This window comes from Nicotiana sylvestris, chromosome 9 (genome assembly GCF_000393655.2).
Source record: "Nicotiana sylvestris chromosome 9, ASM39365v2, whole genome shotgun sequence".
Classification (NCBI taxonomy): domain Eukaryota; kingdom Viridiplantae; phylum Streptophyta; class Magnoliopsida; order Solanales; family Solanaceae; genus Nicotiana; species Nicotiana sylvestris.
Window position 1 is genome coordinate 89,320,339 of NC_091065.1, and position 144,179 is coordinate 89,464,517.

Consider the following 144,179-nt stretch of genomic DNA (forward strand, 5'->3'; position numbering starts at 1 on the left):
TTGACATGATCATTAGAGGAGTCGATGTCCCCTAAGGACCAATGCTAAAGTGCACTAAGGTGTCCACTACAAGGGAAAAACAAACTCAAGATTATATCCTGAAGGGAACCATTTTGTTCAACGATGAGTATGTGGAAGACATTATGCAACTGCGTAATGATGCAATGGTAATATATGTACTTATAAATAAATCTTGAGTTAATCATGTGTTGATTGTTCCAGGTAGCTTGGCCAATATCATCAGATCGAGGGTCGTAGAGAAGTTGGGTCTACAAGACCAAATAGTACAAGTAGTCCAGGTTTTAAACGGGTTCAATATGTCATGTGAAACTACCAAAGGATAAATAACCCTGCCAGTAAATACCCCGGGACAATTTAGGTTACCATATTCTATGTGATCGAGAGAGACATCAGGTATAATGCCTTATTCGGAAGGCATTAGGTTCACAACATGAGAGAAGTACCCTCGACACTACACCAGTCACTATAGTTCCCCACTCGGGGAGGAATCAAGATGGTCTACGGAGAGCAGATGGCTGCAAAAGAAATGTTTGCAGTCGATGAAGTGATCTCGATGTCCGCACCCTCGACATCAAAGAACACGAAGTTGATCAGGAGGAAAGAACCCAGAGAAATAAGGAGCGGGTGAGGATGACAATTACGGAGTCCCTAGGTCATTCACCGCCCCTGATGATTCTGATGCCACTAAGTCAACGGTCGAGGAGCTGGAGCAGGTCGTCTTGATCGAACGCTTGCCTCAATCGGAAGGTATACTTGGGCATAGGATTAACTCCCGAGCTCAGTAAACAAATCATTAAATTCCTTATAGCTAATATAGATTGTTTTGCTTGGTCCCATCTTGATATGACAGGTATCCCGCCGGAGATAACCACTCACAAGATGAGTTTGGATCCAAAGTTCCATTCAGTTGAATAGGAGACCTCAGTCCGAAGTCAAGCATGCATTCATCAAATACGAGGTATCTATACTCCTTGAAATAGGTTCTACTCGGGAAATTAAGTGCCAGGATTGGTTAGCTTACGCAGTGGTAGTACCTTAAGAGGAAAATAAATTAAGAATGTGCGTAGATTACAAAGACTTGAACAAGGCATGCCCTAAGGACTCTATTTCTTTGCCTAACATCGATTACACGATCGATGTGACGGCCGGGCATGAGATACTCAACTTTATCTACGCTTATTCTGGGTACAACCAAATCTGGAGAGACCCATCTGATCAAGAAAAAATTTCCTTTATCACCAAGTTCGGCCCCTACTGTTATAATGTAATGCCATTCGGACTAAAAATGCTGGTGCCACTTATCATCGCCTATTAAATTGAATGTTCGAAGAACAAACAAGAAAATCAATGGAGGTTTATATTGATGACATGATAGTTAAGTCCCTGCAAGCAGAGGACCATTTGAAACATTTGCTGGAAACCTTCAACATATTAAGGAGATACAATATGAAGCTCAACCTGAAAAAATGCGCATTCGGGGTCGGATCCGGAAAATTCCTTGGGTTTATGGTATCCAACCGGAAGATCGAGATTCATCCTGATAAAATCAAAGCTATAGAAGACATCACCATGGTGGATAGTGGTAAGAATGTTTAGAGGCTAACCGGGCGTATAGCCGCCCTGGGCCGATTTATATCAAGGTCCTCAGACAAAATCCATCGATTCTTTTCACTATTGATGAAGAAGAAGAATTTTTCTTGGATCCAGGAGTGGCAGCAAACCTTGGGATAACTCAAACAGTACCTTTTAAATCCACCCCTACTCCATACTCCGATGGTGGATGAATAGTTGTACATTTACTTGGCAGTATCCGAAGTGGCGGTAAGTGGAGTCCCAGTCCGAGAAGAGGAAGGTAAGTAATTTCATGTTTATTATGTTAGTTGGACTCTAGGTGAGGCCGAAACAAGGTACCCTCACTTGGAAAAACTGGCACTCGCTCTGCTAAGCGCCTCCATAAATTTGAAACCATACTTTCAATGCCACCTTATATGTGTCGTAACCTCTGACCCTCTAAGAAACATTATGCACAAACCTGAGCTCTCGGGTCGGTTGGCCAAATGGGCCGCAGAAATTAGCGAGTACGATATCGAGTATTGACCCCGAACTGCCATCAAATGACAAATCTTGGCATACTTCGTAGCCGACTTTACCCCGACCTTAGTACCCGTAGTCGAAAATGAATTGTTGTTAACCTCGGAGACTCCCTCGGGAATTTGGACCCTCTTTGCAGATGATGTTTAAAACACAAAAGGGTCCGAAATCGGCATCGTGTTGAAGCCACCTACGAGAAATATAGTTAGGCAGTCTATTCGAACTGTAAAATTGACTAGCAATGAGGCCGTGTGTGAGGCCATGATTGCAGGTCTCAAATTAGTTTAAAAACTTGAGGCTAAGGTGATCAAAGCTAAGTGCGATTCAATCTTTTTGGTAAATCAAGTTAATGAGATGTTCGAAGTAAAAGAGGAATGGATATGAAGGTATTTAGACAAATTGCAGGTAACACTACATCAATTAAAGCAATGGACCCTTGAGCACGCGCCTCTAGATCAAAATATTGAGGCCGATGCTCTGGCTAACTTTGGGTCATCGGTTGATGACGATGAATTCAGCTCAGGAACAGTCGTACAACTCATGAAATTGGTACTAGAAGAAGGCCACGCCGAAATAAATTCAATAAGTTTAACTTTGGGATTGGAGAAACAAGTACATAAACTACTTGAAGACTGGGAAATTTCCCTCGGATCCTAAAGAATCGAGAGCTCTACACACGATAGCATCCAGGTTCAGCCTTTCTGAAGGAATTTTGTTTAGAAGAACATTTGACAACCTGCTCTCCATATGCTTGGGGTCGGGAGATACCAAATACATCTTGAGAGAAGTTCATGAAGGCATATGCGGATACCATTCAGGGCGGAATCTTTAGTTCAGAAGATAATCAGGGTCGGCTACTACTGGATGGACATGGAGAAAGATGCAAAGGACTTTGTACGAATATGTTATGGTTGTCAGAGACATGCACCGATGATCCATCAACCTAGAGAGCTACTACATTCGACCTTGTCTCCACGGCCGTTCATGAAGTGGGGAATGGACATCGTCGGTTCCATGCCATGGGCACCTGGTAAGGCCCAATTCATATTGTTCATGATCGATTATTTTTTTAAATGGGTCAAAGCTCAAACATTCGAGAAAGTGTCGGAGAAAGAAGTCATTAACTTCATTTGGGACCATATAATATGCCAGTTCGGGATATCAGCCCATATAGTGTGTGATAATGAGAAGCAATTCATCGGCAGCAAAGTAAACAAGTTTTTCAAAGATCACAAGATCAAAAAGATCTTGTCAATACCTTATCACCCTAGTGGAAACGGACAGGCGAAATCAACAAACTAGACCATACTTCAAAACCTTAAGAAGATACTGGTCGATGCCAAAGGGAAATTGAAGGAAAATTTTCCCGAAGTCTTGTGGGCATACCGTACAACCTCGAAATCGTGTATCGGGCCACTCCATTTTCATTGCTCTATGGTGCCAAAGCACTCATACCAGTCTAAGTGGGAGAACCAAGCCTCACGTAGAACTATTGGATGAAAGGCATGAGGCCGCCCTAGTCCAGTTGGCCATCCAGAAACAGTGTATAGAAAGGTATTATAATCAAAGAGCCAACGTCTGACACTTCAAGATCAGGGACTTGGTGTTAAGTAAAGTAACACTGCACATCCAGAAACCCGAATGAGGGGAAGATGGGGCCAAATTGGGAAGGACCATATCGAGTCATCGGGATTACTATCAAAGGGTCATATAATCTCGAAGCAGGAAACGGTGCACAACTACAGAACAATTGGAATGTGACGCACTTAAAGCGATATTACTGCTAAAGTACGATCTCATTTACTTTTTTATAGTATTATGAATCAAGCTAACACTTGCAGGCAACTACCAAAGGAGAATGTGACTATTAGGTCTGAAAGCACACATTGCACTCTTTTTCCCTTGAACCAGTTTTTCCTAAATGGATTTTCTAGCAATGTTTTTAACAAGGAAACTATAAATAGTGCTAAATTAGAATCAAATTCAATGGTCGCATCAACAGTATATGAGCCCTCTCAAGATCGACCTCGAATACTGGGGGTCATCACCCTCGGATTAGGCTTTTTAGCAAGGAAATAATGATACTTTATACTTGAACAGCTTAAGCTCGGCGGTTCGGATTTATTGTAAAGGACAAACGGTCAAGTCAACTATGCCAGCGTAGGCCACCTTAGCCATAGTACAAGCTTTTACACGCTTTCGATCATGTACTTTACACATAAAAATAAAAGAAAGTTTACACCTTGCTATTATGTATTTTTCCTCTTAAAATATCGAGCCTAAGGGCTATCCCTATTCGGGGACTATCAAGCCCAAGAGCTACCCCTATTCGGGGACTATTGCGCCCAAGGTCTACCCCAACTCGGGGACTGTCGCCCGAAATATGTTCGGGCAACTCAGGCTATCAAATCCCAACGGCACAAAACCTATTAGGTAGTGCCTAAACCTAAAAGGCTACGGCCATCCTAAAAAATGGCTCGGAGACATCCGAAGCCCGTAATAAAAACATAAGGCCTTCAATAAAAATTCAAAACCTGCCAAAAGATTACCCTCGACAAAAGCATCTTCTAAAATCACTTAAGCATCTTGAGAGAACTTCTGGTTACTCCAAGTTTTCAAAGCTTCGAGCAAATAAAGTTTCATCGACATCAGGCTCTATTCGGACCTCCGAAAACAAAGGACTTATTACTACATTTGATCCTATGCTAAGGCATTAGAAATATTTGCAAGGATAGAAATTATGAAAAAATGCTACAAAAAGTAGAGACTCGAAATGGCCAAAAAGGGAAATTTTATATATTCCGGAATATCTTTACAAAGTTCCAACAAAAAAAACCTCAAAATAAACAAAAAATATATACAACACACAAAAATTTTAAAAGTTCTAAGGCATTCATGCCCGATCTTCACTAGGGTTTGATTCGATGCCTGAACCGTCTGAGCCATTGAATTCCTCGGAGTCCTTTGCACCCTCGGGCTAAGAAAGTTTCTTTGCTTCAGCCTCAAGCTTATTTTCCTCCTCAATCTCGGTCGACAAGTCAAAGCCTCGGGCATGGATCTCTACAAGGGTCTCCCTCCGAGACAGCCGCCTCATATATTCAGTATTAGTCTTCAGGCAGGCCACGACTGCTTCAACGTCAGCCTTGTACAGGGAAACCATCTCTTCGGCATCGGCAGAGGTTGTGTCCAACTTGGACTTTATTGCTTCATATTCCTTATCAAGGGTATCCCGTTCTGCTAGGGCCAAGCTCAGTTGCTCTCGGAGTTATTCATTCAGCTAGGATTGTTTGTCGGCTTTCTCCTTCCCCACCTGAATTTGAACCTATACCGATGCCAGTTGTGCTTGGGCAGTTTCCTTCTTCGAAGCCAGCCGATCCATTCTGCTTTTCCAACCATCAGCCATGGCTTGGACCTTGTTCATTTCAACTCAGAGTTGGGTGATCAGGTCGATGTTCTCCTAGACCTGCAAGGTTCGGTCGTTAGTCGCCATAACTAGTTCCTCATTTCTAACTTTAAAGACCTTTACCTTTTCGACTAGGTCAGCATGTTTCCACCTCAGGGTCCAAGCCTCCTTCTGAGCCCTATCTAGCTCGGCCTGAAGGTCCTTGATGGCCCTGTCCTATTGCTCGCTGGGGATCTTGTACATATCCCTTTTTTAATTCTGCTCCTTGAGCTCGAGCTCGAGTTGATTGACCTCAACCCGGTACTAGAAGAAGCTCTCATGATGAAGTACCAAGTCCTGCAAAATAATGAAAGACATGAGAGACATCAAAGGCTAAGCAAAATTCAAAAAGACGTAATGATGCCTTACCCAGTTCAGGGCCTGCTGCACCTCATTGAAAAGGCACGACACATTCACCTAGTTCATTTTTTCATGTCTTCCTCGGTCAGCAGACATCGAAGGTAGTTGGCTACACCCAAGGGGGTAGATAGAACCCGAGGATCCTCTTGGATAGTAAGAATAATTGATCTCTTGCGACCGGGGTCCACACTCGAAGCAGGAAATTGATTAATCAACTTTGGGCTCGAACTTGGCCCACCAGCTTCCAAAGATGCATCCTTCTTCGAGACTTCCAGGTTACCCAACCTGGAAAAATCGTCCAAAGTGGACGAGTCCACACCATCAAATAAAGAATGAAATGGATCGCTCGCACCATAGGTCCATTCATTAGACTTTTCCTTTCTTACTTGGGTATCCTCGAGCATGGTCTTAGTGTAGGAGGGCATCCCCATAATTTCTATTACACCGAGCACTTCCTTCGGAATGGAGTCGTCATCCCGGGCAGTCTCAGCCCCCATCTCTATATCAATCTCCCAAGTCTGATGGAGGTCAGCCTCACGAATCTCCCCCTTGGCTTTTGCCTACTCCCAAGGAGGGGTCAATCCATGGGCAATAAAAATGTCATCTTCTTCAGACTCATCCCTAAGCCAATGAAGCGAATCAGAATCCAGTACTCGAGAGCTGGAGCTCTTCTTGGTCTTATGAGCCACCCTTTTCTTTGGCTTCACCACGGGGCTCGGGGAGCCCAAAGCCTTTCTTTTCTTCTTCTTCTCCCCCATGGCAGCCTCGAGCTGTCTCATAATGGAGGGATAAACGAAAAAGGACACGTCCTCGTCCCCTTCTAAAGGCTTATGTTCGGTGGTCTTAGGCAAACCTACAAAATAAGGAAGAAAGGTCAGTATGATGTAAGTTAAAAGCATGGTAATAACTATTCGGAGGAGGACCTTACCATGGGAATGGGACTCCCATCGGTCATTCGAAAGCTTGGTCCATGCATGCTTGAAGTACAACATCTATTTGCAGATGCCTTCGATCCACTACTTAAGCCAGGGGGCCGCATTTAGAACCAGGACAACAGCTACACAACCACAAGTATGAATGATAAGAAAGAAAATGAAGAAAAAATTGATGCTTAAGGAGAGGTTGCACTTACGAGATACATTCCACTTCTCAGGGAATGGCATGAACTCAGGAGGGATCAAGTCTTCGGTCTTTACCCGAACGAAGCGTCCCTACCAGCCCCGGTCTTGATCTTCGTCGATGCTTAAAAAGAGGGCCTTGCTGGCTCGACGAGTAAGTTTGATCAGTCCCCGTCAAAATATTCGGGGACTGTGTAGATAGAGCAGGTGGTCGATGGTAAACCAGTGAGAATCAGTGTTATTTACAAAATAATGAAGGCGGATCACGATCCTCCATAGAGACTGGTGGATTTTCCAGAGGCACACCTCGTATCTCTTGCAAAAATCTAAAATGATTGGGTCCACCGGGCCAGCGTGAAGGGATAAATGTGAACACTTAATTACCACTCCACGTGGGTAGTAATAGTATCCTCAAGCTCGGTGACTACTACGTCCTTCCTTACATTTACATTCCTCTCGGACCATGAGAAGGACGTCTTCGGTGACAGAGCATATTTACCTAGATGATCCTTCACCCCGGTCCTATTTGGATGAGGGTTTTTCAACCTTAAAGTGGTCTGCAATTGAACAGCCCCTGGGTATGAAACTTTTTAAGGGAGGCTCGGGAGCCGGTTTAGTGGCAGCAACTTCAGGAGCTATCGTTTCGAGGGATACTACTTCAGGAGCAATCATCTCACACTGGCGGCCGGTTGGGAAGATGAAGAGACAACTTGTTGAGGAACTGATTTAGATGTTTTATCCATTGTTACCTGGGAAAGTTTAAATATTTAAAGAAAGAATACGAAAATTTGCAAGAAAAAGTTTGAAGGATGAAGAACAAAGTATGAATATTTGAAGAAAATCTAGGTAAAACCCTAAGAACAATTATGAGAAATTGAATATCAAGGATGATGATATGAAGGTTTGAAGAATGTTGATAATAGCTATAGAATTCAGAGGTAGAAGCTTGTTTGGAAACTAGGAAAGGAACAGGGGATAGAAGCTTTTATAGGGGGAGGTTTGCATCGCTTCGCATTCGGAGGTAACCAGTCGATGGTTGACACGTGCCCAAAGTCAGAACGACGCATATGATGGGACGTTTTTACTTTTTCGTCATTTTTGTTGTAACGTACGGAGGAAGGAACCGGAGAACATCTATCGTTCCTCGTTGTTTTGGCGAACCTACTCTCCGAGAAATAAGGGGACTATCTGTGTACGGAAAAAACCAGGGCTAATAAGTACCCTGATTTCCCGGTGGGGCAAATGAAGCGAGGATGTAACTATAAGAAATCAAGATCAAAGCTGAGAACCTCCCGTATCAAGGCCCGAACAAAACACCTGCCTCCGAAGCCATTGAGACCATGCCCCGGACCCAATTTGAACTCCAAGACCTCGGAAAGCATTGATAAACGTCCACACACGATTAACAAAGAGTCGTAGTATCCGTGCCCGACCAGATATCACAGCGTGAATCTCGGCCTGTATCGGCGGTTGATCACTGATTAGCGAAAAGGAAGATCTTTACCTTTCTTAGATTTGTACCTAGGGTAAAACTCTCCTACCATATAAAGGAAAAGTTTATTATTCAATACTCACTCTATAACATGCATACCAAGGCAATATACATCTGTTTTCTCTGTTTCTAAAAGTGATTCAAAGTTCATACTTTTGCTCATAAGTTCTTCATAAGTGTTGGCTCCGAACCGAAGGCAGGCTACTTGTCAAGCTTATAACCGAGCCCGACTCAATATTACCACTGGTTTGGCTGTTTATTCCATCCTAGTTTTCTTATCTAACATCATTAATCATTTGTATTGAATTAGTCCACATATCTTTAAAACTGCGTATAAATTCAATTGTTATCCATTTTTAAGGGTAAACAACACTAGACACCTTTCATGCATTGGATGAACTCAACATGGTATAGGGGAGTGAAGAAAATCATTGGGCAGTATTAGAAAATACAAAATTGCATAGCAATCAAATATATCAGTATATCCAACAGTTGAAGAATGGATAGGACTTCCAAAATATTTACCACAAACGTTGGACTATGGAGTGTCATACTATTGTCGAGACCATGTCTATGGTGATTTTAGCTTTATCCAAAAATTTCATGACCTACATGATAATTGGGGTCTAGAATCAGAGGAAGAAGCTCAGGACGAATAGGACGATGAAGAAGTTGCTGGCGAAAAAGAATACATGGTTGTACATGACAGTGATGAAGATTAAGAAAGTTCCCATTTTATTTTTTCACGTAAATTATTACCTACCTTAGGGTTTATGTAAGTTATATTCTGTATTATTAAGGTTCTAGTTCAGTATCAGACTAGGGTTCATGTATGACACAATATTCAAAAAATTAGAAAAATATATAAAATGCGGATAATTGTCATTAGGTAGCTTATGAGTTGATTAAACTCATTCCTAACATGGTTAGTTGTAACATAAGCGATAATATTGTGTCACTATGTATTCGTTTGGATCAATTTTAATATATATTACATGAAAAATATAATTTAATTTTGTATGACACTATTTTCTAAAGTGAAACGCAAAGTAAACCGCCGAAATATAACTTAAAGACAGAACATGTGTCTTTTTCCAGGTCTAGTAAAAGAAGTTTCAGTCCAATTAATTCTCACTAAAGCTTATATTTTTCACTATAAATTATTTTCATTATAGAATATATTTTATACAAAGTATTTATTTTACAAATAATGCTCACTGAAACGTATAATTTTTACTATCAAATTCATTACTACTATATCAATTTATACACTACTAAATTTACTAAGTGTAATATTTTTTTTCCGTTAATAAAACTTCAGTTCTAAAAATTAGTATTACAAAAATAATTAACTAAACTATCTATTTCACTTCAACAAACACAACAATCACAAATATTTCTCACAAAAGCGTGTTTACTCCTCTATCAATAAATTTAACATTAATAATCAATGTATACTCTACTAATTTTACTAAATGCAATACTTTTTTAGCTTATATAATTTTTTACTTCAAGAAAATTAAAGCTACAAAAAATTACAAACTAAACTAGCTATTAGACTGCAACAAACACAATTACTACAAATTATTCTTAGTAAATCTTGTGTTCTTCACTTGTCTAATTTATCACTACTATATCAATTTATAATCTACTAATTTAAACTAAATACAAGATTTTTTCCAGTGAAAATATTTTATTTCTAACAAATTGTTACTTTAAGAACTATTAACTAAATTAGGCATTTCACTACTATGCACTCAACTCCAATTGAGACATTTCACTACTACACACTCAACTCGGACAAAAATAAATTTACTTGAACTACAATTTTTTTTTTTTAATCTGTTTTTCACTTCGAATTTCGCCCACGGTCCTGCTACTAGTTCTTTTTAGGAATAGTGTAATTATTTTTTGATCGATATGGGGTTTTTGGGTGAAAATGGAGGATGCTTGGCGGAAATGAGGAGAAGGATGATGGTTATTGTTAGAAAGAAAGCGTGTTTAAAGCGCACACTTTCACTAACACTCTGTTTGGATCATTGTTCTCCGCCGTTTTATAATGTATTATATTGTATTGTATTGTATGTATTGTACTATTATTTTATGATTACAATGTTTGGATAGATTGTCTTGTTTGTTATTGTTAAATAATATTTTGCTGTTTGGTTTGACTGTATTGTACTGTACTGTAACTGATAAGTTTACAATAATAGCATCAATTGTTTAAATATTAAATTTATCAAAAATTATGCTATAAAAATAATTTTAAAAAAATAAAACACAAGGAGGCAAAACACCTTAAGAAAGCAAAACAAAGGAGTGAGGCAGAAGAAGGCAAAACAAAGGAGCACAGCTAATTAGAATTGAGTAAAAAGCAAATTAGGAGAAAAAATAAAACAGAAGGCCACAAAATACCTTTAACGTTTGCGACAAAAGTTTTGGAAAAAAAAACAAAGTGGGTTATAGGTTTGAGTTTTGGAGTTAAAATAGAAAAAAATGTAAACTTATTTGGTAAACTTATCAATTACTAAAATACCCTACAACCACCCTTGAGAAGTGTGGCCTAAAATGCCAAGAAGTGTAGCATTTGGTCAAAGGCAAAACTTTATGGCTTTAGGCAACGCTTTTTGGGGGTGGCCTAAAGTACCGTAACCTTTGACTATTGGCCACGCTTTGTAGGTGTTGCCTTAGAAGCCATGCTTTAAAAATATGGCCTATAGAGTACAAAGGTCACGCTTATATTTTCTCATATAGCCACGCTTTTATGACATAAGGCTACACATTTGAAGCGTGATCTTTGTCACGTTATAGACTACGCTTTTAAAGTGTGGCTTCTAGAGCAATATTTATCATTAACAACACCAGATTAATAATTCCTATGGCCACACTTTCTAAGCGTGGCAATTTTGTCTACACTACGAAGTAATTTTTAAAATATATTAGCCACAATTTTGTGGTTAAAAATTATATATGTTTACATTAAATTCTATCCACATTTATTTCCAACATATATATATATATTATGATCTCAAGCATTAAATTTAGATAATAAGTAACAGAATAAAAATAATTCAAATGCATATACTTGAGTATAAACTTCAACAAATTAGAAACATACTTTGCGTGCTATCTATAGTAATAAAGTATTGTTGGTTCAAGAAGTTCACTAGCAAAGACCTCTACAAAATCAAATGTATTCATATTTATAGTATCAATATAAAATAAAAATAAACATCACAATTGTTCAAAAGGTGTTCACCATTCACTTTAATGAATCAAATTGATTTGTGGCCATCATTTCTAATTGCACCACCCGTATTTTCCTACACATTCAAAATGAAATTAAAAATTAGAAAGAAATAAATATATAGTATGCACTGGTTATATCTTACTAAGAGCTAATGAGATTTTATTTCACTACTATAGCATAACAATATCAAACACAAAAAAGATATACAAGTGAAAGAGAAGCAAAAATTTGAATTAACATACATTTTACCTATCTCCCTCTATAATCGCAACAATCACTTAATTAAATAAGAAAAAAAAGGGCCAAATATACCATCTACTTTTAAATATTATTTATAATTTATCTTCATTATACTATCCGGTCAAATTTACCCCTACCATTATACTACTTGGTAAAATATAAGTACCTTTTCAAGACTCGGGGCATGAGTTGAGCCAGAAGAATGTGGTAAATTATGGCCTCTCATAGCTCGTTCACTACTTGCATCAACCGGTGAAGGAATATTAGATCCAACACACTCTTGTATATCATAAAAATCCAGTCCAGGGTTGTTTTTCACCAATTGACTAAAAAATCATAGCATTTCTTCTCTCATCATTTCCTTCATTTCTTCCTTCAGAGAAGTTATTTCGTTGGCATGTTGTTGTTTAGCTTGGTAATTTCTTTATCTTTATTCAGAGAGCTTGTCGTCATCGATCTATCATAGCATCTAACCCGACCAGGCTGATCCTTTCCAAAAACCCTAAATGCATCATCTGTTGTTTCTCTGGAACTTTGACGATTCTGAAATTTAGACTGTCAAAAATAATATTATTACCCATCACTAACAAGTCAAAATAAATCTAACACTAAAATAAGTTTCAACAAGTCAAGTTAGATTAAATAAAAGTTTAACAGACTTCAAAATTTAGCCAAGAATTTCAATAGATTTTTCAGCGACAAGGATCGTAGGCATTTTAATATGAAGTTTCAAACAAACTAAACTGATTTTTTTCCCTTGAAACTGGTGCTAAGATTTAGCCAAGAAGTTTCAAACTGAATTGAACTGAACTGAAGTTTCAAACTGATCTGAACCAGTGAAATTCTTAATTGTATTGTAATTACTCACTTCGCCATGATATATTCTAGCAGGAAGAGTTCGACTCCTTGGTAACATATTGCTGGTGTAAACTGAGTATAAAAATGAGATAATTGGTAAGCTAGTTTTCTTCTTTAAATGTAAGTGTGAGTAGCATTTTATAAAGGAGGTTATTATGTCTATGAACCAGAAATGCAAGAAGACAGAAACTTTATGCTACTGTGCAATTTTCCTTTTTAAGTACTTGTAGGAAAAAGGTAAGGAATAACATTCTGTTAAAAGGCAACAAATATTTTCAAGAAAATGTTGCTAATATCTTCTCAAGGCTGTCAATCTTTCAATAACATCAATGCTACTCCTTTTAGGTGCTATTGCAGATGAAGTTCACCAAAGGTGCATTGACATGCACTTAGAATCATTGGCTTTGACAACTAAGTAATGTGGACTGGACATATGACTTATCTTATTCACTAACATCATGAATAATGTGACACTTCGACAAGAGTCTATATTTAGAGTACTGATTACTCAGGCCTTCATGAATTAACTCATGAATGTTGGGGCTTCTTTTTTTGGGGTGTGATTTTGGGAATAATTCCTTGATCGAAATTAAACACCATCCGCCATTAAATATATACCATTTATAGTAACTTCTACAGTCACATTATATCTTTTTATGAAATGCTGCAATAGTGTTCTGGTAATCACGTGAATGTCCAAATCCAAATGTCTATTCTTAAGAGATACTTGGATGCGATTCAAATTACAAAAAAGAAAAGGTGAAAGATACAAAAGAATACAATTAGGAAAATAAGTTTCCAACTATATCACATGAAATCTTCTTGACATACTCAGGTCAAATTAATATAAAAAGAGTAAAGGTTCTTCCTTTCATAATGCCCTAAAAACTTGCTAAAAATAGAAGGTTCTTACATTCTAGCCAGAGATTACGTGTAGAAACTGGTTCTTGGCTAAATTTCTTGTTAAACTTCTCTTAACCACATTCAATAAAGAGAGAAAATACAAACAAGACTTAACTTGAAGCATGATAAAAAGAGTAAGGGTTCTTCCTTTCATAATGCCCTAAAAACTTGCTAAAAACAGAAGGTTCTTACATTCTAAGCAAAGATTACGTGTAGAAACTGGTTATTGGCTAAATTTCTTGTTAAACTTCTCTTAAACACATTCAGTAAAGAGAGAAAATACAAACAAGACTTAACTTGTAGCATGACTTACTATTGCAACTTGAATATTTGTATGAACTTCCTTCCCTTTCTTTGTACGAGTTGTAATGAACATTTCAGACTTTGATGATTCCTCGTTGTTCTCTTTGGTTGCACCCTACAAATTACACCAAAGAAGATATAAAAGAACATCACTGTGTTCCGACAAAGTACAAAAAGAAATGAAAGTCATATTACAAAGTGTCGACTAAATATTACCAATGACACACGCACTCTTGCAAAATTAATAGGTCCCATTCGATGCCTCATTTTTTTTTTCCTGTTTTCAGAATTTAATTGGCACATAGCCTAACAATAAAAGAAGCATATTAATTAATAAATCAAAAAGAAAAAAAACATATACTGCAACAATAGGTAGAAAATGTAGAAATGTGCGGTTTAATCTTACTTGGACATCTTCGTCATCCCAATACTCAATCAATTGATAGAATTGAACTTCAGGTATCTCATTGGGACGATATACACTTTTTTCCTTAAGTCTCGTTCCATTAAGTAATAGGATTCTACTTTGACATTGAAATTAGAATTTTGAAATACTTCTATTATCATTGCTTCCTCCCAGATAGGTTGGGTACAAATGTAGCAAATTTTTTTACTTTCCCAAACACATTTACTTATTTTAAGTAAAGACTAGAGAATGAAAGGATATATAACTGAAAGAACAAAGTAAAAGAAAAGCAAAAGCCATTAGAGATGGACTTTATATATATATATATATATATATATATATGTGTGTGTGTGTGTGTGTGTGTATGTGTGTGTGTGTGTGTGTATAGGTATTGTGATTAAAATGTTTTATTAAATACAGGACTCAATCTTCTAATTGCAAGTATGAAACTTTATAATTTTTATAGATAATTCAGTTTGTAGTAAGTAAAAAGAAGTTTCATTATAACAAAGTTGTGCCACAGAGTAAGGTTCAATATTGGAAGAATCACTTAATAAACACTCACAGTTGTTCCAGTTTATTAGATGCTTCAACAGACTTGAAACGAAAAGGAAGAGTAGAGGACCTCAGTTTTAACTTCCCATGTTTAATTCAAATTAGCCAAACAAAGCTACATGAAGTGTTTATCCATATTAAACATCCTGGAACATAGTCAGTTAGATGAAGTTATCTACTTATAGGTTATTTTAGTTTCTACTAACTAAACAACGATGGTCCTCCGTTTGTATTATATAAAAGTTACACAAACTCTTAATAATATAACCTAAGTTTGGAAAAATTCAAGTTTGGATCCTATAATAAGGTAGGGCAAAGAAAGATGTACCTCAGCAGGATCAATAATAGTATTGTACTTCTTTATAAAAGGAGAATGTGATTCTTCATTGAACTGAAAAATAGGCAGCCAATATCATAAAAAGTGAAAAGAACTACAGGAAGAAATAGGAAAAGCTTGCATCTATGTACAAGGGGAAAAACCTGGAATATTTTTTCCCCAATATAAATTGAGAAAAAAATTTAAAGGTAGATATTGATCTTGAATAGCCAATTTGCCGTCTTATCTAAGCTTAAACCCATAAGGTTTTTGCACAAGCACACTCTTTAAGTTTAAGAGTCATATATGCCTTCAATATACAGAATCTTAACAATAAGTTTGCACAAAGATATTCTCAAACCATGTATAAAAATACAAATAAAACTCATGTATTATTGGACACAACAGGGAAAAAATAGGTATTAAAAGGGGAAAAATCATAATATACAGAACTTTAAGGAGTAACACAATAGCATGAGTTACATTGTGATGCTCCAACTTAACCCCCTTCGCCCAATTTCCACACAGTCAAAAGAATCATCAGTTAAAAGTTCAAATCAAACTTAAATTTGTTTGTAATAGAAAACTCTTCGAATTATAATTAACCACAGTGATAATACATTCAGTTGTCACTAATTTAATGTCGTGAAGCATCTCTTATGAAGTAATACATCTTCTATTGAGAAACAACAGTGAGCACTTATCTAACACCATATTTCTCTAAACTTTTATCCACAAAAAAAACTCTCAAACTGCATGAATAGGAATGCACACAGTCAGTCCTTTAAATCCCAGTTAGGGGGTTTAGGTAGCAATTTATTTCAACATTCTAAAAACTTAAAAAAGTTTCAGAAGAGTAAAGAAGTTAAGAAACAAAAATATTCAAACACCTTTAAAAACAAAGGCTAATTGCTGAAGTGCAACCCCTGAGGGGCCATCACAATCAACCCAGAAAAGAGTATCGCTAATACTTCCCTTGATTCGAACGACTTTTGGTCAAGCAACAGAGTCCATAACCAGTCGCAGTTTCTTCCGGACAAATGCAGAGAATTAAAGACCAACAATGGCCGATTGGAACTTTGACTACAGTGCCTATTCATCATCTGGTTAGTCTTTTTTCCCTAAATTCATTGTTCCTGAATTTTATACCAAGGCTGAAATATGGTTATACTGTTTTTTCAATACAGGATCAATCTCTTGACTTTCATGCATTATGTGCACTATATATGTTGTAACTGGTAATCCCTTTCATCTTGCATTTAGCTTCCACACTCCATTTGTACCTCAACCCCCATACTTCTTAGTTGCACTATTATGTTAAACTATCGCCAGTCCAAACGGATTTGAAATCCTAGCAGATGAGGAGGGTGTTGATATGAACTCATCAACTCTAAATGATCCTAAACTATTGCAACAAATAATTCCAGCTACTACCAGTGACAACAACAAGCAAGGCAGTATGTTTTCTTCTAAGGAATTGAGTGTTCGACGTAATGCTTCAGAGAACAATTTAGTCGGAATTTCAAGCCTAAACTAAAACCCCACAAATAATTAACAGAAAAATACAAATGAAGCAGACAAAATAAAGGTCCAAAAGAGTTCTTAAATGTCTACAAATCTAAAGAAAAAAACATGTCATCAATAAAAAGTCTATCTTAAAGAACCCACAAACAATTAATCACAAGAAAACCAACGAAATACACTTACCCAGAACCCAAATTAGTCTATTTAACCCAAAAAAATAACACAATGTAAGCAGACAATTAAAGGTCCAAAACAGTACATATCAATAAATCTACAATTACCCAGAAGCCAAATTAGTGTAAACGAAAACCCCAATTAACGAAGCATACCCAAAAATTAACAAAACAAAATTACTTATTTTTAGCCCAAGAATCTGAAATTCTAAAAAGTTCAATACTTTGAGTATAAAACAAAGATTGTACCGAGATACTCAGATATTGTATATAATAAAAGATTATTTTTCATCCCCATTAGTAAGAAACTAGAAAAATTGAATCTTAAAGTATAAGAACAAAACAAAAAATTGAAAAAAACAGAAAAGTTTTGAGCAAAGAAATATTTACCAATAGAGAAAGGGATGGAAACTTGCAATATATGGGTGAGCGTAATCTGACGACACATGTAGCAGAGAGTTGAAAGGAATGAATTAGGTTAATGAGGCAATTAAGGTGAAGCCGCAGTTGTTGATACCCAATTTTTCCCTATATATTTTTCATATGCAAAATACTTTCAAAATAGAATATGTATGCATATATAAGTATGTCCAAGTGTTTTATTATTTTTCTAATTTTTAAAAGATTTTTAAATCAATTTATCGCCTTATTTTATAAAAAACAAACCAATAATTATTTCCCAAATTATCATTTTTTGGTAACTCCTTTATTATATTCTCATACGTATACCAAAATATAGCTAAGGTAATTTTTGCACATTTTTTACAAATTTATTGAGTATTTTAAAATTAAATTGCACATAATTGCAATTTTAGCCTATTTTAAGATTTAATTGCGTTTATAATTACAAAATTGATCCCAGTATTTTGAATTTAATATTTTTGTATTATTAATTAATTTAGTACCTTCAATTTATTTACAGAAATTATTTTGTTATTTTTTATAAAAATAAAGAAGGAAAAAATGGCTATTTAATACTAGCCCTGCCTATTTAAATTTTAGCCCAAATCGACCGCCCAATTAACCCCAATTTCAATTTCGGATGGACTGGCCCAATTCCTAAACTACCCGCCCCTGATCCAATTAAGTTCAACCCGCCCGGCCCCCCATTAAATCCAGGTCGTTGATCAAAATGATCAACGACCACAATCTCTCCTTTTCTTTTTTAATCCACCAACACCCCTTAACCCTAAATCATTTCACCTAACCAGCCGCCTATGAAACTCTCCCCTCTCTCAAAACACTCTCGAACCTTCTCTAACCCTAGCCACCTCTCATCACTTCTACCTTGAAACCTACCGGGATCCATGGCTTCTCAGGTTGTGGAAGTCTTATACCCACATCCTCTTGCTCCTACGCGACTGATACCTGAAGATTCAAGGCCTAACCATGAAGATTTTCACCCAGACCTCTGCCGATTCAAGATTCTAGAGTCATTGTCGGCCTTGCTCCGGCGTGCCACGGTGTTTTGAGCCTGGTTCTGACCTCTCCGATTCAGATCGGTGACCTTTTCAAAGCCTTTCTCATTTCTAGGGTTCTTCCGAAACCCTAACCCCTCGAGGTTTTCTCCGATCTCTTTAGATCCGTTGTGTATCTGTGCTCTCTTTGAGTTTTCAAATGATCTCCCTAATGTTTCTTTCGAAAATTACTTTTCAAAGTCTTTCTTTTACGATTTAGGGTTTTCTGAAAATGTTTAAGTGTTTCTCTAACTTTCTTTCCCTTTTCTTTTGTGTATTTGCCTCTACTGTGCTCCTATGTTTTTATCTACTCCGTTCTTGTATGTTTTTTATTGTGTTTTATATACTCCATGCGTGTATGTTCTTCTCCATGTTTTCCGTACTGTGTTCTCATATACTTTTCTATTATGTTCTTGTATTTTTCTTCTACTATGTTCCAGCATGTTTCTCCTACTGTACTTTCCTGCTAAGTTCTTAAGCTTCCTTACTTTCCTTCTACTAAGCCCTGTTTAAGTTTTTCTGAAAAACTTCTTAAGCATGATCACTATTCCTATCAGTGTTTCTCCTCTATTTTTTCTTTGAGTGCTTCTACTGTGTTCTGCCTGTTACCTTGATATCATGCTTTCTCATGAGTTTTGCTGTTGATAGAAGCATACAAGAGGTTTCAGTTCTTCTCTGAAACCTCTGAGCCTGCTTCGACCATTTGTCTTCTCATCTCTGTACTTGATTCAAGGCGGAAACCCTAAAATTTGGGGGTTCTGCCAGGTTTGATCATATATTTGATTGAACTAGGGTTTTATTTTAGAACCCCTAACTCTTCGAGTTATTGAATCGAGTTTGGACTTCTTTGTTTTTATATAATTCTGACCTTTTTGCTAAACTCTTCTACACTGGATTTTTTTCAACTAATTTACACGACAGTCTTCTTTGATGCTCGCATGCTCCTTATATATGATGAATTTTCCTCTAAATGGTTTTCAAATTTGCAATTAGTGCAAACTTCCTTCTGAATATGGCTTGATTGATTTCTTTCCATTGTTTGCGGATTCTCCCTATTACTCAGCCTAAGTTAAAACCCTTCTTCATCTTTTCTGACTTGGTTCATTCATACCAAATCTCAGACCTTGTGATTTACTGGATGTTAATTAACTCCCTTACCTTATTTTCACAAACCGTGTACTGTCAAAACCCTGTCCTTAAATAACCTTTATGTATTTTCCCTCAATTGCATGCTTTACACAAAGTGTTTATTCAATTCCTTTCCTTAAATGGTTTTCACCTGTTTGAATCTGAATCCCTTAATTAAGGTAAGCCTTATGTAATTGATTGACAATTAGTTCCTTAACTATTTTTCTTGCCTTATTTCTACCTGATTTTTACACTATAAAAGGCACGACCCTCTTCATACACTACAACATCAGAATCCTTCTGAACTCACACTCTCTCATAATAATATTCTCTTCTTGACTGCACTATGGCCTGTTTTACAAGACTTACTCCTTTTTTTACTTGTTTCCCTGAAAACTGGTATGTCCTGATTTAATTCTTAGCACCACAACAATGTGTAATTACTACTTTTGTATCCATGTTCATCTGCTATTTCTGTATATCTCAGCACTTAAATTAGTATGCTGATTTCCTTATGTGTGTTTTGTTATGAACCGTCATTCCTCTATCACCCCTATGTGTTTTGAGTGGTGACTTAAGGCATGGAAATGTAAGTTGTTGTCCATGAATTAAGTTTGAACCACTGCGGTCTTGACCTCTAAGCAAACAGGCCAGAGGGTGTGCCAGCATCTCCCATTGCTGGGTATGCCCTTCAACTCGCTTTTCTGTTGCCTCTTGCAACTTACCATTCCCCTATACCCTTATTTGTAATGATGTGAGTTGTTTCCCTTTTCCCTTTTCCCCTTTCAGAATCCTACTTTTGCATTTGCACTCTCTCTTAGTCCCTAAGTTCTGCCCCCTTCTTGGGAGCCTTGCCTTGGCACCTCGAGCTCCCTCTGAACTTGGACACTTGAGGGCTGGCCCTTTCACACTGCACTATGTCTTAATCCGTGATACATTTGGTTGTAAGCACTGCCCGGAGTTCATATGAGACTCTTAGGGAACTCTGACACACCCCAAATAGGAGAAAGGCTTTGAAATATGATCTCTTGTAGTTGATTTACTTCATACTTCAGACAGGAAGTCTAAATCAGGCTCTCCTTGGTTGTACTTTTTAATTTCTGATGTATTTTTCCTTTACTTTACCTTTTCTAGGTTGTAATAATTTTGTAATAAAACTCTTGGGGATGGTTAGTGAAAAGGGAGGGTAACTATGTATGCAAAAAGGGTAGATAACCTGCCTATAGGAGTTTATGAATTTTTGCATTCTCATATAGATACCATGTCAATAGGAATCTTGCATTCGCGTCTAGATACCATGTCTATAAGAATTTATGCATTTTCATATATAGATACCATGTTTATAGGAATTCTGCATTCTCATATAAATACCATGTCTATAAGAATTTCTACATTCTTATATAGATGCCATGTCTATAGGAATCTTGCATTCTCATGTAGTTACCATGCCTATAGTTTATTTCTGAACTTCTGCATTACATATAGATATCCTACCTATAGGAATTTCTGAATTTCTGCACATCATGTAGGTATCCTGCCTATAGATTCTTTCTGAATCTTGCATATGCATTCCTCATCAGGCAAACATGTTCGTAGGTCTTAAATAATCAACTGCAATTAGATATCATGTTCATAGGCTTTAAATGAAATTCAGCATCTAGATGTCATGCCTATAAGTTTTCTGCATTTTTTACAACGTTTATAAGAGTTTCCAAAATCAACAACACATAGAAAGCATGCCTATAGGAGCCTTAATCGAATCTGAATCATTTCACTCGCTTATAGGTCTAAAATCAGTAACAATGATGCTCTTTTGTTAAAATTTTCCTTTCTTTAATAACAGACGATTTTCTCAAATCTGTATGTATTAATATTTGTTTCATTGTTTCTGGAATCATTAGATATCATGCCTATAGGGGTCTTCGTCTTACACTTAGGCAAGCCATATGGTGAAAGTTTATAAACTGAATCAGATTTTATATGCTACAACCAGCAGGCAGGCCTGACTCGGGCTTCTTATCTAAACAATGTAATAAATCAGACTACCTCGATCCTTTAAGTTTAATCAGACCCTAAACAGTATGTGCGAGTCATGCTACATTATGTGCTTTCTTTGGTTTAAAAGAGGTCTGTTTGAGCCCTTTTTATTTGTTTATTTCCCCAAACTTGCTATATCTATTTTGTTTGTCGCCTTAGTATTTTACCTTTTGAAACTACAGATGAGCCCAATACATCCTCCCTTTAGGAGTAGTAGTCCCAAGTGCCTCCGGGGCTGATAGGATTGGGGAGGGTAATAGCATGCAATAAGTAAACGAGACCATTCTACGCTTTAATACCTTAATGGGGTGGGAAAGGGTAGATATGGATATGATGACCACGCGATAACATCACATATATCCCCTCACTGAGGAGTGATTACCAGATGTTGTGTGGGGTGATCCATATTATCAATAAACCTAGGACCCCCCCCTTCCCTTTGTTTTCTTTATTTCTTTTAAATCTTTTTTAACCATTTCTTTTAAGGAAATCGACTCATTTTAGTTCCTTTTTCTTACTTTTGTTTATTTGTAACCATTACGTGAAAATCCCCTCTTATTTGAAGTCTTTATTTGCCTATGTGTTATTTGCACTTAAGTCACAACAATAGCTTGGTCGGGAACCACACTAGTGGATCCTGAGGGGTGCCTAACACCTTCCCCTTGGGATAATTTCAAACCCTTGCCCTATCTCTGGTTGTTCAAACCAAACCTTTCTTAGTATCCTAATGCACTTAAACCATTAGGTGACGACTCTTCAATTCAAACCAAATTCCCGAAAGGGAACGAGTTGTCTCCCAAATATCACAAACCTGATTTTTGCGAGAAAAAGGGGGCGCGACAGCGTGGTGACTCTGCTGGGGATGACTTAGCAGGATTTTACCATTTCAAGCTATTACTGTGACTTTACATTTCTTATGTGCTTTATTTGTTTAATACCTTTGAGCATTTAATTCCCTCTTCTACTGCAAAATTAACTTGTCTCTTGTTTCTTTCCCTTGTTTCTTTCACTGCACTCATTTATTACTGTTTTAAATTATTGTAATTATTACTTTATGAACGTGCAAATACGTGCCAACTTGTTTTAATTATTGCATAAGCATGTTTTCAACATCATATTCCACTCGTGCCAAACAAATACCATAGCAACGCTTATAATGAGTGGTTGCTCTCTTCCAATATTATTACCCTTTAAATTCGGCAAAGACATATTTGCTGTAAAACCAGTCGATCAACGGTGTAGTCGACAGTTCCGTGTCTTTCCCTCTTGAGTTGTCCACTCACGGGTACCAGTCTAAAACCCCCATAGAAACCTTACTCTGTTTAATTGTGCATGCATTATGGTCAAACCTAGCCGAGTCAGTTATGTGGTCCGTATAATGACTCTTTAAGATAGCCTTGTCCAAAGTCCACTAGGTTTTTCCAAAACCCAAATGGACACTACCACATTTTGTGCATTTATTTGGATGACTAAATGTTTTTATGCCAATTATTGATATTTAATAGTCGAGTCTAGTGGGGGTAAGGTCTTAACCCTTTTTTTGCAGAAAATGAAGAACTAGGTCCCCAACTTTGGTATGGTTAGCATACCCTCACTCTTGCTAGATTAGTGGAGGAGTCTTCCATCAAATGACCAAATAAATGGGTGGAAAGAGAGGGCCGCCAAAGCTAGCGAAAAGTTGGAATATCTGGAATACAGTCTGCTGGAATTGGAAGGGAAAGTGAGGAAGAGAGTCACCGACTGCTAGAACGCTGAAGGAAACGAAGGAGAACACATGGCAAAGGCATTTCAACTGGTGAACCTATGCGAAGTGGAGGATTTTATTAATGAGAGCATTCAACCTGAGGAAGGTCCTGCTGGGACCAAATAGATAGGAGTTTGTTTTTTCGCTTTATGAATGTAATAAGGCCAATGGCCACTAGTGACATTTTATTCCTTGTTATTTAGTGTCATTTTGGGATTCGTCTACTTTTTAGCAATTAAATAAGGAATTTAGCATTTTAGGTTCTCCAAATCAATTTGTCACTAGGCCTACCTCGGGCACAATGAGGCTCCCAAATTAGGACACGATTTACGTTCTTACACTATGTGTTTAAATATCGCAACACTTTCTTATAATCCCCACTAACATTTTACCTTTTTGTTTTTACTTTTTTTACTCCCCTCCCTAAAGGTTAGTTCATGCACTCTAGCGTCGTCATCATATTCTACAAGATTAAAGGGCCCTCCACCCACTCCTCCTCCTAGTCCTATTAGAAGCAGGAACAAAGGAAAGATGGAAGATTTGAACAACACAAAAAAGGAAAACTCAACTAAAAGGGTAGAGGTCACTCATGGTGCTCAGGTCTCCAAAGAAAGTGCGTCCCAACTCGAGTATTAACTGGTGAAATTTCAGGAGGAACTTGATCAGGTTCGGAATCTGGCAAACTTGTCATTTTCCCTCACCACTCCAAATATCAATTTTCCAAACGCTCAGAACCCACGCCTCTACAAAACATCCCAAAAACACAAAACCATCCCGCTCCTCACCACCACTGCAATACATGCCACACATCCAGCAATACTCCACTGCTTATCCCAGAACCTCTGAATTCCACAAATGACCATCTCAAACATAACACACCTATCTATATGGAAACCATGCCACACTCCACCCAACCTATCTCAACCACACCTAAGTCTGATGATAAAGACTCACTCATCAGGAACCTGGCTACGGAACTCAAGAAATTGACTAGTCGAATTCAGGGTGTCGAAGGAAGTAAGGGGATTGAAGGGTTGAACTACGAAGATCTTTGCATACAACCGGATGTCAAACTGCCCGAGGGGTAAAAACCTCCTAAGTTCGAAATGTTTGATGGTATAGGGGATCCGAGAGTCCACTTGAGAACATACTGCGACAAGTTGGTCGGAGTAGGGAAAGACGAAAGGATTCACATGAAGCTTTTCATAAGGAGTTTGAAGGGAGATGCTCTATCCTGGTACATTAGCCAAGACCCAAAGAAATGGTCGAACTGGGTGAGTATAACGTCTGACTTTATGGACAGGTTCAGGTTCAATACTGGAAAATACACCAGATGTGTTCTACATTCATAACTTGAAGAAGTCCATGGAAACATTTCGCGAGTATGCCACTCGCTGGAGATCAGAAGCTGTTAAGGTCAGACCTGCTTTAGAAGAAGAACAAATGAACAAGTTTTTCATCCAGGCTTAAGACCCACAGTACTATGAAAGGCTGATGTTGATTGAGAGCCGGAAATTTTCCGACATCATCAAGATAGGGGAAAGGATCGAGGAAGGCATCAAAAATGGTATGGTTACAAACTTTGAAGCTTTGCAAGCTACCAATAAGGCTTTACAGTCTGGTGGTATGTCCAAGAAAAGGGACATAGGTGCCGTAATGGTTGCACAAAGAGCCAAATCCCCTATCAAATACCAAGCCTATCCGATACCTCCACTCACATATCAGCCTACCCCGAATTACCAAGCCCCCTCACCCTCTTACCAAGCTCTATCACCTACTTACCAATCACCCCCACCTCCTACATATCAACCTACTTCACCCAGATATTCCCAACCTGCACATGTTTACCAAGCCTACAATGCTCAGCCATCCTACTATCAATCACCTCCCACACGTCAAAACTTTCATAGACCTTGACCAAATTTTGACCGCAGACCCCCAAACAGTATACCGCCATTGCTGAATCGATTGACCAGCTGTACGAAATGCTCAAAGTTGCTGGTTATGTCACCCCTATCCCTGCTATAACCCCTGAAAACCCTTCTCAGTGGGTCAATCCAAATAAATCATGTGTATACCATTCCGGCATGAAGGGACATACCATTGATGAATGCCGCTCTCTAAAAGATAAGATCCAGACTCTGATCGATAACAAGATCATTATAGTAAATGAGCCTACTCCGAATATCCACAACAACCCTCTACCGGACCATAAGGGTGGAGGTGTTCACATGATTGAAATAGAGAATGATTGGAATCCCAAAGGATCGAACGGTTTAATCACAGAAGGTGACGAACCAAAGAAGCCGATAGTCACCCTCAATCCGATCGTAGTCCAGACTCAGCCTTCTGGGGATGCCGAGGTAAACATGTTTGTACCACTTGAGTTTGAAGCACCACCCCCTACAAAGATGCCAACACCAATTGAAGTCGAGTTTGGGTCTCCAGCAAACGCACACGCACTATCTGAAGTTGCGTTTTTACCCTCCAAAACACATGCTCTGTTCGGAGTAATGGCGCCCATCCCTGTAGCAATGTCAGTCGTAACACCATTCCATAAAAATGCCATACCTTGGGATTCCACAGCCGAGGTGAGAAGGAAAGGGAAAGCTAAATTCAGGGAAACAGTTGTGGCCTAGGGTATGACAAGAACCGACAGGGTTTATACTCTGGAGCATTTAGTTGAGTTGAGTAAGCAGGACTCTGTTCGGCCGACCATCACTGAAACCGGGCTCGATGATCTCTAAAAAAAGATACAAGCCAAGGAATACTCAGTCATTGATCAGCTGAATAAAACACCGACATAGATTTCTATCCTAGCTTTGCAAAAAAGTTCCGATGCACATAAGAATGCCTTGTTAAAGGTGCTGAGTGAGGCATATGTACCAAGCAACATCACTGGAGGAGAAATGGAAAACATGGTAGGGCAGGTATTGGAAAGTCACACGATCACTTTTCATGAAGATGAGCTGCCACCAGAAGTGTTAAGTCACAACAAAGCGTTGCACATCACCGTGCAATGCGAAGATTATTTTATCACTAGGGTCCTGATTGATGGAGGGTCCAGCCTCAATATTTGTCCGTTGGTAACACGCAGAACATTGGGGAAGGGGCTACATGAGATCAAGGACGGGGCCATCAATGTCAAAGCTTTCGACGGTTCCCAAAGATCCACCATTGGGGAAATCAGCCTGTGTTTGCAAATGGGTCCTACTTGGTTCGACGTTGATTTTCAGGTTATAGACGTGTCAGCATCTTACAACTTGCTGTTAGGACGTTCGTGGATTTATGCCGCTGGGGCTGTAGCGTTAACACTATATCATGCAGTGAAGTTTGAGTGGAATCACCAAAAGGTGATCATTCACGGCAACGGTAGCAATTCCATATACAGTTGCCAAACCATCCCAGCAATCGGAGGAAGAAGGAATATATGCGGGGAAACCTATCACCACATCAAGCGAGTCAACGCCGTTCACAAAGACAAATGGTGGGACAATAAAATTAAAAGCATATTGAACTGGAGCGGATATGAACCTGGCAAGGGACTTGGCAAGAACCTCCAAAAAATCGCCAAGCCTATCAAACTGAAGAAACATGGCACCACTTCTGGTATGGGATATGAGTATACTTGGGAGGAATTCAACAACCGGTCGCCACCATGGCACGATCCATACTACCCACTGGAGCAGCCAATACCACATTTGGAGCAGACTTTCCGGCCGGCCGATGTTATCTATGGGTCGGAAGAAGAGGAAGCACTGGCAGTAGTAAGGAATTTGTTCTTAAAAGATGATGACATGGATTGTTGTGTCATTTTCGAGGAGGAGGGGGAGGAAGGCCCTTCCATACAGGCCGTAAGCCGAGGAGTATGCCTCAACAATTGGACCATCAAAACCACAAGAGCTCGGAAAGCCTCGGGGTAGCAAGGCTGAACAAAGAATCATGCACTATCTTTTATTTTTACTAGTTGATTTTCCTTTCGCATTTTGAATTTTCACAATAAGATCTTCCAATGTTTAAAATAGTTATGAAATTTATCAAAGCATTTCGGTTTCCTTACAAATCTTACTTTTATTATTTTCTCTCATTACTTTACTTATACAACATTACTATTACCTATCTTGATGAACCAATGTCTGTGACATGCAACGAGACACCACAACAAACGGATTCAGATTCAGAAGAAGATGACATACCGGAAAAGATTGTTAAAGAAGTCGAGAATTTTGAGAACAGACCTAGGTCCAACCTGGACGAGACCGAGATTGTTAACCTGGGAGATGTAGAAATATCAAAGAAACTCGGATCAACGTTCATTTGTCACCGACAAAAAAGGAAGAATACAGAAATATCAAAGAAACTCGGATCAACGTTCATTTGTCACCGACAAAAAAGGAAGAATACATAGAATTTCTGAAGGAATATGAGGACATATTTGCCTGGTCATATGATGATATGACTGGTTTGAGCACAACTATTATGGCCCACAAACTGCCAACTGATCTGACATGTCCACCGGTAAAACAGAAGCTTAGAAAGTTTAAACCCGACATGAGTCTGAAAATCAAGGAAAAAGTCACTAAGCAGGTCAAAGCTAAGGTCCTCAGGGTAGTAGAATATCTGACATGGTTAGCCAATATTGTGCTGGTGTCGAAGAAGGATGGGAAGGTCAGAGTTTGTGTCGACTATCGGGATCTCAATCGGGCTAGTCCAAAGGACAACTTCCCCTTGCCGAACATACACATCCTGATCGACAATTGTGCCAAGCATGAGTTGCAATCATTTATAGATTGCTTCGCTGGATATCATCAGATCTGGATGGACGAAGAAGATGCTGAAAAAACGACTTTCATTACGTCGTGGGGGATGTACTTCTACAAGATGATGCCATTCGGGTTAAAGAATGCAGGGGCCACCTACATGAAGGCCATGACTACTATCTTCCATGATATAATACACAAGGAGATTGAGGTGTATGTAGATGATGTCATCATAAAGTCCAAGAAAGCCACTGACAACATGGAAGATTTGAGGAAGTTCTTCAACAGACTGAGAAGATACAACCTGAAACTGAATCCCGCGAAATGTGCATTTGGGGTTCCTGCCGGAAAACTACTTGGGTTCATTGTGAGTCACCAAGGGATAGAACTTGATCCATCTAAGGTTAAAGTTATTCAAGAACTGCCACCATCAAAGAACAAGAAGGACGTAATGAGCTTCCTAGGAAGACTTAACTACATCAGCCGGTTCATAGCACAATCTACGGTCATCTGTGAGCCGATCTTTAAGATGTTGAAGAAGGACGCCACTACCACATGGACTGATGATTGCCAAAAAGCTTTCGACAGAATAAAGGAATACCTATCAACACCACCAGTCTTAGTTCCGCCTGAGCCGGGTAGACCTCTATTACTCTACCTTGTAGTATTAGATGGAGCGTTCGGTTGTGTTCTTGGGCAACATGATGAAACAGGGAGGAAGGAGCAGACCATCTATTACCTCAGTAAGAAGTTCACCCCGTATGAGGCTCGGTATTCTCTGTTAGAGCGCACCTGTTGTGCTTTGACTTGGGTAGCTCAGAAGTTGAGGCACTACTTCTATGCCTATACTACATATCTCATATCAAGGATAGATCCCTTGAAGTACATCTTTCAAAAGCCCATGCCCACTGGCAAGCTGGCCAAGTGGCAAATCCTGTTGAGTGAATTTGACATTGTCTACGTGACTCAGAAAGCAATCAAAGGACAGGCACTAGCAGATCACCTTGCTGAAAATCCCGTGGACGGAGGATATGAACCCCTGAAAACATATTTTCCTGATGAAGAGGTATCATTCATAAGAGAAGACATTGTAGAATCCTATGACGGTTGGAGAATGTTTTCGATGGAGCAGCAAATTTCAAAGGAGTTGGCGTAAGAGTGGTCCTAGTATCAAAAACCAGTCAGCATTATCCAGTGTCTGCCAAACTCAGGTTTCCCTGCACCAACAATATGGCCGAGTATGAAGCCTGAATCTTAGGGCTCAAGATGGCCATTGACATGAACATCCAAGAGTTGCTAGTAATTGGGGATTCAGACTTGCTTATACATCAGGTCCGACAAGAATGGGCGACCAAGAACTCCAAGATCCTCCCTTATCTGCATCATGTGCAGGAGTTGAGAAAGAGGTTCACAAACACAGAATTCCAGTATGTTCCCAGGGTCCAGAATGAATTCGCCAATGCACTGGCTACCCTATCATCTATGACAAAACATCCAGACAAGTATTTCATTAATCCCATTCTGGTAAATATCTATGATCATCCCGCTTACTGTGCTCATGTTGAAGAGGAAGCAAACAGAAAGCCTTGGTTTCATAATATCAAGGAATACTTGGCAATACCCAAAGCTCACAAACGCTATTCAGAAGCGCACGCTTTGGAGGTTATCCAACAATTTCTTTCACAGCGGAGGAATCCTGTAAATGAGGACTCCTGATTTGGGATTATTAAGGTGTGTCAACACAAAGGAAGCATCCAAGCTATTAGAGGAAATTCATGTAGGGACCTACAGTCCACATATGAATGGCTTTGTTTTAGCAAAGAAAATACTCTGAGCTGGTTACTTTTGGATGACTATGGAAACAGACTGCATCCAGTATGTCCTAAAGTGCCACCGCTGACAGATACATGTAGACATGATAAAGGTGCCTCCAAATAAGCTTATGCAACAAGCTCGCCATGGCCGTTCGCCGCCTAGGGAATCGATGTTATCAGACCAATCGAACCTGCCGCATCAAACGGGCATAGGTTTATCCTAGTAGCAATTGATTATTTCACCAAATGGGTTGAAGCAGCATCTTACAGGGCAGTGACTAAGAAAGTCATGGCGGATTTTTTCCGCGACCGTATCATGTGTCGGTTCGGAATTTCAGAGTTAATCATTACTGATAATAGCTCCAACCTCAATAGTGATTTGATGAAATCCATGTGTGAAACCTTCAAGATCAAACACAAGAATTCTACAGCTTACAGACCTCAGATGAATGGAGCCGTAAAGGCTGCCAACAAGAATATCAAGAAGATACTAATGAAAATGCTAGAGAAGCATAAGTAGTGGCACGAGAAGCTCTCATTTGATTTATTGGGATACCGCACCATAGTCCGCACATCGATAGGAGCAACCCCCTATATGTTGGTTTACGGTACAGAGGCAGTCATTCCCGCCGAGGTTGAAACTCCCTCATTAAGAATCATACAGGAAATAAAGCTAGACGATGCAGAATGGGTGAAGAATCATTACGAGCAGCTAGCTCTTATAGATGGAAAGAGAATGAATGCAGTTTGCCATGGTCAACTTTATCAGAACAGGATGTCCAGAGCCTTCAACAAAAGAGTCAAGCCGAGACAGTTCACACCGGGGCAGCTGGTGTTAAAGAAAATCTTTCCACATCAAGATGAAGCCAAAGGAAAATTCTCTCCCAACTGGCAAGGTCCGTACATGGTTCACCGGGTTCTAACAGGAGGAGCCCTCATACTTGCAAAAATAGACGGAGAAGTCTAGCCAAAGTCGATCAATACAGATGCAGTCAAGCGATACTATGTGTAACCTTTATGCTTTCTTTTATGATGTAATTTGAACTACGCCTGGCCTGATTCCCATTTAAGAGGGGATACGTAGGCAGCCCTATGGGTTCGGTCACAATTCAATAAAATTTCCATTTCCCCCACTATTAGAAACTGGGGCAGAATTTTGAGGAGGACTCTCAAAATTCCGAAGTCGATTCCAGCCATTTATCATTAACAGCCGTCAGGAGAAGCAGCCCAATAAACTGGGACAGAATTTTGAGGAGGACCCTCAAAATTCCGGAGCAAGCGAAGTTTCCATGTCTTGAACCACGTCGCAGTCGTCGGTTCATCTAAAAAAAATTATTCTTAATTATGCACTTATGTCATGATTTTACTAAATCATGCATGTTTATTACTAAAATTGCCTTGTTTAGCAACGCTACCCCAATGATACGTACAATATCACCAGATCAAAGCCGAGCAGGTCAAGCAAAGCCAGCGGGGATACAAACTAACTTTCCCCCTTTACAAACTCACGATTTTTCTTTGGATGCAGGCACTTGAGTTGCAAAATCATCAAATATACTATACGCTCACTCACAAAGTTCAGGAATACAACTCTCCGAACCGTTACACTTGCTCGCAACTACTATCCATACAACAGTGTCCCCAGCAGGCACAGTATCCCCAGCAATCACGATACCGCAATCCGCTATCAGCTAATAAAACTCTATTTCCATTTGCCATTTTTACTTCCTGCATAAGGCTACCATTCTGCTTTCTAAGGTTAAGCTCTACCTCCATCTGCATTCTCTGCATTGCATAAGGCTACCGTTCTACCTCCCGAGACTAAGCTCTGTCTCCATCTGTATTCTCTGCATTGCATAAGGCTACCACTCTGCCCTCCGAGATTAAGCTCTGTCTCCATCTGCATTCTCTGCATTGCATAAGGCTACCATTCTGCCTTCCGAGGTTAAGCTCTACCTCCATCTGCATTCTTTGCATTGCATAAGGCTACCATTCTGCCTTCCGAGGTTAAGCTCTACCTCCATCTGCATTCTCTGCATTGCATAAGGCTACCATTCTGCCTTCCAAGGTTAAGCTCTACCTCCATCTACATTCTCTGCATTGCATAAGGCTACCATTCTACCTTCCGAGGTTAAGCTCTACCTCCGCCTGCATTCTCTGCATTGCATAAGTCTACCATTCTGCCTTCCGAGGTTAAGCTCTACCTCCATCTTGCATGGCTGAAAGATCGCCACTTCATTTACATCTTGCATGGCTGAAAGATCGCCACTTTATTTACATCTTGCATGGCTGAAAGATCGCCACTTCATTTACATCTTGCATCGGCTGAAAAATTACCACTTTATTTACATTTTGCATGGCTGAAAGAACGCCACTTCATTTACATCTTTTATGGCTGAAAGATCTCCACTTCATTTACATCTTGTATCGACTGAAAGATCGCCACTTTATTTATATCTTGCATGGCTGAAAGATCGCCACCTATTTACATTTGCATTGGCTGAAAGATCGCCACCTTATTTACATTTGCACTGGCTGAAAGATCACCACCTACTGCATCTCATAGGCTGAACGATCGCCAAATCATCCGAAGGCGTCATTGTTTGGAGGCACCATTTTCATAGCCCGAGAACGCCATGCCATGGCCTGAGGACCCCTTTTATCTTTTGCATATCAATATTCAAAGGCGTCATAGTTCGGAGGCATCATTCTCATGGCCCACGAGCACCATTTCATGGCCTGTGAATCCTTATTATATGCTTCATGTCCCAGGACGTCATGGTCTAAGGACGCCATCCTAACCGTCTGAAGACAACATTCATGGTCCGATGGGAACTTGCATCATGTTTAAACTTTTGCACAATACATTGTTTATTTGCAGGTAAACCAGCGAGCAACAATCGTCTCAACAAGAGCGATCCCGCTCCAGTTCCCGCGGCCCCATTAGGCCTTAACCATCCAACCCAACCTAAACATTGCGTCCATTCTTGGAAAACCTCCATCGGCATACTCCGCCGACGGATCCTGAACTACATATGGCCTAATTCTTATAATACCAGGGATATGTAGGTAGCTCAGGAACCAGGGCACGGTCAACCTTTTCAAACCATTTCGTTCGGTCAAAATTGGCCATCATGTCTTTACTAAACAACTCTTTCATCCTTCCCGAGTAAAGAGGGGCAGCTGTTGATACCCAATTGTTCCCTATATATTTCTCATATGCAAAATACTTTCAAAATAGCATATGTATGCATATATAAGCATGTCCAAGTGTTTCATTATTTTTCTAATTTTTAAAATATTTTTAAATCAATTTATCGCCTTATTTTATCAAAAAAACCAATAATTATTTCCCAAATTATCATTTTTTGGTAACTCCTTTATTGTACTCTCATACTTATACCAAAATATAGCTAAGTTAATTTTTGCACATTTTTACAAATTTATTGAGTATTTTAAAATTAAATTGCACATAATTGCAATTCTAACCTATTTTAAGATTTAATTGTGTTTATAATAACAAAATTGATCCAAGTATTTTTAATTTAATATTTTTGTATTATTAATTAATTTAGTACCTTCAATTTTGTTTCCAGAAATTATTTTGCTATTTTTTATAAAAATAAAGAGGGAAAAGTGGTTATTTAATACTAGCCCTGCCTATTTAAATTTTAGCCCAAATCGACCCCCCAATTAACTCCAATTTCAATTTCAAATGGACCGGTCAAATTCCTAAACTACCCGCCCCTGATCCAATTAAGTTCAACCCCCCCCCCCCCCATTAAATCCAAGTCGTTGATCATTTTGATCAATGACCACAATCCCTCTTTTCCTTTTTTAATCCACCAACACCCCTTAACCATAAATCATTTCACCTAACCAGCTGCCTCTGAAACCCTCCCCTCTTTCAAAACACTCTCGAACCTTCCCTAACCCTAGCCGCCTCCCATCACTTCTACCTTGAAACCCACCGGGATCCATGGCTTCTCAGGCTGTGGAAGTCTTATACCCACCTCCTCTGGCTCCCACGCGTCTGATACCTGAAGATTTGAGGCATAACTATGAAGGTTTGCACCCAGACCTCTGCCGATTCAAGGTTCCAAAGTCATCACCGGCCTTGCTCTGGCATACCACGATGTTTTGAGCCTGGTTCTGACCTCTCCGACTCAGATCAATGACCTTTTCAAAGCCTTTCTCATTTCTGGGGTTCTTCTGAAACCCTAACCCTTCGAGGTTTTCTCCGATCTCTTTAGATCCGTTGTGTATCTGTGCTCTCTTTGAGTTTTCAAATGATCTCCCTAACTTTTCTTTCGAAAATTACTTTTCAACGTCTTTTTTTTACGATTTAGGGTTTTCTGAAAATGTTTAAGTGTTTCTATGACTTTCTTTCCCTTTTCTTTTGTGTATTTTCCTCTACTGTGCTCCTATGTTTTTATCTACCACGTTCTCGTATATTCTCCTACTGTGTTCTGTTCTTGTATGTTCTTCTACTGAGTTTTTATACTCCATTCTTGTATGTTTTTTTATTGTGTTTTATATACTCCATGCTTGTATGTTCTTCTACCATGTTTTCTGTACTGTGTTCTCATATGCTTTTCTATTATGTTCTTGTATTTTTCTTCTACTATGTTCCAACATGTTTCTCCTACTGTCTTTCCTGCTAAGTTCTTAAGCTTCCTTAGTTTTCTTCTACTGAGCCCTGTTTAAGTTTCTTCTGAAAATTTTCTTAAGTATGTTCATTGTTCCTATCAGTGTTTCTCTTCTATTTTTTCTTTGAGTACTGTGTTCTGCCTGTTACCTTGATACCATGCTTTCTCATGAGTTTTGCTATTGATAGAAGCACACAAGAGGTTTCAGTTCTTCTCTGAAACCTCTGAGCCTGCTTCGACCACTTGTTTTCTCATCTCTGTACTTGATTCAAGGCGGAAACCCTAAAATTTGGGGGTTCTGCCAGGTTTGATCATATATTTAATTGAACTAGGGTTTTATTTTAGAACCCCTAACTCTTCGAGTCTTTGAATTGAGTTTGGACTTCTTTGTTTTCATATGATTCTGACATTTTTGCTAAACTCTTCTACACTGGATTTTTTTCTACTGATTTACACGACAATCTTCTTTCATGCTCACATGTTCCTTATATATGATGAATTTTCCTCTAAATGGTTTTCAAATTTGCAATTAGTGCAAACTTCCTTCTAAATATGGCTTGATTGATTTCTTTCCATTGTTTACTGATTCTTCCTATTACTCGGCCTAAGTTAATTTCTGACTTGATTCATTCATACCAAATCTCAGACCTTGTGATTTACTGGCTGTTAATTGACTCCCTTAAATTATTTGCACAAACTGTGTACTGTCAAAACCCTGTCCTTAAATAACCTTTATTTATTTGTCCTCAATTGCATGATTTACACAAAGTGTTTATTCAATTCCTTTCCTTAAATGGTTTTCACCTATTTGAATCTGAATCCCCTAATTAAGGGAAGCCTTATGTAATTGATTGATAATCAGTTCCTTAACTATTTTTGTTGCCTTATTTCTGCTTGATTTTTACACTATAAAAGGCACGACTCTCTTGACACACTACAAGATCAGAATCCTTCTGAACTCACACTCTCTCATAATAATTCTTGACTGCACTGTGGCCTGTTTTACAATACTTACTGCTTTCCTTTACTTTTTTCCCTGAAAACTGGTATGTCCTGATTTAATTCTTAGCACCACAACAATGTGTAATTACTGATTTTGTATCCATGTTCATATGTTATTTCTGTATATCTCAGCACTTAAATTAGCATGCTGATTTCCTTATGTGTGTTTTGTTATGAACCCCCATTCCTCTATCACCCCTATGTGTTTTGAGTGGTGACTTAAGGCATGGCAATGTAAGTTGTTGTCCATGAATTAAGTTTGAACCACTGGGGTCTTGACCTCTAAGCAAACAGGCTAGAGGGTGTGCCAGCATCTCCCATCGCTAGGTATGCCCTTTAGCCCACTTTTCTGTTGCCTTTTGCAACTTCCCATTCCCCTATACCCTTATGTGTAATGATGTGAGCTACTTCCCTTTTCCCTTTCCCCCTTTCAAAATCCTACTTCTGCACTTGCACTCTCTCTTAGTCCCTAAGTTCTGCCCCTCTCTTGTGAGCCTTGTCTTGGGACCTCGAGCTCCCTCTGAACTTGGACACCTGAGGGCTGGCCCTTTCACACTGCACTATGGATTAATACATGATACATTTGGGTGTAAGCACTGCCTGGAGTTCATATGAGACTCTTAGAGAACTCTGACACACCCCAAATAGGAGAAAGGCTTTGAAATATGATCTTTTGGAGTTGATTTACTTCATACTTCAGACAGGAAGTCTGAATCAGGCTCTCCTTGGTTGTACTTTTAAATTTCTGATGTATTTTTCCTTTACTTTACCTTTTCTAGGTTGTAATAATTTTGTAATAAAACTCTCGGGGATGGTCAGTAAAGAGGGAGGGTGACTATGTATGCAAAAAGGGGTAGATAATTTGCCTATAGGAGTTTATGAATTTCTGCATTCTCATATAGATACCATGTCTATAGGAATCTTGCATTCGCGTCTAGATACCATGTCTATAAGAATTTTTACATTTTCATGTATAGATACCATGTTTATAGGAATTCTGCATTCTCATATAGATACCATGTCTATAAGAATTTCTGCATTCTCATGTAGATGTCATGTCTATAGGAATCTTGCATTCTCATGTAGGTACCATGCCTATAGTTTATTTCTGAACTTCTGCATAGCATATAGATATCCTACCTATAGGAATTTCTTAATTTCTGCACATCATGTAGGTATCCTGCCTATAGGTTCTTTCTGAATCTTTCATATGCATTCCTCATCAGGCAAACATGTTCGTAGGTCTTAAATAATCAACTGGAATTAGATATCATGTTCATAGGCTTTAAACGAAATTCAGCATCAAGATGTCATGCCTATAAGGTTTCTGCATTTTTACTACGTTTATAAGAGTGTCCAAAATCGACAACACATAGAAAGCATGCCTATAGGAGCCTTGATCGAATCTGAATCGTTTCACTCGCTTATAGGTCTAAAACCAGTAACAATGACGCATGCTCTTTTGTTAAAACTCGCCTTTCTTTAATAACAGACGATTTTCTCAAATAGGTATGTATTCATGTTTGTTTCATTGTTTCTGGAATCAGTAGATATCATGCCTATAGGGGTCTTCGTCTAACACTTAGGCAAGCCATAGGGTGAAAGTTTATAAACTGAATCAGATTTTATATGCTACAACCAGCAGGCAAGCCTGACTCGGGCTTCTTATATGAACTATGTAATAAATCAGACAACCTCGATCCTTTAAGTTTCATCAGACCCTAAACAGTATGTGCGAGTCATGCTACATTATGTGCTTTCTTTGGTTTAAAGGAGATCTGTTTGAGCCCTTTTTATTTGTTTATATGCTTCCCCAAACTTGCTATATGTGTTTTGTTTGTCGCCTTAGTATTTTACCTTTTGAAACCACAGATGAGCCCAATACATCCTCCTTTTAGGATTAGTAGTCCCAAGTGCCTCCAGGGCTGATAAAATTGGGGCGGGTAATAGCATGCAATAAGTAAACGAGACCATTCCGCGCTTTAATACCTTAATGGGGTGGGAAGGGTAGATATGAATATGATGACCACGCGATAACATCACGTGTAGCCCCTCACTGAGGAGTGATTACAGGATGTTGTGTGGGGTGATTTATATTATCAATAAACCTAGGACCCCCTTCCTTTTGTTTTCTTTGTTTCTTTTAAATCTTTTTAAACCATTTCTTTTAAGGAAATCAACTCTTTTTAGTTCCTTTTTCTTACTTTTGTTTATTTGTAACCATTACGTGAAAATCCCCTCTTATTTGAAGTCTTTATTTGCCTATGTGTTATTTGCACTTAAGTCACAACAATAGCTTCGCCCGGAACCACACTAGTGGATCCTGAGGGGTGTCTAACACCTTCCCCTTGGGATAATTTCAAGTCCTTACCCAATCTCTAGTTGTTCAAACCAAACCTTTCTTAGTGTCCTAATGCACTTAAACCATTAGGTGGTGACTCTTCAATTCAAACCCAATTCCCGAAAGGGAACGAGTTGTCTCCGAAATGTCACAAACCCGATTTTTGCGAGAAAAGGGGGGCGCGACAGCAGTGAGAGAAAAGGATTGGGGAAAGGACGATGACTTCATTGTCTTCTTGTATTGGGGGAAATATTTTCATTAATTCTAATATTTGGGGGGAAACTTTGAGTGAAATTTTATATAAGAAAATTTTAGACTTTTTCCCTAACTGAACGGTTGCCTTATAAGAATTGGGGGAAATATTTTATTAAGTGCAATTTTGGTGGGAAATATTTGGGAAAATATTTTATAAGGAATTTTTAGGGTACGCTTGTAAAGTTTTGCATTTAATATGACAATATAACAACTCTTTAAAATCGTAGCAATAGACCTAAGAAGTGTGGCCAAAAGTTTTATATTTAGATAACACTTAAAAAATGTTATCTTTATATTTAAAAGGAACGCTTTATAAGTGTTAACTTAAAATCCGTGGCCGAAGACTATACTTAAAGGCCACGCCTAAAAAGTGTTCCTACAGATACTTTTGACAACATTTTTTAAGCGTTGCCTAAATTAGTGTGGTTGTAGGCATAAAATATTGTCTTGGGTTAAAATAGAATTGTGGAGTAATAAGTTAGGGCATAATTAGAAAGAAAAATAGGAAACAATCTCACCACACCAAATCGGTTGTTTCAAAAAAAAAAAGGACTTTTCATTGTTCCGGAACAATGAATTTAATAATATAATACAACTAATTTTAATGAAACATTCAAATAAATATTTTTTTGGGATAACAATACAACGGGGAACAACCATCCAAACAAGCCATAACATTGAAGGCGCGATCAGCAAATGAGTCGTCCTTAATGCTGTGGCGTCAGAGGTTAGTCAAATCCGCATCAGGCCGGTTAATTTTTATTTTATACAAAAGAAGAGATAAACTATAAACGTTTTTATGTAATATTAAAAAAACGCTCGCTTATTTGGCGCGCTTTTACCATTTATTTAGAAAAATATTCTGACAATCCCATATATTGTATTCTATTTTCTACCATTTCAATCAACCTTTCCCTTGGAGTGACGCACTTGGGTTTAATTTGTTTTCATATCATGACACTAATGGAGAATTACGATTTTTTTTGAAATTTGAGGGGTATTACAGATGCTGTCCTTTAAGTCGGTAATGATAGCATATTTTCGAATATTCAATAAGTTCCTTGTTATAAATTAGGAGCATAAACAAGAATTGACAAGGTAATTCCAACAGGGAAGTAGAAGCATACTAAAATCGAACAAGAAATTAGAATTTGCAGTCTATATGGGCAAGCTTCTAAAATTAGCTTATTTTGAGAAGTATTTTTTTAAAAATATTTTTCTTAAAAGTACTTTTGGTGAGAATAAGTTTGTGTTTGCCTAATTAATTTGAAAAGCACTTCTGAGCAACAATTAATGTATGAGCAAGCTTTTAAAAATGTATTATTCTACAAAGTGCTTTTCACAAAAATACTTTTGGAAAGAAACTACTTTTTTTTTGCTTCTGCTTCTACTCAAAAATATTTTTTTCTTCAAAAATCTTGGCCAAACACTTTAACTTTAAAAAAAATACTTTTTTTGAGAAAATAAACTTTTAGCCTTGAAAAGCATGGTCAAACAGGCTACTGCTCCTTTCAATAAACTTTCCTCAAAGTGACTTGCATCGTGTCTTGCGTAGTCCATTTGTCTCACATCCACAAACCGATCAATTTTAAAGCTCACTAACACAAAACTTTATATAAAGTGCAGAAACTTTATAAGCAATTACTCACTCTCTCCATTTGAGATTATGTACGGGTAAAATCAGGGATATCATTATCCCCGATTTCTCTATGAAAAAATGAGGGGCAACATAATTCGACGCTGGCTCGACTAAGGCCGAGGGAGCCTGCAGATTGAATCCTGGGGGTAGATGAATGGTGCGTCGGAAACAGAGATATCCGCCATCAGTCGGATATTATAGCGCGGATCACGCCTGATATTAACTACGAATCGTGTTTTCTTGCAAAAAAAAAAAGGAAGGAAAGGATTTTTACCTTATTTAGATTTGTATTAGGGTTAAAACTCTTCTACTATATAAAGAGGAGAACCATTTAATTTTTTGGATCACTGTTGGCACGCATATCAAAGCAATAAATTTTACTTTTGTCTTTTAGCAATTGTTTAAGTATTCTTCAACTGTTCATGCATTCAGTTGCAACGAGCTCTATCCCAAGGGCTCGATTGGAACCGGTTTTTAGTGTTCAAACCAAACATCAAGCTTAATTATTTCATCGCATTTGCTTTGATTGTCTCTCGTTCCTTTAATTAAATTACTTTTTGTTCTTTGACTATTCGTGTTAGATTAAAATCATGTATCATTTAAACCGTGTACAAATTTAATTGTTACTTATTTTAAGGGTAAACAGTTTGGCGCCCACCGTGGGGCTAAGGATAATAGTGGTAATTTAATATGAATCTTTATAACACACTCTACTTTACGTTTGCTCTTTGAAGTTTGACTTCAGGATTATTCATTATGTCGACTCCCAATCTGCTCACTTGAATGTTAGTGCCGAGTCAGGCCACCACGGTGAAAATAATAACGTGGTACCAAGAAACGACGTGCCCCTTGTCGGCCCTAATGGCGTTTCAATCGTTGATCCAGTCGATGTCAATTCACAGATTGCTATTAACATCAACCTACCGATTGATCACGGAAATAGAATTCACGGGGCACCCTGGCCATCGTCTCGCGAAGCACCCGAAGAGGGAGGTGATGGAGTTAGTTTATGTTTGATTGTTGAGATGTTACAAGCTCGACAAATTGCAATAGAACAATTGCACAATCAAAATCTCGCACACAACGCGGCCAAACCCCAACGGGTTGGAGAGGGTACTCGAAGGGATGAACAAATTGTCACAGAACCCGATGGATCTGGACCTAGGAAAGCTACCGAGACAATGAAAATTCTCAAAACACTAACAAAACAGGTGGAATTCGACAAGAAGAAGATAGAGACGCACGACAAGAAGGTGAAAACTTACAATTCAAGGGTCGATCAGATCCCGGGAGCGTCCCGAATATTGAAAGGTCTGGATTCCAAAGAGTTCATTAAGAAATCTTTCCCCCAAGCGCCGTACCAAAACTAATTTCGAAAAAAAATTTCACGCTCAATATTTCAATATACAACGGGACCATATATCCAAACAAGCATGTGACCTCTTATACGTGTGCAATAAAAGGCAAAACGAGGATGATGAGATCGAGTCGGTGTTGCTAAAGAAATTTGGGGAAACCTTATCCAAGGGAGCAATGATATGGTACCATAACTTACCTCCAAATTCTAGTGATTCATTTGTATGCTTGTAGATGCCTTCATTAAATCCCATCTCGGCACTATCAAAGTTGAGACGAGGAAATTGGACCTGTTTAAAGTCAAAGAAAGGGACAACGAGATGCTTAGGGAATTTGTGTCGAGATTCCAGATGGAACGGATGGACCTGCCCCATATTACTGATGTTTGTGCCATTCAGGCATTCACTCAGGGACTCAACTCTCAAGTTCGATTGCTTCTCAGAAATTGAAGCAAAACTTGGTAGAGTACCTAGCGGTTACCTGGGTCGATGTCCACAATAGGTACCAGTCAAAGATCAGAGTCAAGGATGACCAACTATGGGCTCCCTCGGGGTCGATTTATCCCAATAGAGCAAATGAAAAGCCTAAAATAATAGGGGATTGGGAGTCGAGGCCTTCCCGAGACCGATACCGATACCAGCCTTACAATTCAGATAGAAGGGGAAACGGACCCAATCACCATCCGATCAGGAACGATAGAAGAAATGATCAGGGTCAAAACAATCGAGGGTTTGTCAATAGAAACGGTTTCGACAGGTCACTCGGGGTCAGAGATTCCCAGAGACTATTAGAATATAACTTCAAAGTGGATGAAATTAACGAGTATAGTATCAGCCATCGATCGCATCAAGGAGACCAGTGGCCAAGGTCACTCATGTTTGATCTCGCATAGAGGGATCACAATTTCATATGTAAATATCACGGTACTCACGGTCACAAAACCAAGAGTATCGATAGTTAAGGGAAGAAGTGGCTCGTCCGTTCAACAATGGGCATCTTCGAGAATTATTAAGTGAGCGGGCCAAAAACCATTTAAAAAATAGGGATGCCAACAACAAGATTTAACAGGAAGAACATCAACATGTGACTAACATTATTATCGAAGGAGTAGATGTTCCATGTGGACCAATGATAAAACACTCCAAAGTATTTGTCACCAGAGAAAAACAAACACGGGATTATGTCCCGGGGGAGCAATATCATTTAGTGACGAAGACGTCGAGGGAATTATTCAACCTCACAACAATGCACTGGTAATATTTGTACTTATTAATAAATCTTGAGTTAAGGGTGTGTTAATTGATCTAGGTAGCACGGCCAACATCATCTGATACAGAGTCGTGGAATAACTAGGGTTGTTGGATAAGATCGTACCAGTAGTTCGAATAATGAATGAGTTCAATATGGCATGCGAGACAACGAAGGGTGAAATCACCTTGCCAGTCAACACAACCATGACCACCCATGAGGCGAAGTTCTATGTAATTGAAGGGGATATGAGATACAACGCCTTGTTCGGAAGATTGTGGATCCACAGTATGAGGGTTGTACAATCGACCTTGCATCAAGAGTTGAAGTTTCTAACCCAAGAGGAATCAAAACGGTCTATGGGGAACAAACAGCTACAAAGGAGATGTTCGCTATCGAGAAAGTGATCCCGGTGCCCGCAATCATGACATCAAAAAGTGAATGACTAGTCAAAGAGAAAGACACCAAATATCAATCACTGGTCCCAACCCCGACCGGGCCGAAAAAATAGGAGGAACACCAAAAGGATGATGAAGATGGCTTCGGGGTACCGAGATCCTTCGTAGCACCTGATGATATCGATGCCTCCAAGTCAACGATCGAGGAACTGGAACAGGTCATATTGATCGAGCACCTACCGTATAGAAAGGTATACCTGGGCACGGGATTTACCAGCAAGCTCAGGAAAAAACTCATTAATTTTCTGAAAGTTAATGCTGAATGTTTTGTCTGGTCCCACTTTGACATGACAGGAATACCATCGAAGATAACTACTCACAAATTGAGCTTAGATCAGAACTTCCACCCGATCAAACAAAAGAGAAGGCCATAGTACAAAGTCAAGCACGCATTTATCAAAGACGGGGTATCTAAACTCTTAAAAATAGGTTCCATTCTGGAGGTCAAATACCCCGATTGGCTAGCTAACGCAGTCGTCATACCTAAAAAAGAAAACAATCTTAGAATGTGTTAGATTATACGGACTTGAATAAGGCATGGCTAAAGGACTCCTTCCTTTTGCCTAACATCGATCGAATGATCAATGCGACAGCTGGGCACGAGACATTGAGCTTTCTCGACTCCTATTTCGGGTACAACAAAATAAGGATGGACTCGAGTGACCAAGAGAAAATTTCTTTCATAACTGGGTTCGACACTTACTATTATAACATGATGTCATCTGGATTAAAAAATACCGGTGCCACGCACTACTGACTAGTTAACCGGATGTTCGAAGAACAGATAGGGAAATCAATGGAGGTTTATGTTGATGATATGTTAGTTAAGTCCCTGCAAGCAGAGGACCATTTGAAACATTAGCAGTAAACCTTCGACATACTAAGGAAATACAATATAAAACTAAACCCGGAGAAATATTCCTTCGGAGTCGGCTCGGGCAAGTTCCCCAATTTCATGGTATCTAACCGAGGGATAGAGATCAACCCGGATAAAATAAAGGCCATAGAAGATCACCGTGGTTGACAATGTCAAGGCGGTACATAGGCTGACCTAGTAGATTTCCACATTAGGACGATTTATTTCCAGGTCATCGGATAAAAGCCCCCGATTTTTCTCATTAATAAAGAAAAAGAATGACTTCTTTTGGACCCCGGAGAGGAGTGCTAAAAGGTTTTAGAAGAACTCAAACAATACTTATCAAGTCCTCTTTTGTTGTATACCCCGAAGGCGAATGAGCAGTTGTGCCTTTACTTTGTGGTCTCCGAGGTAGCGGTAAGTGGTGTCCTAGTCCAGGGAAACAAAGGTACACAACTTCCTATCTATTATGTTAGTAGAACCCTAGGTGATGCCGAAACGAGGTATGCACATCTAGAGAAATTAGCGCTTGCCTATTTAAGCGTATCTAGGAAACTGAAACCATACTTTCAATGTCACCCTATATGTGTCGTGACCTTTTATCCACTAAGGAATGTTATGCATAAACTCGAGCTCTCAAGTCGGCTAGAAAAATAGGCCGTAGAGGTTAGCGGGTACGATATTAAATACATACCGGCCTTGATCCCTAAGGTCAATAAAAAATTATTACTTGCCTCGGGAACTAGCCTAGGGTCTGGACCCTATTTCACAGATGGCGCTTCCAACACGAAAGGGTCCGGGTTGGGAATCGTATTAAAACCACCCACGGGTAATATAATAAGGCAATCTATTAGAACTGTAAGATTGACTTACAATGAAGCCGAATATGAGGCTATGTTTGCTGGTCGAGAACTGGCTAAAAGCCTGGGTGCTGAGGTGATCGAAGCCAAGTGCGACTCCCTCCTTGTTTTTAACCAAATTAATTGGACATTCGAAGTAAAAGAAGATTGGATGTGGATATACTTGGATAAATTACAAGTGGTGTTATATCGGTTCAGAGATTGGACATTACAACATGTGCCTCGAAATCAGAATAGCGAGGTTGATGCTTTGGTTAACTCAAATTGTCAGTTGACTTTGATGAATTTAACTCCGAAGCGTTGGCGCAATTGATGAGCTTGGTGATAAGGAAGGTTATTCCAACGTAAACTCAACGAGTTTAACTTGGTATTGGAGAAACAAATACATAGACGACCTTTAGAAGGCAAAATTGCTGATCCCAAAGAATGAAGGGCCCTTTGAACTAAGTTTGCTAAGCTTAGCTCAGTTGAAGGGAAACTATATCGAAGATCATTTTTCGTACCGTTAGCAAGGTGCCTTGAGACCGATTACATGACGAGGGAAGTCGACGAGGGTACTTATGAAAACCATTTAGGAACAGAATTGTTGGTTCGGAAATTGATCAATGCCGGTTATTACTGGAACGACTTGGAAAAGGATGTGAGGGACTTTGTTCAAAAATGTAACGAATGTTAAAGACATGCCCCGATGATCTACCAACCGGGAGAGATGCTTCACCTTGGACGTTCATGAAATGGGGAATGGACATCATAGGTCCTTTACCGTGGGCACCCGGTAAGGCCCAGTACATCTTTCTTATGACTGATTACTTCTCCAAGTAGTTTGAAGCACAAACATTCGAGAAATTTTGAGAACAGGAGGTTATCAACTTCATTTGGGATCATATAATATGCTGGTTTGGGATAACAACCGAGATCATGTGTGATAATGAGAGATAGCTCATCGATAGCAATGTTAGTAAATTCTTCGAGAATCACAAAATCAAGAAGATTTTATCAACCCCTTATCACTCGAGAGCAAATGGTCAAGAGAAAACAAAACTATACTAATAAACCTAAAGAAAATATTGACCGACTCAAAATGGAAGTGGAAAGAAATGCTGCCCGAGGTCCTGTGGGAATATCGAACAACTTCGAGGCCGAGTACCGGTGAAACACCATTTTCCCTAGTTTACAGTACAGAGGCTTTGATTCCGGTAGAAGTGGGAGAACTGAGTTTAAGGTTTCGATATGCTACGGGGACATCGAACGGTGAGGTCATGGACACTAGTCTAAATTTAACAGATGAAAGGCGAGAAGCCACCCTAGTCCGGTTAGTAGCTCAAAAGCAGTGAGTGGGAAGATACTACAAACGAAAGGTAAACCTTCTACACTTCCAAGTAGGGGACTTGGTATTGAGGAAATTCATGTTGCATACCAAGAAACCAAATCATGGGAAGCTAGGCCCGAACTGGGAGGGACCGTACAGAGTCACCGGTATAACTGGGAAAGGCTCATACCAGCTTGAGGCCGAAAATGGTGTAAAACTACCAAACAACTGGAATGTGGCACACTTAAAGGGGTACTACTGCTAAGGCATGAAAACATAAATTTCTTTAAGGTTTGTTACACTTTGAACTAACCCATGCAGGTACTCAATCGAAGTCAAGTCCAAAGATTAGGTCTGAAAGCACGTATTGCACTCATTTTCCTTCGACCAATTTTTTCCCGTAATGGGTTTCACAAAAAGGTTTTTAATAAGGCAACAGTACGTGTGCTACTCTAGTTTGAATGCCGGTCTAAGATCGGGGATTGCAAATGGCCCGTATCGGATCAATAGTATTCGAGCCCTTAAAATTCAGTCTCGAGTTCTATGGGACTATCACACCCTGAGTTAAGAATCGAAGACCTAAGTTTGGGAATTTAGAATTCTATTCCACATCGAAAACCAAGGTAAGAATATTATGATTTATTGTATGGGTCAAACGTTCAACCGAACCGTGCCCGTATAGCTCGTTCTCGCCATAGCGAATAGCTTTTTTTTATCTTCAATTACTTACACTACATTTAAAGTAATAAAAAGAAATTCGCCTTCTATGTTTCATCGGTTCACATTCGCACAAGAAATGTTATCGTTACATCACTTAGAATGAATATTGTGTTCAAAACCTTCTAGGCCCATAGGCCACCATTAAACGAGGGCATGAAACCCCTAAGGCAGTAAGAGTCCATGAGACCGTGCCCAACCATCTAAAAGACCCCTAAGACTATAGGTCACCCCAAACCAGCGACTGCTACCCAATAGTAAGATCGGGAAAATCAGGCTACTAAATCCCTAAGGCACTGAGCCAACAAGGCAGGGCCCAAACACGAAGGGTCACGGCCATCCTAAGATATGAAGCCTCTATAGCTTTGATCACAATGTATAAACAAATCGGAGACGCCTGATTTCATGCGTAAAAAGTAAAGTCCTTACACATTTTAAATCCATAAGTGATTATTTCTGACCGGATCAAGTCAATCGGTCTCGAATTACGGTCATGAAAAGAGCCACCTTCGGCAAAGATTAGTTGTGTCTGGATAAATTATTCAAATATTTTAACAAAGATTTATTTTATTTTTTATCGGGTCCTCTGAAGTCAAAGCAACTCGGAGTCATTACTTAATTGGGCTTTGGAAGTTGAACAATTTATGCAATGTTAAATTCTATGCTAAGGCATCGATGGCATATTAAGTCTGATACACAAGTTATATATATCCTAAGTTTTAAACATAAACAAATGTAGAAAAATTAAAGGACACAACATGTAGCCGAAGGAAAATTTCATATATTATTTACCGTGAAAATGGTAATAATAATTAAATTTATTGATGGGATTCTAAAAATACATGATCTATTTTTATGCTAGTTCGTTAAGCAGTTGATGCTAAGTATGTGAGAATTATAAATGAAATAAGAGTTAAGGATAGGGCGAAAATCAAACCGTTAGGCCAATTATCAGGGCCTCAAGCTCGTCGATTCCGAAGCTTGACTATGAGCTATCGAAGGCGGTTGCTATGCGACTAACGGTTATAATAAAATTAACGGTGGCTCTTTATGGCCAATGATAAGCAATAAATGATGGACAAACTAGCATAAAAATAGATCACGTATTTTTAGATTCCCATCAACAAATTTAATTGTTAGTACCATTTTCACGGTAAACAGTTTGGCGCCCACCGTAGGGTTAAAAATAATAGTAATTATTTTCTTGTTGGTTTTGTCCTATAACGCAAGTTATCTTTCACGCTTTCTCTTGTCCAAGATCATCGATTTCAGGTCGAAATGTCTAACTCGATAAACGGAGGTGAAAACAACAATTTTGAGGACCATGGGGAAAACAGTGTGGTTGTTCCAGGTGGTGGTGTGACACCACAAAACCCTGGGAATACACCAGAGCCAGTCCCCGTGGATGCAATCTCACGCTACGCCCAACGGGTCGATATAAGCTCGCACACCGACAGGAGCTTGCGTCAAGGAGATCCATAAGAAGCTCAGAAAACCCCAACTAGGAAAGAACGCGAGGTTAGCCTTCCTGTTATTTTTGAAATGTTGTAGGCACAACAGCTAGCTATTGCTCAACTACAAATTCACCAGAAAACTCCTAGCACGGTAGCACCAGGGATAGCTCCCCCAGCCAAACAGGTACCGGAGAGATCGAGCAATAATAGGTCGATAGCCGATCCTGTCATCGCAAAAATGCTCGAGGACCTCACCAAAAGGATCGAATCGGGCGAGAAAATGATAGAAGCCAACGATAAGAAGGTCGAGACCTACAACTCCAGGGTCGACCAAATTCCGGGTGCACCCCCAGTCTTGAAAGGCGTGGATTCGAAGAAGTTCATACAAAGTTCATTCCCAGAGGAAGCAGCCCTGAAACCCATTCCAAAGAAGTTCAGAATGCCATAACTCCCAAAGTACAATGGGACCTCAGACCCTAATGAACATGTTACTGCCTACACTTGTGCAGTGAAGGGCAACGATATAAAGGATGACGAGATCGAGTCCGTCTTACTAAAGAAGTTTGGGGAAACACTCTCGAAGGGGCCATGATGTGGTATCACAACCTAGCTCCTAACTCCATAGATTCATTTGTCATGCTAGCACACTCCTTCATAAAAGCACATGTCGGTGCCATCAAAGTAGCAATGAGGAAATCCGACTTGTTCAAAATCAAGCAAAGAGAGAATGAAATGCTGCGAGAGTTCGTATTTTGGTTCCAAATGGAACGTATGGAGCTACCGCCAGTCTCCAACGACTGAGTAGTGCAAGCTTTCACTCAAGGTCTGAATGAATGAAGCTCGGTGGCTTCAAAACAGTTGAAACAGAATTTGATCGAGTATCCCGCGGTGACCTGATCGGACGTCCACAACCGATACTAGTCGAAGATCAGGGCCGAAGACGACCAGCTGGGAGCCCCTTCAGGCTTAGTATACCCAAGCGGGCTTTCGACGAAGGAACCAAATCTAAACAAAGAAAGGTATTAGCTATAAACCGAGGATAGGAGGAATGCCCCGAGGTGCAACCCACCTCGCAATGATCGAAGTATAGGCCGAGGACAGGATCCTCGGGGACTCATCAATAGGGCCAAATTCGATAGGAAGGTAGGGCCAATGAGGGCACCTCACTTGTCACAATACAACTTCAACGTTGATGTATCAAACATCGTGTTCGCCATCAGTGAAATCAGAGATGCTAGGTGGCCCAGGCCTGTACAATCGGATCCTTCCCAAAGGAATCATAACTTAGTGTGCAAGTTTCACAACACGCACGGCCACAAGACCTAGGATTTCCACCAACTCTGAGAAGAGGTAGCTCAACTACTTAACAAAGGTCATCTCCGGGAATTCCTTAGTGATCGAACCAAAAATCAGTTCCGAGAAAGAGAGGCGGCCAAGAAAAATGAAACAAATGAGAGACAACAGTTATCTACATGAACTTGGGAGGCCCCGATGCCCCGAAGGAACCCGTGATGAGAAGGACAAAAATATCCATCACCAGAGAGAAGCGAACCCAGGGTTATATACCCGAGGATGCCCTCACATTCAGCGAAGAGGACACCGAGACCTTGTCTCAACCTCACAATGACGCACTGGTAATCTATTTCCTTGTAAATGTTTTTCAAATAAAACGTGTACTCGTGGATCCAAGTAGCTTGGCCAACATTATCAGGTCGAGAGTGATAGAGCAGCTTAGACTGCTTGACCAAATTGTGCCCGCCCCCCGAGTCCTCAATGGATTCAACATTGCAACTGAAGCAACGAAAGGAGAAATCACCCTCCCAGTCACCGTGGTCGGCACAACGCAAAATGCTAAATTCCATGTCATCAAAGGAGACATGAGGTACAATGTCTTATTCTGACGACCGTGGATACACTGCATGAGAGCAGTACCATCCACTCTCCACCAAATGATGAAATTCCCGACAAAGGATGGGATTAAAACCATCTACGGGGAACATCATGCGGCAAGAGAAATGTTCGCGGTGCACGACGTGGCCCCAGCTAGCACCAATACCTCCACCCGCAAAAGAGCCGAAGGGTAATAAAACTACACCTTTGAGTATGCCCGATTAAACAAAGTAAAGGACCGTACCACGGCCTCATCTCGAGTAACTAGGACATATCGATCCTCGAAACATCGCCGACACATCCCACACTAAGGTATAACCATCTCCTTTTTCATTTCATATTTCGTACTAAACCTTATACAGGTGCCCGACCGAAGTAGTCAAAGCGCTAACCCAGCTTGAAGACCTTAAGGTTTTAAAGCATCTGTTGCGCACTCTTTTCCTTCGATCGGGTTTTTATTTCGAGAAGGATTTTACCGGCAAGGTTTTTGACAAGGTAACACTTATATGCTACCTAAGGAAGATCCAACAAGTGTTCAAGGCTTCTTTTGCAATCGACCCCAAACACTGGGGGGCATCCCCCCGGAAGGTCATACACTCAGAAAAGCTAAGAAACGCCAAATGGGGTCCCAATAGGAAAATGATGTACCGGGCCAAACGGTCGAAACGAGCCATGTCCGTATAGCCGGACCCCCGACGGCAAAAACATGTACACTTGTACGAAATAATTGAAGAATATCTTTCGTCAAAGCATCTCGCACTCCAAAAGAAGCTCGGCACCTCCGCAAAAATGACTTCTCTGCCAAAAATGTCCCGAATACTCGGGGACTGGCGTCAACAATTCAACCCCAGAATGACCTCTAGGTAGAGACTCCAAAATCATAAGCCCTCAGATGAGGCAACATGAAAATCGTAAAACATCTCCAATGCCGAAAGTACCCCGAATACTCGGAGACTGGCGTCAAAATCTCAAAAAACGTATGACCTCAGGGTTGGGATCTCCAAAATCGTAAGCCCTCGATTAGGCAATACAAAGTTTGCAAATAATGGCTTCCGAGTCAAGAAATCCTCAATGACTCGGGGACTGCCATCAAGAGCCACCTCCATCGACTTGTCAAAACCCGAGGCCATAAGACCCCGAACGGACAGACTTGGTCTCGTAAGACCTACATAAGGCAGCAACTATATCTGTAAGACCTCAAGCAAGGCATGAACCACACTTGTGCCAAATGACAATATGTGTAAGACCTCAAGCAAGGCATGAAGAATACTTGTACCAAGTATCCAAAATTATAAGACCTCAAAAGCATAAAAAACTTGTAAGACCTTACTAAAGGCATAAACCCAATCTCAAAGTTTCGGCTATTTATCGAACTTGTAAGACCCCCAAAAAGGCATACCCTCGATATAGATACCAAAACTATCTCACTCGGGACTCAAAGGCTCTGGCTGAACACAAGTGACTCCGGTCACACGGCTGTACCAGCCGATCTAACGCGACTCGGGGATGCCCGACCATCGCTACAAAATCACAGGCCTTCAATTACTTCGAATCTACTTCGAAAAAAACCGGTTAAATAGGCTACCCTCGATACAGGCAAAAGAGCTTCGACCATGTCAGCTCCTAAACATCGGCTTCGAGATACTTAGCCTCCGAGCCAAACCCTCTCGAGGTGCTTGATCATCACCGTATAACAACTTACAATCGAGGTTTTTTATTACGCCGTCGAAGAGTCAGGCAAACACTATTTTTCCTTATGGAGGGAAAATAAAGCCAATAAAAGGTCGCATCGACCAAAAGCGTAAGAGCCATTGTCGCCAGCATAATGAGCCTCAAGGCCATAAATATAAAAGGCCGCATCGGCCCAAGGATTAAGACCCATTGTCACCAGCCCACAAAAATACAAAACTTGAGGGTAAAATGAGCTCAAGTCATAACCTGATTCGGAGATTGAACCCAAAATAGTTAACTAAGAACGCCTGAGAGCAAGGCATAAGAGCCATTGTCACCAGCCCACATACACTAAAAGGTCGCATCGACCAAAGGCATATGAGCCATTGTCACCAGCCCACATACACTAAAAAGTCATATCGACCAAAGGCGTAAGAGCCATTGTCACCAGCCCACATATAGGTCGCATTGACCAAAAGCGTAAGAGCTATTGTCGCCGGCCCACATACACTAAAATATCGCATCGACCAAAAGCGTAAGAGCCACTATCGCCAGCCTAAATTTCGGCCATTCGAAGGTCAAATAAGCTCGAGTTGATGCACGACTCGGGGACTGCGCCCAAAACGGGTGGCCTAAATATGCCTAAGAGTAAAAGTACATAAGAGCCTACAGGCCAATCCAATGAGCCTCGGGGACACATCACGATTCTAAGGATTCCTACCAACGCAAAAACTAGCTTGCCTGGCCAAATTCAAGACAGAAAAAGATATGAAAGAAATAAAGCCGCAAGGTTTTCTTTCACACATATGCAAAAAAATGCAATCTCCATCTATAAACATGCTACGAAAATGCTATATACAGATGAGAAAATCTATGCCCCCCCCCCCCCGCGGAGGGGCTATGACCTGTCGGCCTCATCTTTGCTTTCTTTGGCATCGGGCAAAAACAATCAAGCATCACGCTCGTCCGCCCTTGCTAGAGCCAATTCCTCCGAGAGGTCAAAACCCCTAGCACAGATCTCCTCGAGGGTCTTTTTTCGGGACTTGCAACGAGCATATTCTTCAATCCTCCCTTCGTGGTCGAGGATCCTTCTCAGCTTAGATTGAGCATCGATAACATCCTTTGAATCGATCACCATCTCCTAGTCAGCCTTAGTCCGGCTCATTACAGCTCCAGCCCGGGCATCAACGACCTCAGCCCTGACCTTCGAAAGCTCGGACTCGAGCTTCGCAATCATTTTTGTCTGAACCGAATCATTCTCACACGCTAAACGAAGTTGAGCTTCAAAAGCAGGAACTTTAGCCAGGGCGTCCTTCCCTTCTAAAGCCTGAGCCTCCGCCCGAGCTTTTAGCTTGTCATGCTCACGCCTGGCCCGACCAACATCATCTCGAAGGTGCTCCAGGGCCTCCATCTTTTTTTGAAACTGAAATAAACTAAGCGTTAGCCTTAGGAACCAAGAGATGAAATGCACGCTCACCCACGACAGAAATTTACCTGCTCCTTCAGGTAGTTCTTGTAATTCAAGCTCCGGCGAACCTCATATTGTAAGAGTACCAGCTCGACTTCCTTTTCATCACAAAGGATCCTAAGGGATCTCTCCTCATCCAGAGCTTTCCATATCCTGGCTTCACAATGAAGCAGCCCGGACTTAAGCTTGTCGAACGTCTGGAAAAGAAAACCCAATAAGGAAGGGAAGGCGCGAAGCTCGAAAGACCTATGCCGAAACTCACCACAAAGTGAAGCCACTGGGCTTCCTTGAAGGCCGAGCACACACTTGCCAATCCAGTTCCTTCAGCCCTGAAAGATTCGACTCTGGTCGAAGCACGGTCGCTCGATGTATGCGACCCCGATTTTCTAGTATTTCCAGAAGTACTATCGATAGAAAAAGAAGGCGACAACAACGGAGAAACCCTCTCTCCAGAACCAGGAACCGCGGACGCGGTAGGCCTAGACGATGCTTCCACTCAAAAGCCCCGGTCCCGTTCTACCTTATTTTGAGCGCCATCTCTCTGTAAAAGCATCTCTCGCTTATTGTTGTCGTTCTTTAGCCAGGGAGTTGGCAACCCTTCCCCTTTTCCAGAAGAGCGCAGCCTCGCCTTAAAAGACTCTTCAATGCCTACAATAGCAAGCTTAATACACATAAAGGGAAAATGCCTCTCCAAATGAAGGAAGGGAGGGGAAGGTATAACACAGCACTCACATGATGTTTCACTTCCCATCTGCCCCGGGACATAGCTCGCCACTTGTGCTCATCACATGTCGAGTGAGTTGCTAAATTTCGGACCCAATCCGGCAAATCAGGAATGTCGCCCGGCGCCCATGAAACTGTTGTGGTAAAAGAAAAGAAGGTACGATTACGAAACCAGGATTTTACCATAGAAAGATTTGAGAAGGCACGAAATGCACCACTTACGCGTATAGTTCCATTCCTCAGGGAATGGCACAAGCTCCACGGGGATAATGTCAGCGGTCCGCACCCGGACGAAGCGACTCATCCACCCCCGGTCTCTGTCTTCCTCATCAATAACAATGAAGGGTGTGGTCGATCGACATCGCAAGGTCAGCAGACCTTGATGGTGGAAGGGCCGGTACAGCCTGATTAGATGGCTAAGAGTAAAATCAAGCCCTGCCTTCTCCGTAAAAAATCTCACCATCAATACTGTTCGCCAAAATGACGGATAGATTTGCATCAAGGTAAACCGATACTCTAGGCAGAAGTAGAGCACAACTCTATCAAGGGGTCCCAATGTCAAAGGATATGTATACACATTTAAGAATCTATCGGCACGATCCGTGATGCCCTCACCCAGGGGAAGTATCTGTAACACTACCTTTTCCTCCCATTCGCAGTCTTTTATTGCTAACCCAAGATGTTCTTCTCTTATCGAAGAAGCAACCTTCAAAGCATACTCTCGTTGGTCCTGAATGACGGAGGCAGAGCCCTCCCCTCTCCACTGGGCAGACCTCGATGTAGCAGTCATGATTATGGCAAAATTTGAGAGCTAAAGCGGGAATCTACGCAGGTATGTTAGTACTGAAATAATGAAATGTTTGACACAGAAAGAAAATGTCAACTTCCTAAAATGGTGGGATCTCCAAAAAAGCAAAAACATCCTTGTATATATACTCATGGAAAAAACGGCGATGATTCGCCTACCTCAAAACCGATTAAAAGCATCTTTGCCTTTTCCGAGGTGGTACCCGACCTTGAGGACCTCTATCAGAACAAGGCTAGGTCTAGGAAGCCAATAACACCTTCGCCAGTCCCAAGGGGGTACTCGACCTTGAGGACCTCCATCAAAGCGAAGTTAGGCTCTGAAAGGCCAACAACATCATCGCCAGTGCTGAGGTGGTACCCGACCTCGAGGACCTCCATCAAGGGAAGGTTAGGCTCGGGGAAGCCAATGACATCATTATGAGACCCGAGGTGGTACCCGACCTTGGGGGCTTTTCTCAAAAAGGAATCAGGCTCCAAGGAAATAAGCATTTAAACTCCACTCGTATGGGCCTGGCCCCGAGGTACCGTCTGAGATTGGACAAACCCTCTTTTAGGACCTATCTACAAGCACCCTAAGGTTGTCTGCACTAAGTTCAAAGCAAGTTTCCGGGTGGTCTAGATTTGAATAAACTTCCACTCAGGGACTGCCCTCGAAAGATCAAAGACGGTCCCTGTCCGCGGACCTCTGAGCAAATTTCTTCTCAAAGATTACCACAGAGCCTAAGTGACAAATCATGGTTTCAAGGCCCAAAGCATAACTTTCATTCTACTCGAAGTAAAGGCCCCAACGACCCGAGTTTATCAGATCAATCCAGGTTTGGCCCGAGGAACGACAAAAGATTCCACGGGAAGCCATTTTTATCAACCAAAGGCCAGAAAGAATACTCGCACCCGGGTTTGATATTGGTAGCAGCAGATAGAGTCATGCATTCAGAGCCTCCACAAATGTAAAACAATATAGCAAGCATCAGAGACAAAGGTTGAAGAAACGTCTTTATATTCATAAACATTTGATTACAACGGTCCGCGATGGGTCCTTACATATGATTACAAAAGCCCACGGGGGGTCCTTATACAGAAACAAAGAAGCGGGGAGGTGTACATATAGTAAAAGCCTAAGAGCCTAGCCTATTCTCTATGTTGCTTCCTTGGCAACAATATTTTCGGGCATCATCTCCTCGAGCATGCGTCCTCAAAGACAATATCTTCCAAGCACAATCCCCTCGGGAGCCTTATCTCGGTCCCCAGAATGGCATTATCAAGAGGGGAGACGAAGAAGAGGAAAGTGGGAAGGCAAAGAAGAGGAAAGTGATGCAGAAGAGGCAGAAAAAAGAGACACAGCCCGCCAAAGCCAAAGGTTGAAGATTCGACGGGCCTCAACCCTACTCGCACGGTCGCTCCGAGTCCACCTTCCGGGACATCGTGTCGTGTGAGCTTAATGTCCAGTCGCACCATCTTATCCCTTGGGAAAAAACCTGAGGGATGAAGTGCCACACCAGGCCAGGGTAGGAGAGTGAGTAGAGATATATAGTCCGAACACGCTCACGAGTAGTGGTGTATAGTCCGAACACTCTCACGAGCAGCGGTGTAGAGTCCAAATGTCCTCCTAACTCGAAATAGGTTGACCTCCTTTATGTCGTCACCTCGATCCAACGACGACAGTAGTGATAGCCATAACAATAACAACAACAACAATGAGATAGTATAATCTCGCTCGGCATGGGGAAGTCCAGGTAAAAGGCCATGGCGTGGCTGATAAGAATGCCGCCATAAGACCTTAAGTCTAGAGACCCCAAACATGGCGGGTAGTAATGGAGAAGGATAATGAGAATGAGAAGAAAGGGAAGGAAAGATGTCGAAAAGCACTTGGATAAAAAGATAGTATGGAAAGACCCCATTTATAGGGGATGATAATGTGGCCAACAATGCCATCAATCCCTTTGAAAGACGAATCGATAGGCGCAATCAATGCGCCATTGGAAACTGGATCAATGGAAATACGGTCGCCTTGAATAATGGGAATCGGCAGCATATTGAATGACGTTGAAAAGACAAGTCCATGAGATGTACCGGTTATCGTGAAGGTTTACATCATAAGTATGATATCATCAGTCCCACATCATTATGGGAAGTCCATGGAGTTTGATGTCAAAATCATTTCTTATCACTCCTCTCTAAGAAACGCGGGGATATCTGTATGTGATGAAATCAGAGGGTTCAATTTCTCATTATCAAAGAACCTCTAAAAGACTGTCTCGAAGTCTCGAGGCTACAAGCTTATGATCGAGTCTCCTCCCTTGAGGTTCGTCGATACTCGGTCTTGGGATAATGATGACCATAGCCACAGTAGAAACAGGGAGTTCCCAAGGCACGTGGCTAGGACTGACAGAGCCTAGAGAGCTACTCTAAGACCCGAATCAGGGTGTCATCTAGTTGTCACATCTCCGTATCTTTGTAACTAATGCTTATAGTACTATGATGGGATTCCCGTCCTATATAAAAGGGATACTTGCCACTTTGTAGGGGGCTGTTGCTTCAATTACTCCACACGCAATATACAAGAACATTCTATTTGCTCTCTAACATATTCTCTTGATATTATTGCTTTCATTTATTACCTTCATATTTGTTCATCATTTATTGCTTATCATTGGCAATAAAGAGTCGCATAACAACCGCCTTCGATAGCTCGTAGTCGAGCTCCGGGATCGACCTCGAGGCCCTGAATCGACGAGCTCGAGGCCCCAATAATTGGCCTAACGGTTTGATTTTCGCCCTATCCTTAACTCTTATTTCATTTCTAAGTATCACATACATAGCATCAACTGCTTAACAAACTAGCATAAAATAGATCACATATTTTTAGAATCCCATCAACAAATTTAATTGTTATTACCATTTTGATAGTAAATATATATATTTACCAAAAGGTATTTACCAGGATAATATTAAACGGACCCAATGTTCAAAATGTACAATTACAAGAAAAACAAAAATAAGTTAAGGCATCTCCTGCCTAGTCTTCCTCGGAGCCCAGCTCACTATCTGAACCCTATGTCTAGTACTTTGCCTTAGTCTAGGCTTCACGCTTCTTGGCCTCCTCGATTTTGACTGTTAAGTCAACTCCTCATGCTTGGATCCTCTCGAGAGTCTCTCTCAGAGACAGCCACTTCATGTACTCGCCCTATGTTATAATATGTGATTCGGCTATCTCTACATCATTCTTGTAGGGCTAGCATTTATTAGGATTTCGAGGCCTCGTTCGAAGCCATTTCCAATCTGGATTGCAGCGCCGTGTACTCTTGGCTGAGAGCTTCACGTTATGTAATGGTCGAGGCAAGTTGTGCCCGAGGCTCCTAATTAAGCTGAGACCATTTGTTGGCCTTCTCTCTCATCACTCAGAGCTGCACTTTTGTCTATGCCAGGTTCTCTTTGGTGGCATCTCACTCAGATGCTAGGTGGTCCGTTTTTCCCCTCAGCTCATCAACTGAAGCCTTGACCTCGTCTATCTCAGACCTAAGTTGGTCGATCAAGGTTATTTTCTCTTGGATCTGCGAGGCTGCAGTGTTAGCATTTGCATTTAAACTCTCGTTATTGATATCGAGCACTTTTACCTTTTCAACAAGAAGGGCATGGTCCTGTTTTGCTTTCAAAGCCTCATTTTGGGCTTTCTCTAGCTCGTCTTGGAGGGCATGGTGGTCGGCCATGTCCCTGAGGACTTCATCCTTCTGCTCGCAGAGAACTTTATACATCTCTTTTTTCCAAACCTGCTCCTTGAGCTCGAATTCAAGGTGGCTCACCTCCATCTAGGACCAATAAAAATTTTCATAGTGAAGCACCGAGGCCTAAGACATAAAGAGATAAAAATCATTAAAATGTTGTTAAGGCAAAAAGAACTCTTTAAAGATACGAAGAGAGGAAGACATTTCCTATTTAGTGCCTGCTGAGCCTCGTTAAAGAGGCTTGGCCCACTTGACTCCGGTTGCACAAACTTTTTTGGGATCTTCAGGTGGCCAAAACCGAAGTAATCCTCTAGCATGCCGATGTCCACGCCCTCAAAGGTTGAGTTAAGAGCCTCATCCATGGCCTAAGACGCCTCGGTCAGCTGTTCTGCGATGGTCCGAGCTTCGTCTATCTAGCCTCTATTTGAGGCGGTGACTCTAGAACGTGGATAAAATCGACATTTTTCGAGGCGGCCTCCCTCGAAACCAGGGGAGCTTCTTGTGAAGCAGTAGCTACTTGATCTTCTTCGAGTCCCCGAGCTATAGGGGACTCATCCTTCTGAGCATCCCCCTCTTGGGGTGCCAACTCTAGGTCGACATCAATCAGCTAGTTAGTGAAGAACTCCATGTCATCGTCAACTTCAGGAAAGTCCTTAAGCCGGTAAAAAGCCTCAAAATTTGGGGCTCGGTCACCAAAGGCTTTTTTGGTGCTCCTTCTAACCCTGAGTATGATTCTTTTCTTCCTTTTAGTCTCGACAGGATTGTCCGAGGAGTCAGGAGATCTTTCCTTCTTTTTCATTTTGTCCTCCTTCTTCGGAGCAGCTTTGGCAGTAAGCCAAAGTGAAGCTAAGGAATTTGTAGATGGAGTCGAGGCTAGGGCCTCGATGGTTTCCCAAAGTTTATTGGTCTTGAGCAAACATGTAGAAGGAAAATACTTGGTCTAAGTAATGATAAAATAAAAATGACCCAAAGGGAGATTCATACAAAAAAAGGGGCACTCACCATGAGAACTTGCCTTCCACTTGCCTTTGTAAAGCTTGTGCCACTCACGCAAGGGATAGGTGAGTTATTTGCATATACCCTCGACCCAATCCCTAAAATGAGGGAATGCATTGGGGACTCGGGAAATAATTGCATCTCAAATGAGACAAATATGAGAAAGATGAGTAGATTCGAAAAGGTACTTTGACAACTTAAGAGGAAGTAAACTTACGTTTTGAGTTCCACTTCTCGGGGAATGACAAGAACTCAGAAGGAATGAGGTCCTCAGTCCTTATCCGAACAAATCTCCCTTGCCAGCCTCGGTCCCCATTCTCGTCTATAAAGGAGAAGGGAGCTTTCTTTGCCTGATGGGCCAGCTTGATTAACCCCCCTCAGAAGATTTAGGGGTTGTAAACTCGGAGCAGATGGTCAATAGTGAATCAAGGCTCCTCTATGTTGTTAGCCAAGTGATGAAGAAGGGTCACGATCCTCCAAAAAGATGGGTGAATCTGCCCGAAGCAGATTTCATACCTCTTACAGAGATCGAAGATCACAGTATCCATCGGATCGAATGTGAAAGGATATGTATAAATGCTTAATATCCTTCCATGTGAGTCGTGATGTCCTCATTGGGATTGGGAATGACTATGCCCTTGCCTTCCCATCTGCATTCCTCTCAGACCACTGGGAGCGTCTCTTCAGTGATGGAGCAAACATACCTCCACGCCTCCTCACCTCGGCCTCCCTGTGTGGAGGATTTTTCGACCTTGATGTCGTTATCTATGGATCAGCCTCTAGGGTTGAATTCTATAAGGGGAGGTCCCGGGCTACTATGGAAAGTGCTGCCTCGGTGCCTATGGCCAAGGTAGAAGTTGAAAGCGCAGTGCTTTGGGGTATCGATTTCGAAATCATAGCCATCTCAATCTAGAAATATGAAGTTTTGAAAATTGGGTATAAAGGTTTCAAAGTTTGGTATGAAGTTTAGAAGATTTGTTATTAAGGTTTGAAAGTAAGATATGAAGATGCGAAGAACATGTTATGAAGATTTGAAGGATTGATGAACAGATAAAAAACTCGAGGGTAACTCAAGAAGGTTCGAAATCAGAAAGTAAAAAAGTGAAAAAAGGAAACTAGAGCTTTTTTAGAGAAGGAATAATGAATGGACGACGTTTCATATTCGGTAACTGCCGAGGATAATCAACCGGCAGTTGACGCGTATCTAAATTCAAAGCAACATGACTGATGGGACGTTTTAGCTCGTCAACTTGCTTATGGTGTACGAAGGAAAGAAACGGGATCAATTAGTCACTTCTCATCGTACCTATAAATTAACTCTCCAAGAAGTGAGGGGACTATCTGTGTACGACTAAAAGCAAGTTACCCCCGATTTTCTGATGAAGAAACAAGGGGAAACGTAATTCAATACTGCCTTGGGTAAGGCCGGGGGTGCCTGCAGTTCGGAGCCCGTAGGTGGATGAATGATGCGTTGGGAACCAAGCATGGCCAAACATGGGAAGAATCAAGCTCGAGCATAACAAAAAATCGAGGTTAAAGGAAAGACGATTAAAGAGGACAAACGAGGAACCGAAATTTCCTCCATCAATCGAATATTACGGCACAGATCATAACGAATATTAACTGTGGATTGATGAGTGAGGATTTTGACTGCTTATTAGCGCCTTTTAGCTTTTGTTTTAGTCTAAAAGCTTTGAATTGTGTTCCCGAAACTAATGAAATTATGCAAAATTGCAGAAATAATGGAAGTTGATCTCCCGAGATGAAATCCGACTCAAAAAGGAGTAAGTACGAGGTACAAGGCAATAAAAAGCGCAGGAGCACAACTGTGTGGTCCGCAGAAAAAATTGCGGACTGCAAATTTCCATCTGCGGCCGCAAACAAAGAAGGAAACTTTAGCAGTGATTTGTGCAAATTGTGGACCACAAATGAATTGTGCGGCGCAAAGCTGATCTAGAAGTTGAAGATCAGAGAGTGTGCAAAGACCAAGTCTAGAGCCTCTGAGAATTGCGGACCGTACAAGAATTGTGCGGCTGCACGAGAATGCCTTGAGGTCACAATCCTAATTCTGCGGACCACAAAAGAGTTGCCTCGTAGCCGTAGTTCAGAAATGTGCGGCCGCAAACCTCCAGTTCCTAACAGATGAAGAAATCTGCGGACCGCACATGGAATTGTACGGCCGCAGAACCTCCCGAGGGGCATTTTTGTCTAAGATTTTTAACCTTGTATAAATAGACGAGTTTCACAAAATTAGGTCAAGTTTTGAATATCTAAAGTGTTGTAGCCATTTTTCTTTGCCTCTTTAGGAAATCTTAGCTTATTTTGGTGATTTAACATTAGATTTCTCTATTTTAATCTTCCAATATGAGTTTTATTATCTTTTCTTCTTTATTTTCTTCTACACCCACTATGAGTAGCTAGATTTTTACTTGGTTTGTGACTCAACCCTAGTGTATAAACCTTATGAGTAATTAATTTTATGCTTATTTATGATTGAGTGTTTATTATTTAACTTAGTTCATGCTTCATTTGTAAAATTGATAGTTGCAAACATTGATTCATGCCTATTTGACTTAGTCTCTACTTGAGAAAGAGGGACCTAGTCTAGGTTAACTTAGCTAACAAGAAATTGGGTCAATTGAGAGATTGATTAACCCAATTAAAGGGCTGAACCTAGAGATAGTAACAACCCGACTTGAGCTCTTATCAACTACTTTGGTTGATACCCATTAGGTGTTGAGAATGCCAAATTGGGCAAAACCACTCTGTGACCTAGAGGTATTGAGTGGGTAACGTAGTATTGTGAGTTATAATACACCCCAATCAATAAAACGAGCATAAAAATCTTTATCCCATTAGGCAAATACACTTCACTTGCTTATTCCGAATATATACTCCTAGCTCCCATCTTAGGTCCCTACAGATTCGACCCCGACTCTTTGTTGGGTTTTATTATTGCATACGACCGTGTTATACCTCTTGTGAGGTGTGCATTTGGACGTGATCACGGATCGTGTTTTCTTGGAAAAAAGGGAAGGAAAGGATTTTTATCTTATTTAGACTTGTATTAGGGTTAAAACTCCTTTACTATATAAAGGGGAGAACTTTTTCATTTTTTGCGTCACTGTTGGAACGCATATCAAAGTAATAAAGTTTACTTTTGTCGTTTAGCAATTGTTCAAGTGTTCTTCAGTTGTTCATCCATTAAGTTGCAACTGAACTCCATCCTGAGGGCTCAATTGGAACCGGTTTCTAGTGTTCAAACCTAACGTCAGGCATAACTATTTCATCGCATTTAGTTTTCTTGTATTGCCTTTTTTTTAATTCAATTACTTGTTGTTCTTTGACCATTCATATTAGATTAAAATTACATATCCTTTAAACTATGTACAAATTTAATTGTTACTCATTTTAGGGTAAACAGAGATATTATTCACTTTTTTCAATAGAACCAAGTCGGAAATTAGGGAACTAGAATATATTAAACTTAATAACTAGCTATGGCTATTTAAAAATAAAAACCTAACCTGGATATATTTGTTTAACCCAAAAAATGATTTTCAAGGTCAAATCAATAATTTTATATGACGGGCCACAAGCAACCGATTCAATCCGAAAGATATAAAATTTTGTTAATACAACATGATAGAGAAGTGGAAAATAAATTCAATGACAGATAATATAATAAAAATAAAGCAGAGAAGAAATAATTCTTATTGAATGATCCTTGATAGGATAATGAGCCGAACAAAGCTTGAAGGGCCGAATTATGACTAACTTGGGAGTAAGATGCTATCAATTACAATGTATAAAATTATAGAGAAGAAATTAGATTCCCCTGATGGTGGTAAAAGTATGTCTATTTATAGGGCTAAATCTAAGTAACTAGTCTCCTTGAATTTTGGGTCCATTATGAGCATTTACTCAATCCATCCATTACTTTTGGAAGATTTGTAACAGCTGTGTAAATGCTGAAATTCCGTAACTGATGAGTTAATTCCGTAATTAATGAGTCAATCTCGTGCCTGTTGAGTCGATCCCGTGCCTGTTGAGTCAATCCCGTGCATGTTGAGTCAATCTCATAATTGATTGCCTTGTTCTGACCGTTACAATCATTTATTGCATTTATTAATAATTGATTTGTAACTAATGGTGTAATGATGGTAAATCCCATATAATCCGGGATTAATTTATTCCTTCCTCATTTTTAATTATGAGATACTCTCCCGCACCTGATCTGGGCTATTTCATGATGATCAGTTCCGGGACTAACAGGCACGGTATGAGTATGTTCGGTCTCGGGGGTGTTTCACATATCATCTTTACATGTCATTCTTCACTTTTCTTCAAACTTTACTGACACGTGTCGCCATTTAATAGACCCACATGGCGAGTCTAATTTTCACTAATACAGATAGTCCCCCCACTTTCTGGTTACTCACTATGATGTGATTTGAAAGTGGAAGATTTTATACTTTTCATCCTTGCCTCTGCCTCATTAAAAACCTTGCCAGAAAAACCCAATAGGGACAAAAACCGAGCGAAGGAAAAAAGAGTGTAGAACTTAGATATTCAGATGATAACTCTGTCGCTTATGTTCCTTTTGTCAATAATCTGTTGGTTTACACCTGTCTTGTTTCGGGGTTTGAAGACAAATCTTTGCCTTATGTTTGCAAAGTTTGATATATGTATTTCGGCTTTATTTTCTGCCTATTTTAATGTTTGGGTTTTTGTTTCACCCTTTAACTTTGCATTAAAAATGCTTCAATGCTCCGTGACTTTTTTGAATAAGCACGAATTATAAAAGAGGGCCCTTTTATGAACGACACTTAATAAAGAAGACGTCTCAACTTCATAATGGTGTAAATATACAAAGGAGAGATAGGAATTTTCACATGTTTTTCTTTAACAATGTTTTGAAGAAAGTTTTTTACATTTAATTTTCATAACATTTCACATGTGTTTGTGTATCGTCTATAACTCATTTTGCAACTGTTTTTTCTTTTAACAGATTCGATATAAGCTTGCACTCGTAACTGTTTTTCTTTTGCAACAGTTTTTGTTTGAATTAGTACAAAGAGATAACTAGTTTTGTTTACAACAGTTTTAAATATAAGGGTATGAATTTTTACCCATAACTATTTTTATTGATAATAGTTTTCAAATGAATACAAGGGTAATGCTTTTTCATCCGTAACTGTTTTCAGTTACAACAGTTTTTGAGTAAGTACAAAGATGTGCATTTTTACCCATAACTAATATTCTTCCTTTAACCTTTTTTGAAACATTAGTTTATATTTACGAATATGTTTTCAAAGGTTTTCAAGTCATGCTTGTGTTTTTGGCTTGTGACTTTGCTCTTAACTTTCGATTTGTTGGGTAGACCTTAGGCTTGACTTGAATTTTGATTTTTCTAGTCTTCTTTGCCTTCCATGTATATAGTCCCCAAGTGTTAGAGCTTTGAATTATGAAATCTCGAGCATTTGATTATTCCTTCCACGTAGTCCATTTCCTGAAAAGGAAAAACATACGGGACTCGGAGGTATATATTTAGATGATGACTGCTTAACCCCCCTTTTTTTACCAAAATGGTTGTAACCTAGACCGGGATTAATACAGTGTTCCTCGTGTCTTTCGGGTCTAATATCATCATTTGGTATTCTAGAGAATTTATCCGAGTACTAATTTTTCTTGGCACTTTAAAAAGTTATTTGAGTGCTCATACTTAGTCTTTTAGACTTAAAATATATATTTGGATGCATCATTACATGTGTGATGTCTTAATGTTGCACCTTTGGGTGTCTAACTTTTATATGAAAGATGACTCTTCTATATACTTTAAACGTTATGAAGAGGACGTCTCCTTTTCATTCAGGCAAAAAATAGGATCGATTGATCCGAGTAGACTTTTATTCTGAGGGAATATTAATCCCGGTAGGATTTATAAGAGTATTGACCCCATTAAAATTTATGGGAGTATTGACCCCGGTAAGACATTGAGTTTGAGGGTGTATTGATCCCAAATAAATATATATCTTAGTAGATTTGTCGTAAAGAGACATTTAATCTGATTGGATTTTGAATCTAAATTGGAGTACATGAACATACTTCCAAGTAGAGAGGGACACATGTCCGAAATAATATTTGAGATTTACGGGATAATCGATCCGAGTCATAATACAATTAGCCATTAAGAAAGAATTAGATATTTAGCTTGAATGGTCGTTGTTGGATCGAATACAAATCACGTGCTTGTTCAAAGTGAAATTTATTCTGGTGGTTTATTTGCATACATTTATCTTGACTTAGATGTAACACTCTCATTTTTTATCGTGGGATTCTTGACTCTGACATGGAGTTCTTGATCCTTTTTGTGTACGTGAAGTATATGTATTTTGAAAGAACTCATTCAACACTGTTTGAAGTGTTTATGCTTGATATGAGTAATACAACTAACTGAGTTGAGCTGGTAAATAATGTCAGGTCAAATTGACTAATCTTCAAATATGAGTAATCTCCCTAGTGTTTGAGTTTTGAGGTATGAGAACTCAAACACTGGAATCATAATTTGACAGTTCGCGATCTAATAGTCCCCAGAAGGATAGTTAGTTTCGATATTGATGGACTTTGAAATGGTCCAGTTCCAACATAGGGACGGTACCGAAGCTCTTTTTATCAAATATTTTATACTCTAGCTAGGAACTACGGAGGTTCCAAAATATTGTCGAGGATCATGCCATATCTTGACTAGAGCTATTCATACTGACTTTGATGAGTTTTTGATTTGAAGTCTTATTACCGGAGTAATTTTCACTACTTTCTTTATAAATTTCTCGCATCATATATTTTGTTTGTTTGGTCCATATGGTTTTAGCTTTTGGAGCCTTGAATATTCTCAAATATAATTCACCTCCAACAAGGCAGGTAGTACGGGATGAGACGCACTCAGAGTTATCGAGAGCATGCTTATCTTTGGGTAAAGTCCCATTCTAAATAAGAGATGGCTCGATCCCGAGGCTGTTTGATCCGGAAATGATATTTCTCAATAAGTGCCCGGAGTTACTTTCTAAGTCAGTGATATCAGCAGTAGATCTGAGACTAACACATCCGGCTCGATTTTCTTGGGCTGCATAGTTTTCTTGGATTTGATCAATCGTTAAATCAATATTTTTACTCTGAGTCCCCAAGCCAATTTAAGCCCTGTAGCATATGCTTCATACTCGGCTTTGTTGTTAGTAATAAAATAACTTTTATGAATTATCTAACTACTTTCCCTGATAGGCATTAAGCATTGCCCTAACTCGGGAGGTTTAGTACTTGTGGACCTAATTGTGTAGAAGGTCCAGATCCCGAGAATTATCCCAGAAATAACATGTTCGGGTAATATGTTCGAGCTAAAATTAATCATGAAATCTACGAAATTTATGATTTTATAGTCGTACGTGGCTGATAAACAATATCATATTCACTTAGTTCGACTACTCATTTAGCTATCCTTCCTGACAATTCATGTTTATGCAAAATATTGCGTAATGAAAATATAGTGACTACGGAAATTGAACGACATTGAAAATAAGGCTTTAGATTTAGGGAAACTACAATTAATGCCAACTTATCAAAATGTAGATATGTAGTTTCCGTATCTAAGAGCATTTTATAATAGATAGGAGAATGTGTACCTTTATTTTCTTGAATTAAAATTGCATTTACCGAGACATACGAGATAATTTGGTGTACCAGCAATCATCTTTCTCCTCAGAATTTTGAAAGTAATGACGCGTTGTTGTTAGATAGCACGTTCGAATGATTTGACTTTTCGGACTAAACTGATCTTTCGAAGTTCTGTAATTTTATCTTTTATTATTTGACTCTAGTTTCTTCTTTTGCTTGGCCGGATTATACCCCGGGTCAATATTGAGCATATAAACCTTTTCCTCCGGTAGTACACCTGCTATGTTAGCATGGAGGCAAGCAAATCAATTTTTGTTAGCATGTAAAAGTTTAATCACCTTACCTTTAAAATCGGTGACTAGTCTCGACCAATGTAAACCTTCATATTTGAGAAGTCAATGATAATTTCTAGTTATTCAGCATTTGACCTCGTGGCTTTTGATGCCTTTGGTTCAATGATTGCTTCCAAAAATATTTGTATAATTGTCCAAGGTTATTAATGAACCTTCCTTCCTCGTGTCTATTCCATCCCGCAGCTATCTCTTCTTTTTCAGTTGTTAGATGTGGTATCTTTGTAAGCAATCTTGTGGGTGTTTTGCCCATGTTCTTCCTAATCTTCATTCTTCTCCTGTGAAATTTTACAATTTAACAAGGTAATTCCTTGCATGTTCGGGTAGAGCCAGATCTTTTCCATCCCGTGAAGAAAATCTCGTATCTCTTTGCTCGGACCTATTTTTTAGATTTTTGCATTTAGATTCGAATCACCCAAGAATCATATCCACTTGATCTCCGGACCTGTTTTTGACTTTCAATTGAATGAACGTGTCTTCCTCTATTCGAATCTTTATATTATATCGAATGTAAATTTTACTCCTCAGTTCCGGGAAGGTCCGGCGTTATTCTTCTGACTCCTTCAATCATATCCGGAATCACCTCGTTTTGGTTTTCGAACCTGTTTTTGGACACTTATTACTGTCGATTTGACTTACCGTGTCTTTTTCTGTTTAAATTCCGGTGCTGCAACAGTTATGCATATCATTCTCGCAGTATAGATAGGAATTCCCGGAGGTGTTCTATCCGCTCGTTCTGTTTATGTAAGGTTAGAATTAAATTTTGCAAATTAAAATTACCTGGTATATCTTAACCTCGTGTTCCGAAACTGTTTCGTACAGATCCGTTATAATCAGTTCTGGTACAGATAGTTGCGGTACCAATATATCGATGTACATTCTCTATTTTTCTCTGCTTGTTACTTACATATCATTATCATAGCTATTCTTCCCTTTTTATTTTGCATGGTACGTCATCTCCAACTTGGTTGTCCTCAACTGTGTTGATTGGTAAATTTCGGCCATGATGAAGGTTTAAACTGAAAACAAGCGAATATTAACAAAAATTGTTACTATCTTTGGATGAATAGCAAATTTGCTTGAGTTCCCGGTAACGGAACCAAACTGTTTAACCCAAAAAATGGTTTTCAAGGTCAAAACAATAATTTTATATGAAGGGCCACAAACAACCCATTCAATCCGAAAGATATAAAATTTTGTTAATACAACGTGATAGAGAAGTGGAAAATAAAGTCAATGACAGATAATATAATAAAAATAAAGCAGAGAAGAAAGAATTCTTATTGAATGATCCTTGATAGGATAATGAGCCGAACAAAGCTTGAAGGGCCGAATTATAGCTAACTTGGGAGCAAGATGCTATCAATTACAATGTATAAAATTGTAGAGAAGAAAATTAGATTCCCCTGATGGTGGTAAAAGTATGTCTATTTATAGGGCTAAATCTAAGTAACTAGTCTCCTTGAATTTTGGGTCCATTATGAGCATTTACTCAATCCATCCATTACTTTTGGAAGATTTGTAACAGCTGTGTAAATGCTGAAATTCCGTAACTGATGAGTTAATTCCGTAAATAATGAGTCAATCTCGTGCCTGTTGAGTCAATCTCGTGCCTGTTGAGTCAATCTCGTGCATGTTGAGTCAATCTCGTAATTGATTGCCTTGTTCTGACCGTTACAATCATTTATTGCATTTATTAATAATTGATTTGTAACTAATGGTGTAATGATGGTAAATCCTATATAATCCGGGATTAATTTATTCCTTCCTCATTTTTAATTATGAGATACTCTCTCGCGCCTGATCTGGGCTATTTCATGATGATCAGTTCCGGGACTAACAGGCACGGTATGAGTATGTTCGGTCCCGGGAGTGTTTCACATATCATCTTTACATGTCATTCTTCACTTTTCTTTAAACTTTACTGACACGTGTCGCCATTTAATAGACCCACATGACGAGTCTAATTTTTACTAATACAATATTGATCATGAATCGTTGATCAAGTCTAATACAAATGAAACTTAAAAGCTTTATTTAAAATAAAATAAAAAAAGAGCAATTACACAATGATAAAATTAAGATAACAGTAGTGGTCGTTCAAAGTAGTCAAAGTTGAATGTTTCAATCCCATTCAAGTCGAGATCATCAGTATCAATTTCCCCATTCCATGGATTTTTGAAGTCATTGCTATCAACAGATCTCATGGCACGCCAAATCAAACTGCTACATTTGAAACCCGATCCAAATGCCATTTGCCAAATTCGATCATTTTTCTTGATCCTCCCCTTAGCCTCTGCATATGCAAGTTCATACCAAACTGAACTACTCGAAGTATTCCCAAATCGTCGCAACGTAATTTTTGAAGCTTCCATACTCTCATTACAAAACTTCAACATCTTTTGCAATTGATTTTGAACTGGTAATCCTCCAACATGAGGGAAGAAATGATCAACCGCTGCATTAAATTTTGGTACGTATTTTTTTACATTTCCAACCCCTAGAAATCGTCTTATAAGATTTTTTTAAAAAAATGTATTTTTCCGACAAGGGTAGGATTAAAGGACCTAATAAGGTAAGGTTGGTTTCTATAGCATTTGTTCCTGCGACCAAAAGATCTTTAGTTATGGAAACACCAATTAAACCTTGTTCATCTTCTTCTAGGAAAATTGATTTGTATGAACGATCTAAACTTGCGCCATGAGTATGGACATCGCGAAGGATTTCGTACTTGGAAAATTCTTTATCGGATGGTCGATTAGAGAGGAGAATTGCAGCTCCACCAACACGAAATGTGCAATTTGATATGAATTTGGACTCATCATTTCCCACGTAGATGCAGTCTGTAGTGTTCTCTGTACTCAATATTAAAGCACAGGTGTTTTCATGCACCTGTTTCCCATGTAAAATGAAAGTTGAATATCACTTAGTTCTTGTATAGTAAACAATCGCGGAAACAAAGCACCTGACACTAGCTAGCAGGCGTTTGAATCAATATTTGGTTAAAAATAAGAAAAAGAAAAAAGAGTACTAATAGTAGTTATTTTTAAGTTTAAAAAATAGCATTTGGAAAATTATTCATTTGTGAGTAGAAAGAAATTATGTTACTTGAAAATACTCATGAAACAATGTATTGCTATAATGTCTCAAAAATTTTAACACCAATCCTCAAATAATACGTTACTATTATTCACTAAATTATCTTTCACAATTTCGATATAAAATATTATCATCAAGCTAGTTAACCTTTCAATGGCTACTTTTGCTACCATAGTTATAATATTTAAATTAAATTAACTTTTTAATATTGTGACTAGTCAAACATATAATATAAAATAAAATAGAGAAATAAAAGCATAATAAAACTTTGGCAGTGCTTAGTTACCTGAAGAAGTTGGTTGGCAAGACGAATGGCCAAAAGTCCAGCAGTGCAACACATTCCAGTAAGATTATATGACAAAATATTGTGGTTCAGCTTGTAACGATTAACTATCATAGACGATAAAGACGGCACAGGATGAAAAACAGAGCAATTCACTATTAGTATGCCAATATCCTTAGGCTCAACAACTTTAGTTTTTTCAAATAAATTGTCCAAAGATCCAAACATGACAAACTCAGACTCTTTTCTTGCTAAATCCATGCATCGATTAGGAGGATCTTTATGCAAAGCCTCTGGCAAATAGGTGGTATCACCTAAACCTACTTTGTCCATTGTCATCTTCATGTAATCCATCATTTCTTCGGAGTAATTTCCAAGAATTTTCACTCTTTCTGCTGTCATTATTTTTGTGCACATTTGTGAAATTGGGGGCTTTGAACATGCAAACTCTATCAAGAAAACTTTTTTAGAACGCATTTGAATGAAACAACGCCGTACTCCCCATATGAAAATAAGCAACGCCCAGAATATTATTGAATTGACAACAGACATCTTGAGAGAAAATAAAATATGTTTTTGCTTTAATTTATTCTTGGAAATACTGACGAAGGAGCGACGTCCCACGATTATATATAGGAAAGTGAGCGTAGATATTGCTTTCAAAGGGTAGAAATTAAAATATCAATCTTTTTTACTGATGCTTCTTCACTTTCTTCATGGGTGAAAATCATTTTGATCCTCCAACATTAAACTATAGATATTCTGCTCCTTAAAACTTAATTGTATTCCCAAAATGACTATTTTATCCTTAATTTTGTCAGCCTTGGTCGATATTTTTTGTTATACATTTTTAATATCATGATATTTTTCTTAATCTATGTTATGAGTTTACCTATAGTAAAAATATTTTTTTATAAAAAAATTTAAAAATTAAAAATGATAATCAATCATATATAATTTATTGAAATTGAATACTGAAAGAAATGGGTAAAATTAAATATTTTGAATAAAAGCCATTGTTAATATCAATGGGAAAATGCATAAGTACCCCCTAACCTATACCCGGATTCTCAACTACATACTTTTTCTTTGCGGGAATTCTATTACCCCTTAAACTTATTTTAAATGAAATTATTTGCACCCTTGACGCTGACATGGCAGAGTGTGTGTATTTCACTCTCCCAAAGAAGAGTGAGAAGCAAAAAAAAAAAATGATTTTCAGATTATTTTTATTCTTTATACCATTTTTTCTTACTTTTTTTCCTTTTCCTTTTCCTTTTCCTTTTTCTTTGTCTTTTTACTTTTACTTTTAAATGAAATTATTTGCACCCTTGACGCTGACATGGCAGAGTGTGTGTATTTCACTCTCCCAAAGAAGAGTGAGAAGCAAAAAAAAAATGATTTTCAGATTATTTTTATTCTTTATACCATTTTTTCTTACTTTTTTTCCTTTTCCTTTTCCTTTTTCTTTGTCTTTTTACTTTTACTTTTTTTTTTTTAGTTTTTTCTCTAATTCCGGCATATATTCATTCACCGGCGACTTTGTCTAACCTTTTTTCTTCTATTTTTTCTTTTCACACACAAATTAAACTCTCAAAAAGTTCTATTCATAAGCAAGCAAAATACACTCAGATTTGGGGGAAAAAATTCATCATCAGAAAACCTTCCCACGCCGAAAAAAATAATGTATTTAAATTTTAACTGAAAAAAGTTTTCTCTACTTATATTCGTTTTTATTTTTTTTGATGTTCCTCTCACCCATAAATTACACTTTTAAGAAAAATTTATATATATATATATATAACAAAACACACTTAGATCGGGATAAAAATCTGTCTCCAGAAAAAAAAATCGCCGGAAAAAATGGTGTTTGTGAAATTCCGACGACGACCATTTTATGTTGCCGGTGACCAAAACAAAAAGAAAGAGAATGAAATAACAAAAAAAAATAAGAATAATAAGAAATAAGAAAAAAGGATAAGAAAAAGAAGAAAGAATAAAAAAGTACTAAAAATACTTGTCGGGGAGTAATAGGATTTCCGCAAAGAAAAAGTGTGTAATTGGGAATCTGGGTATAGGTTAGGGGGTACTTATGCATTTCCCTAATATCAATCAAATAAAAGGTAGCGTAGTAATATAAAAATAATAATTTAAAATAGAGTTAGATTTTATAATGAACTCCTAAAAATTACATATTTAAACCTCGGATGTTCTTTAAATTTTAATTTAAGATATCTTTCTTTACTAAAACTAGAAATTAAAGATAACGATAAATTTTGTTAAAAACTCATACAAGTACTATTCTAGTTAAATTTTATTGAGCTTTAATTATAAAATTCATAATAAAATAATTAGCTAAGTGTTTTACCAATCTAAATATAACAAAAAACTTATATGCATAGAGGAGAAATTAAATATATTAAGGGTAAAATAGACAATGCATATGATAGGAGGAGCAAATGTCTATTATTTAATGTTGGATGGGTCGGGGAATTTGATTTTTAAGACAAACTTGGGAGAGTAAAATGATTTTCACCCTTTCTTTATGGTTTAAATTTATCTACTTTTTGGCCACTCATTGGAAATGTTTCTTTACCCATAAAAGAAAATAAAATAGCTAAAAGTTCATGGAAATACATAAAAAGTCTTATGCTTGTATAAGTTCACATAGATATCTACACTATATATGGTATTAAATATCTTAATTAAGATCACACTTCTAGTGGATATATATTGTTAACGTGGAGGGAATTCCGCTATTTATCCAAAATTGTGGGAGCAGCAATCTTGTTTAGTTTAAGTTTTATGCAATATAAAGAAAAGAATTTTTACCTCCTATAGCAAAGGTTAACACTTTATTTATTTTAAGTAAATACCATTTAAAAAATTATATTCTATAGATACCATTTAAGGTTTATAGCAAAATATTTAATTTTGGTTACTTCCTAGCCCTAAGCCACTAAATATGTTATTCAGTTACACTATTTTTTTCTCTCTCTACTTTGATACATCTCATTCTCTTTCCCCATCCCATTAAAATTTCTGCTCACAGAAGTCTTGTTGAAGGAAAAAAAAAATCAGTACAACGTGAGTAGAATAAACCCATTTGCGCTTATCCTCTCCACTCGTCCTCTTTGATTTTCCTTTATGCTGTTTTTCTTTGCGCCTACTGTATGAATAAGTGCTGGAAGTTGCATATGTATGGGTATAGAAAGTGGAAGTATGATTCAGGGTTAGGGTTTCAGTTTCAGTCTCAGTTTGACGTATTGTTACTCGTTGCTTCTTTTTGATGCAGTAGGAAAGTATTAGGGCTTATTAGGCAAGAATTCAACAAATTGATTAAGAAAAGTTGAATCTTTGATTTTCATCAAAAGTGAAGAGAAATCAAGAATGACAAGTCCTATGTCAGAGAGACTGGCTTTGACTCCAGTGAATCGAATGCCTACTTCGGCGTCAGGTAGGGATTCAAGTTCAAGAACCCCTTTGACAAATGAAGTCATATGGAAGCGACTGCGTGAAGCTGGGTTTGATCAGGACTCCATTAAACGCAGAGATAAAGCAGAGTTAATATATTTCAATGTATTTTTATGTATTTCATTATATTCATTGCCTTTTTATTCATTGTAATTCAATGTATCTTATTGTTTTTCATTGTATTCACTATCTTTTTTTTCCATTGTATTTCAATGTATCCCGATGTATTCTATGTATTTCATTGTATTCACTGTCTCGCTATATGCCATGAATGTATTCATATATTTTTTAAAATTAATATAATTTATGTATTCAGATGTATTATATAATTTCTCTGAAGATTGCTATGTTTTTGGGGTATTTTTCGGTTGAGAATCTTTTTTATAACTAAATACAAAATTTGTGTGTTATAATTGAGTTTGTTGAGTTATATTAGGAGTCTATTATGTTAATTGATTCACTTTCCGTTTTAAAAACAGTATAATCTCCTATTTCACGCCGTGAATACAGTCGAATACAATAAGTTGTCCAGCTGTAACCCCGTATTTCACTCCATGAATACAGTTGAATACACTCGAAAACAACAACTGATTAGTTGTACTTCCCTGATTCACGCCTATTTTTGCTACTGTATTCATGAATACAATAGTTTAAATACATCAAATACATCTTATAACCACAGAAAAAGGTATCTATAATCTGTAATATAGCAAATGGTATCTATAGATGACTAATTACTACTAAAAGATGATGTTTTATGAAAATTTCTCTATAAAGAATACTCATACAATCGTGTCTAAAGCCGTCAATATGGGCTTGATGAAGATAATGTGTTGGACATCCCATATATAAGCGTCATGGACGTTCTCTTGAATAGTTTGTTTCGAGTTTTGATTTTTAGTAAATGAAACATAGTCTTGTCTTTTACTTTTTTTAGTGTTTATTGTAATATATTAGAACAATATAAAAACTTATTAAGTTTTATGAAATTTTTCCAATAAGAATTTTTTAACTTTTAAATTGTTATCTTTTTTTTAGTTTAAAACTTAAAAAAATATATAATTTTAAAAAATGATGGGCCGGCCCATGGGCCCACAACCCACATAGGAGGGGGTGGACTGACCATTATAAGGCCAATCAAAATGGTGGGCTAGCCCAATCCAGTCCGTCAATTGCTAAAGCCCACGTAGGCTGGCTGGGCTAGCTCGACCCCGCCCATATTGACAGCGCTAATCGTATTGTTGAAAAATAAATCACATGTAACACTTTATAATATTAAGCATTAAAACTAAAAAAAATTAATAAGTCACTTGCTGGACGATATTGGATGAAGTTGCAAGTGATAAAAATCCACGGTACTGTTAATATATGTACCTTAAAATCATGGCAATAATAAGGTATGTTCAGCTTATTGAAGACGCTGTACCTCAATTTTGTCACTCAACTATCGCGTGTGTATGTTTCTGCATGTGAAATTACTTGTAACTCCTGCCCAAATTTGGTTACATTTAGGAGCCACCGTTTTCAGGGTTAGATGTTGAGGGTTGGCAACATATTCACGTGCACCCAATAGTTTTTACTCCCGATTCAGGAGCGGATGCAGCATATAGTTATCGAGTTCAATTGAATCTAATACTTTCGACACAGAGCATAAATTTGTATGTACAATCACAAAAATTATAATTATAGTAAATATGAACACATAACTTTAAAATATAATGGGTTTAATGCTAAAAACTTTAAATGTTGAATCCACAATTCTAGATCATCCTCTGTCCCAATCATGTATATATATATTAAGAAATTTACTAAAAAATTTATATACATGAGTGTGAACTCAGTTATTATTATAACTTAAGGTTATTGTTGGGACTCATAAACTCCAGATCCTAAGAACGTATTTCACTGTTTTCCATCAACGGAAAGAGTTATGGCGTAGTAATTGAACCAGTTGTTTCCCACGAGGAACTAAAATGACAAAGAAAAATCTTCTAAAGATTCAGAATATGGAAGAGGCCTCAACAAAGAAAGGAGGACTACGATCTTTAACTGCACTGGAAAAAGACCAAAGGGCATGGGGGTAGTGAAGCCAATGTGTTAAGGAAAAAATACTTTAATACATGTTCCATATTTGGAAATTTTTATTCGTGGACCACGTCTTAGAATCCTGGTGGACCATGCCTGTTAGTTGTTGGAACATTGAAGCCATCAATTGCTTAATTATGCAGTTATTAAATACTTAGTTACCTCTCAACTTCATACTACCATATACTCCTTCCATTCACTTTTACTCGGTATATTTTGATTTTTCACGCCCCTTAAAAAATAATAAATAAAGTGTGTAATTTACTATGATAATCATATTAATTGATGCATATTTTATTAGATTTGAGAAAATAATTTAAAAGGAGTAATAAATACTGTGAGTATAACATGAAAAATAAAAATGTATTTTTAATATACATGTCAAGTAAAAGTGAACGAAAGGAGTACATTTCTTTGAAACATTAATTACGCCTAAAGTATAATACAATGTGTTGGACTAAACAATGATAAAAAGTTTTTCACACCCAATATTTGCACCAATAGGAAGATGACATGGCTAGCAGATAAATTTCTTTCACTGAACCATAGTTAACTGATATGCTTTCTCATTTGATCATATTACTTAACCATGCATGGTTAGTTGAATTTGATTTAGTGCATATGAAAAATACTTTCGGAGTGTCTTGAGAAAGGAGTAGGCTGATCTGATGTAGAAATAATTTTTTTCTTTTTAAATCTTTTGACGTATGGTAGTTTCTTACACCCGTTGATCTTATAGGTCTTTGTTGTATAAGAAAGTTAAGGATTTACTTTTTACAACGATAAGAGATAATAGATCTTTCGCAAAATTTAAATAGGGGAGTGTTGTGTATCATCCCTTCTTACAGTCCTCCACAACAAGACAACAGTGATTATCTTTTTTTAGAAGTAACAAGAGTTAATTTTCAGGTATTTAATTATGCTTCTTTCTATGTAGTTCATGCATGTTGATGTTGATGAGATCTATTGTAATATTGCTTCCCTCATGACGTTATACACATTGAAGAGACTATCCTTGTATTGTTATATTTTTGTACCAAGTAGATTAGAATGGTTGCTCAAGTTCGTGTCTCGATCTTCCTTCCTGCCTTGCTTATGAGGGCTGAATTACCCAAGATAATAAAGGGGCACATTAATTCATTCCCTCAACCAACTTATCACTCCCTCGTACATAATACTAAATAATTGGGGCGTGTATAACATAACACGAGGGTCCAACATTGAGAAACACGACAACATTGATAGATGAGCTAGTCTGGCTTCGATACCATGTTACAAACTATATTTCTTGAGGATAATGTTGTTAACCTCGAAAATATGAGTAACAATTATATTTGATTTGTGGTTTTAAAGATACGTGATTTAGTTTAATACTAATTAATAATCAAAAAGTATAGCGTATAAATGAAAGAAATAAGTAAATCAAACCAGTGTTGCTAGGTAGTATCAACCTCGAGCCAAAGTGACCTCGAGATGGACCAAAAACAATAAAGCTAAAGGACAATTCTAATGAACAATGAGTGAAAAAGTAAGAGAGTATATTCTTTGCCAATGATTAGATGATCTTTACAAATGATTGGGTTCCCCTTTTTATAATAGGGAAACCCTAAATAAGGTATGCATTTCTATTTACAGTAAGAAATATTATTGGGACAGCCGTCTAATCACATAGTATAGATTCGTACTATGTCGTACGAATAAATTTCGGAATTTACGCCGCGATCTTGGGGACGTGGCGGGAATCTTGTCCTTCTATAACAAACTCATAATGGCACTGTCTCGGAGTCAGCCATACTTGGCTCCGATGTTCCTCGAGCGCTTAGGTCTTCGAGCCTCTTCTTCTACCTTCGAGCTCGAACTTGGTCTATATCGAACTTTTGTCCTCGATGAGACCTCTCGAGCCTACAAAATCGGAGGCATAAAATTTTGACCGTATACAGATAGTCCCCGCATTTCTTAGAATAAAATGATAAGAAATGATTTAATTCTCTTCCCTTCGATGCCTCGATCATGATGCCAATCTCGTGGCGTCAGTGACTGAAGTGACTGAAAGGTCGCGCCTGCACAGTTTCTCAAGGCCATCAATTAAAGGCGGTTGATAGTCGACTGTTGGTTTCCCTAAACCGTTTAAGGTAGCCTCTATAAATAGGCCAATCTCACAATTTTTACATTTTTTACTTCTCAAATCACTACTAAAATTTTACTAGTTTCTTCATCTTCTCTAAGTTCATTCATTTCCCAATTTGTTCTTACTACAACATCAACTCTTTCTCCTCTTTTGAATTTCTCAACAATAATGGCTAAAACATTTAAGACCGTTCGCTAGAAAGAGAAAGATTCTTCATCATCGCGGCCGGCCAGGGGTAGAACAGTGGTGCCACCTCGTATCGAGGAGTGCACTCTCGGGCCATGAGAGATAACTTCAGATTTTAAAATCGATAAACCTGCATCAACATCAGGCCGGTGTGAGCCCATGTCTCTATACATCTTCTTTATCACTGAAGATGAACTTGAGTAGGTAAAAAAGGATTGCAATTGGGAGAATAAGGACGTGGTGATCCCGTCCCTCGAAGAGGACATCACTACCCACAAGGTAGGATATTTAAGCATATATAACCCTTTTACAATGGGTCTCGTAGATCCATTAGTGGGTCCTGTAAACCCAGTCATTCTCGATTTTTGCCAACAATACCAGGTAATGCTTGGCCAGATCTATCCTTCTTTCTGACGCATCGTCAATTTGATCAGGTATTTCTCGAGCCAGGTCGAGGGGATGCCTTTTACCCTCGACCACCTGATCTGGCTATACAACCCTCGCCTTTATTGAGGTGGTATGTTAAAGCTGCAGTGCCGATCTTTGAAATCTCTTTTCTCCAACATCAATGAGGACAAGGACCGAGGATGGATGAGCCGGTTTGTTCATATCAGGACCTCCGATCTGATCCCTGCTGAGAGGATGCCATTCCCTAAGGAATGCAACATAAAACGTAAGTGCAGATTTATCGATGATGACTTAATATTCTGCTTTCCCTACTCTTTCTCGATCTCATCCTTTACTCGATCTAATTCTTTTTCGATGATGCAGCTGTTCCTTGGTTTCCTAGCGCGGTCTCGGACCTTACAGGTTGGGTCTAGCAACTAGCCTCCACTTCTTCATATGCTGAATGTTGTTGGCGTGACTTGGCCAAGGGTCTATGGGAAGCTAAAAACCATGGTGAGTTCTCTTATTTACATGTTTATGTTTCTTAGTGAAGTACTCACATTATCATTATGCAGGCCTTGGAGACGCCGTTGCTATGCGGCCTCTCCCGCCCGGTGAAGAATAAATCCCAAAGCCTGCGAAGGAAAAGAAAAGGAAAAGGTGGTCGCCTGCAAGTTCTCTCAAGCTAAAGAAAAGAAAGGCTCGAAAGCCTAAGACCGATATCGTGGCCCTATCTCCAGAAACGGCCCAACGCCTTCAGGATAAGAACGAAGAGGGAGAAGATGATGGCTGTCTGTTGGTGGCTCGGAAAAGACGAAGCACCAACGCTTCGAAGACCACTGAACCGATGGTGGCTGGTGCAGTTCAATCTCTAATCGAAGAAATTTTGGAGGGCAGCTCGAGCAAAGTCCCCAAGCCATCAGGTGGAAAAAGTGTGTCTCGTCTTGGGGAACATTTGGTGGGCGAGCTCGAAGAGCCTAATTTTGAGACCCTCCAAAGAAAGAATAATATCCTAAGTGAATCACTTGGGATAATCAATGTAGATGACTTGTCAAAGGGCCAGGTGTTCTCCGAGGTGCAATTCCGAGATGCCCAGGCCATGAGGACTCCTAATGTGGGAACAACCCATGAAGGGAGTGATATCTTTTGGGAATGCCTTGCGGGCATCGAAGATGGTCCTGATCCTGACGCCTCATTTATTTTTGATGAGGTCGAAAATCTTCTCAAACAAGTAAGTTTTTGTCTTCATAACTACGTTTTGAATTTAATTTTCACCATTCTAAGCCTGACTCCTTTTCTTTGTGAGAAGGTCATGTCGCTTCACCGACAAGCATTTACCAAATCTCGGGCCGAGCTTGCTCGATGCGAATCTGAACTCAAGAGCTCGTGAAAGAGAGGGACAACCTTAAGATCCTCTATGTCAAAAAAGAGGGGGAGATCAACGGTCTCCGAGTCGGGTTAGCGAAGGTTCATCAAGAACAGACCGAGCTTATTGAAAAAGTAATATAGTCTTTGAAGGTCTGTTATGCATTTACTTGATTTGGCGACTAACATTTCAACTTTGCAGGCCCAATAGAAGGGCGAGCTGGTGGAGCAGCTTCGAGAGAAGATCAAGACAAAAGAGGCTGAAACCCTAGGGTAGAAACAACACATGGACCGTCTAGCCTTAGAGAAAGATACATTTCAGGAATAGCTGACTTCAATCGAACACCAACTTCAAAATGCAAAGGAGGAAAGCTTGGCCTGGAGCTGCAAAATCGAAGAGCTCGAAGCTAAATCAGCCGTTGAGCTTGCGAAGGCCAAATCTGAGGTAGAAGCATCTGTGTCCTCGTACCGAGATGATGCCGAAGCTTCTAACACTCGGGTAGAGAAGATCTCCATTGCGGCTGAAGTTAAGTTATCATGTGCTCTCAACCATGCCATACGACAAACCCGGAGAGAAACTCTCGATGAGGTGCACGCTCGTGGCTTTGACCTCTCAGCTGATATTGAAAAAGCAAAAACATTGGAGGAAGAGGCTGCTGCTTTGCTCTCCGATGACGAGGATTCCGCTAGTGGCTACGAGAGCGGAGGAGATGAGGACGAAGTCCCCAAGGGGGAGGTTCCCGAAGATGCGGCTCCCGATGATGCAGCTCCCGAGAATGTGGCTTCCGAAGATGTGGTTCCTGGGGATGTGGCCCCGAAGTAGATTAGGTTCTTTTGTTTTGTTTTTGTGCAAGGCCCTTTGTGGGCATTGTAAATACTTTCGATGAATATAAGAAGTTCCCTTTCTTTTCACTTTTTCTCTCATTTATATTGAATTCTACTTCGTCTTTGTCACACCTCCTATTCACCTACACCCCGGAAGGGTATAAGGGAGTTTTTCCAATTTAAGTGACAATCAAAACGGGATTTATTATTAAAAATTCAGAGTCGCCACTTGGGAGATTTATGGTGTCCCAAGTCACCGGTTGAATCCCGAATCGAGGAAAAGATTGACTCTGTTTTATAGTCCGCGAACATAGAAATCTGGGTAAGGAATTCTGTTAACCCGAGAGAAGGTGTTAGGCATTCTCGAGTTCCATGGTTCTAGCACGGTCGCTCAACTGTTATAATTGGCCTATTATCTAATTTTAATACATATTTTAGCCTATTGTTCAATTTTAACCTGTAACCGCTTTTATATACATATTTTTAGGGAGATTGCAACGTCATTTAAAATACTCCTTGAACCACGTCACATAAATGCACCCGTGGACCTCGACATATTTTATCTAACATTGTGGAGATTTGGATTTGGGTCACATAAATGTGCACCCGAGTTTAGGAAGGTAAATTATAAAGATAACGCGCCTAAAGCAACTGCGCGTTTGCAACTTTGCGAGGGCCATGAAAATTCGTTAAATGGCGCGCCTCGATTTCTAAGGATTCAAGTATTAATTAGACGAGGGCCATGCATTTTGAGATTTTATTTGGCACGACACACCTCAAATTTATTTCAGGAGAATTCAGTAATTAAGGAACGAACTTAAAAGGGATTCTAATTATTGCAAGACTATAGTTTGATCCTAATTATTACTATTAAGAGTTGTATTAAAGACCCACTAATTCTAAGACGAATCGTTTCAACAAACAACCACTATCCGAACCTATTTGAACGAGTCCAATTTTTAATAAAGAATGGACGCCCAAGAGCATGTAATATGCAAACCGTCTCTGCTGCTTTGAATGCCATAACTGGGCCAGCCTTTAGCCCACTTTTCAGAACCAATGTTTGTATAAGATCAGTTAAGTACCAATCAACCCAAAAATCATGTGAAAGTATGAAATTGAACTAGTACTTAATTCTGAGTTCTTATTATTAGCTAGGCTTCCAATTTATATGACATGCATTTGGAGAACAATTGAAGATCCAATTTTGATAGCTATGCAATAGGCAACTTTAACTCTCAAAGTCTCAGACTAACTCGAAATAAAGACATGAGAATTTAAACCTCAAATAAATCTCATACTAATAGAACCTGTTCTATGCAAGCAAACCAACAACGTGTCATTATGGAGACAAATGAGTACTCATATCTACATTTATAAACTCTAAACAGTAGAGGAGGAATCAACAGCCAACCCTTAACCTTTCAATGAATTCAAATAAAAACCAAAGCTAGAACATGAATGATCTTAAGCATAAACTGAACCAAATCTCCAACCCAAAAACATTAGATTAAACCTTTGTTGCAAAGTTCTAACAGCTCCCTTACTCGACACACTCAAACTTATTTAAAACTAGAGTCCAAAGTTCATTACAAGCACAAGTTTGCTCACAGATTCAGAACATTTAATCTTACCCACAGATTCAGGGTATGCGAACAATAAAAGTAAATGCCTAAACTGACACTTGTAATTTAAATTCTAACTACAAAACATGGAAAGCAGTAAGGGAAACAGAAAGAAAAACTAAGTAAATATGGCTTGCATTTCATCATATTTCACTGGAATCACATAGTCAACATTCACTTGTTGCTCAGAGATAGAGAAATACTTGGGAAGTAAAAGAAAACAAAAAAATGAGAAATCAGCAGTGAGCAGCAGCAATTAGCTCAAATTTGGCCAAACGAATAGTGAACGGCCCAGGATAAACCAGTGGAACAGGAGAGGATCTTCAGAAAACTGATTCAAAACAAGCTTAAACTATTTTTCTACTAAGATGTACAAGTTCAACAGTTTTTCCAGAAATTTTAAATTATCAGAGGATGCAACTAGCCAAACCAAACAACCAGAACCAATTGAAACTTTCAAATAAGAACCGAGTTTAATCCATTTCCACCCCAGGCGAATCAAGAATTGGTTCAGAAATTGAAAACCTCAAAATTACAGAAGAACACTCAATGGAACATTAATTTTTCAGTCGTTTGTGTTTTTTCAGAATTTTTTATCTATTCAGCCTTGCCTTTCAATGCAAGAAAGCACGCCTTTATAGGCCAAGAAGTAGGCAGCTTTCAGATTTTAATATTCACCCCCTTAGTCCCTTTCCAATTCTCATTTTTGCTGCTTAATCCCTAAACTTCTGACTTGCTGGCCAAGTAAGGCCTTTTTTCAGCTTTTAGGAAGCTTCCTAGACAGTTATCAAAAGATTCCCAAACCCAAACTTCCCAAACTAACCTCCAACACCCCCTGTTTTTACTTTAGCCTACCAAACAGGTCAAGTTGACCCATGGTCTTTGGGATTTTGACCCAGATTGTGATTAAAACCCACAGGCCGCAAATAGGCGCGCCCAACAATTTTTCCATATTGGACATCGAAAGAAAAATGGACGGGGCAGAACAACAGAATAAAAATGAAAATGACAAACAAGCAGGAAAAGTGAAAATTAAAAAAATACTACAGAAGAAAAATGTTAATTACACTAATATGCTGATAATTATTAATCATGACCCAAATTCTAAACTTGCAACATATATCAACTAGTACTTAACAAAAGAAATGAGAGGAAACAGACCAAATACAATTGAGATGCCTTCAGTGACGGACAGAAAAGATGTGACATAGCTAGGGAGGAAGACAGAGGAAGGTGAATATGGAAAAGCAGAAAAAAAAAGACAAGAGGCAGAGAAAATACCTAATATAGTCGACACAGGGCGAAAACTTGAATGGACTTCCATTGTTCTCTGATTTGAGGCAAAAAGGAGTGTTAGTCAATTTGTTCTTACGAGAACAAATGTCTAGCACTCATTTTAGCCCAAAACCAACTTCAAAAACTCAGAGAGTAACGGGACGGACCTTCAAATGAAGGATCGAAGGAGGGTACAAATCTAGGGTTCCTGTTTTAAGATCCGAAATTAAAGAAAGGTGGAGAGGATTTGGGGAAAAATGGTTGTAGTTTAGTGCTTAAGGGACTGTAAGGATTATGTGGTCGAGATTTGGTGGCGATTTGGAGTTGTATCGCCGGTAACAGTAGCATCTTAAGGTTTTGATATAAAGGAGACGAAGTACAGATGTGTTTGGATGAACTGAGTGGTCTCTGAAGTTTCTCAGACACTCTTATGTAATTAAAGAGATGTGCTATGGACCGTCGGATGAAGCAAGATGAAGGGCAGGATTTGTTAAGGCTAACTGAACTCGAAACGACGTAGTTCCACCCCCTTACTACGTCGTTTCAAGGGCCTGGGTGATGGACTACTTAGACCGGGTAAAATGGCGAGTTTTGTTCAAATTTGATGGGTTAATGTAAGGGAAGTGATTTGGGCCTCATGGAGACTTAAATGACAGCCCAACAAGATTTTAATTCCAATTCCTTTTCTTTTCAATTCAATTTTTCCAAAATTCTTTTAAATTTAAAATTAAAAATAAACCTAAATTAATCACTAATATAATTATTGTATTACATTAAGTAACTCTAAATAACATTTACCACAAATAATTAAAAACCAAATTCAAGGAAAAACTACCAAAATTCGACATTAAAATTAAAAAGTGCAAAATAATTTTTTTTTTTGTGATTTTCCCATTTTTATAAAACAACTAATTTGTTAATTAATCCTAAAATGTAGAATTAAATCCTAAATGCAAATGCAATATATTTTTTTATTTTTCATTAATTAAATAAAATAAATATGCACAGATAAATGCAAACATTTAACATAAAATGCCACGAAAATTCACAAAATTGCAAACACTAAAAGAAATTATTTTGTTTTGAATTTATGGGAGTAATTAATATAGGGCAAAAATCACGTGCTCACAGCTTCCCTCTTTGCCCGGAAACACGAAGAGTTTTCGTGCAAAGATAAAGTGAGCGGATACAAGCGATTTTTGCCCGTTTGAATACTCTGTGGGAAGCATTTTTGAAAGATTTGACCGCACCCTGCTTCTGAGGTTGCCTACATATCCTTGGCTATAAAGGAATCAGGTTAGTGTAGTTCGGGAAGTTTTGGTAGCTGGGACTACCATGAAACTGTGATTTCACTACTGTTGCTGCTACTGCTTACTGAACCCCTTATTACACCATGATAAAATAAAAAGAAGCTAGACTAGACTATGATCTATGCATTACAAAATCCTATCTATCTCTTCAAACTTGCTCTTGTGGTTCTTGTTGCCTTGTTGACTTGCATTCTCCCGGTGTAATCCCCTTGTTGCCGCCTTGAATTGTAATCTGAGATGTTTCCCTTTCTCCAGGTGGACACCCGCTTGCTGAAAATTGAATGTATTCCCTTGTTCTCCAGGTGGGTTCCTGATTGCTGAACTTGAAATGTATTCCCTTGTTCTCCAGGTGGGCACCTAATTACTGTACTTGAAATGTATTCCCTTGTTCTCCAGGTGGGCGCCTGATTGCTGAACTTAAAATGTATTCCCTTGTTCTTCAGGTGGGCGCCTGATTGCTGAACTTAAAATGTATTCCCTTATTCTTCAAGTGGGCGCCTGATTGCTGAACTTGAAAATGTATTCCCTTGTTCTCCAGGTGGGCGCCTGATTGCTGAACTTAAAATGTATTCCATTGTTCTTCAGGTGGGCGCCTGATTGCTGAAACTTGAAAAATGTATTCCCTTGTTCTCCAGGTGGGCGCCTGATTACTGAACTTAAAATGTATTCCCTTATTCTTCAGGTGGGCGCCTGATTGCTGAAACATAACATGTATTCCCTTGTTCTCCAGGTGGGCGCCTGATTGCCGAACTTGCAAAATGTATTCCCGTGTTCTCCAGGTGGGCGCTTGATTACCGAAACTTGAAATGTATTCCCTTGTTCTCCAAGTGGGAGCCTGATTGTTGAACTTTCAAAATGTATTCCATTGTTCTCCAGGTGGGCGCCTGATTGTTGACCTTAAAAAATGTATTCCCTTGTTTTCTAGGTGGGCGCCTGATTGCTGAACTTGAAAAATGTATTCCCTTGTTTTCCAGGTGGGCGCCTGATTGATGAACTTGAAAAATGTATTCCCTTGTTCTCCAGGTGGGTGCCTTATTACCGAAACTTGAAAATGTATTCCCTTATTTTCCAGGTGGGCGCCTGATAGTTGAACTTGAAAAATGTATTCCCTTGTTCTCCAAGTGGGCGCCTGATTACCGAAACTTGAAATGTATTCCCTTGTTCTCCAGGTGGGCGCCTGATTGCTGAACTTGCAAAATGTATTCCCTTGTTATCCAGGTGGGCGTCTGATTGTTGAACTTGAAAAATGTATTCCCTTGTTTTCCAGGTGGGCGCCTGATTGCTGAACTTCAAAAATGTATTCCCTTGTTTTCCAGGTGGGCGCCTGATTGCTGAAACTTGAAAAATGTATTCCCTTGTTCTCCAGGTGGGCGTCTGATTGCTGAAACTTAAAATGTATTCCCTTGTTCTCCAGGTGGGCGCCTGATTGCTGAACTTGCAAAATGTATTCCCTTATTCTCCAGGTGGGCGCCTGATTGCTGAACTTGAATGTGTATTCCCTTGTTCTCCAGGTGGGCACCTGATTGCCACAAAATAGACAAAAACAAAGAAAGCTTCTACCCCAATTTGATGTTGGGCGCATTGAATCATGTTACCAAATATCCTTATGAATTTGAAATCTAAATCCCATTATCCAGGAGGGTCCTGAAACTCCTAGTTAAATGATGGCTTTAAAAATCTAAATCATATTTTCTAAAGGTGTTACTCCAGCTACATCTTGTTATCTAATAAAGTCTTAAACTACATCTCATTATCCTGGAGGGTCCTGACAACAAAAAATTAAATCCCATTATCCAGGAGGGTCCTGAAAATTTAAAACTAAATCCCATTATCCAGGCGGGTCCGGAACACCTAAAACTAAATCCCATTATCTAGGAAGGTCCTAAAATTTAAAATCAAATCTCATCTTAAGGGTGAAAATTTCAGAGCTAAATTCAACTTCCTAACGGTGAAACTTATGCTAAATCTTAGCATCTAAGAGAGGTATTAAACTAAGTCCCATTATTCAGGAGGGTCCTTAGAATTTCAAATTGAATCTTATCCTAAGCATGAAAACTTCAAAGCCAAACTTATATTTCCTCAAGGTAGAGCCTAACTAGATCTTGTTAATCATGAACGTTTTGAATTTTAACGAAGTCTCATTGTCCAGGAGGGCCCTGAAATTTTAAAATTAAATCTCATTATCCAGGAGGGTCCTGAAAATTTAAAAACTAAATCTCATTATCCAGGAGGGTCCTGAAAATTTAAAAACTAAATCTCAATATCCAGGAGGGTCCTGAAAATTTAAAATTAAATCCTATTATCCAGGAGGGCCTTGAAATTTTAAAATTAAATCCCATTATCCAGGAGGGTCCTGAAAACTTAAAACTAAATCCCATTATCCAGGCGGGTACTGAACACCTAAAACTATACCCCATTATCCAGGAGAGTCCTGAAAACTTAAAAACTAAATCCCATTATCCAGGAGGGTCCTGGGAATTTTAAATTAAATCCCATTATCTAGGAGGGTCCTGAGAAGTTAAAAACTAAATCCCATATCCAAGAGGGTCCTGAAAACTTTAAAAACTACATCACATTATCCAGGAGGGTCCTGAGAATTTTAAATTAAATCCCATTATCCAGGAGGGTCCTGAGAATTTAAAAACTAAATCTCATTATCCAAGAGGGTCCTGAGAATTTTAAATTAAATCCCATTATCCAGGAGGGTCCTGAGAATTTAAAAACTAAATCCCATTATCCAGGAGGGTCCTAAAAACTTAAAAACTAAATCCCATTATCCAGGAGAGTCCTGAGAATTTTAAATTAAATCCCATTATCCAGGAGGGTCGTGAGAATTTAAAAACTAATTTCCATTATCCAAGAGGGTCCTGAAAAATTAAAAACTAAATCCTATTATCCAGGAGGGTCCTGAGAATTTTAAATTAAATCCCACTATCTAGGAGGGTCCTGAGAATTTAAACACTAAATCCCATTATCCAGGAGAGTCCTGAGAATTTTAAATTAAATCCCATTATCCAGGAGGATCCTGAGAATTTTAAAACTAAATCCCATTATCCAGGAGGGACCTGAAAACTTAAAAACTAAATCCCATTATCCAGGAGGGTCCTGAAAACTTAAAAACTAAATCCCATTATCCAGGAGGGTCCTGAGAACTTAAAAACTAAATCCTATTATCCAGGAGGGTCCTGAACACTTAAAACAAAATCCCATTATCCAGGAGGGTCCTGAAGGTTTAAGATCAAACATGTCTGATGCTTGCCTTTCCTTTTGGAGGGTTTCCCCGAATCAAACGAAACTTTCTGCCCCTTTTTCAATCGAAAAAAATCTTATTAGTTTAAAATGTGGTGGTTAGTTGATGGCATTCTTTGCTAAAAGTCTTTCCGCTGCATTGTTTTGTTTTGACTGGCTTCCCCGAACTGGCCCTGAACTGCTTAGCTTTCTGACTGATTTTCAATTCACGTGACCTCGAATGACCTGAATGTTCTATACCCGAACCGTTATTTCACCTCTGACCCCTTTAACTAAACTTCTGGATCTCCCATGAAATTACTGAATCATTCCACCGATGGAACTTTCACTGGCACCTTATGTCCCATCACACTACCTCTGGCAATGCCTCGGCTGCCCTGCGCCTTGTGCAACTTTGGGAGTTGGTAATAGGCTTTGAAATTCCTTCTTATTTTCTTAAACAGAACTGACATTGGGAACATCTTACCGAAACAAACCCAAAATGCAATGACTTTCAGAGTTAAGAATAAGCAAAATCCAAAACGGGAAGACTTTCTGAGGAAAAAAGAAAAAGGACTTATTTGAGTGGAGCAGCTGACACCAATGATCATGACATGCATTTAGGATTAATCGGCCCAATCTGTCCAACCAAACAACTTTCAGTTGTCTTACTTGTTGCCCCGGAATTTCCATAACCTGATTTCTTCAACAAAACCTTGACCTTGTTCGGCCTGCGAGGCACCGAAGGGTTTTCACCAACAAGCCTCTCTCATTTGTTTATCTCTCAACTCACTTTCGCCTCAAGGTGCCCGTGAGGGTTTTCACCAATAAGACTCTCTCATTTTTGATTTCTCTCAGCTCCCGTCGCCTTATGGTGCCCGTGTGGGTTTTCACCAATAAGACTCTCTCATTTTCAATATTTTCTGCTTGGACCAAAATGTTGTCCTTGATATGAATCACCTCCACTTGCTTGACTTGGCATCTCTTGAAGACTGATCGGAAGGTCTTTCTTTGGGTCGTAACGTGGGCTTTTGGATAGGGTTAGAAAGAAAGGATATCAAAGGCTCAAAACAATTCGAATGGGTTCAAAATTACAACTTTCGGAATCAGATTTCTAATAACAACCACAACTTCTGCCCAAGTTTCTTGTTTGGGGACTTTTGGATTTTTATTTTGATGGGACCAAACCGTGAGGCTGCCTACGTATCCTTAGGAAGCAGGTCGAACGTAGTTCATGTCATAGAAATTACTTTGTTGTTGTGATTTTCTCTTTCTTTTCTTTTTTTTTTTGCTTTCTTTTCTCTTTTTTGTTTTTTTATCTTTCCATTCTTCCCATTCTTTTTTTCATTCTTTCTTTCTCTTTTTTTTTTTTCTCCTTTTCTCTTCTACCTTTACTTATCTTTCACGCTTGTGTTTTTGATATTTGCTATTGATTCCGAAAGAGGGGTATGAAAGAAAAATAAATAAGGCTCAAAGGGGGTAACAAAGGATAAAGTGTTTAGATAGCAGAACAAAATGCCTTCGTCATTCCAAATCTTCAAAAATATGCCAAGTACAAACAAACATAAATTAACCAGAGAAAATCATACATAGTATCTCTTGACCGCATCAGAATTGATGGCCATTTCTACGCACTTGCCTTCTATATCTGTTAAATACAAAGCGCCATTTGGCAACACTCTAGTTACGATGAATGGCCCCTACCAACTTCGAGCGAACTTGCCTTTGGCCTCAGCCTGATGTGGAAGGATACGTCTCAATACTAACTGGCCCACTTCAAATTTCCGTGGACGCACCTTCTTATTATATGCTCTGGCCATTCTCTATTGATACAACTGGCCATGATACACTGCTGCTAATCTTTTCTCATCAATCAGACTCAATTGTTCCAAGCGGGTTTTCACCCACTCATCATCATCGATCTCAGCCTCTGCGACAATTCGAAGGGATGGAATTTTCACTTCTGCGGGTATCAATGCTTCGGTGCCATACACCAACAAATAAGGAGTCACCCCTACTGAAGTACGGACAGTAGTGCGATAACCCAACAATGCAAATGGAAGCTTTTCATGCCACCGCCTAGAACCCTCCACCATTTTTCGAAGTATCTTCTTTATATTCTTGTTGGCTGCCTCGACTGCTTCATTCGCCTTGGGGCGATATGGGGTGGAATTGCGATGTGTGATCTTAAACTGTTGACACACCTCTTTCATCAGATGACTATTAAGATTAGCCCCATTGTCTGTAATGATCACCTTTGGTATCCCAAACCGGCAAATGATATTTGAGTGCATAAAATCAACCACCGCCTTCTTGGTTACCGACTTGAATGTTTTAGACTCTACCCACTTGGTGAAGTAGTCTATGGCCACCAAAATAAACTTGTTCCTGTTTGATGCTGATGGCTCAATTGGCCCAATGACATCCATGCCTTATGCAACAAAGTGTAGACATCGTGTGTAATTCAGATGGGGGAGAATGAATCAGATCTCTATGCACTTGGCATTGATGACATTTACGCACGAAACTGATACAATCTCGCTCCATAGTGAGCCAATAATAACCTGCTCGGAGAATCTTCTTTGCCAACACGTACCCACTCATGTGCGGTCCACAGACTCCAGAATGTACTTGGGCCATAATAGCTGTAGACTGCCTAACATCTATGCATCTCAGTAGCCCAAGGTCTGGAGTCCTTTTGTACAGAACCCCTCCACTGAAGAAAAAGTCGGTTGCCAACCGCCTAAATTCCTGGACACCCATATCCACAGCCATCCTCAAATCCAAAATGCATGCCTCGTACTCAGCCATGTTGTTAGTACAGTAGAACCGAAGCTGAGCCGTAACAGGGTAGTGATGCGCTGTTTCAGAAACAAGTACTGCTCCTATCCCAATACCTTTCATGTTAGCAGCCCCATCAAAGAAAAGTTTCCATCCTGGATTTTCAACCTGTTCCAACTCATCAATGTGCATTACCTCTTCATTAGGGAAGTAAGTCTTCAGAGGTTCATATTCTTCATCCACTGGGTTCTCAGCCAAATGGTCAGCCAATGCTTGTGCTTTCATCGCAGTCCGGGTCACGTAGACAATGTCAAATTCTGTGAGCAAAATCTACCACTTTGCAAGCCTCACTGTAGGCAATAGGCTTCTGAAATATATACTTTAACGGACCCAAACAAGAGATGACATAAGTAGTGTAAGATGACAAATAGTGTTTCAACTTTTGTGCCACCCAAGTGAGGGCTAAACACGTCCCCTCAAGATGAGTGTACTTAACCTCGTAAGATGTGAACTTCTTGCTGAGATAATAGATGGCCTGCTCCTTCCTGCCGGTAATATCATGCTGACCCAACACACAACCAAATGAATTGTCCAAGACCGTCAAATACAGAATCAAAGGTCTCCCTGGTTCTGGTGAGACCAACACAGGTGGGTTTGACAAGTACCCCTTTATCTTATCAAATGCTTCCTGACATTCATCTGTCCACTTGACCGCAATATCTTTCTTTAACAATTTGAAAATAGGCTCACAAGTTGTCATGAGCTGAGCAATAAACCTGTTGATGTAATTCAATCTCCCCAACAGACTCATCACCTCAGTCTTGTTCTTTGGGGGTGGCAATTCCTGGATAGCTTTGATCTTTGACGGGTCTAATTCAATACCTCGGTGGCTGACTATGAATCCCAACAACTTTCCAGATGGAACACCGAACGCGCATTTTGTAGGATTAAGCTTGAGATTGTACCTGCGAAGCCTTTAGAAGAACTTCCTCAGATCTCTGACATGGTCAGATTGCTTTCTTGACTTTACAATCACATCATCCACATAAACCTCGATCTCCCTGTGTATCATGTCGTGGAATATGGTTGTCATTGCCCTCATGTAGGTTGCCCCAGCATTTTTCAAACCAAATGGCATTACCCGATAGCAGTACGTTCCCCAGGGCGTGATGAATGCCATCTTTTCTGCATCCTCCTCATCCATTAAGATTTGGTGGTAGCCCGCATAACAATCCACAAAAGAACTAATCTCATGTTTGGCACAATTATCGATCAATATATTGATGTTCGGTAATGGGAAGTTATCCTTGGGACTTGCCTTGTTGAGATCTCGATAATCAACACACACCCTGGTCTTACCATCCTTCTTTGGCACAGACACAACATTAACTAACCAGGTGGGATACCGGGTGACCCGAATGACCTTGGTCTCAAACTGTATGGTAACCTCTTCCTTAATCTTCACACTCATATCAGTTTTAATTTTCCTCAGCTTCTGCTTGACAGGGGGGAATGCTGGGTCGGTGGGCAATTTGTGAACCACGAAATCAGTGCTTAGACCCGGCATGTCATCATAGGACCATGCAAAAAACCATCTTTATACTCAAACAGTGCTTTAATTATCTCCTCACTGAGTTGTGGTTCAAGATGGACACTTATTTTAGTTTTCCGGACATTATCTTAGTCCCCTAAATTGATTGCTTCTGTATCACTCAGGTTAGGCTTGGGTTTTTCTTCAAAATGGCTTAATTGTTTACTAATCTCTTCAAAGGCTTCATCCTTGTCATATTCCGATTCACCATCACACTCTATTTCTTGAATTACTATTTCACAATTAGATTGGCTTTTAAGACTGGGCCGGAGATTCCTCATGCATATCATATCATTGAAGCCAACATAAAAAGAACTGTACAAGGAAGAAAAGAAAAACAAAAATAAAACTATCAGGAAGGAAGAAAAAGGGAAATTGCATTTCATTGAAATTAAAGATAACAAGGTTTATACAACCAAACGGACGGAACATAGCATCTAAATTACAACCCTGGAGTAATCCAGATAAACTAAAAGAAAATCAAAGCAAACTACCAAAACTCCTTTCTGGTGGGGAAAGGAGTAGCTTCCCAATTGTTAATCTTTGCACTGGGCCCAACAAATTGCACATCTGCCTTACTCGAACCCTCTCCAGCCTCTAACACGTTCACATCGGCAAATAACCTCTCAAACTTTTCAATCAAATCTCCATCCATATCAACCATAAATTGGGAACCATCGTTACTGGGCGCTTTCTGGTACCAGGCCTGACAAATGATCTGGAAAGACACGGGACTAGCTTTGGAAGGGCTCATGCCTTCTGTTTCATTTTTCTGGCTCTTCTTACGTCTGCGACTGTGGGCTTGAATCCCAGACCAAATGTATCCAAGTTTTTAGGAAGAGAAACCGACTGTACAATACCTTGCAGAGATGCACCCAAACCCTTGCCTGGTACAAAACCATTTTTCAACATTTCGGTAGCTACCATGACTGATGCGGCAGCTACCCTCGGGGTTGGAACGCACTTCCCTTCTGGAAGTTTCTCTACCGATACTGTGTCAAAAACCTGATAAACCCATGGCCCCTTGTCGTCCTCGAACTCTATGAACGGAACAATGGCATCGCTGGGAACACACCAATTATCTTCGCCGTGCACAACGATTTCCTGTCTATCCCATTCAACCTTGACCATTTGATGCAGAGTAGACGGGACCGCTTTGGCAGCATGAATCCAGGGTCGACCTAACAGCAGATTGTAAGAAACAGCCACATCAAGCACCTGGAATTCCATGGTAAATTCAACTGGCCCTATTGTAAGCTCAAACACTATGTCCCCGACTGAATCTTTCCCTCCACCGTTGAATTAGATATTGTTCTTATGAATTCTTTCATCATCCACCTTCAACTTGTTCAGAGTGGAGAGAGGGCAAATGTTTGCGTTGGAACCATTGTCAACCAGCACCCGAGTAACCACAGAGTCTTCGCATTTCACTGTCAGATAGAGGGCTTTATTGTGCTCGGTACCCTCCATGGGCAATTCATCATAAGAAAAAGTGACTCTGTTCACTTCAAATATCTTGTTAGCTATCTTTTCCAAGTGGTTTACTGAGATTTTGTCAGGAATGTGGGCCTCATTCAGGATTTTCATCAAAGCCCGACGGAGCCGTCTGAATGGATCAATAATGACAATAATGAAATCTGAGCCGGTGTCTTCCTCAACTACTCCACAATGGAATAATCCTACACTTTCATTTTTCTCAAGAACTCCTCTGCTTCTTCCTCAGTCACAGCTTTCTTCGCCAGTACTGGGTTGTCTTTGGAGCTTTTAGCTTTTCTCAACTTTTCGGGGGCAAAGCATCTCCCTGATCGAGTCAAACCATGGGTCTCACATACTTCTTCTTTAACTTCTTTCCCCTTGTAAGTCACTGTCACTCGTTCATAATTCCACGGGACCGCCCTGCTGTTGACTATTGGTAATTGATTTACCATCTTGATAATGACAGGGTCTATGCGGGCAACTTCCACAATTACAACAGGCTTGTTCGCCACTCCCGGCACAACCACTTTCGCTCTTTCATGTTTCCCTGCAACGTCACTTGAGGACCCCTTCTTGACCACCAGAGATGGTTCACTATTTGCCCCATTCAACTTGATCGCGGACTTCTCACTTGTTGACTTTTCGAACGGCCTGGCATCACTGGACCGAATCATCATAACAGTTTGCGAAGGCTTCTTAGGCTCTACCTTCCTTATGCACTATCTCAATCATATTCGTCTCTTGATGAGCTGGCAATGGGTTCTGGTTGATATTAGGTGCCTCCGGAGCTTGGACCTCAATCCGATTAGTATCAATGAGCTCTTGAATAGCTGTTTTCAATTGCCAGCACTTCTCTATGTTGTGCCCCGAGGTGCCAGAACAATATTCGCAACTCACAGAGTGATCAAGATTCCTCGGGGGAGGATTTGGCAATTTTGGTTCAATCGGACTCAGCATACCCAATTGTCTCAACCTACGGAACAAACTAGTATAGGATTCTCCCAATGGAGTGAAAGTCTTCTTCTTCTGCAACCTCTCATTCTCGGTGGCCTGATTGGGCTGGAAACATGCTCCAGGGGGATTTCGGTAGGCTCCTGGGGGTGGATAGGCATTTTGTGGAGCTGGGTATGTATTTTGTGGGACTTGCGCACACCATTGTGCGTGCGCGGGAGGTTGAGTGTATATTTGTGCGGCATGGACAGAAAAATGGGGATCTAGCGGTGGGTAGTAATATCATGGTGGGCTATATGGAGTGTGGTGGTAAATTTGGTGATAGGGTCGAAGCTGGTTATAGTAATGTGAAGGGCCCCGGGATCCGACCCAAGCTCCCAACTCAATTGTCGCAACATCCTCTTTCTTCTTCTTCCCGAGTACACCCCCAGTACCGTTTTGGATGGCCTGGGTAGTTGCTTTAATTGCTGAGTAGCTCATTATTTTATTAGACTTGATTCCCTCTTCTACCGTGCCTCCCATTTTTACAACCTCATTAAAGGACTTGCCCACTGTTAAAACCAAATGACCAAAATAAGTGGGCTCCAAGGCCTGCAAGAAATAATCAACCATCTCGCTTTCTTTCATCGGAGGGTCAACCCTCGCTGCTTTCTCCCTCCAAAGGAATCCATATTCCCTGAAACTCTCACCAGGCTTTTTCTCTATCTTCGTCAATGACAGATGGTCTGGGATAATTTCAAGATTGTATTGAAAATGACAGGCAAAGGCTTGGGCCAAATCATCCCATGTGTACCACCTATTGTGATCTTGTCTTGTATACCATTCCAATGCTGATCCGCTCAGACTTTGGCTGAGATATGCCATCAATAATTTATCTCTTTCGCCTGCCCCTCTGATCTTGCTGCAAAATCCTCTTAAGTGTGCTACTGGGTCACCATGCCTATCGTACAGATCAAGCTTAGGCATCTTGAACCCTGCTGGTAACTGAACATCTGGGAAAAGACATAAATCCTTATAGGCCACACTTACTTGACCTCCTAAACCCCTCATATCTTTGAACGATTGTTCCAAGCTTTTGACCTTTCTGATCATCTCCTCATGTTCGGGATTTTTGGGTAGCTTCTCGGTCTCTGCCGGGAGATCAAGATGAGGGGTGTAAGAATACGGTTCTGGAACTTTGAAGGTGGGCTCAGGGGGATAATACTGGTTGTCGTGAGTCTGGAATAGAGGCTCACTGGAAGACCGATGTAATACAGCAGGTGGAGGTGCCACAAAGACGGGTGTGACTGGTGGAGGAGGGTATGGGACTTGTTTGGGTGGTGGAGCTTTTGATGTATGGGAATTGGTGCCATAGCACTGTTGGTAGAGAGGAAAGGCCGGAGACGAGTTCATAGTGGGAGGTTCCTAAGGTTGAGCCAATGGTGGGATATAAGCAGGGTTGGCGGGATAGACCGGTGGTGGATGCCCTTTTTCCCAGGCCTGGTACATTTCAGCCATTTGCTGCTTTAACTTATACATCTCTTCCTTCATCGCATTAACATCCAATTCTTCCACCTCTTTTTACGGATCAACAATACTTGCCTCCGGTTCTTGGTTGGCCATATTCAGCTTGTCTTTTGATCGGGTGTTGTAGGGGTGAGTTTCCAGAATGCCAATCAACTAACCACCTGCCTGGACTCGGTATATTAACAACAACCTTGTTAGTGATTAGGGATTTAAAAAATCGGTAACCGCACATTTCGGGGAATGAATGCACCTAAGCAGTTAACCATTTCTATTATGCATTTGATCGGCTGCTTGCGTCATCCCGGCTTTTCCTTATTTACATTTGCAACTTCTCTTTTCTCTCTTTTTTTTTCTTTTCATCTTGGCCTTTGCTTTTTCTTTGTTTTTATCCTCTCATTTCCCTCTTGTTTTGCCATTGTTTCTTTCTTTTCTTTTCTTTTTCTCTTTTGTTTTTCCTCTTTTTTTTTTCTTTTTCTTCTCTCTTGGTTATGGTCGAATCCTATGGAGATTGCCTACGTATCATAACCTCGCATGAATCAGACCGAGCGTAGTTCTGGGAGATAAGTGTGAAAGTAAATAATAAAACATTTTGGGATTTTCAATTTTCATAAAAAGCAAATGCTTTGATTACAAAGACCCAAAACCAATAGACTCCAAAGAAACTAACAGACTCTAATGCCAAGACGAAATACAAACTCCGAATATAAGCTATCATACTCCAACAAAAAAAATACAGATTTGAAAACAACTGACAGACTCTAGCAAAAAGAAAATACAAACTCAAAACAACTGACAGACTCTAACAGAAAAGGAAATATAGACTCAAATGAAAAATCATGAATACATTAATGCTCCTGGTGCCCACGGGACATCATTCGGTCTCGCCACGGGCCTATATGCAAGATCCCTTTGAAGTCGATCCAAGTCACTCATTATTTGTTTAACAAATATCTTCACTGCCGCGAAGAAGGTGGTGCAAGTTATATCCTCACAGGCTTGGCACTTCACAACAATGTAATCGGCTATGGTTCTAATTCTTTCTCTTATGACTCCTTTTTCTTGCAACAAATGCCCGATCTGCTGGGCCCTGGCTTCCAGAGTTTGCTCGGCCACATGATTCTGCTCCTGAAGTTGTTGCAAATCTATTTCTAATTGTGCCAATGCTGTATAACAATGTTCTCTTTTAGCCTTGAAATCTTTCGCATGTTTGATCATTTTGTTCTCTGTGGCAACGACTCTTTTCTTTAATCCCGCAACCTCATTGTCGTACTTTTCTTTGAATTGCTTAACCAGGCGTGCTCGTTCATCCGCATTTTTAGCCAGTTCACTTTCTGCTTTGTTCAAATCAAAACTATAGTCACTCACTTTCTGCCTCAGGTTACCTATAAGTTTTTCATCTTTGGCACTTCGAGTGGGGTTTTCTGTCACTACTTTCATTTTCTGAATTTGGGCTCGAAGGGCCTTGTTTTCTTTGGCTAGATTTTTCCTTTCACCTTCGTCCGCTGCGGCTTGTAAGCTATTCTCGAATTGAAGTTATTTGACTTGTTTCTCCAACTTTCCTATTGTGGCCCTGTACTCATTCTCCTTGGCCAACCAAGCCCACTGTTCTTGCGACGCCTCAACGAATCCCTGAATGTGAGGCCTTTTGTCTGGTCTTTCTGGTTCGGCCCTTGCAGTGTTCTTCTTTCTATACTAGGCAAGATAGGCGGGTGAGACTTCGCCTTTAGATAGGTCACGCACTCAAGTGTTCACCGTCAAATACTAGAATTTGTTCCAAATAGACTGAATTGTTTCTTCATGAAATTGGCCGTCGGAACTAACCTCGATCGCATAAACACTAAGATATCTCCTTCCATACCCATTAGGAGTAAGTAAGGACCAGTGGCAGGCATATACACAATTTCTTCAACAGGAAACCAGCCTAGTGTCCATTCTATTTGTCCCGCGGTGATGGAACGAAGGCGAGATACCCAATCCCCAAACACCCCTGGCAGCTTGAACCCTGAAATTCTTGTGTCAAACTCTTCAATGCAACTTTTCTTTGTAGATCTGTAACTTATATACTGAGGGCGATGATACAGGTGCTCGATCATCCACATCTGTAATAGCAAATTGTATCCCTCGAAGAAATCTGCCCCAGCTTTACAAGCTGTGAGAGCTCAGTATATCTCAGACACTATCATAGGGGCAAGAGTGCTCTTGGCGCTGGTAATCAGGAACTTGACACCTCCAGCCACCCACAAATCGATATTCCTGTCTCTTCGGGGAAACACCACGAGGCCTAAGAAAGCTACCATAAAGGAGAAACGCCTATGCTCATCCCATTTTGTTCGGTTTCCTTCACTACAAACCCCGCTTTCTGGATCGTTGAACCCTCCTATGTGCCCGTACCTCTGGTATATAAAACGTAGAGTGGAAAAACCACCCTCCAACTTGGAGTACGGGACTCCCTTTCTTATCTTTAGCAAATCCATGAATTTGTGAGAGTTAACGGCTCTTGGAGCGATCAGATACTTATGCCTCAGCCCTTCAGTACTTCCCATCTAACCTGCTATCTCTTCCAAGGTTGGGGTGAGTTCAAAATCCGAGAAGTGAAATATGTTATGGGCCGGGTCCCAAACATAACCAAAGCCTTTATGATATCTCCTCTAGGTATGATTTTTAACAACCCGGTGAGACCTCCCAAATGTTGATTGACCTTATCTTGCTCCGATTTTCCCAAATCCTCCCACCACAAATGCAACTCTAAAGGGATCTTGTTTCTGATTGTTATCGGCAAACTCGGACTCGTGCTCATTCTGCACATTTATTAGGGTGATCAAGCAAAAATCAAGACTCATTTGACTCAAAGACAAAGTTGACACTTTTTTTTTCAATTTAAAAATAAAATCTGGTTTTGCAAATACGTCCTTTTAGCACCTTGAAGACGAAGATTTTAAGGCTGTGTTGGCTAACCCGTGAAAACCTTGAAAAATGACCACAAGCGGTTGTTCTTGCAAAAGCAGCCTTCTGGCGCCCTTTTAGGGACATTCGGCTATTTCTGGCAAGAATGGCATCACCCTAATTATTTTCAAATAAAAGTAAAATTTTTGTTCTTTTGGGCTATTTTTGCAAAAAGGAAGTTGGACCCGATGAGGGTTGCCTACTTATCCCATACCCTGTGAGAATCAAATTGGCGTAGTTCGGGCAATTTTAACACAAAAACCAACTTTTTTTTCTTTTTTTCTTTTTTTTCTCTTCTCTTTTTTCAAAATAAAACATTTTTTTTCTTTTCAAAATTTTGGTAGAGTTTCAGTACCATTTGTACATTGGTTTTTTCAAAACAGGTGATTATCTTACTTAGCCATCACACTGCTGTTCTCTTTTTTTCAACTTTCTCCTATTATTCAAAAGTCGGCCAGCATGCGACTCCGAAACAAATAAATGCACAAGTAGCAAGTAAGATGCATCAGGATGGTCTTTTCATTTCAGGTATACCTGTCCTAGACAGACCCAACCCCTGTGTTGAGTCTCCAAAGTCAAAAATGTACATGATGCAAACAAACGTTCCTACTAGGGATCTGACATGAGGTATTGTTATACTAGGTTTAAAAAAACCTGGGTTTATTTGTTCTAGACCTGGCTTACCCGAGCGGACAACTCGAGCTGGGGGGGGGGGCTGTGTACCGGTAACCAAAAGATCATCCGGCTTTGCAACTTGTCCGAACCTCGTTCTATTTAGGATATGACACTAATAGAAAGAAGTCACGACCAGCGTGCACTCATCGAGAGAGAGAAGAGAGGGGTTTCGTAGCAGTTTATATATACAGTTCAAATAATATCAAAGCGGTAAAAAATAACATTTAGCACATTAGGCTCAAACATGTAATAAAATCAGCTAACAGATAAAACCAAATGTAACAATTCATCTAAGCTCGAATTCTTGAACCCTGAACCAGAGATTCTGGATTCGATCCCCAGCAGAGTCGTCAGGGCTGTCACACCTCATTTTTCACCTATACCCCGGAAGGGTATAAGGGAGTTTTTCCAATTTAAGTGACAATCGAAACAGGATTTAGTATTAAAAGATTCCGAGTTGCCACTTGGGAGATTTATGGTGTCCCAAGTCACCGGTTGAATCCCGAATCAAGGAAAAGATTGACTCTGTTTTATAGTTCGCTAACACAGAAATCCGGGTAAGGAATTCTGTTAACCCGGGAGAAGGTGTTAGGCATTCCCGAGTTCCGTAGTTCTAGCATGGTCGCTCAACTGTTATAATTGGCCTATTATCTGATTTTAATACATGTTTTAGCCTATTGTTCAATTTTAACTTGTAACCCTTTTTATATACATATTTTTAGGAAGATTGCAACGTCATTTAAAATACGCCTTGAACCACATCACATAAATGCACCCGCAGACCTCGACATATTTTATCTAACATTGTGGAGATTTGGATTTGGGTCACATAAATGCGCACCTGAGTTTAGGAAGGTAAATTATTAAGATAACGCGCCTAAAGCAACTGCGCATTTGCAACTTTGCGAGGGCCATGAAAATTCGTTAAATGGCGCGCCTCGATTTCTAAGGATTCAAGTATTAATTAAACGAGGGCCATGCATTTTGAGATTTTATTTGGCACGTCACACCTCAAATTTATTTTAGGAGAATTCAGTAATTAAGGAACGAACTTAAAAGGGATTCTAATTATTGCAAGACTATAGTTTGATCCTAATTATTACTATTAAGAGTTGTATTAAAGACCCACTAATTCCAAGACGAATCGTTTCAACAAACAGCCACTATCCGAACCTATTTGAACGAGTCCAATTTTTAATAAAGAATGGACGCCCAAGAGCATGTAATATGCAAATCGTCTCTGCTTCTTTGAATGCCATAACTGGGTCAGCCTTTAGCCCACTTTTCAAAACCAATGTTTGCATAAGATCAGTTAAGTACCAATCAACCCAAAAATCACGTGAAAGTATGAAATTGAACTAGTACTTAATTCTGAGTTTTTATTATTAGCTAAGCTTCCAATTTATATGACATGCATTTGGAGAACAATTGAAGATCCAATTTTGATAGCTATGCAATAGGCAACTTTAACTCTAAAAGCCTCAGACTAACTCGAAATAAAGACATGAGAATTTAAACCTCAAATAAATCTCATACTAATAGAACATATTCTATGCAAGCAAACCAACAACTTGTCATTATGGAGACAAATGAGTGCTCATATCTACATTTATAAACTCCAAACAGTAGAGGAGGAATCAACAGCCAAAACTTAGCCTTTCAATGAATTCAAATAAAAACTAAAGCTAGAACATGAATGATCTTAAGCATAAACTGAACCAAATCTCCAACCCAAAAATATTAGATTAAATCTTTGTTGCAAAGTTCTAACATCTCCCTTACTTGACACACTCAAACTTATTTAAAACTAGAGTCCAAAGTTTATTATAAGCACATGTTTGCTCACAGATTCAGAACATTTAATCTTACCCACGGATTCAGGGTATGCGAACAATAAAAGTAAACGCCTAAACTGACACTTGTAATTTAAATTCTAACTACAAAACATGGAAAGCAATAGGGGAAACAGAAAGAAAAACTAAGTAAATATGGCTTGCATTTCATCAGATTTCACTGGAATCACATAGTCAACATTCACTTGTTGCTCAGAGATAGAGAAATACCTGGGAAGCAAAAGAAAACAAAACTAGCCATTTTTCTACTCAGGAGAGGATCTTCAGAAAACTGATTCAAAACAATGGAACAGGAGAGGATCTTCAGAAAACTGATTCAAACCAATGGAACAGGAGAGGATCTTCAGAAAACTGATTCAAAACAAGCTTAAACCAATTTTCTACTCAGATGTACAAGTTCAACAGTTTTTCTAGAAATTATAAATTATCAGAGGATGTAACTAGCCAAACCAAACAACCAGAACCAATTGAAACTTTCGAATAAGAATCGAGTTTAATCCATTTCCCCCCCAGGCGAATCAAGAATTGGTTCATAAATTGCAAACCTCAAAATTACAGAAGAACACTCAATGGAACAGTAATTTTTCAGCCGTTTGTGTTTTTTCAGAATTTTTTATCTATTCAGCCTTGCCTGTCAATGCAAGAAAACATGCCTTTATAGGCCAGGAAGTAGGGCAGCTTTCAGATTTTAATATTCACCCCCTTAGTCCCTTTCCAATTCTCATTTTTGCTGCTTAATCCCCAAACTTCTGACTTGCTGGCCAAGTAAGGCTTTTTTCAAAAGATTCCCAAACTTCCCAAACTAACCTCCAACACACCCTATTTTTACTTTAGCCTACCAAACGGGTCAAGTTGACCCATGGTCTTTGGGATTTTGACCCAAATTGTGATTAAAACCCACAGGCCGTAAATAGGCGAGCCCAACAATTTTTCCATTTTGGACATCGAAAGAAAAATGGACGGGGCAGAACAACAGAATAAAAATGCAAATGTCAAACAAGCAGGAAAAGTGAAAAATCAAAAAATACTATAGAAGAAAAATGTTAATTACACTAATATGCTGATAATTATTAATCATGACCCAAATTCTAAACATGCAACATATATCAACTAGTACTTAACAAAAGAAATGAGAGGAAACAGACCAAATGCAATTGAGATGCCTTCAGTGACGGACAGAAAAGATGTGACATAGCCAGGGAGGAAGACAGAGGAAGGTGAATATGGAAAAGCAGAAAAAAATGACAAGAGGCAGAGAAAATACCTAATATAGTCGACACAGGGCAAAGACTTGAATGGACTTCCATTGTTCTCCGATTTGAGGCGAAAAGGAGTGTTAGTCGATTTGTTCTTACGAGAACAAATGTCTAGCACTCATTTTAGCCCAAAACCAACTTCGAAAACTCAGAGAGTAACGCGATCGGACCTTTAAATGAAGGATCGAAGGAGGGTACAAATCTAGGGTTCCTGTTTTAATATCTGAAATTAAAGAAAGGTGGAGATGATTTGGGGAAAAATAGTTGTAGTTTAGTGCTTAAAGGACTGTGGGGATTATGTGGTCGGGATTTGGTGGCGATTTGGAGCTGTATCGCCGGTACCAATGGCAGCTTAGGGTATTGATATGAAGGAGATGAAGTATAGGGGTGTTTGGATGAACTGAGTGGTTTCTAAAGTTTCTTAGACACTCTTATGTGATTAAAGAGATGTGCTATGGACCATCGGATGAAGCAAGATGAAGGGCCAGGATTTGTTAAGGCTAACTGAACTCGAAACGATGTAGTTCCACCCCCTTACTACATCGTTTCAAGGGCCTGGGTGATGGACTACTTGGACCGGGTAAAATGGCGGGTTTTGGGCAAATTTGATGGGTTAATGGAAGGGAAGTGATTTGGGCCTGATGGAGACTTCAATAACAACCCAGCAAGATTTTGATTCCAATTCCTTTTCTTTTCAATTCAATTATTCCAAAATTCTTTTAAATTTAAAATTTAAAATAAACATAAATTAATCACTAATCAAATTATCCTATTACATTAATTAACTCTAAATAACATTTACCACAAATAATTAAAAACCAAATTCAAGGAAAAACTACCAAAATTCGAAATTAAAATGAAAAAGTGCAAAATAAATTATTTTTTGTGATTTTCCCATTTTTATAAAATAACTAATTTGTTAATTAATCCTAAAATATAGAATTAAATCCTAAATGCAAATGCAAAATATTTTTGTATTTTTCATTAATTAAATAAAATAAATATGCACAAACAAATGCAAACATTTAACATAAAAGGCAACGAAAATTCACAAAATTGCAAACACGGAAAGAAATTATTTTGTTTTGAATTTATGGGAGTAATTCATATAGGGAAAAAATCACATGCTCACAGTCTTTGTTTGTGAATAATTTTGATGTTATAATCTTAATGATCAAGTGATCACTGGCTCAGGCTCAGAGTATAACAAACCGTTGGGTTTTTAGTGATCGATGGGTGATCTTCCAACTTATAGTATAATACCTCTTAAGGTTTTTGTTAATACTCGAGCTATGTTTAAGCTGATTAGATGCGAGCTCGGGGTGACGGGACTCTTGAGTCTGAATTGAGTGAGAGTAAGGTCTCAAACTCTACATGCTTCGTCCCTTAGGCTCTTTTAGGTCATCCCTTAGGCTCTTTAAATTGGGCCAATTCGGCCTCTAAGACGTCTATAATTTTTCCCTCTTTTCGGCTAAAAGACATAGTGACAATTTCGTTATGCCTTAACATGTGTTTTTGTACCCGTTGGGTTTTTTGAAGGTTTAATAGATCGAAACCTCATTTGTGATCTGTTTGTGTTACGATAATTGAATACCTCTTGAGGCTTTTTCGAAGGCTGATGTTATCGAAGCCTTTCAATCATTCGAGGGATGATTTTATCGAAGCCCTTTTTATATTTGCTTTTGCCGAGGGTAGCCTGATTTAACCGATTTTTTCAAAGTATTAGAAGGCCTTTAACTTTATGGCGGAAGTTGGATGTCTCTGAGCCACATTATTTTGGCTGTAGCCTTTTTTATATGACCATAGTCTTTAATGTGGCCATAGCCTTTGATATGGCCGTAGCCTTCGGGTGTGTCTCTTGGACTTGTTTCCCTATAATCCTTCGAACTTGTTCGAAAGGTTAGTCCCTGAGTATGATGCCTTGGCCTTTATGTCGAGGGGATTCCTCCTTGAGGTCTTATGAATTCGAGTTTAGATGACTCGACTGCATTGACTGTCGATGACAGTCCCCAAGTATTTGGGGTGTGTTTGTGTTTTGAACCGTTTCTCGCAGAATTACAAGTATGATGTTCGTATAGTAGTAAATTTCTTTGAGACACAAAGTATTGTGATATAGAAGGGATGCTTCTTTGAATAATTGATACATGCGTTCATTTTTTGCTGTCGGGGCTTGACTATTCTATATAGCCATGGTTCATCTGACCATTTGGACCATTATAAAGTTTTCCTATCGAGGCCCTCTTTGGCGTGAAGTATTTTCCTTGAAAATATAATCTCCGAGGGTGATGCACCCCAGTATTCGAGGTTGATTGAAAAGAAGCCTTAGATAATGTTGAGTTCTCCGTAAGTAGCACATAGTTGTTGCCTCGTTAAAAACCTCGCTGGTAAAACTCATTTGGGACAAAATCCGATCTAAGGGAAAAAGAATGCAACACGTACTTTAAAACCCAAGGTCTTCATGTGAAAAGGTGCCTTTGATGTCCTCGATCGAACACCTGCAATGAGTCAGTTTTAAATTTAAATGGACAAAAGGAGAAAACCATACCTTAGCAGTAGTATCGTTTGAGTAGTGATACATTCCAATTGTTCGGCAGTTGTTCGCCTCCCATCGTGGCAAGTTTGTAAGATCCTTTACCAACAACTCCGATGACTCGATACGGTCCTTCCCAATTCGGGCCCAATTTCCATTCATTCGGGTCACGAGTGTTGAGGGTGACCTTTAGTAGAAACAAGTCCCCGATTCTGAAGTGTCGAAGGTTAGTCCTTCTATTATAATATCTCTCTATTCTTTGCTTCTCTGCCGCCATCCAAACGAGTGCAGCTTCTTGTTTTTCATCTAATAGCTCGAGGCTAGTATTCATAGCCTCGTGATTTGACTCCTCCGATGCATGTCGAAACCTGGCGCTAGGTTCTCCATCCTCGACCGGGATTAAGGCCTCGGAGCCATATATTAAAGAGAACGGAGTAGCCCCCGTGCTGGATTTCGATATTGTTCGATATGCCCAAAGGAACTCGGGTAGAACTTCTCTCCATTTTTCTTTTGCATCGTCCAACCTTTTCTTTATGTTTTGAATGATAGTTTTGTTTATTGACTCAACCTGTCTGTTCCTGGTTGGGTGGTACGGTGTTGATAAGATTCTCTTTATTTTGTGTGCTTCAAGGAACTTTGTTACCCTGTTGCCGATGAATTGCTTTCCATTGTCACATACAATCTCGGCAGGTATTCCGAACCGACATATCATGTGATCCCAGATGAAGTCAATAACTTCATTTTCCCTGACCTTATCGAAGGCTTGTGTTTCCACCCATTTAGAAAAATAATCAGTCATAAACAAAATGAGTTTAGCTTTACCTGGGGTTGTTGGTAGAGGGCCGACTATGTTCATTCCCCATTTCATGAAAGGCCAAGGGGACAAAACTGAGTGAAGTTATTCCCCAGGCTGATGAATCATCGGTGCAAAACTTTGGAATTTGTCACATTTTTTGACAAACTCCTTAGTGTCTTTTTCCATGCTATCCTAGTAATACCCTGCTCTAATAATTTTTCAAATCAAAGACTCGGCGCCCGAATGATTCCCACAGGTGCCTTCATGGACTTCTCGTAGAACATATTTCACGACCCAAATCAGAGGGTTGCGATAGGAATGAGGTACATTACTCAATCGAGTACTAACGTAAGGTATCTTTCTTATCAAACCATCATGGGTAAATGGTGTAGAAGGGCCATCATGAGATAACCAGAATAAAACATAAGGGACTGCTAGACATATGGCGACCCCAGCATGATATAGAAATTTATATAAGTGACATACGAGCCCATAAGGTCGACATGATTATTTGTATACTCAAAACATAGGCCGACAAGGCCGTACAAGTATCCATATACATGACATCTATCTACAAGCCTCTAAGATTACATAAACATCATAAAGGTTGGGACAAGGCCCCACCATTCCAATCAATACATGTCCAATTCATACTGACCAATAGGCAACTCCAGAGCAAGTGGAGTGCACCAACACCTTCCGCTGAGCCGATAGCCTACTAGGAGGACTAGTAACCTATCTATCGGGACCAACGAGCATGAAACGCAGCATCCCCAGGACAAACAGACATCAGTACGAATAAAGTACCGAGTATGTAAGGCAAGAAAGCATAAATAAGAACAATAATATGAAGAGAGATAGATGATATACAACCTTTAACATTTGAGTGCCTTTGAGGGATACTTACATGACATGCATGATAAATATGTATATATAGAAACTTTTAAAAACATACGCCTCTGTGGGGGTCATCATCATTATATCGTATCCGACCTCGAAGAGAACTTGGTAAAAATGTACCCGGCCATCATAAGGCTCGGTAGAATTGTACCTGGCCACGTGGATCTCAATAAAACCCAACTGATCAGTAGTTGCACAATATGTGACGTACCTGGCCGACTATAGTGCGGCTCGGTAGAGTAAAATAGATACATAGATATAATGCTTACTAGACTCATGGAATCACGTTCTAAACCTTTCGGAGTGACATAAGGTCGTTGCACCTTCAACTAACATTATGGACATCCATACCATCAATATGAACCTCAATAGGATTCAAGGATCATACATACATTTTTATAATGACTTTACAAGGAAAGAACAATATGGGTAGCCTTAGTTGCTAGGAGTAGATTTGTTATGAAATAGTGTATCATTTATGTTCATTCCACTTTAGATCATGCCAAAAGAAATAAGGAAGTGCCTTAACATACCTTAAACTCGTTGAGTCCTTAATACCTTCCAAGCAACTCTTCAAACAATTCAACTCAATCTATTATAGTATAAGGAGATTCAAAATCAGTGCTGAGCAAAGGCAAAGTCTGTAACTTAAGCTAGTAGCTCATTTACGTAAATTCGGGAAGCATCTCCCCTGTAATAAGGGCCCTCCAATACCATATACCAACAACAACAACTAGAGAAATCCATCAACATATAAATATCACTAACAAGACAACATATAACAACAACAAGTCACAACTACCTCACGACGAGCGGTAAGCTCCCATTGGAATCTGCATAACCTATATCACCCCTTATAGACTTCTTACATTCACTTAACAGTATCATTAACATAATAATGAAGACATTCATCAATGATTTCATCCTTATACCATATATTTATAACAAAGGAAACAATCCTCAACTTCAACTATCTTCAATTAGTAACTTTATTCATTAGTTCATATCTACTCCAACCATTTAACTTAGTCAACATCAAAATAACCCTAAGCACATGAAAGAACACAATACACATACCTCCTACAATATCTTTAAGTCGAAATCCAAGTTATATTCATCTTACAACAACCCTTAATGGCAATACAACACTGTAGAAGTGACTTAATCCAAGTGTTATCTTGTAGTTTATCATTCTAACAACTTAACCAACATATAAGCAAGGTAGAGCAAAATTAGTAGGCTGTTATACTCACCTTAGCCAGTAGTAAACACTTTGAATTTCAGCCAAACACAGCCCACAACTATCCTCAATGAAAACACAACCTCAAAGAGGTGTTGTTCTTCACTAGAACTAAGTTTTGATGTTGAAATATGATGTAATCACTTTGGAATCATTTCAAACCCTTTTGGTATCTATTTAGAAGGGTTAGGAGACGTTTGGAGACGAAGTTGAGTTGAAAATGAGTTAAAGATAAGCGTCCAAATCGTTTATAAAGTGAAGTAAGTCGACCACTGCCCAAGTGGGTCCCATTGGGAGCTGCTTGCGCGGTCTCACAAAAAGGTAAATATCTTTCTACTCCGATGTCTTATATATGAACGGTTTAATGATTTAAAAACTAGACTCGTATATCTTCAATTTGATAGGTAGATCACCCCATAATTTCAACTATATTTGGATAAAAGCTCAGCTACATTTGACCTAATTTTCAGCAAATTTATGAATGTAACTTGTGATGACCTTTGCCAACTCTTGTTCCACAACTTGCTTGCCTTCATAACATAGCAAATGACTATCATACAACTAAAATAACTCATAGAATAACCGTCCTATCATGTTAAGAACCCTAGTCTCACCCTAAAGTACATGTTATAACATTCTAAACTTGCCGACTTTCGGCGAAACTTATTTTCTTCAATTGGTTTTGCTTCTAAGCTTTCCAACCCTCTTGGTACTCGTTATTCATGATATTAAATATTTGTAACCTCCAAGGTAACATGATAACTTACTTTATTTGTTTACAAATATAATCTCATTTTCGAGTTTACATCAATGGCTTACGACGTACTATCACGTATTTAAATGTGGGGTGTAACAACATAATCGGTATCCCCCAGCCCTAAACATACCGCCAATGGTCCATCGAATGTACTTAATTCTGTATAATGGTCCATATTCATCTAATGTGAACCTAGAAGCCTTGGTTCACAGAGCCCTCGATTCTTTGTGATCCGATTGGAGCTTTCCATTTTTCAAATAATCGATATACTTATTTCTCCAATCCCAAGTCAAGCTCGTAGAATTTATTTCGGCATGACCCTCTTCGACCACGGATCTCGATAATTGGACGAATGTCCCCGGGATAATGTCATCTTCGTTGACCAATGATCCTAGAATTGCAAGTGCATTGGCCTTACTGTTTTGCTCTCGAGGCACGTGATCCAGGGTCCATTCCTTGAAGCGGTGCAACGTCACTTGTAATTTGTCCAAGTACCTCTACATTCTATCCTCTCAAACTTCGAAGCTTTTGTTCACTTGGTTCACCACCAATAGGGTGTCACATTTGGCTTCGATGACTTCTGCGCCGAAGCTCTTAGCTAGCTCGAGAACTGCAATCATGGCCTCATACTTGACCTCATTGTTAGTTAACCTAGAAGTTTTGATAGATTGTCTAACAGCACTTCCTGTGGGTGGCTTCAAAACAATGCCGAGCCCGGACCCTTTCACATTCGAGGCACCATCCATGAAAAGGGTCCATACCCCCGATGATGTACCCGATCATAGCAGAAGTTCTTTTTCTACTTCAGGTACGAGGGTCAGCATAAAATTGGCCATGAAGTCAGCCAAGATTTGGGACTTGATAGCCATTCGGGGTTGATATTCGATATCGTACCCACCAAGTTCGACTGCCCATTTAGCTAATGGGCCTGATAATTCGATCTTATGCAAAATATTTCGGAGAGGATAAGTGGTTAATACACATATGGGATGGCATTGAAATATGGCTTTAACTTTCTAGATGCGCTTATTAATGCAAGTGCTAATTTTTCTAAGTGAGGGTATCTAGTTTCAACATCTCCCAGATTTTGACTTACATAATAAACAGGGAATTGCGTACCTTGCTCTTCTCGAACTAGTACTCCACTTATAGCTATCTCGGACATTGCCAAATATAAGTAAAGTTTTCATCTACCTTCGGGGTGTGAAGCAAAGGTGGGCTCGATAAATATCGCTTCAATTCTTCTAAGGCTTGTTGGCACTCCGGGGTCCATGCGAAATCCTTTTTTCTTTTTTAGCAAGGAAAAGAACCTATGACTTCGATTGATGACCTCTAAATGAATTGACCCAAGGCGACTGTCACACCTCCTTTTTCCTACACCCCGGAATGGGTGTATAATAAAGGAGTTTTTTTCAATTTAAAATGACAATCGAAACGGGATTATTTATTAAGAATCAGAGTCGCCACTTGGGATAATTCATGGTGTCCCAAGTCACCGGTTCAAATCCTGAATCGAGGAAAAGATTAACTCTGTATATTAGTCTGCGAACACAGAAATTCAGGTAAGGAATTCTGTTAACCCGGGAGATGGTATTAGGCATTCCCGAGTTCCGTGGTTCTAGCACGGTCGCTCAACTGTTATTATTGGCCTAATTATCTGATTAATTACATGTTTTAACCTATGGTGCAACTATAACTTATTAACCGCTTTTAAATTATTTGAGGAAATATTCAACGTTATTTAAAACATGCCTTGAATCATGCCACATGAAATGCACCCGCAATCCACGACACAATTTATTTAATGTTATTGAGAATTGGAGTTGGGTCATATGAAATGCACACCCGAGTTTAGGAAGGTAAATTTTTTTAAAATAGCGCGCCTAAAGCAACTACACATTTATAAGTTTGCGAGGGCCATGGAAGTTTGCTAAATGGCGCGCCTCGAATTCTAAAGATTAAAGAAATAATTAAATGAGGGTCATGCATTCTTATATTTTGTTTGGCACGACACGCCTCGATTTATTTTTAAGGAAGACTTCCCAAGTCTACTCAATGAATTGACTAATCACTTACGAAGGCTAAAGGTGATGTCTATGTTTTATTTCTAAAGTGAGGCATTTAAATTTGAAGAGGAAATCCGGTGTGGGCTTATAAGGCCAAGCTATCCCGGAGGTGAGATGGGCCTGCAGCATTTTCCAATCAAGATAGCTAGTTTTAGCAAAATGCAGGCCTGAATATGATGAATGCATATAAGTCCTCGCTTACAAAGTGACCTCAGAATTGGACCTGGGGCGAAGCCCAAATTTTGTGGGATAAAAGACTCGAGTTCGAGTCTAAATGCAGTCCAAATAATGCATGCCAAGAGGACTAGGCACCGAGTGGTCATTGTAGAGTCACAACCCCAAAGGTAAGTCTACTGAGCTTCAGCATTAGGAGAAAATAGACTATTAATCACGTGAAATAACAAAATACTTAAGACTCAAACACTATTAAATTGAGTTTTACAAGCTGTAACTACCATCCCTTACCCATAAGCTACTTACTCATTAGTCTGCATACTAACTCATCCCAAGCAACTTGAAATTAACAATTAACTTGCAAAACATTAAGAATCTGATACAAACTACTTTATGCTCAAACAGAAACTGAATAGTTACCAATTAACGCATCCTCATTTAAGTACCATAGCAAGAATTCCAAATCCCCACGACTAGTTAGGAAGGATTTGCTAAACATAACTTCATATCAGAAACAGATTAATTACAGTCCTCATAATAAACATTCAATACATTGAACAAACCCAGAATCATGAATTTATACAAAATAAAGCTAGATTAGAAGACCAAGACATGTTGAAGCCATGCTCGATATTTTCACATTTCATTTCATACTTTAAGTCAGACTTCACATATGGTTCAAAATTCAAAATGTGTACCTAGGAAAAAGCAAAATAAGAGAAATGGAAGGAGATCAGCAACAACAGAACAATGTCAGCAGCAGAAATAACTAATGAAACCAACTTTGAACCAAACTTTGAACCAGCATAAATAACAACTGATGCCCAGCAATCAAAAAAAACAACCAAAATTTGAACCATACTCTTGAAAACCAACCCAAACTCAAATCATTTTTGCCCCTGATGGTTCAGAGATTGTTTCAGAAGTGAAAACCTCAAGAATTACTCAAATATTCAATAAAATAGTAATTTTCTAATGTTTTTTCAGCCGTTTTTGATTTTCTGTATTTTATCTCTTTTTAAAATCTCACTTGAATATCAAGTAATGATGCCTTTATACGCAAGGCATTAGGTCTTCTGAAATAAGTTAAAATTTGCACCCTAATCCTTTTAACATTTTTGGTTTTTGCTCACATACCCTCAACGTAAAATTCAAATTTTCAGCTAAGTCCCCACCCCAGCTTTCAAGAAGCTTCCTATTCAGTTATTAGAGATTCCCTTCACCTATAATTTCCAAATTACCCTTACAACCCCTTAAGTAGCTACTATTTACCCTCAGGCAACCAAAACTGGGTCGATTTATCTCGAGACCTAGCCCAAACTCATGGGTCTGTACCATAACCCAAACTTACAACTTCAGACCATCAGTCAAAGAGCATTGAAGCCTAAATATACCGAGTTGTTCATGCCAAACGAAAAAAAATGCAGGGATGGAAAAGAAATGAGTCTCCGAGAACTCAAATGATTCAAACAAAACACTTAATCAACAATCTGAGACTTAAGAACCAAACAAATAAATAGAACAAATAAACAATGAACAAATAACTTGGGAGAATTTGACCCCAATTATATCCTTAATAGACTATTTCAACCGAGATCAAAAAAGAAAAGAAAGTGACACAAAAGGAAAAACACGTACTGAAGCTAACGGAGACAAGCCTCTCTTAACGGACTTGCTGGTTTTGGACTTGCATGAGACCAATGGGATTCGAAATGAATCGAAGTCCATGCTAGTCACTCGTTCTCGAGGAAAAAAGTCGACTGGCATAAACTTTGAACCATTATCGGCCCAGAAGCTTGAATTTAACAAGGGAGGCAAGATTAGGGTTCATAAACTTGCATCTTTGATCTGAGATTCGACGAACTAGGATATGATTCGAGGGTAAAGGGTTGGATATCTGGGATGAGGAGATGAAGAAGGTTCTATGGTGTTAATTTTGGGTGGATTGGAGGCGGCGCCGCCTGGCTCAAGGCGGTGGAAACTGGGAAGCGTCTCTAGGGTTCTATAGAGATGATGGGGTTCTAAGAGATGAGACGGGGGGTTCTGAGGGGGGATGTGTTTCCGACATTTAAATACTAAAGTAGAATTAGTTCCGGACCGTTTGATCAGCTGAGATCAACGGTCCAGATCAAAATGAACGAAACAATGTCGTTTTGAGCGGGGCGATTGGGTCGGTTAAGGGCAAAATTGGGCCGGGTTTTGCGGACGGGTATCAGGAGATTTTAGGTCTGGGCTGGGATGTCTTAATTAAAATAGGCCCAAACTAACTCTCCTCTTCTTTTAACTCCTGTTTCAAATCAATTTTCCAAAAATTCTTTTCCTTCTTTTTCCAAAATTAGATTAAAATCTAAATTAATTCCTAGAACCTAATTAACTAAAAAACACTAATTAAACCTAAATAATAATTATCACAATTAATAACAAAATAAAATTAAAGAAAACTATTCAAAAATCAAAATTAAGATTAAAAGTGCAAATTAAACTATTTTTGTGATTTTCCCATTTTATAAAACAACTAATTACTAATTAATTCTTAAAAAATGCAAAGTTAAATTCTAAATGCAAATGCAACCTATATATTTTTTTATTTTTCATTAATTTAAGTAAAAATAAACACGCACAAATAAATGCAAATAATTGACATAAAATGCCCCAAAAATCCACGAATTTGTAAATAATGGGAAAATTATTTTGTTTTGAATTTATGGGAGTAATTCATACAAGGCAAAAATCACGTGCTCACAGCTTCCCCTCTTTGCTCGGAAACACGAAGGGTTTTCGTGCAAAGATAAAGTGAGAGGATACGAGCGATTTTTGCCCCTACTTCTGAGGTTGCCTACATATCCTTGGCTATAAAGGAATCAGGTCAATGTAGTTCGACAAGGTTTGGTAGCTGGGACTACCATGAAGCTATGATTTCATTGTTGTCGTTACTGCTGCTGCTACTACTGCTTACTGAATCCCTTATTACACCATGTCAAAATAAAAAGAAACTAGACTAGACTATGATCTATGCATTACAAAAAATCCTATCTAATCTTCAAACTTGATCTTGCAGCTCTTGTTGCCATGTTGATTTGTTGCCGGCTTGAATTGTAATCTAAGATGTTTTCCCTTTCTTCAGGTGGGCGCCTGACTGCTGAACTTGAATTGTATTCCCGTGCTCTCCAGGTGGGCGCCTGACTGCTGAACTTGAATTGTATTTCTGTGCTCTCCAGTTGGGCGCGTGACTGCTAAACTTGAATTGTATTCCCGTGCTCTCTAGGTGGGCACCTGACTGCTGAACTTGAATTGTATTCCCGTGCTCTCCAGGTGGGCGCCTGACTGCTGAACTTGAATTGTATTCCCGTGCTCTCCAAGTGGGCTGACTGCTAAACTTGAATTGTATTCCCGTGCTCTCTAGGTGGGCGCCTGACTGCTAAACTTGAATTGTATTCCTTTGCTTTCCAGGTGGGCGCCTGACTGCTGAACTTGAATTGTATTCCCGTGCTCTCCAGGTGGGTGCCTGACTGCTGAACTTGAATTGTATTCTCGTGCTCTCCAGGTGGGCGCCTGACTGTTGAACTTGAATTATATTCTTGTGCTCTCCAGGTGGGCGCCTAATTGCTGAACTTGAATTGTACTTCCATGTTCTTCAGGTGGGTGCCTGACTGCTGAACTTGAATTGTATTCCCGTGCTCTCTAGGTGGGTGCCTGATTGCTGAACTTGAATTGTATTCCCGTGCTCTCCAGGTGGGCGCCTGATTGCTGAACTTGAACTACTTCTCCATATTCTCCAAGTGGGTACCCGAATTCAACAAAATTAGACGAAATAAAGAAAATTTTCTGCCCCAGTTTGGTAGCTGGGCACATATGTGAGTGTTAAACTGAATCATTTTATCAAATATTACTAAGAGTTTGAAAGCTAGATCCCGTTATCCAGGAGGGTCCTGACAGCTCCTAATTAAACGACCGTTTTAAATCTAAATTATATCTTCTAAAGGTATTACTTTCGCTACATTTTGTTATCTAAGCCGATCTTAAAACTACACCCCATTATCCAGGAGGGTCCTGAAAATCAAAAGTCAAGTTCTATCTTAAGAGTGACTATTTTACGGCTAAATTATATTACCCTACACCAGAACTTACGCTAAATTTTGTTATCCAATGGAAATTTTAAAACTTGATCCCATTGTTCAGGAGGGTCCTGACAACTCTTAATTGAATACTATCTCAAACATGCGAACTTTGAAGCCAACTTATATTCCATGGTATTACATTTATGTTAGATTATGCTACTCATGATTGTTTTGAATTTTAAACTAGGTCCCATTTTCCAGGAGGGTCCTGAAAATCAAATTAAATCCCATTATCCAGGCGGGTCCTGAGAACTTCAAATTAAATCCCATTATCCAGGCGGGTCCTGAGAGTTTACGGTCAAACCTGTCTGGTGCTTGCCTTTCCTTATGGAGGATTTCCACGAAACAATCGAAACTTTCTGCCTCTGTTTCAATCAAAGAAAAATCTTTCAGTTTAAAATATGGTGGTTAGTTTGTGGCATTCTTGCTCAAAGTAGCCTCCTCGTTGTCGTGCTTTGTTTTGACTGACTTCCCCTGAACTGGCCAAAAACCGCTTGACTTCCCTGACTGACTTTCAAACCCCATGGCATTGGATGACCCGAGTGTTCTATACCCAACCCGTTGTGCTATATCTCTGCCCCATCTGTTTGAACCTCTGCATTTCCCACTAAATTACCAAACCATTTCACCGATGGAACTTCCTCTGACCTTTTATACCCTATTTCACATCATACTATCTCTAGCAATGCCTTGGCCGCCCTGTGCCTTGTGCAACTTTGGAAGATAGGAGTAAGCTTTGAAATTCCCTCTTATTTGCTTAAATAGAACTGACATCAAGAACATCTTAGAGAGATAACCCAAAAGAAATGAAATGCAATGACTTTCAGAGTTAAGGATAAGAAAAATCCAAAACTGGAAGACTATCTGAAGGGGAAAAAGAAAAGAGACTTATCTGAGTGGAGCAGCTGACATCAATGATCATGACATGCATTTTGGATTAATCGTCCCAATCTGTCCAACCATTCAACTTTCAGTTGCCATACTATGTTGCCCCGGAGTTTCCATAACCTGACTTCTTCGCCAAAACCTTGACCTTGTTTGACCTGCTGTGCCCTGAAGGGTTTTCATTGACAGACCTCTCTCATTTTTTCATCTCTCAACTCACTTTTGCCTCAAGGTGCTTGCGAATGTTTTCACCAATAAGACTCTCTCATTATTATTTCTCTCAGCTCTCGTCGCCTTACGGTGCCTATGAGGGTTTTCACCAATAAGACTTTCTCATTTTTATTTTCTTTCTTGGACCAGAGTGTTGCCCCTGATATGAATCACCTCTATTTTCTCGACTTGGCATCTCTCAAAGACTGATCAGAAGGTCTTTCTTTGGACCTTAACGTGGGCTTTTGGATAGAGCTAGAAATAAAGGATGTCAAAAAGCTCAAAACAATTCGAATGGGTTCAAAATTACAACTTTCGGAATCAAATTTCTTGCAACAACCACAACTTCTGCCACAGTTTCTTTGCTTGGGGACTTTTGGATTTTTGTTTTGATGGGACCGAACTGTGAGGCTTCCTACGTATCCTTAAAAGGAATCAGGTCGAACGTAGTTCATGTCATAGAAACTGCTTTGCTGTTGTGATTTTCTTTTTCTTTTCTTTCTCTTTTTGCTTTCTTTTTCTCTTCTTGTTGTTTTGTTATCTTCTTTTCTTCTTGTTTTTCTCTTTTTTTCTCTTTTTCTTTTCTTCTTTTTCTTTCTCTTTTCATTCTTTTCCTTTCTATCTTTTCCTTTATTTTTCTTTCACGCTTGCGTTTCTGATCATTACTACTAATTCCAAAAAGGGATATGAAAGGAAATAAACAAGGCTCAAAGGGAGAACAAAGGATAAAGTGTCTAGATAGCAGAACAATATGCCTTCATCATTCCAATCTTCAAAATATGTCAAGTACAAACAAATACAATTTAAATCAAGAAATCATACATAATATCTCTTGACTGCATCAGAGTTGATGGTCATTTCTACATATTTGCCTTCTATGTCTGTTAAATACAAAGCACCATTGGACAATACTCTCGTTACGATGAATGGCCCCTGCCAATTTGGGGAGAACTTGCCTTTTGCTTCAGCCTGATGAGGAAGGATACGCTTCAATACTAACTGACCCACTTCAAACTTCCGTGGACGCACCTTCTTGTTGTATGCTTTTGTCATTCTCTGTTGATACAACTGACCATGACAAACTGCTGCCAATCTCTTCTCATCAATTAAACTCAACTATTCCAAGCAAGTTTTGACCCATTCATTGTCATCCATTTCGGCCTCAGCGACAATCCGAATGGATGGGATTTCAACTTCCGCAGGTATCACCGCCTCAGTGCCATATACTAACAAATAAGGAGTTGCCCTTACTGAAGTACGAACAGTAGTGTGATAACCCAGCAATGCAAAAGGCAGCTTTTCCTGCCACTGTCTAGAACCCTCCACCATTTTCTGAAGTATCTTCTTTATGTTCTTGTTAGCTGCCTCGACTGCTCCATTCGCCTTGGGGAGGTATGGGGTGGAATTGTGATGTGTAATCTTAAACTGCTGACATACCTCTTTCATCAGATGACTATTGAGATTAGCACCATTATCTGTGATGATTACCTTCGGGATCCCGAACAGACAGATGATATTTGAGTGCACAAAATCGACCACTTCTTTCTTGGTCACAGACTTGAAAGTTTTAGCTTCGACCCACTTGGTAAAATAATCAATGGCCATCAGAATGAACCTGTGCCCATTGGACGCTGCTGGCTCGATTGGTCCAATGACATCTATGCCCCATGCAACAAAAGGCCATGGTGTAGACATTGTGTGCAATTCAGATGGTGGAGAATGAATCAAATCTCCGTGCACCTGACATTGATGACACTTGCGCACAAAACTATACAATATCACTCCATAGTAAGCCAATAATAACCTGCTCGGAGAATCTTCTTTGCCAGAACGTACCCGCTCATGTGTGGTCCACAGACTCCAGAATGTACTTCATTCATGATAATTGTGGCTTGTCTAGCATCTATGCATCTCAACAATCCAAGATCCGGAGTCCTTTTGTACAAAACCCCTCCGGTGAAGAAAAATCCGCTCGCTAAATGCCAAATTGCTCTCTTTTGATCACCTGTGGCTTGTACCGGATACACCCCCATCCTGATATATTCCTTGATATCATGAAACCAGGACTCACCATCAAGTTCTTCTTCTACCACATTACAGTAAGCATGCTGATCATGGACCTGAATATGCAACGGGTCAACATAAGCCTTATCCGGATGATGTAGCATTGACGCCAAGGTAGCCAAAGCATCAGCAACTTCGTTATGGATCCTTGGAATATGCCTGAACTCTACTGATAAAAAATGTTGACAAAGATCATGCAAACATTACCGGTACGATATGAGTTTCAAATCTCGTGTTTCCCATTCCCCTTGAATCTAGTGTACCAGAAGGTCCGAGTCCCCCAAGACCAAAACCTCCTGGACACCCATGTCTACGGACCTCAAGCCCAAAATGCATGCCTCGTACTCAACCATGTTGTTAGTATAGTAGAAGCGAAGCTAAGCTGTAACAGGGTAGTGATGTCCTGTTTCAGAAATTAACGACGCTCCTATACCAACGCCTTTCATGTTAGCAGCTCCATCAAAGAAGAGTTTCTAACCTGGATCTCCAACCTGTTCCAACTCATCAATATGTATTACCTCTTCATCAAGGAAGTAAGTCTTCAAAGGCTCATATTCTTCATCCACTGGGTTCTCAGCCAAATGATCGGCCAATTCCTGGGCTTTCATCGCGGTCCTAGTCACATAGGCGATGTCAAATTCTGTGAGCAAGATCTGCCACTTTACGAGCCTCCCTATAGGCATAGGTTTCTGAAAGATATACTTTAACGGATCCAAACGAGAGATAAGGTAAGTAGTGTAAGATGACAAATAATGCTTCAGCTTCTGTGCCACCCAAGTTAGGGCGCAACATGTCCGTTCCAGGTGAGTGTACTTAACCTCGTAAGATGTGAACTTCTTGCTGAGATAATAGATGGCCTGCTCTTTCCTGCCGGTGATGTCATGCTAACCCGACACACAACCAAACGAATTATCCAAAACCGCCAAATACAGAATCAACGGTCTCCCCGGTTCTGGTGGAACCAACATAGGTGGGTTTGACAAATACCCCTTTATCTTATCAAATGCTTCTTGACACTCATCTGTCCACTTGACCGCAGAATCATTCTTCAACAGTTTGAAGATAGGCTCACAGGTTGTCGCAAGCTGAACAATAAACCTGTTGATGTAATTCAACCTCCCTAACAAACTCATCACCTCAGTTTTGTTCCTTGGGGGTGGCAATTCTTGGATAGATTTGATCTTTGACGGATCCAATTCAATACCTCGACAACTAACTATGAATCCTAACAATTTTCCAAATGGCACACCAAATGTGCAATTTGCAGGATTGAGCTTAAGATTGTACCTGCGAAGCCTTTGGAAGAACTTTCTCAAATCCTTGACATGGTTAGACTGCTTTCTAGACTTTATGATCACATCATCTACATAAACCTCGATCTCCTTGTGTATCATGTCGTGGAATATGGTTGTCATTGACCTCATGTAAGTTGCCCCAGCATTTTTCAAACCGAAAGGCATGACCCTATAGCAGTATGTTCCCCATGGCATGATGAATGTTGTCTTCTCTGCATCTTCCTCATCCATTAGGATCTGATGATAGCCCTCATAGCAATCCACAAAGGACCCAATCTTATGTTTGGCGCAATTGTCAATCAGAATATGGATATTTGGCAGTAGAAAGTTGTCTTTAGGGCTCACCTTGTTGAGATCACGGTAATCAACACACACCCTGGTCTTGCCATCCTTTTTTGGCACAGGTACTACATTGGCTAACCAAGTGGGATATCGAGTGACCCGAATGACTTTTGCATCAAACTGCTTGGTGACCTCTTCTTTGATCTTCACACTCATATCAGTCTTAATTTTCCACAATTTCTGCTTGACATGAGGGAATGCCGGGTCAGTGGGTAATTTGTGAACCACCAAGTCAGTGCTTAGACCTAGCAAGTCATCATATGACCATGCAAAGACGTCTTTGTACTCAAGCAATGCTTTAATTATCTCCTCCCTGAGTTGAGGTTCAAGATGGACACTTATCTTAATTTCTCTGATAGTATCTGGGTCCCCTAAATTGATTGCTTCTATATCACTCAAGTTAGGCTTGGGTTTTTCTTCAAAATGGCTTAGTTCTTTACTAATCTCTTCAAAAGCCTCATCCTCGTCGTATTCAGATTCATCATCACACTCTATTTCTTGAATTACTATTTCAGAATTAGATTGGCTTTTAAGACTGGGCCGAAGATTCCTCATGCATGTCATGTTATTGAAATCAGCATAAAAAGAGCTGTACAAGGAATAAAAGAAAACAAAAATAAAACTGTCAGGCATGAGGAAAAAGAGAAATTGCATTTCATTGAAATTGAAAGATAACAAGGTTTATACATCCAAATGGACGGAACATAGAATCTGAATTACAACCCTGAAATAATCCAGATAAACTGAAAGAAAATCAAAGCAAACTACCAAAACTCCTTCCAGGTGGGGAGAGGAGTAGCTTCCCAATTGTTAATCTTTGCACTGGGCCCAACAAATTACATATCCGCCTTGCTAGAACCCTCTCCAGCTTCCACCATGTTCACCTCGTCGAATAATTTTTCAAACCTTTCAAGCAAGTCCTTATCAGGACCAACCACATAACTGGGAACTGTTGTTGCTGGGAGTTTCGTGGTGCCGAGCCTGACAAATGATCTGGAGAGACGTGGGATGGGCTTTGGGAGGACCCATGCCCCCTGTTTCAACTTTCTGGCTCTTTTTATGTCCGCAACTGTGGGCTTGAACCTCAAACCAAATGTATCCAAGTTTTTTGGGAGAGACACCGGCTGTACGATACCTTGCGGAGATGCACCCAAACCCTTGCTTGGTACAAAACCATTTTTCATCATTTCAACGGCTACCATGACTGCTGCAACAGCTACCCTCGGCGTTGGAATGCACTTCCCTTCTGGAATTTTCTCTACCGATACCGTGTCAAAAACCTGATAAACTCATGGCCCCTTGTCGTTTTCAAACTCTATGAACGAAACAATGGCATCACTGTGGGCACACAAATTATCCTCGCCATGCACAACAATTTCATGTCTATCCCATTCAAACTTGACCATTTGATGTAGAGTAGATGGGACCACTTTTGTAGTATGAATCCAAGGTCGATCTAACAGCAGATTATAAGAAACAGCCACATCGAGCACCTAGAACTCCATGGTAAATTCAACTGGCCATATTGTAAGCTCAAGCACTATGTCCCTGACTGAATCTTTCCCTCCACCGTCGAATACCCGAATGCAGATACTGTTCTTGTCAATTCTTTCACCATCCACCTTCAATTTGTTCAGAATGGAGAGAGGACAAATGTTCGCACTGGAACCATTGTCGACTAGTACCCGGGTAACCACGGAATCTTCGCATTTCACTGTGAGATAGAGGGCTCTATTGTGCTCAGTACCCTCCACGAGCAACTCATCATCAGAAAAAATGACTCTGTTTACCTCAAATATCTTGTTAGCTATATTTTTCAAGTGGTTCACTGAGATTTTGCCAGGGATGTGGGCCTCATTCAAGATCTTCATCAAAGCCCGACGGTGCTCATCTAAATGGATCAATAATGACAATAGTGAAATCTAAGCTGGTGTCTTCTTCAACTGCTCAACAATGGAATAGTCCTGAACTTTTATCTTTCTCAAGAATTCCTCTACTTCTTCCTCGGTCATAGCTTTCTTCACCAACACTTGGTTATCTTTGGAAATCTTATCCTTTCTCAACTCTTCGGGGGAAAAGCATCTCCCCGATCGAGTCAAACCATGGGTCTCACAAACTTCTTCTTTAACCTCTTTCCCCTTGTAAGTCACTGTCACTCGTTCATAATTCCATGGGACTGCCTTACAGTTGACTATTGGTAATTGAGTTACCGGCTTGATAATGACAGGGTCTATACGGGCATCCTCCACAATTACGACAGGCTTGTTCGCCACTACTGGCACAACTACTTTGGCTACTTCTTGTTTTATTGCCACGTCACTTGGGGACCCTTCTTGGCTACTGCAGATGGTTCACTGTTTGCCCCGCTCAATCGAATCACTGATTTCTCACTTGTTGACTTTTCAACCGGCCTGACTTCACTAGACCGAATCATCATGACGGTCTACGAAGGATTCTTGGGCTCCCCTCCCCTATACACTATCTCGATCATATTTGTCTCACGATGGGCCGGCAACAGATTCTAGTTGATATTAGGTTCCTCCGGAGCTTGGACCTCAATCCGATTAGTATCAATGAGCTCTTAAATAGCTATTTTCAATTGCCAGCACTTCTATGTGTCGTGCCCCGGAGCACCAGAACAATATTCGCAACTCACAGAGTGATCAAGGTTCTTTGGGGGAGGATTTGGCAATTTTGGCTCGATCGGACTCAGCATAACCAATTGCCTCGACATGTGGAACAAACTAGTATAGGATTCTCCCAATGGAGTGAAAGTTTTTTTCTTTTGCAACCTCTCATTCTTAAATGCTTGGTTGGGCCGAAAACCTGATCCAGGAGGGTTTCGGTAGGCTCTTGGGGGTAGATAGGCATTTTGTGGAGCTGGGTATGTATTTTGTGGGACTGGCGCATGCCATTGTGCGTGGGCCAGAGGTTGGCTGTATGTTTGGGCATGGTGGACAGAAAAATGAGGGTCTGGTGACGGGTAGTAATGTTGGGGTGGATTATACGGGGTATGGGGGTAGGTTTGGTGGTGGGGACGAGGCTGATGATAGTGGTGAGGTGAACCCCTAGGTCCGAACCAAGCTCCTGAATCAATCGTTGCTACATCCTCTTTCTTCTTCTTTCCAATTACCCCTAGTTCTGCTTTGAATGGCCTGGGTGGTTGCCTTAATAGCCAAATAACTCATGATTTTGTTTGTCTTGAGCCCTTCTTCTACCATACTTCCCATCTTTACCACTTCATTGAAGGACTTGCCTATAGCTGATACCAAATGACCGTAATAACTAGGTTCTAAGGCTTGCAGAAAATAATCCACCATTTCACTTTCTTTCATTGGAGGGTTAACCCTTGCTGCCTGTTCACTCCACCTAAAACCATACTCCTTGAAATTCTTATTGTGCTTTTTCTCAAGTTTCGTCAAAGACAGACGATCCGGAATAATCTTGAGATTGTACTAGAAATGGAAAGCGAATGCCTGTGCTAGATCATCCCATGTGTACCATATTCCGTGATCCTGCCGAGTGTACCACTCCAGCGCCGATCCACTCAGACTCTGACTGAAATACGCCATTATCAGCTCGTCTTTCCCGCCAACTCCCCTCATTTTGCTACAAAAACCTCTCAAATGTGCCACTGGATCACTGTGCCCATCATACAAATCAAACTTGGGCATCTTAAACCCTGCCGGCAATTGCACATCTGGAAATAGACATAGATCTTTGTAAGCCACACTTAATTGACCTCCCAACCCCCGCATGTCCCTGAATGACTGTTCCAGGCTTTTAACTTTCCTGAACATCTCCTCTTGTTCGGGATTTTTAGATGGTTTTTCAGTTTTTGCAGGGAGGTCAAAATGAGGAGTGTAGGAATAGGGTTCGGGAACCTTGAAAGTGGGATCCTGGGGGTAATACTGGTTGTCGTGAGTCTAGAATAGAGGCTCACTGGAGGATTGGTGTAATGCAGCAGGTGGAGGTGCTACAAAAACAGGAGTGACTAGTGGAGGAGGGTACATGACTTGTTTGGGTGGTGGAGCTTGTGATGTATGGGAAGTGGTGCCATAGCATTGTTGGTAGCGGGGAAAGGCCGAAGATGAGTTCACAGTGGAAGGTTCCTGGGTCTGAGCCAATGGCGGTATAAAAGCAAGGTTGGTGGGGTAAACTGGCGGTGGGTGCCCTTTTGCCCATGCTTGGTACATTTCAGCCATATGCTGCTTTAGCTTATACAACTCATCTTTCAGATTAACCTCCGATTCTTCCACCTCTTTTGACGGATCGACAATACTTGCCTCAAGTTCCTGGTTGGCCATGTTCAGCTTGTTTTTGGACCGGGTGTTGTAGGAGTGAGTTGCCAGAATGCCAATCAAACTAACCACCTGCCTGAACTATAATTTCATCAATAAAAACTTTTTAGCGGGCTTTAACAGATAAGCAACCGCACATTTGAGGAGTGAATGCACCTAAGCAGTTAACCATTTCTATTATGCATTCGATCGGCTGGTTGCGTCATCCCGGTTTTTCCTTATTTCCGTTTTGCAACTTCTCTTTTCTCCCTCTCTCTTTTTTCTTTTTCGTTCTTGCCTTTCCTTGCTTGGTCTCTCTTTTGTTTTTATTCTCCCATGACTCTTTCTTGCTTTGCCATTGTTTCATTCTCACTGTTTCTCTTTTCTTTTCCTTCTCTCTCTTATTCTTTCCTTTTTTTATCACTCTTTTTCTTTCTTTTGGTTATGGTCGAATCCTATGGAGATATTCTACGTATCATGACCGCGCATTAATCAGACCGAGCGTAGTTCTGGAGATACGTGCATAATATAAATAACAAAACATTTTGGGATTTTCAAATTTTTTCCATAAAATAAAACAGTTTTGGTTACAACCACTCATTCTACCAAATTATAAAATTAATAGACTCGAAAAGGGAAATTAACAGACTCTGCCTCAAAACAAGACCAACAAACTCTAATAGAAGGTGAAAACAACAGACTCGAAAGCCAAATAACAGACTCCAATAAAAGAAAATACAGACTCGCAAACAGACTAACAGACTCTAATGAAAATCATGAATACATTAATGCCTCAAATGCTTCTGGGGCCCACTGGACATCATTCGGTCTCGCCACGGGCCTATGTGCAAGATCTCTTTGAAGCCACTCCAAATCACTTATTATCTGTCGGACAAACGTCATCACTGCCGCGAAGAAAATGGTGCGAGTCATATCCTCGCATGCTTGGCATTTCACAACAATGTAGTCGGCAATGGCTCTAACCCGCTCTCGGATTCTACCCTTTTCCTAAAGCAAACACCCGACTTGTTGATTTCGGGCTTCTAACACCTGAGTATCATGGAGATGTTGATTTTGCAACTGTTGCATTTTTTCCTCCATCTGAGCCATCAAATCATAACAGTGTTCCCTATCAGCTTTAAAGTCCTTGGCCTGCTTGGCTGCCTCATTCTCGAGAGTAACTATTTTTCTTTTCAGGCTAGTGATTGTCCCTTCATACTTTCTTTTTATTTGTTGCACAAACTGTGTCCGACCTTTTGCATTTTCCGCCAATTGAGCTCGGACTTTTGCTAGACTGGCCTCAAACTTTTCTAGGTCATCTTGATACTCAAGGGCTTTCTTTTTCAGACTGCTTATAAGCCTTTCATCTGCTCGACTTCTTTCCGGGTTTCTAGCAGCTATTTTCATCTTCCGGATTTGAGCTTTGAGGGCTTCATTTTCCTGGGTTAGCTTCTTCTTCTCACCTTCATCTACGGCGGCTTGCAACCCATTCTCAAACTGAAGGTCCATGACTTGCTTTTCCAGCCCGCCTATGGTGGCTCGGTACTCATTTTCTTTGGTCAACCAGTCCCATTGCACCTGTGCTCCGTCGGTAAATTGTTGGACATGGGGTTTCTTTGCGGGCCTTTTGGGCTCCTGATGAACTCGGGATCTTTTACCATACCACACAGTGTAACCAAGCTCCACCTCGCCTCTGTATAGATCTCGTACTTGAGTTCTAGGCTCTAAGAATCTGCACTGATGCCAAATCCGACGCACTCTTTCTTCTGGAAAAGCGGCTTTTGGTTCCAACTCAATAACCTGCCGACTCAAATCCTCATCATGTGGGATGGTCTGGTATCGGCCTAACTGATGTAGAACTCGGTGCGGGGCATAAGGCTGGATACTCTGCAGACCTATTAACAGTAGAAAGCATACCTCAGCCGACATATAGATTACCTCACTCATCGAGAGCCACCCGAATGTCCATTCGATCATATTTGCAGTCAAAGATCTCAAATGAGCATGCCATGCTTCCGTACCATCCGGGAACTCATAACCCTCTACCCGCTTTTCATGTTTTTCAATGCACTCGAGGCCCGTCATACCACAATTCAAGTATCCAGGACGGTGGCGAAGGTGTTCCTCCATCCATAATTATAACAGCATATTGCACCCTTCAAAGATCTTTCCCCCTTCTCGACAAAGGGTCAGATCTTGGTAAATTTCTACCAAAATCATCGGCACTATGGTCCCATTTGTTTTTTTCATCATAAAGTCGGCTATCCCCGCGAGTCCCAACTCTATGTTCCTGTCTTTTCTGGGGAAAATCAAAGTACCCAGGAATGCCATTATAAAAGCTAACCCTCTCCGAGCTTCCCACTTGTCTTGGTTTCCCGCATGAGTAAGACTAGTATCTAGAGTCTCAAAGCCACAGGGATTCCCGTAACGTCAGTACAAAAAGTAGAAGGTACAGAATCCCTTGGCCAAATTTCCATCTCGGATGTCCCGACTGATGCTTAACAGGTCCCAAACTTTTGTGAGGGGTTACTGCCCTAGGTGCCACCGGGTATTGATTTCTAAGATTTCCATCGAAACCGGCGTAGCCTGCTATCTCTTCCAGTGTAGGAGTTTGCTCGAAATCAGCAAAGTGGAATACATTATGTGTTGGGTCCCAAAATGGTATCAAGGCCTCAATTATGTCCTTTCTCGGCTTAACCTTCAAGAGCCCGACAAGATCACCCAACGTTTTTGTCACAACTTTTCTGCTATTGTCCCCCAAATAATGCCACCACATATGTAGCTCCAACGGGATTTATTCAAGGACTGAGAAAGGTTCATTTTGAATTGTGCTCATCCTGCACATTTATTAAAGTGATTTTAATTAAAAGAAAACTATGACTCAATTTGACTCAAGAAAAATGACCATTTTTTCAAAATTTTCACAAAAATATCCGGCTTTGCCAATACGTCCTTTCGGCACTTCGAAAACGAAGATTTTAAGGTTGTGTTTGCTAACTGGCAAAAACCTTGAAAAATGACCAAAGGTGGCTATTCTTGCAAAAACGACCTTCTGGCGCCCTTTTGGGGACATTTGGCTATTTTAGACAAGAATGGCATCGCCTTACTTATTTGCAATAAAATTAAAATTTTTGTTCTTTTTGGGCTATTTTTGCAAAAAGGAAGTTGGACTCGATGGGGGTTGCCTACGTATCTCACACCCGGTGAGAATCAAACTGGCGTAGTTCGAGCAAATAAAATAAAACCAACTATTTTTCAAAACAAAACTGTTTTTTTCTTTCTTTTTATTCATTTTTCTCAAAAGATTCGGCAGAGTTTTAGTACCATTTGGACATTAGTTTTCCAAAATAGGTGATTTAACTCACTTAACCCTCACATTGCTATTCTTTTTTTTCCAACTTTCTCCCATTATTCAAAAGACGGTCAGCATGCAAATCCAAATCAAATAAATGCACAAGTAGCAAGTAAGATGCATCAGGATGGTCTTTTCAGTTTTGGAACACATGTCCTAGACAGACCCAACCCCTGTGTTGAGTCTCCAAAGTCAAATGCACGTGATGCAAGCAAACGTTCCTACTAGGGATCCGGCATAAGGTCTTGTTATACTAGATTTAAAACCTGGGTTTATTGTTCTAGACCAGGCTTACCCGAGCAGACAACTCGAGCCGGGAAGGGGGGGGCAGCGTACCAGGAATACAAAAGCTTCACCGGCTTTGCAATTTATCCGAACCTCGTTCTAAAATTTGGGATATAACTCTAACAGAAGAGAAGTCGCACGAAGTGCACACTCCTCCATGATTTAGAAGACTCGGATAGAAGAAGGGTTTCGTAGCAGTTTATATACAGTTCACAGAATATCAACAATAACAACTGATGCCCAATAATCAAAAAAAACAACCAAAATTTGAACCAAACTCTTGAAAACCAACCCAAACTCAAATCATTTTTGCCCCTGATGGTTCAGAGATTGTTTCAGAAGTGAAAACCTCAAGAATTACAGAAATATTCAATGAAACAGTAATTTTCTAATGTCTTTTTCAGCCGTTTTTTATTTTCTATATTTTTATCTCTTTTTAAAATCTCACTTGAATATCTAGTAATGATGCCTTTATAGGCAAGGTATTAGGTCTTCTGAAATAAGTTAAAATTTGCACCCTAATCCTTTTAACATTTTTGGTTTTTGCTCACACACCCTCAACGTAAAATTCAGATTTTCAGCTAAGTCCCCACCCCAGCTTCCAAGAAGCTTCCTATTCAGTTATTAGAGATTCCCTTCACCTAGAATTTCCAAATTACCCTTACAACCCCTTAAGCAGCTACTATTTACCCTCAGGCAAGCAAAACTGGGTCGATTTATCTCGAGACCCAACCCAAACTCATGGGTCTGTACCATAACCCAAACTTACAACTTCAGACCATCAGTCAAAGAGCATTGAAGCTCAAATAAACCGAGTTGTTCATGCCAAACGAAAAAAATGCAGGGATGGAAAAGAAATGAGTCTCCGAGAACTCAAATGATTCAAACAAAACACTTAATCAACAATCGAGACTTATGAACCAAACAAATGAATCGAACAAATAAACAATGAACAAACAACTTGGGAGCATTTGACCCCAATTATATCCTTAATAAACTATTTCAGTCGAGATCAGAAAAGAAAAGAAAGTGACACAAAGAAGTAAAAACACGTACTGAAGCTAACGGAGACAAGCCTCTCTTAACGGACTTGCTGGTTTTGGACTTGCATGAGACCGATGGGCTTCAAAATGAATCAAAGTCCATGCTAGTCACTCATTCTCGAGGAGAAAAGTCGACTGGCATAAACTTCGAACCATTATCAGCCCAGAAGCTTGATTTTGACAAGGGAGGCAAGATTAGGGTTCATAAACTTGCATCTTTGATCTAATATTCGACGAACTAGGCTATGATTCAAGGGTAAAGGGCTGGATATCTGTTATGAGGAGACGAAGAAGGTTCTAGGGTGTTAATTTTGGGTGGATTGGACGTGGCGCCTCCTGGCTCAAGGCGGTGGAAACTGGGCGGCATCTCTAGGGTTCTATAGAGACGATGGGGTTCTGAGATATGAGACGGGGGGTTCTGAGAGGGGGGATGGGTTTCCGACATTTAAATACTAAAGTAGAATCAGTTTCGGACAATTTGATCAGCTGAGATCAACGGTCCAGATCAAAATGAACGAAACGGTGTCGTTTTGAGTGGGCGATTGGGTCGGGTAAGGGCGGAATTAGGCCGAGTTTTGGGGACGGGTATTAGGAGATTTTAGGTCTGGGCTGGGATGTCTTAATTAAAATAGGCCCAAACTAACTCTCCTCTTCTTTTAACTCCTATTTCAAATCAATTTTCCAAAAATTCTTTTCCTTCTTTTTCCAAAATTAGATTAAAATCTAAATTAATTCCTAGAACCTAATTAACTAAAAAAACACTAACTAAACCTAAATAATAATTATCACAATTAATAACAAAATCAAATTAAAAGAAAACAATTCAAAAATCAAAATTAAGATTAAAAGTGCAAATTAAACTATTTTTGTGATTTTCCCATTTTATAAAACAACTAATTACTAATTAATTCTTAAAAAATGCAAAGATAAATCCTAAATGCAAATGCAACCTATATTTTTTGTATTTTTCATTAATTTAAACAAAAATAAACACGCAAAAACAAATGCAAACAATTGACAGAAAATGCCCCGAAAATCCACGAATTTGTAAATAATGGGAAAATTATTTTGTTTTGAATTTATGGGAGTAATTCATATAGGGAAAAAATCACGTGCTCACAGCGACTATTCGTCCTGTTAGCCTTTGAATGGCTTTCACACTATCCACGATGGTGATATCTTCGATGGTCTTGATCTTATCGGGGTTGATCTAGATTTCTCGATTAGATACCTTGAAGCCGGGGAACTTGCCTGAGCGACTCTGAAGGCACATTTTTCCGGGTTAAGCTTTATGTTATACTTCCTCAAGATTTTGAATGTTTCCTGCAAATGAGTTAAATGGTCCTCTACGCGTAGGGACTTAACCAACATATCGTCAATGTAAACTTCCATCGATTTACCTATCTGTTCCTCGAACATCTTGTTAACTAGGTGTTGATATGTAGCTCCAGCATTTTTTATCCCGAAAGGCACTACATTGTAACAATATGTTCCAAGTTTAGTGATAAACGAGGTTTTCTCCTGGTCCTCCGGGTTCATCTGAATTTGATAATACCCAGAGTAGGCGTCGAGAAAGGTTAGAATCTCGTGGCCAGCCATGGCATCGATCATGCGATCTATGTTAGGCAATGGAAAAGAGTCTTTCGGGCACGCCTTATTTAAATCTTTATAATCTACGAACATTCTAAGTTTGTTTCCCTTTTTAGGAACTACTACCACGTTGGCTAACCACTCGGGGTATTTTACTTCTCGAATAGACCCTATTTTAAGAGGTTTGGTTACCTCATCCTTTATGAATGCATGCTTCACCTCGGACTGGGGCCTTCTCTTTTACTTCACCCATTTAAACCTGGGATCGATGCTTAGCCAGTGTGTTGTTATTTCCGGTGGGATCCCTGTCATATCTAAATAAGACCAAGCAAAACAATCCATATTATTGATAAGAAATTGAATGAGTTTTTTCCTGAGTTTGAGGTTTAACCCCGTTCCCAGGTATACCTTTTTCTCGGGCATGTACTCGATCAGTATGACCTATTCCAGTTCCTCGACCGTTTACTTGGTTGCATCTAACTCTTCGGAAACAACAAAGGTTCGAGGAGTAAGGAAATCCTCCTCTTCTTCTTTTTCGGTTACATGTTCTTCTGATTGGATCGAGGCTGGGGTTGGTGATTGCTATTTGACCGTCTGCTTATCTTTGGTGCTCAATGTTTCCAATTTTGAAAGCACCGGTGCCGGAGTCACCTCTTTGACTGTAAACATCTCCTTTACAACATGTTATTCTCCGTAAACCATTTTCACCCCATCCACTATTGGGAATTTCATCATTTGATGAAGGGTCGAAGATACGACCCTCATGTTGTGAATCCATGGCCTCCCAAGTAGTGCATTCTATCTCATGTCACCTTCGATGACATGGAATTTTGTATCTTGAATGGTTCCGGCCACGTTCACTGGTAGGATGATCTCCCCCTTCGTTGTTTCACTTGCCATGTTGAAACCATTTAGGACTCAGGATGCTGGTACAATTTGGTCTTGTAGGCCGAGCTGCTATACGACCCTCGATCTGATTATGTTTGCTAAGCTACCTGGATCCACTAGAACACGTTTAACTTGAAATTTATTTAACAAAAGAGAAATTACCAAGGCGTCATTATGCGACTGAGATATGCCTTCCACTACCTCATTATTGAATGATAGGACGCCCTCGGGCACGTATCTCCGAGTCCATTTTTCTCTGGTGATCGACACCTTGGTGTGTTTGAATATAGGCCCTTGTGTAATAACGACACCACTTTCGATCATATGAATTACATGTTGCAGTTCTTCCGGCTCATTTTTTCTATTTGCATCTCTTTCCCTGAAGTGGTTCTTAGCTCGATCATTGAGAAATTCTTAAAGATGACCCTTGTTGAACAATCGAGCTACTTCCTCCCTCAGCTACCTGCAATCTTCTGTTCTATGGCCATGTGTTCCATAATATTTACACATCAAGTTTGGATTCCTTTGGGAAGGATCAGTTTGTATTGGCCTAGGCCACCGGGTGTCTTTGATTATTCCAATAGCTGATACGATCCTTGATGCATTTATACTGAAATTATACTCCGACAATCGAGGTGTTTCCATGGGGTCGGCATGTTTATCAAATCCATTCTTACTCATGAGTCCCCGAGAGCTTTGACGTCGGTCATCTCTTCGATCATTCCGAGGAACATTACACCCCAAACTATTGTTTCTCTGATCGATATACGGATGATACTGATCCTTATTTGATCTTGATTCCATGTCTGTTTCCCTTGGGGGCTTAGCTGGCAATCTATTGGGATGAACTGAACCCGAGGGGGCTCCCAACTGGTCGTCCTCAACTCTGATCTTCGATTGGTAACGATTATGTACGTCTGACCATGTCACAGCTGGATAATCGATCAGGTTCTTATTTAATTGTCAAGACGCAATCAAACTCCGCTTGTTCAAACCCTGCGTAAAAGCTTGTACTGCCCAATCATCCGAGACTGGTGGTAATTCCATTCTCTCCATCTGAAACCGGGATACGAACTCCCTTAGGATGTCATCGTTCCTATGCCTTATCTTAAACACGTCTGATTTCCTTGTCGCCACCTTTATGGCCCCGGTGTGTGCTTTTATGAAGGCATCTACTAACATAGCAAACTAATCGATAGAGTTTGGGGCAAGTTGTGATACCAAATCATGGGTCCTTTAGACAAGGTTTCCCCAAACTTTATCAACAAAATGGATTCGATCTCATCATCATTCAAGTCGTTTCCTTTAATCCCGCAAGTATACGAGGTAATATGTTCGTTGGGATAGTTCCTTTAGCATCCTCATAATTGTGGGGTCATTCCCTGAGCCATTACCGTTTGATCTCTTTAGAACCGGCTCAGTACGTCGAGTGTTCTTTGGCTCAACTATACTTGGAGTTTTGTTTTGACTTTGAAGTTGAGCGATGGCAATCTATTGAGCTTGCAGCATCTCGAATATTACTTGAAGGTTGATTCCCCCATCTCCTACACCCTGTGTTCTTTGGATACCAGATCTGACGTCCCTGTGTACACTTGCTTCGGGGTCTGAGTCTAGATCCGTATTCAAAGTAATGTGCGAACTAACATCTACTAGTTCCACATTTGGCACTTCCCCAGGGTTTATCGGTGGTATATCGACCCCTGGAGTAATTATGTTATCATTTTCTCCGTGGAACCCAAGATCATCATCACTGTGTACAGGCGCATTCTGTAAGATCGACATGTTTTATCCTGAAATCAAAGAATCTTTGACAAGAACAAGCATGAAAAATAACGTGTGTTATTGTCGCGCCCCATTTTTCCCCTTCCAACGGGGATGAGTCCGAGTTTCGACATTTATGAGGTATAATGACTCGTTCCTTTTGGGAATTGGGTATTTTAAGAGTCACCACTTAATGATTTAAGGCATATTAGGACACCTATAGAGCTCATTTACAACTAGGTCTGATAACCAGAGATTGGGTAGGGGATTGAAATTATCCTAAGGGGAAGGTGTTAGACACCCCTTAGGATCCACTAGTGTGGTTCCCGACCAGATAGTTTTTTGTGAATTTGTGCAATTAGAAAGTATTCAAATAAAAGGCTCAAGTAAAAAGGGATTTAAGTTTAGATACACAAGTGCAAACAATTATTAAAAGGCATGGTTTTGGAAAAAGAGTTATAAGCTAGACATGCGTGTAAAAAATGAAAGGGTGTCCTAGGATTGTTTATAATATGGATTACCTCAATGAAACACGCAGTATCACACTCCTCCGAAGAGGGGATACACGTGGTATTAGCGCACCGGTCATCATATCCTTATCTACCATTCCCACCCCGTTAAGGTATTAAAGCGCGGATTGGTCTCGACCTCTATTGCATGCTATTACCCATCCTATTCCTATCAGTCCCGGAGGAATTTAAGACTACTAGTCCTATAAGAGGGAGGATTTTAGGTTGACTCTTAGGTTTAAAGTAAAAGGCTAAGGCGACATACAAAACATGTAGGACTGCATTTTGAGGGGAACATATAAACAATTAGAGGGATCATATATATCTCCACAAATAATTCATATAAATAGCATCACTTAAACATAGTTAAGGTCTGAATTAAAAAATCCTAAAGCAGAGTTTAAGGCAGAACCAGATTCATTGTATAACTCAGAAAAGAAGTCCGAATCAGGCCTGCCTGTTGGTTGTAGCAGTTGGTAATTAACAAAGGCAGTTCCAGTTTTATTTAAGTAATTACCTAAGGCTTGCCTAGGCATAATGGTGATGTCATATGAGCATGATATCTATATTGATTAAGAATGCAGTAGAGCAGTGGTTAATTTTAAACAGGCGATTTGGATCCTATAGGCATGCTTTCTAATGATATTGATTAACACGAAAAGAGTAGGTTATTTAATCTGATTCAGACAGGCACGAGTCAAACTGATTTTTACTAAACTGGTTTTAGACCTTATAGGCATGATTTCTATTATGGCTGATTTTAAATCCTATAGGCATGGTATCTAATTATTAAAAGCTGACTATGGACTTATATGCATGATCTCTAAGGGAAACGAATCTAGATACATGATGTAATGAAAAATCGAACTTTAATTACTTTACATCCTATAGGCATGATATCTAATTATAAAGCGGATTTTTAACCCTATAGGAATTATCTATATTGTTAAAGACATTTAGACCCTATAGACATGGTTTCTAATTGTGAAAGTAAAGAATGCAAAATTTATTTAAAACCAAAGCAGATCCTATAGGCATGTTATCTAACAGACCATATTTGGAATCAAAATAGACCCTATAGGCATGTCATCTACCCAATTTACCCACTATATACAACTACCCACCTTTTTTTACTAATCACCCCATAATTGTTTACAAATTATTACAGATCAAATAATTGAATTACAAAAGAAGTGCAGAAATAAGAAATTACAACCAAAGGAAGCATGATCTTGACTTCCTCTCTGAGTTATGTAATGAACCACTTCAATGGCAATATTTCAAAGCCTTTTCTCATACCTGAGTATGTCAGAGTTCCCTAAGGACCTCAAGGGATTCCGAGCAGTGCTCACACCCAGATTTATATAACCAATAGAATGAGGGCAGTGTGGAAGGGCCACCCTTTATGTGTCCAAGTTGAGAGGGAGCTCAAGGGTCCCAAGGCAAGGCTCACACAAGAGGAGCAGAACGTAGATTCTAAGAATATAGTGAAAGTGCAGAACATAGTTTGAAAAAGAGATTTATTTTTAAAAGCTGGACTGACAGTCCATTTTGAAAGCAATTAGTGACAGAAGCGATTTAAATTAGTAGTAGTAGTAGTAAAATTCAAAACTACACAGAATTAGTAGTCATTCAAAGGGGTCAGGGGTTTTGGGGATACATTTGTCTATAAGCATATGAACCCATCAGGGGTCTGGTTTGGTCATGCACAACAATAGCTAATGCTGGCATAGCCACAAACCAGTCAAAGGAACACAAACACATAGAGGGGATATGTGGGTTTGTGGTTCATAAGACAGAATATGCTTTAAAACACACATAAGGGGAAACATTAATCTAAGGGAAAAGGGAACATATTACAGCAAGTTAATAATGTAACTTGACTGCAGAAACATGAGCAGAAGTGTGCAAGAGTGAAAGAAACTGAAGAAACTAAAGAAGCATGTTGTTGTTGGGGCTTAAAAAATTAACTAGGACATACCAGTAGAGAAGCAAAGTGCAGAAAGGTAAAGCAAGTAAGATTCCACAGTCTAGCCTTGGCTTTCAGCCGGCTAGACAAAGCAATAACACAACTAGTAGTAAAGAAGGATAGATTTTTTTAGTGTAAGTGTGTGTTCTGAACTCAAATTGTTCGTCTCTTTGAAAGAAGAGGGGGTAGGGTATTTATTGTTTTGAAAACAAATGAAGAATAAGGCAATAAGTAAAGTATTAACACAAACATGGAAATAATCATAATCAGAATCAATTAACACAAGTGATTTCCCTTTAATTAAGGAATCACTGCTTAACGAATACTAATAGGGTTAATTAAGAAAAAAAATCAGTTTGGGATAGATTGATTATTGCCATATAAGGGGGCAGTAAAAGTATGAAGTAAATAATTCAGACTAAGTACAAAATATGCTTAGTTTTGGGAAAGGGTTCAACAAGATCAAACATCACAGTAAAGGAAAGGAATCAATTAATTTTAAACAAATGAGTAAAAAAAATTAGGGTTTATATGGAAACCCTTTGCAATCAGTCGTGAGATTGAGGAAATCAAGATCAATCAAGAAAGAAACATGATTCTGCACTTCAACATATAAATAGAATGAACAAAAGCATCAGATATGAAAGGCCAAACACATTGGCAAAAGAAACAACACAAACAGACAGTAGTAGCAGGAATAAGCTAGGATTCAGTAGTAAAAGAGATCTACTCGAAGCACAGTAGTCAACAAGGTCAAGTAGTCATATAGAATCAAAAGTAAAGAAAAACGTAGTAACAGGTAAGAAAGTCAGAAACAAGTAAAGACGTTCAAACTCATAGTAATAAGCGAGGAAAACTCTTTTAAGAAATTAGGGATTCAACAGTAGTCGAGTTTAAGAGATGATAAAAACTCAGAATCAGATAAGTCAAACAAGGAAAAGAGAGTCAAAAACAAAGAACTTAATCGAACAAGTATACATTCAAACAAACAAGGATAGTTTCAAAACACGGATAAGACTAAAAACACCTAGGGTTTTCAACATGCTGAATCAGGTAGAAGGAAAGCATAAACAAGTCATTTGAACATAGTGAAATCATAAACGATGTTGAAGATCGAAGGAGAGATCTTTAAAAAGAGTTTTAAGAAACGCTAATCGTTGAAAAATAAAGAGTCATTTTGAAAGAAAATTGAAGAACCTTAGAGAAAACACTTGAAAAGTTCGTAATAAGCACAGATCTAAGATAGATCTGAAAGAAAATCAAAAGACCTTAAAGCTAGGGTTTCAGAGAACCCCAAAAAAGTGAGAAAGACTTTAAAAGTTACCGATCTATCCAGAAAAGTCGTGGACCTGACTTGAACGGTCAAAGGTGGCCGGAAAAAGACAAGAGATGGCGGTTGTGCAAGGACTGGACCAGATCTCTTTGAGATCTGTCCATGAAATCATAGAAACAAACACCCAGAAGCCATAGGAGGCCGATACACCTGTCAAGCAGCCGTGGGAGTCCATGGATTAGGTAGGGATTGCAAGGAATTAGGGTAAAATTGGGTGGCGGCGGCTATGGTTTATGTGAGGCTGCACAGAGAATTGAGAGGAGAGGTATTCAAGGGCGGCTTTTAGTGAAAAATGAATTAGGTTAAGGGGCCATTTGGGCTTAATTATGGAAGGGTGAATGGTGGTCGTTGATCTGAATGATCAACGGCCCAAATTAAAAGGGTAGGTGGGGAATCCGGGTTTGGGTTGGTTCATATTGGGTTGGGGTCGGGTTTAATTGAAATTGGGTCAGGGAAATTGGGTTTGATTTGGGGTTAAATTTAGGCTAAAAATTAAATACAAATGTGTTGTTATTTAAATAGCCAATTTTTCTCTTTTTAAATTATAAAAAATAGTAAATAAATTTTTGAGAATAAATTGAAAGCACTAAAATTATTCACATCATGTATTTAACAATTTAAAAATATAGGGCTTAATTTTATCGATATAAAACACAATTAAATCTTAAAAATGCTAATATTGCAATTATATGCAATTAGCTTTAAAAAATACTAAAAAAAATTGTAAAAATATGTAAAAATTACCCTATCCCTATTTTAGCATAAGTATAAAGATTCAATAAATGTATCATCAAAAATAATAACTTTGGACATAATTATTGGGATTTTATGGATGAAAAAGGGAAATAAATCGATTTAAATATCTTTAAAAATTATGGAAAGATAATAAAACATTTGGATATGCTTATGTATGCATTTATATGCTATTTTGGAGCTATTTTGCATATTGAAAATATATGGGGGAAAATTGGGTATCAACAGCTACCCCTCTTTACCCGGTAATGATGAAAGAGTTGTCGGGTAAAGATATGATGGCCAATTTTGACCGAGCGAAACGGTTTGAAGAGGTTTAGGCCGCACCCTGGCTTCTGAGCTGCCTACATATCCCTGGTTTTACAGGAATCAGGCCATATATAGTTCAGGATCCGTCGATAGAGTATGCCAATGGAGACTTTTCAAGAACGGATGCAATATCCAGGGCGGGGTGAGTGGACGACTTGTGGGAATGGTTAGGTTTGATATGGCTGCGGGGACTGGAGTGGGATCGCTCCTGCCGGGATGGCCGTTGCTTGCCATTTACCTGCAATTAGGAACAATATAAGCATACACTGTGCATAAATTTAAACATGATACAAATTTCCGTCGGACCATGAATGTCGACTTTGGACGGTTAGGATGATGTCCTCAGACCATGACATCCTAGGCCATAAAGCGTATGATAAATAATTCACAGGCCATGAAATTATTCTTTCGGGCTATGAGGATGGTGCCTCCGAACCATGAAAGCCTTTGAATAATGATATGCAAAAAAAAATTGAAAGGGATCCTTAGGCCATGACATGGTGTTCTCGGGCTATGAAGATAGTGCCTCCGAACGATGACGCCTTCAGATGAGTTGGCGATATTTCAACCCATAAAGGATGCAGTAGTATGATGCGGACAAGACAGAGCCTAGTCTTGCGATTTGAAAGGAAGAGCTTAGCCCATAAGAAAAGCGAAATAAATAGTGCTTGGGATAGTGCTTAGTTTCAAAGAAAATGGGAGGCAGAGCTTAGCCTCGGAAGGCAAAATGATAACCTTATGCAAGATGCAAATGCAGAGAGAGGTAGAGCTTAACCTCGGAAGGCAGAATGGTAGCCTTATGCAGCAATGCAGATGGAGATGGAGACATCGTTTAGTCTCGGAAGGCAGAATGGGAGCCTTATGCAAGAATGCAGATGGAGACAGTGTTTGGTCTTGGAAGGCAGAATGGTAGTCTTATGCAATGCAGATGCAGCTGGAGACAACATTTAGTCTTGGAAGGCAGAATGGTAGTCTTTATGCAATGCAGATGCAGATGGAGACAACATTTAGTCTCGGAAGGCAGAATGGTAGCCTTATCCAATGCAGATGCAGATGGAGATAGCGTTTTGTCTCGGAAGGCAGAATAGTAGCCCTATGCAAAACGAAATAATGAATGATAGTAGAGTTTTCTTAGCTGATAGCAGATTGAGATATTGTGATTACTGAGAGCATCATATTGGACGGAAAATCACTGGTGTGTGCGGATAGAAAATGTTGGTAACTGCAACGGTTCTGTTTGTCCCATGGGTGTATAGTATGTTTGATGATTTCGCAATCCTAGTGCCTTCATCCAAAGAAAATATCGTGAGTTTTGTAAGGGGGAAGGTCAGTTCGTATCCCCGCTAGCTTTGCTTGACTTGTTTGGATTTGATCTGGTGATACTGTCTGTATTATTGGGGTAGCGTTGCTAAACAAAGCAGTTTCGATAATAAACATGCAATGATTTTTGTAAAAGTATGACATAAGTGTATAATTAAAAATGGCTTTTAGATGAACAAACGACTGTGACGCGGTTCAGGACACTGCAACCTCTCTTGCTACGGAATTTTGAGGGTCGTCCTGAAAATTCTTCCCCATTTTAATGGGTTGATGCTTCTGACTGTTGCTCGTGCAGCAATCTGCTGAAATTACTTTGGAATTTTGAGGATCCTCCTCAAAATTCTACCCCAGTTTCCAATTGCGGGGGAAATGAAATTTTTATTGAATTGTGACCAAACCCATAGGGCTGCCTACGTATCCCCTCTTAAACAGGAACCAGGTCAGGCATAGTTAAATTTACATCATATAAGGGAAGCATAAAGATTACATATAGTAACGCTTGACTGCATCTGAATTAATCGGCTTTGGCCAGGCTTCTCCGTCCATTTCTACAAGTATGAGGGATCCTCCTGTCAGAACCCGGTGAACCATGTATGGACCCTGCCAGTTGGGAGAGAACTTTTGGCTTCATCTTGATGCGGAAAAATTTTCATTAACACCAGCTGCCTCGGTGTGAACTGTCTTGGCTTGACTCTTTTGTTGAAGGCTCTGAACATTCTATTCTGATAGAGTTGACCATGGCACACTGCATTCATTCGTTTCCCGTATATAAGGGCTAATTACTCATAACGACTTTTTACCCACTCTACGTTGTTGAGCTCAGCTTGACAGCCTTTGTACCATAAACCAGCATATAGGGGGTTGCCTCAGTTGATGTGCGAACTATGGTGCGATACCCAGTAGAGTAAATGATAACTTTTAATGCCACTACTTATGCTTCTCTATCATTTTCCTCAATATCTTCTTGATATTCTTGTTGGCGGCTTCTACGGCTCCATTTATTTGAAGCCTGTAGGCTGTGGAATTCTTGTGTCTGATTTTAAAAGTTTCACACATAGCTTTCATCAAGTTGTTGTTGAGGTTGGAGCCATTATCAGTAATGATTGACTCTGGAATTCCGAATCGACAAACAATGCGGTTGCGGACAAAATATTCCACGACTTTATTAGTCACTGCTTTGTAAGATACTGCTTCTATCCACTTGGTGATATAGTCTATGGCTACCAGGATAAACCTAGGTCCATTGGAAGCGGCAGGCTCGATTGGTCCAATAACATCCATCCCCTAAGCGGCGAACGGCCATGGTGAGCTTGTTGCATTAAGCTCATTTGGAGGTACCTTTATCATGTCTGCATGTATCTGACAGCGGTGGCATTTCCAGACATACTAGATGCAGTCTGTTTCCATGGTCATCCAAAAGTAACCAGCCCGAAGTATCTTTTTTGCTAAGACAAAACCGTTCATATGTGGACCGCAGGTTCCAGCATGAATTTTGTCTAGCGTCTTAGATGCTTCCTTTGTGTCGACATATCTTAGTAATCCCAAATCAGGAGTCCTCCTATACAGTATTCCTCTACTGTGAAAGAAATTGTTGGACAATCTCCAAAGTGTGCATTTCTGAATAGGATTAGCAAGCTCTGGGTACTCTTCTTTGCCAAATATTCCTTGATATCATAAAACCAAGGCTTTCCATCTGCTTCCTCTTCGACATGGGCATAATAAGCTGGCTGATAATGGATCTTTACTGCAATGGAATTGATGAAATTTTTGTCTGGATGTTGTATCATAGATGACAGGGTAGCCAATGGATCGGCGAACTCATTCTGGACTTTGGGAACATGTTGGAACTCCGTCTTCGTGAACCTCTTTCTCAATTCATGTACATGATACAGATATGGGAGTATCTTGGAGTTCTTGGTTGCCCATTCTTCTCGTACCTGATGTATAAGTAAGTCTGAATCTCCAATTACTAGCAGCTCTCGAATGTTCATATCAATGGCCATCTTGAGTCCTAAGATACTGGCTTTGTACTCGGCCATATTGTTGGTGCATGGGAACCTGAGTTCGGCAGACACCAGATAATGGTGACAGGTTTCTGAACTGCTCCTATGTCGACTCCTTTGAAATTTGCTGCTCCATCTAAAAACACTCTTCAACCGTCATAGGATTCTACAATGTCTTCTCCTATGAATGATACCTCTTCATCAGAAAAATACGTTTTTAGGGGTTCATATTCTCCATCCACGGGATTCTCAGCAAGGCGGTCTGCCAGTGTTTGTCCCTTGACCACTTTCTGAGTTATGTAGACAATGTCAAACTCACTCAACAGGATTTGCCAATTGGCTAGCTTGCTAGTGGGAATGGGCTTCTGAAAGATGTACTTCAAAAGATCCATCCTTGATATGAGATATGTAGTATAGGCACAGAAGTAATGCCTCAGCTTCTGAGCTACCCAGGTCAAAGCACAACAGGTGTGTTCCAATAAAGAATACCGAGCCTCGTACAGGGTAAACTTCTTACTGAGGTAATAAATGGCTTGCTCCTTCCTCCCTGTTTCATCGTGCTACCCCAGAACGCAACCAAAAGCTCCATTCAACACTGCAAGGTAGAGTAGTAACGGTCCACCTGGCTCGGGTGGGACTAAGACCGGTGGCGTTGACAGCTACTCCTTGATTTTGTCGAAGGCCTTTTGGCAGTCATCATTCCATTTGGTAGTGGCATCCTTCTTCAACATTTTAATTATTGGCTCACAGATAATTGTAGACTGTGCTATGAATCGACTGATGTAGTTGAGCCTTCCTAAGAAACTCATCACATCCTTCTTGTTCTTTGGCGGTGGCAATTCTTGAATTGCTTTGACTTTTGATGGATCTAGTTCTATTCCTCAGTGACTCACAATAAACCCAAGTAATTTCCTAGCAGGAACCCCAAATGCGCACTTTGTAGGATTAAGTTTCATGTTGTACCTTCTCAATCTATTGAAAAACTTCCTCAAATCTTCCATGTGATCAGTGGCATTATTGGACTTGATGACAACACTATCCACATCTACCTCTATCTCCTTGTGTATCATATTATGGAAAATGGTAGTCACGGCCCTCATGTAGGTGGCCCCTGCATTCTTCAGGTCGAATGGCATCATCTTGTAACAGTACATTCCCCATGGCGTAATGAAAGTCATTTTCTCAGCAGCTTCTTCATCCATCCAGATCTGGTGATAACCAGCGAAGCAATCTACAAATGACTATAGCTCATGCTTGGCGCAGTTGTCAATCAGGATGTGTATATTCGGTAAAGGAAAGTCTTCTTTCGGATTGGACCGGTTGAGATCCCAGTAGTCGACACAGACTCTGACCTTCCCATCCTTCTTTGGTACTGGCACGATGTTGGCTAACCATGTCGTGTATTCTACTACCCTGAGGACCTTAGCTTTGACCTGTTTGGTGACTTCTTCCTTGATTTCAAACTCATATCGGGTTTGAACTTTCTGAGCTTTTGTTTTACCGGCGGACATGTCGGATCGGTTGGCAGTTTGTGAGCCACAATAGACGTACTCAGACCAGTCATGTAATCATACTACCAGGTGAATATGCCCTCGTACTCCTTTAGAAATTCTGTGTATTCTTTCTTTTCTAATGGCGTTAGGTGAACGTTGATTCGTATTTCCTTGACGT

General features: G+C 39.6%; 1 protein-coding gene across 1 annotated transcript; it reads right to left on the minus strand.

Annotated features, from left to right (window-relative positions):
- Positions 1–69,443: 69,443 nt before the first annotated feature.
- Positions 69,444–71,398, minus strand: LOC104227013 (3-ketoacyl-CoA synthase 2-like). The gene is made up of 2 exons (XM_009779144.1): positions 70,820–71,398; positions 69,444–70,326 (listed from the first exon to the last, which is right to left on the minus strand). The coding sequence occupies exons 1-2, from the start codon at positions 71,366–71,368 to the stop codon at positions 69,898–69,900; spliced, it is 978 nt and encodes a 325-aa protein (XP_009777446.1). The 5' UTR covers positions 71,369–71,398; the 3' UTR covers positions 69,444–69,897.
- Between the last annotated feature and the right edge of the window lie 72,781 nt (positions 71,399–144,179).

Bases quoted from the DNA above. Each gene is read 5' to 3' on its own strand.
- LOC104227013 (XM_009779144.1), bottom strand. From the start codon at position 71,368: ATGTCTGTTGTCAATTCAATAATATTCTGGGCGTTGCTTATTTTCATA. The intron at 70,327-70,819 runs GTAACTAAGCAC...CATGGGAAACAG, and splicing joins TTGCCAACCAACTTCTTCAG to GTGCATGAAAACACCTGTGC.